The following is a 134,215-nucleotide window of genomic DNA, read 5'->3' as shown; positions in this document are numbered from 1 at the left end:
ACTCGATCAAACGCTTTTGCCTGATCCAAGGACAGCAAGTACCCCTTCCAGTGACCCGCCCTACCCTGCTCCACAGCCTCCCGGACACCGAGCACAGCACTAAAGGTACTGCGGCCTGGAACAGAGCAATGCTGGGCCCCTGAAAGGAGCTGGGGTGCAAACTTCACCAGCCGATTAAACAGCACTAAAGCCAGAATCTTTCTGTCCACATTGAGTAGCGCTATGGGACGCCAATTCTCAATGCGGGACGGGTCTTTACCCTTTGACAAGATGATCAAGGCTGACCTCCTCATTGACCTCGGCAGAGTGCCCGAGGAGAGACACTCATTAAATACCTCAGTCAAGAGGGGAACCAAAGTGTCCTTAAAGGTCTTATAGAACTCAGATGTTAAGCCATCTGGACCGGGTGACTTCTTGAGGGCAAGACCATCAATAGCCACCCTGACTTCCTCTTCTTGGATCATCTCTGTCAAAACGTCAAGAGAGGGGTCTACCCCTGGTTCAGGGACGGTTTCAGTCAAGAAAGCTGAGGCCTTATCCCGATCTAGATACTTCCTTCCCAAGAGTTGCGAGTAAAAGGATCTGACGACGTCAAGGATCCCTGATCTGGACCTTTTCAGGGATCCTGTACTATCAATCAGTCCTGAGACGATTTTACTATTCACTGACATCTTGCAGTTTCTGTAAGGGTCGGGCGAGCGGTACTTCCCGTAATCTCTCTCAAAAACCAAAGATGCGTGTCTATCATACTGGCACTTCATTAGCAAGGCTTTCACTCTGGAGATATCATCACGACTACCTCCAGTCGAGACAAGACGTTTAAGTTTCTTCCTCAGGCCCTGGTACAGGCGATACCTGTCCAGACTCCTGAGGCTCGAGAGCTGGCGGAAGAATCTCGCAACCCTTTTTTTGAACATCTCCCACCACTCTGACTTACTGCTACAAAGGCCCAGCAATGGTACCTGGCTCTGAAGAAAATCCTCAAAGGACTGTCTTATTTCCGCTTCTTCCAAGAGAGACGAATTGAGCTTCCAGTAGCCTCTACCCATTCGGGGGGTCTCTGTAACATTCAGAGAAAACAAAATTAAACAGTGGTCGGAGAACTCCACCTCGACAACGGAAACCGCTGAAGAGACGGCTTCCTCCTTTAAATAAAACCTGTCTATCCTGGACCTACAACTACCCCTATGATAGGTGAATCCCGCATGGCCTGGTGTATGCCGGATGTGAACATCCACCAGGCGAGCCTCACTAGCTATACTATTCAGGGCGACGCCATCATAAGTCAGCTTGTCTCTGGAACCTCCCCTATCCTGGGGCCTTGTGACAGCATTGAAGTCCCCTCCAAAGACCACCTGCCGACTTGTAAAAAGATAGGGCTTGATCCTCATAAAGAGACACTTCCGATCCCACTTGGACTGTGGACCATAGATGTTAATAAGGCGAAGTTCTTGTCCCTTCATGAGGACATCTAGAATCAGGCACCTCCCCATTTCTAACTCAATAACCCATCGGCATTCTACCGGTGGGGCAAAAAGGACCGCCACCCCGCTATACGGCTCGGCCGCAAGAGACCAGTAGAAGGGCCCATTCCTCCATTCCCTTCTGGCTTTAAATATAGATGACATGTCTGTTAGCCTGGTCTCCTGCAAAAAGAAAATGTCAGCATTAACATGGGCAAAATAATCATAGGCCGCAAATCTAGCCGTATCTGACTTAATGCTGGCTACATTAATGGAAGCCAGCGTCAACGGAGAGGGTGCCGCCATCATGGGTGATTGAGTTTGATGGCTTTCTTCTTCCCACCCCCCTTCTTACCCTCCTCACACTCCACGTCAGAAGAACTCTTAACCCTTTTTAGTGATACTGAAGTGTCCATATCACCAGGCTTATTAATATTACCGTCCTCGTCCCCAGACTCTGGGCCAGTCCCCTCCCCTGAGGACATAACCTCCCCAGGAGAAAAAGACTCGGCGCCCCCTGGAGGCTTTGCCGCCACCTTCAGAACCTCACCCTCAGCTTCCTCCTCTAGAGAGGAAGAGATGTTGTCGAGGGCTTGGAACTGATTGGAAAGACCGATCAGAGGGGAGCAAGTCTCACCCTCCTTTGGCACCTGGTCCAGGGTAGGAGAAGATCTCAAATCTCCCTTTGTTTTACTTGTACCCCGCTTAAGTTTCTTCTCCTGCCATCCCTGTCCGTCATCCTCATTCGCGCTCCCACACTGGGACGACTCAGGGGTGACAGCACCTTCCTCTCTACGCAACCTCCTGACCTCCTCATTCAGTTCATCATCCCTCAGGGCCTCAGCAGCATGATTGGCCTCTGGGACAGGACCAGAGGTTCTCCCAGTAACTTGGGATTCCCCCATGGCCCTCTCCTTTTGGCGCTTATCAAGACGTCTCAGTCTCGCTGGCGTCGTCTTCTTGTTATTCCTCACTGGCCCCTCAGATCCTTCACCTCTGCTAGTCCCCTCCCCAGCAGATTCCAGCTCTCGGCCTTTACCCGCCGGGGCCAAGACCGCATTGGCAAAGGAACGAGGACAACGACTGAAAGGGTGACCTAAGTCACCACACAGGTGACACCTAATCTCCGCACAAGATGCAGCATGATGGCCTACACCCCCACACAAGGCACATTTCTGTATCGTACAGTTGGCACTGAAGTGTGTGGGGTCGCCGCACCTGTGACAGAGCTTCGGCTGACCCTGGTAGAAGATCTGGATACGATCTCTCCCGAGGAAGGCAGAAGATGGAATATGGGTAACCGTATTTCCTGAACGTCTGAGTTTTACCACAAACGTCCAGGCCCCTGACCAGATGCCAAACTCATCCCTATTTTTTTGTGGAATACCAATGACCTCACCGTACCGCCCTAACCATGTCATGATATCCACACAAGAAAGTGACTCATTACGGGTCAAGACGGTCACTCTCTTGACTTCATTTTGGCGAGACAATGCCTGCACGGCAAAGTCCCGCCAGCCGGGCTCGTTCTTTATCAATTCATAGTTCGACCAGAAAAGCTCAAGCCCCTCCGGCCGAACAAAACTGGCATCGAACTCGGGTGTACCATGAGGATGTATCAAAGCATAGATGTCATTTGCCTTGAAGCTCATCTTCAGCAGAAGCTCAACCACCTTGGTCCTTGAAGGACATGTATCACTGCCTCTCCAATGAAGACGAACCACATTCCTACGGAAACCACCCTGCCCGGCTGTTGGAAGGGACCAAGTGGTGTCCCCTCCTCTTTGTTCTCGGAAGGCAGCAAGGCCATGCCTTTCTATCCAGTAGGATAGATCAACCTCTCTTCCCTCTACATTGATCGATCTTTCCCCCTTCTTAAGAGCCTCCAGGAAACGCCGTCGCAACATGCCGTCCCCAGAGCCTGGAGACGAGGAGGGCATTCTACCTCCCCCAGCAGCAGCGGCCCCCGCATAACTTCTCTACTGGGGGCCGTCACTACTGGGGGTGCAACCGGACCAGTCCCTGCCCCTACACCACCATCACCACCTCCCCCAATAACATTGTCTCTAGTAACTTCCCCAATCCCCCCCATAACATCACCACCACCCCCAATAACAGCATCACCACCTTCAATGACATTGTCCCCAGTAACATTACCAACACCTGCAATAACATTTTCCCCGATCACATCATTCCCACCCCCAATAACATCACCACCCCCCATAACACCATCACTACCACCCCCAATAACACTGCCCTTGGTCACCCCACACTCCATCATTCATACACCCCGCACCCCCATCCCCTCCCTCATTCACACTGGCTGGACCAGCAGCAGATGCAGCACAGGATAATAATGATCCTTTTTGTTTTTGCTATCATTTTTGCCTCAGCATCCCGGGGCACTAGAGTTGGGACAACCTCCGCTGGCCCTTTAAGGGACCGGACAGCTTGCTTGCCCGGTCTAGAGGCCATCCCAACTCTGTTCTTTTTAGTGCCCTCCGCCTCATCAACAGTGTCCTTAGCATTGTCCACATGCCGCTGATCAGCGGGATCAGCGGCGCCAATACAAAACAAAATTTCCCTTTTTACAGTTTTTATTTGGCCAGTCTTATTGGGAGTGTCTGGAGCCACCGCAACTACCTCCGGCACTGGGTCACCCCCCTGGGTCACCCCCCTGGGTCACTGGGTCACCCTGCGGCCGGCTCAGGGGTCTCAGGGAGGGGGGTGTAGATGTAACTCACCACTTCTTGCTGCTTTGCCTTGGTCTTTCCCTTCTTGCCCCCAGGTGCCTCCTCTGGGAGTTCATCTCCAAACACAAAGTTCTGAGGGCACACTGGGGACTCGATCATCCTAATCTGGGCCATGAGCACCCCTTCCTGGCAGCTGCTGTCACTGTCCTCCCCTGAGTCGGCAGGTGTCACCACTGGCTGCTGTGCAGGGGGCCCACTGTACGGAGCCTGCTGGTGTTGCTGCAGGCTGCCAGGTGGGTCTGGCTGTTGGTCTTCATCCATCTCATCATCATCATCATCATCCACCTGGCTCTCAGGTTGCAGCCCCATCAACCTTCTCTCTCTGTTATCAGCCATCTCCCGGAAACGGTCATCATTTATAAGTTTTTCCTTAAATCCACCACTCATCTCCCGTATCTCCGCTTTCCTCTCCTCCAAATCTCTTATTTCACCTTCAAGTCTCTTTACCTCCGCCTGGATCTCAGACTTCTTCCTCTTTGTAGCCTGGTTGGCCCTAGCACGGGCGTAGCGCAGTTCCTCCCGGAGCCTCCTCAGAGACTTGCTGGCTTCTTCATACTCACGGAGGTGGCTCATGACCCGGGAGCCATAGGTGGAGAGAGACTCCCGGGCCCTCTGCACTCCCCAGCCTTCCTCACCGAGGTCGGCTTCACCCCCGTGAGCACTCAGCTTTCTCCCAGAAGTACCTGGCTTTCTGCTGGTGGCACTCTGCTTTCCTGAGGTGGATTCTTCCTGCGGGGACTTTCTGCTGGTGGCACTCTGCTTTCCTGAGGTGGATTCTTCTTTTTTGGAAACCTTTCGGCTTCTCCGGTTGTCCACAGCCTCAGTGGGGAGAGTAGGAATGGAAGTACTGCGACTCCTGGTGGAACAACTCATCCCCGAATCTTCAGGTGTACAGGCCGCTTGCTGGCTTCTCCTGCTCCCCGGCGGCCTACCACGAGAAACAGAAGCCTGGACCTCCCTCCCTCGCTCATGCCTGGAAACCCGCTCCCTCCCTGGGGAGGAGAGAGCAGGCCCAGGGGCAGATCTTGCTTGCTTGGAGCTCAGGAGCAGCAGACTCGCACAGCCTCACAGAGCAGGACCACACCCAAAACTAATTGGAGCTGCAATCACCACTCCAGAGCTGCACTTGCTATTCTGCTGGTGGGGTCACTGTGTACATACATTACTGATCCTGAGTTCATCCTGTATTATACCCCAGAGCTGCGCTCACTATTCTGCTGGTGGGGTCACTGTGTACATTCATTACATTACTGATGCTGCATTATACTCCAGAGCTGCACTCACTATTCTGCTGGTAGGGTCACTATGTACATACATTACATTACTGATCCTGAGTTACATCCTGTAATTCTTTTTATCAGAAAAATATAAAAATTAACAAACAAGGCATATCTGGCCATAACTTAAACATAACAGTAAATTACATAATTAAATAATAATAATAATAATCCATTGTAATAGTATAAAGCAAAAATGAAATCTTTAAATTTTTGCCACCAAGCCAGCCCAGCATTCATACTAACAAAAAATAAAAAATAATTTTTTCAATCCAGGCAAAATAAGCCATAAAACTTGAACTACAAAGCCATCCTCGGCTGTAATCATAACTAAAGAGAAGCCGCCCTGGCCAAAAAAAAAACCCCACCCAAACCTGGGTTATAGTAAATAAACAAAACCTAAACACACACATCCTTAACCCTTTGAGGACCAGGCCCAAAATGACCCAGTGGACCGCGCAAATTTTGATCTTAGTGTTTCCGTTTTTCCCTCCCCCCTTTCTAAGAGCTCTAGCACTTTCAGTTTTTTATCTACAAGCCATGTAAGTGCTTATTTGTTACAGGAATAGTTGTACTGTGTAATGGCGTCATTCATTTTACCATAACATGTATGATGGAATCCCAAATATATTATTTATGAAGATATAAATAGGTGAAATCGCAAAAAAGAGCAATATGGTAACGTTTGGGGGGTTCCTGTGTCTACGTAATGCACTATATGGTAACAGCGACATGATACAATTATTCTATAGGTCAGTCTGAACACAACCATATGCAGGTTACACACATTCTCTAATGTTATATATTTTTTTAAATGAAATTCTTTTTTTTTGGCAATTAATTATAAATAAAATGGGCCTATTGTGACGCTTATAACGGTTTTATTTTTTCACCTACGGGGCTGTATGGGGTGTCATTTTTTCCGCCATGATCTCTAGTTTTTATTAATACCATATTTGTGAAGATCGGACGTTTTGATCACTTATTAATTTTTTTTTATATATAATGTAACATAAAATCGGTAATCCGCGCACTTTTTCCCCTCTTTTCGTGTACGCCGTTTACCGTTCGCAATGACGCTTGTTATATTTTAATAGATCGGACAATTACGCACGCTACGGTATATTATATGTTTATTTGTTTATTTATTTTTATATGTTTTATTTATATAATGGGAAAGGGGGGTGATTTCAACTTTTATTGGGGGAGGGGTTTTGGGGTAGTGTATTGGTGTTTTTAACTTTTTTTTTTTTTACACATTTGAAGTCCCTTTGGGGGACTTTTACATACATTAGTTTGATTTCTACACTGATGAATGCTATGCCATAGGCATAGCATTGATCAGTGTTATCGGCGATCTGCTCATTGAGCCTGCCTGTGCAGGCTCAGTGTAGCAGATCGCCGATCGGACCGCACGGAGGCAGGTGAGAGACCTCCGGCGGTCCGTTTTACCGATCGGGACCCCCGCAGTCACACTGCGGGGGTCCCCATCGGTAAGTGACAGGGGACTCCCCCTGTCACTTACACTGAAACGCCGTGGTCGATCACGATCGCGGCGTTTAAGGAGATAATGACACGCGGCAGCGCGATCGCTGCAGCGTGTCATTACCGGGGAGATCCCGGCTGCTGATTGCAGCCGGTCCCCACCTGCTGTGAAGCGCGCTCCGCTCTGGAGCGCACTTCATAGAGGGAGAAACACCCAGGGCGTACAGTTACGCCCTAGGTCGTCTGGGGACAGACTTCCATGGCGTAACTATACGCCCTGGGTCGTCTAGGGGTTAATACAACCACCTTTAGTCCAACACACGACCACCTGATACTACAAACAATAACTATACATGAACTGAAAATGAAAGCCATCCAGGCGTAACCAAAAGAAAGCATATAACATATATCAGTATAAGAATAAAATACTAACTAACTGGTTATTCCAGTACAACACTCGAGCCCGGCTGCCCTGAAAAACTAAAAAGGGACCTAAACACCAGTAACAGCAAAACAAAACACACAACAATTCTATCTATTAACCACGTGCCCCTCCACCTACCCCTAGACCCCAGTATGAGCTCAGTTCATGGAGTCAAAGTTCAGTCCATTTTTAATGTCAGCTCCATTCAGCCCACACCTTCCCACAGGTTCCTGAATGCTCCATAAGCCCACTCCGGATAGGTGAGACTGACTAACTGACTCCAACCTATGGAGGCGCCCACCCTGGTGTAAACCCCTTTATTGAAGGGACAATGAAGCAGGAAATGATCAATGCTTTCCAGCGTATTACCACACTCATCATGGGGACACCCCCGATCATCGGAGCACTTCAAATTGTCCCTTACGTATAGCTTCCCCTGGAAACAGCGCCAGGCCAAATCCCAAAACTTCTGAGGGATCCATTTCGAGTTTAAAAGACTAAGCCCAACCTCTAGATCCTGGCCTGGGCAGTCCCTGAGCGCCAGGGGCTTCTGGAAATGGGTCAACAGAACTCTTTGGTCAAGGAATTTCCTAGACTGAGTCCTGATCTCCCACATTCCCAGACCCCATCGGCGTATCGCCTTCAGAGTCGGGGTAGCATAAGCCGGAAGATATCCATGGGGTGTACGAAGGTCCTTCACTCGCCCTCCTGTCTCCCATTCCTGGAAGAAAGGCCGAAACCATTCCCTGCAGGAGAGTACGCACGGAGGAGCCCTCTCTTTCTAGATGTTTGCGATGTCAGCTTTTAAGAAGGTGTTCACTAAGAACACCGCAGGGTTCACCATAGACAAACCCCCAAGTCTCCTCGTGCGGTACGTAACCTCTCTCTTGACCAGGTTCAGCCTATTCCCCAATAACAGCTGGAAGAACAGGCTGTAGATCCTAGTATAGGAAGCCTCTGGCAAGACACATACACTGCCCAGGTAGATGAACAAAGGGAGCAGGTACGATTTGATCAGGTGTACCCTTTCCCTGTAGGTCAAAGACCAACCCTTCCACTGGTCTACCTTCTGAGCGGCATTCTGGAGCCTACCATCCCAGTTTTTAGTGGGGTAATCAACCTGGCCGAATGTAATGCCTAGGATTTTTGCCAAGTCTTTGGGCCCTGGAAGGGTGTCCGGGAGTTCAAACTCGGGATCTCCCCCTCCCAGCCAGAGACTTTCACACTTATCCGGGTTGATGCTGGACCCAGATGCCTCTGAGTAGCGGTCCACCTCCGACATCACCATATCGACCTCCTCTCTCGAGGACACGAAGATAGTGACATCATCAGCATACGCTACCACTCTCAGGGTGGCTTCTGGCTCATCCCGACCCCTGCCAATGGTCCACAACCAACCCTCCTAAGGAAAGGGTCGATCGCGAACACATACAACAGTGGGCTCAAAGGACAGCCCTGGCGAACACCAGACCCAACCTCAAAAGAGCGGCCAGACCAACCGTTCACCAGCGGGAAACTCTCTGCTCCTGCATACAAGATCTTAAGCCAATTGACAAAAGTATCTGGTAGGCCATATCTCAGAAGGACAGACCAAAGGTACTCGTGGTTGACCCGATCAAATGCTTTGGCCTGATGCAGGGACAGCAAGTACCCCTTCCAAAAACCTGCACTACTCCGCTCCACTGCCTCCCTGACACTAAGAACAGCACTTAAGGTGCTTCGGCCCGGAACAGAGCAATGCTGAGCCTCCCAAAGGAGCCGGGGTGCAAACTTCACCAGCCAATTAAACAGTATCTTTGCCAGAAGCTTCCTGTCCACATTGAGAAGAGCTACGGGCCTCCAATTCTCAATATGGCTCGAATCTTTACCCTTTGACAAAAGAATCAGGGCTGACCTCCTCCTCCAGTTCTTATACCACTCAGATGTTAAGCCATCTGGACCTGGTGACTTCTTCAGGGAAAGCCCTTCAATCGCCAGTCTGACTTCCTCTTCCCTGATCTCTTCTGCTAAAACATCAAGAGAGGGGTCTACCCCTGGCTCAGAAATGGTTTTAGCCAGGAAACCTGACACCACATCTCGATCTAGATCCTTCCTCCTCAAGAGGTGTGAGTAAAAGGATCTGACGACCTCCAGGATCCCTGATCTGGACCGGTTCAGAGATCCCGTACTATCAACCAGTCCAGTCACGATCTTACTATTCACTGACATCTTACAGTTTCTGTAGGGGTCGGGGAAGCGGTACCTCCCGAAATCCCTCTCAAAAACCAAAGATGCGTGCCTATCATACTGACACCTCATGAGCAAGGCTTTCACTCTGGAAATCTCCTCTCTACTACCTCCAGTCGAGACGAGATGCTCGAGTTTCCTCCTCAAGCCCTGATACACACGATACCTATTCAGGGACCTAAGGCTTGAAAGCTGGCGGAAGAACTTCGCAACCCGCTTCTTGAATATCTCCCACCACTCTGACTTACTACTACATAGGCCCAGTAGAGGTACCTGACTCTGAAGAAAATCCTCAAAGGACTGTCTTACCTCTGCTTCTTCCAGGAGGGACGAATTCAGCCTCCAGTAGCCTCTACCCATCCGGGGGGTCTCTGAAACATTCAGGGAAAACAAAATTAGACAGTGGTCGGAGAACTCAACCACGGACACTGCGGAAGAGACGGCTTCCTCCTTTAAATAAAACCTGTCCAATCTACACCTGCAGCTACCTCGATGATAGGTGAAACCCACGTGGCCCGAGGGGGTCCGGATGTGGGCATCCTCTAGGCGAGCTTCCCTAACTATGCTGATCAGGGCCATGCTATCATAAGCCAGCTTGTCTTTGGCGCCTCTCCTGTCCCGAGACCTTGTGATAGTGTTGAAGTCTCCACCAAAGATCACTTGCCGACTCGTAAAAAGAAAGGGCTTAATCCTCATGAAGACGCTTTTACGGTCCCACTTAGTTTGTGGGGCATAGATGTTAACGAGCCTGAACTCTTGCCTCTTCATGAGGACATGCAAGATCAGGCACCTCCCCATTTCCAACTCTATAACCCGTCGGCATTCTACAGGAGCGGTAAAAAGGACCGCCACCCCACTATACGGCTCAGCCGCAAGAGACCAGTGTGAAGGTCCATGCCTCCACTCTCTCTTGGCTTTTATTAGAGAGGCTAGATCTGTCAACCTGGTCTCCTGCAAAAACAAAATGTCAGCGTTAATACGACCAAGAAAATCAAAGGCTGCAAATCTAGCCGTATCAGACTTAATGCTGGCACAGTTAATGGATGCCAGCGACAATGGGGTGAGTGCTGCCATCATGTGTGATCGAGTTGGACTGCCTTAAACCCCTACTTACTTGTTTTCTTTCCCTTTTTCTTTCCACCCCCTTCTACATCAGAGAAGGACCCCTTAGATGGTTCCTTAGACCGTTTTAGAGAGGTGGACATATCTATCTCTTGATCTTCACTTCCACCACCTGAGGCCACCTGACCCCCTGAGGAAACTACCTCTGGGGGAGCAGGCTCAGACTGATAACTGTTAGATAGACCGATCAGAGAGGGGTCAGTCGGGGCTTCCTTTGACATCTGGCCTTTAATAATTTTTTGGGAAGACGAAGAAGTCGCCCTAGATTTTTTAGGCATCTTCTTAACATTCTTCCTTCTGCTGTGCTTACGTTTTTTTCTTGCCATCTCCCTCCATCCTCATCCAGACTTTCATACTGGGAAAAACCTAGGAGATGGCTATATCCCCACTATCCTCTTTGCGCAGTCTCCCCATCTCTTTATCTAGTTCAGCATCCCCCAAAGCCTCAGCCTGACCATCTGAGCCAACGCCAGGAGCAGGACCCTGGACAACTCCGACCATCTTGGAACTTCCAAGGTCCTTGCTCCTTCTGCGCCTTTCCTCTCGCCTAAGCTGAGTGGGGCTCTTACGCTTTTTCTTGTCAGTTTTCTTCCTTGGCTCTGGTGCTCCCTCTCCTCTGCTGGTCCCCTCCCCCGCTGAGGCGACCTCAGGGCTCTCCCCAGCTCGGGTGGCTGCAGCATAAGAGAAAGAACAGGGACACCTACTAAATGGGTGACCAAGGTCACCACACAGGTGGCACCTAATCCGGCCACAGGATGCAGCCAGATGACCCTCCGCACCGCACAGTGCGCACATCTGCTTAGAGCAGTTTGCGCTGAAGTGGGTGGGATCACCGCACCTGTGGCACAGCTTCGGTTGCCCCTGGTAAAAGACCTGGATTCTGTCGCGGCAAGGAAAGCGGCTGATGGTATGTGCGCAACAGTATTGCCTGAACGTTTTAGACGGACTGAGAACGTCCAGGCCCCAGACCAGATGCCATGCTGATCAAAGTTCTTCCGGGGAACGTCAGTCACTTCTCTGTACCTGCCCAACCAAGTCATGATGTCATAACAAGAAAGTGATTCGTTACGTGTCAAAACGGTCACTTTCTTTACTATGCTCTGGCGAGATATCGCTTTAACAATGAAATCTCGCCATCCGGGCTCGTCCTTCACCAGCTCATAATTAGACCAGAAAAGTTCAAGCCCCTCTGGTCTTACAAAGCTGATGTCGAACTCAGAGGAGCCGTAGGGTAGGATCAAGGCAAAGATGTCACTGGCCTTGAACCTCATCTGGAAGAGAAGCTCCACCACCTTCCCTCTCTGTGGGCACGCATCACTGCCTCTCCATACCAGACGGGCCACGTTCCTACGGCCCACCTCCTGCCGGGGTGTTGGAAGCGACCAGACCACTTCCCCATTGTTCTCTCGAAAGGCTCCAAGTCCATGTCTTTCAATGTAGAAGGACAGGTCGACCTCCCTCCCCTCTACCTGGAGCGTTCTATCTCCTTTGCTAAGTGCCTTCAGAAAAAGTCGTTGCAAGTGACCCTCCCCAGGGGGTGGAAGTGAAGATCTCCCTGGCCCTGACTGACTAGTAACCGCATTACCAGAATATACCCCAGCAATATCTGCCCTGACAATTGCCACTTCTCCAGTGGCACCTGAAGGGTTAACTTCACCACCCCTAGCATTCAAACCACTCACATCCCCATCATGCACACCACTACTACTCCCCCCATCAATAACACCACTCCCTCCCCCAGTATGCACAACATTCATACCACTACTACTCCCCCCATCGTCACCTCCATACACTTAGTAGCTGGGCTGGCTTTATGGATCAGTGTGGCAGGTTTTAGCGCTGTTTTGTTTATCTTTGTCACAGTCTCTTTAGCAGCGGATGCCATGACAGGTGACGCACATGGCTCCGCATCACTATAAACTCTCCCGCTGGAACCTGTTATAGGCTCCAATGTTCTTGCCCTGGGAGAGTTGCTGCGTTCCCAGAAGATGCACCTTCCCGCTGCGACCCTGCAGAGCCAACAGCAGGAGCCATGGCAACCGGAACCGCTGTCACTCCAGGTGGATGTGACATACTGGAACTTTCCGCACCAGTCTCTGATGCCCAGGCACCCCCCAAAGAGGAGCGTCCTGCAGCACCCAAGACTCCCGAGTGGCCCTGAACCTTCCTGTCCGCCGCTTCTTTGTCTTTGCTACGGCCGCCCCCACTACTGACACAAGCAGGTGCGGCTTTCTCCGCCATCTTGCCATCTCTCTCTCCTCCTTGATGGCCCCATTCCACATCAGAAATGGGGACTGGCAGTGTAGAGGAGTCACCAGCCGCCCGGACTGACTTCTCAGCCGCCACAGACTGCTGGAATGGAGTAAATACAAGACTCACACTCTTGCTTTTTGGCTGCTTTTCTTTTTACAGGAACATCCTCACCAAGATCTTCTCCAAAGGTAAAGGCCTCCATCCTCAGGGGGGACTCCTGCCTGACTATGGCCTGTAGTAGCCTCCATCCTCATGGGGGACTCCTGCCTGACTATGGCCTGTAGTAGCCTCCATCCTCAGGGGGGACTCCTGCCTGGCTATGGCCTGTAGTAGCCTCCATCCTCAGGGGGGACTCCTGCCTGACTATGGCCTGTAGTAGCCTCCATCCTCAGGGGGGACTCCTGCCTGACTATGGCCTGTAGTAGCCTCCATCCTCAGGGGGGACTCCTGCCTGACTATGGCCTGTAGTAGCCTCCATCCTCAGGGGTGACTCCTGCCTGGCTATGGCCTGTAGTAGCCTCCATCCTCAGGGGTGACTCCTGCCTGGCTATGGCCTGTAGTAGCCTCCATCCTCAGGGGGGACTCCTGCCTGATTATGGCCTGTAGTAGCCTCCATAATCAGGGGGGACTCCTGCCTGACTATGGCCTGTAGTAGCCTCCATTCTTAGGGGGGCTCCTGCCTGACTATGGCCTGTAGTAGTCCTCCATCCGACAGACCATCGTCATCATCATAAGTGTCTGGCAGGGCCACCTGTGCTTCCATCATACTGTAGCTCTCCTGCATGCTTTGGGGGGTACTTTGGGTGACATCAGAGGGGTCTTCATTCACCACACAGTCCTCCTCCTTACACTCCACCAAGTCCTCAGCTTTCAAAGCCTCCTCAGCCTCCATTTTCTCCTCCTCACCACTACTACTCTCCCGATCTCCTGCAGCATCACCCCCATCATCCGCTTTGCTGCTAGGAGATTTCATAATGGCAAAGCGATCCTCATTGTGCAATTTCTCCCTGAACAGGTCGCTCCCCTCCAGGATGGCCGCCCTCCTCTCCTCTATCCCCTCCAGGATGGCCGCCCTCCTCTATCCCCCCCTCCAGGATGGCCGCCCTCCTCTCCTCTATCCCCTTTCCGGGATGGCCGCCCTCCTCTCCTCTATCCCCCCCCCTCCGGGATGGCCGCCCTCCTCTCCTCTATCCCCCCCCCTCCGGGATGGCCGCCCTCCTCTCCTCTATCCCCCCCCCTCCGGGATGGCCGCCCTCCTCTCCTCTATCCCCCCCCCTCCGGGATGGCCGCCCTCCTCTCCTCTATCCCCCCCCCTCCGGGATGGCCGCCCTCCTCTCCTCTATCCCCCCCCCTCCGGGATGGCCGCCCTCCTCTCCTCTATCCCCCCCCCTCCGGGATGGCCGCCCTCCTCTCCTCTATCCCCCCCCCTCCGGGATGGCCGCCCTCCTCTCCTCTATCCCCCCCCCTCCGGGATGGCCGCCCTCCTCTCCTCTATCCCCCCCCCTCCGGGATGGCCGCCCTCCTCTCCTCTATCCCCTCCGGGATGGCCGCCCTCCTCTCCTCTATCCCCTCCGGGATGGCCGCCCTCCTCTCCTCTATCCCCTCCGGGGTGGCCGCCCTCCTCTCCTCTATCCCCTCCGGGGTGGCCGCCCTCCTCTCCTCTATCCCCTCCGGGGTGGCCGCCCTCCTCTCCTCTATCCCCTCCGGGATGGCCGCAGTCCTCTCCTCTCTCCCCTCCGGGATGGCCGCAGTCCTCTCCTCTCTCCCCTCAGGGGTGGCCGCCCTCCTCTCCTCTAACCCCTCAGGGGTGGCCTCCGTCCTCTCCTCGATGGCCTCCGTCCTCTCCTCTATCCGCAGATCTTCTCTTGCTGCCTTCAGTTCCTTCCCAAGCTGTTCGTACTCGGCACACGTAGTGGTGATGCGGGAGCAGTATGTGCTGGCAGACTCCTTGGGGCCTCGCTCACCCCACATCTCCACCGGCTGACTCCTGGACACTGCTGGAGTTTTCTTAGCCGCAGATTTCTTTCCTCCATCACTGGAAGCCATTGCCAGGGGGCCAGGGGCCACATTGCTGCGGAACCTTCCAGATCTCCTCAGTCCACAGGCTGGAGCGCTGGCCGGTAGCTTCTCCTCTCCACCCCCCGCCGGCCTGGTTCGGGAGATGGAGGCCTGGGATTCCCGGGGATCCATGCTGAAAGCCTCTCCCAGGAGCCTGTCACACTCCTGGGAAAGGCAGGTGGAGAATCAGCCTCTCTCTCTGGAGCTCAGACAGACACACCTAGACACTGAGAGTGACCACACCCGTCTATCCTCCAGTCTACTCCAGAGCTGCACTCACTATTCTGCTGGTGTGGTCACTGTGTAAATACATTACATTGCTGATCCTGTATTTCTTTTATTAAAATTTTAAACATAACAATAAATAAATACAGAAATAACACACCATATACCATATCTGACCAGAACAAGACAATAAATAGAAAAATGAAACCATAACATAAAGCACCGGTCCATCCCCGCACTCATTCTTCCACACATACAACCCATATACCTATATACAATATATACACCCATATACCTATATACAATATATACACAATATAAACTACTTAGCTAAACATATTAATAAACTATATACACTACTATATACAAACCTATATATACACTACTATATACTATACACCTATAAACACACCTATATACACCACTATATATACACCTATATAACTAACTAATTGTGAACCCCCTGGCCCAGTTGCATTGTGCACAACCTAATATACCACCGACATAACTCTACTCAACCCAACACCAACTAAACAAGTCATCACTACACAAATAAACTAAAACTAAACAAGACACAATGCAAAATAATAACCTACAACTAAACAATACATATGATATTTTTAAATTTTTTTTTTTTTTTTTTTTTTTTTTTTGGCCCTGAACTGGTCCCGCATCCCATGCCCCCAGTACATGATCACGGACGTCCATGAACCAGCCCAGGATTTTATATATATGTAAAAGTCCCAACAAAGTCCCACAGAAGCCCCCTCCCCCCTTTTACCCACCACCCAACCTATCACTAAACCCGAACCCCAGGTGCAAACAAAACATATATAATATATACAGTATATACAATTTATACAAACATACAAAGATAATCACAAAGACAATCACAATACACAAACTTTTGAAAAAAATATATAACATACTAAACCCAACAATAATGAGACTTCTCAGCCCCACACACAGCCCGAAAGCCCAAGTTCAGCGCCTGCAAGCCGTATACTCCAGTATCTCTACAGCACAAAACAAAAGACTACGGTGCCAGCATTGCTGATCCTGTATTATACTCCAGAGCTGCACTCACTATTCTGCTAGTGGGGTCACTGTGTACATACATTACATTACTGATCCTGAGTTACATCCTGTATTATACCCCAGAGCTGCACTCACTATTCTGCTGGTGGAGTAACTGTGTACATACATTACTGATCCTGAATTACATCCTGTATTTCTTTTATTAAAATTTTAAACATAACAATAAATAAATACAGAAATAACACACCATATCTGACCAGAACAAAACAATAGAAAATGAAACCATAACATAAAGCACCGGTCCATCCCCACACTCATTCTTCCACACATACAACCTATATACCTATATACAATATATACACAATTTAAACTATTTAGCTAAACATATTAATAAACTATATACACTACAAACCTATATATACTACTATATACAATACACTTATAAACACATCTATATACAATACACCACTATATACTATACCTATAAACACACCTATATACACTACTATATACAATACACCTATATAAATAACTAAATGTGAACCCCCTGGCCCAGTTGCATTGTGCACAACCTAATACCACAGACACAATTCTACTCAACCCAACACCAACTAAACAAGACATCATTACACAAATAAACTAAAACTAAACAAGACACGATACAAAATAATAACCTACAACTAAACAATACATATAATATTTTTTTTTTTTTTTATTTTTTTTTTTTTTTTATTTTTTTTTTTTTTTATTTATTTATTTTTTTTTTTGGCCCTGAGCTGGTCCCGCATCCCATGCCCCCAGTACATGATCACGGACGTCCATGAACCAGCCCAGGATTTTTTTTATATATAAAAGTCCCCACAAAGTCCCACAGAAGCCCCCTCCCCCCTTTTACCCACCACCCAACCTATCACTAAACCCGAACCCCAGGTGCAAACAAAACATATATAATATACAGTATATACAATTTATACAAACATACAAAGATAATCACAAAGACAATCACAATACACAAACTTTTGAAAAAAATATATAACATACTAAACCCAACAATAATGAGACTTCTCAGCCCCACACACAGCCCGAAAGCCCAAGTTCAGCGCCTGCAAGCCGTATACTCCAGTATCTCTACAGCACAAAACAAAAGACTACGGTGCCAGCATTGCTGATCCTGTATTATACTCCAGAGCTGCACTCACTATTCTGCTAGTGGGGTCACTGTGTACATACATTACATTACTGATCCTGAGTTACATCCTGTATTATACCCCAGAGCTGCACTCACTATTCTGCTGGTGGAGTAACTGTGTACATACATTACTGATCCTGAATTACATCCTGTATTATACTCCAGAGCTGTGCTCACTATTCTGCTAGTAGGGTCACTGTTCCTACACGCTGTTCTACGTACGTATCCAGTGTATCCCATCCATAGACGACCTCCTCATTGGCCGCCTGTTACCATGTGATGCAGCGGCCGCCATTGAACCCTGATGCGTTGCAATTATTGGGTTGATTCCTGATATTCTCCATATTCGTCATTAATAACCGTTGTTTCGTCTATGCTCTTGCCGCCGGAACCCGATTGTTACCAGTGAATCATCGTCATAGCAACCACATAGCTGCACTGTAGCAGTCGGGGGTCCTGGCTGCTGATTGGCCGTTCTTAGCCCAGGAAACGTCGGGATGTTTGAAAAGAGACTAAAAGTGATTTATTCCGTGTTCTCTCATCTCACGGCTTTTCCACCGTTCCTGGATCTGAGAAGAAGCCGGAACGTCAGTCATGGAAAATAAACAGAGGAGTCAGCGGATCCCAGAGAGCGAGGGGCCCCAGGATCGGGGACCTCCCTTCTTATAGAGCGCTGCCCTTTTAAACCATAGAGGTGCCCAGGTGGGAGGAGTTCCTTACATAGCCGTGCATTCATTTTCAGAGTTCCATCAGTGGCCGTCACCCATCTTTCCCATAGTCCTGAAAGGTCACACAGATGGCTACAATGGGCACCGGCTCAGGGGCTATAGATGACTACAGAAAGGCGCCAAAGAGATTCAGCAGCGTCCATCTCCCACCCCTGCGGCTAGAAGGCTGGCGGATGAACATCAGAAATCCCTCACAGCCTCTTAAAGGGGAATTCCCATCTGAAATATTGGGGCCCATCTTTAGGAAACAAAGGCTGTATGTGACCACGGCCTAAAGCCCCAGGACAGAGCCCTGACCCATGTAAATAATTTATTACACTGCATTCCCTGCATAGATGTCATGGAGCGCCACCTACTGGTCAGTGTCACGGAGGACAATCAGCTGGGAGACAGCGCCACCTACTGGTCAGTGAGGACAATCAGCTGGGAGACAGCGCCACCTACTGTTCAGTGAGGACAATCAGCTGGGAGACAGCGCCACCTACTGGTCAGTGTCACGGAGGACAATCAGCTGGGAGACAGCGCCACCTACTGTTCAGTGAGGACAATCAGCTGGGAGACAGCGCCATCTACTGGTCAGTGTCACGGAGGACAATCAGCTGGGAGACAGCGCCACCTACTGGTCAGTGAGGACAATCAGCTGGGAGACAGCGCCACCTACTGGTCAGTGTCACGGAGGACAATCAGCTGGGAGACAGCGCCGCCTACTGGTCAGTGTCACGGAGGACAATCAGCTGGGAGACAGCGCCGCCTACTGGTCAGTGTCACGGAGGACAATCAGCTGGGAGACAGCGCCGCCTACTGGTCAGTGTCACGGAGGACAATCAGCTGGGAGACAGCGCCGCCTACTGGTCAGTGTCACGGAGGACAATCAGCTGGGAGACAGCGCCGCCTACTGGTCAGTGTCACGGAGGACAATCAGCTGGGAGACAGCGCCGCCTACTGGTCAGTGTCACGGAGGACAATCAGCTGGGAGACAGCGCCGCCTACTGGTCAGTGTCACGGAGGACAATCAGCTGGGAGACAGCGCCACCTACTGGTCAGTGTCACGGAGGACAATCAGCTGGGAGACAGCGCCACCTACTGGTCAGTGTCACGGAGGACAATCAGCTGGGAGACAGCGCCGCCTACTGGTCATTGTCACGGAGGACAATCAGCTGGGAGACAGCGCCACCTACTGGTCAGTGTCACGGAGGACAATCAGCTGGGAGACAGCGCCACCTACTGGTCAGTGTCACGGAGGACAATCAGCTGGGAGACAGCGCCACCTACTGGTCAGTGTCACGGAGGACAATCAGCTGGGAGACAGCGCCACCTACTGGTCAGTGTCACGGAGGACAATCAGCTGGGAGACAGCGCCGTCTACTGGTCACCTTACACCTTAGAAGAGCCAGGATGTGGAGCACGGCTTCTGGTTCTAGCAGGCAGACAGGGATGGAGAAGCTGCTGGCCTTCAGCTGTGTAAGACTACAACTCCCATCATGCCTGGGCAGCCACAGCCTTAGCTATCCAGGCATGATGGGAAATGTAATTTTACATCTGAAGGGTGGAAGATTCCCCATTCCCCATCCCCGATACAGCAGATTAAAGGGAGCCCAGTGTAGTAGAATGAGCGCTGATGCCCTCAGCCACTAAATGATGCGATTCTCCTTTAAGAGACCTCCAGCTCGTCCACATCCCACCAGGAATCTACGACTTCATTCTAGGCCTTCTCTAACACTACAACTCCCAGCATGCCCGGAGAGGCTGCAGCTTGGCTGTTCAGATAACAATGGCGGTTGGCTCCTATAGAGCGTGCGTGGTCACATGATACCCCGCGGCGGCCGATACTTCAGACCCCCTATAAACGACACAGAACAAACCATGAACCAATAAATATTTTATTACTCCTCATGTAGAACAGATCAGTACTAAAAAAATCAACAGGAAAAAACAACCTAAAAAGGGCACAGTAACAAAGGAACGCACCCTCAGCTCTGCTGCAACATAAATAAAACGGTCAGGCACAAACGGTATAAAAGTACGAGAAAACGACAAACGACTTAAAAGTGACTGAAAGGTGATGGGGGGGGGGGGGGAGGGTGGCCGGGCCTGTAGCCACCGCACCGTGTGCTCTGTAAATGTGCAGTCGGTTCTCCCTGGATCTGCATTAGTTTAGCCCAAAGTTATCACAATACACAGAAAAAAACTGAGCTCTGCTACATCGGTATCACATCCAGAGCTGCAGCTGCTATATGCACCTTCTATAATCTACTCCTAATGCATTGTGGGATATCCTGGCGTGAACACGACATCTCTCACAATGCACCACAGCAGAGCAGGCTCTGTACAGTTGCTGGATCTGGTGATGTGCTTTAGGCTGCAGAATTAGGAGTGCTGCTCTGGATGCAACACATTTTATAATCCCCCCTCCCCCCATCACTTGGATTCTACAGTTTGTATATAAGACGTATCTGCACAGTGAGATGCTCTGCAGCGTTGTGTGCGGTACATACAGGTCAGCTCTGCTACACTAAGGTCAGTGCTCTCAAGACATGAAACAAACCCTCAGCTGTGAACCGTATCGGCCTCCAGCCGTAAGACCAGGAGCTTCTCATTCACTGACAGCAAGCGGAGCTCCTGGACGTGGTGTAATACAGAGCTGCAGAACCTCTCACATTCAGCTTCATAGATTGGACACCACCTTTATACTGGACGTGATTCATGGGGTATGAAAGGCGCGTGTACACCACCTGCCACAAGACGTTCCCGACATTCCTGCAGCATCAAGCAAGCCGTGTACGGATCCTGCAGCATCAGACAGGCAGCGCCAGGCATGACAAGCTGTGTACGGATCCTGCAGCATCAGACGGACAGGCAGCACCAGACATGACAAGCAGTGTACGGATCCTGCAGCATCAGGCATGACAAGCCATGTACGGATCCTGCAGCATCAGACGGACAGGCAGCACCAGACATGACAAGCAGTGTACGGATCCTGCAGCATCAGATGGACAGGCAGCATCAGGCATGACAAGCCGTGTACGGATCCTGCAGCACCAGACATGACAAGCCGTGTACGGATCCTGCAGCACCAGACATGACAAGCCGTGTACGGATCCTGCAGCACCAGACATGACAAGCCGTGTACGGATCCTGCAGCACCAGACATGACAAGCCGTGTACGGATCCTGCAGCACCAGACATGACAAGCCGTGTACGGATCCTGCAGCACCAGACATGACAAGCCGTGTACGGATCCTGCAGCACCAGACATGACAAGCCGTGTACGGGTGACACTTGGGAAGCATCTGGCACCTGCACCTGATGTGTATTGTGGGAACAGTGTGAGGCTCCGCCATCCGCTTCTCACCTTCACGGCACACTACTGCCCCCCGCAGCCATACAGCGGCATTACAGCCTCACAGTTCCTTATAACATCGGGGTGAAAGGTCTCCTAAAGCCTAATCCTTGAATAGGAAACGTCTCTTATACTTTGTGTTTCGGCTCCGGCCTGCCATCACTGAATGGAAGGTATAATCCTCTCCCATCCAGAAAATCTCATGGCTGACGGCAGAGACAGCGGGAAGAAACGCAGAGCAGCAGAGCGTTCTATTACACAACGATTAAACTTCCTGAAAGCCAGAGTACCCCTTTAATGTTAGATTTCTGTAGAATCACAACATTCAGCTAAAACGGTAAAACGTTCATTACAATCATAAGCAAGATGAGCAATCACGGAGGAGGAGTGCCGCAGCGCACACCGGGATGAGGAATGCTGCAGCGCACACCGGGATGAGGAATCATGGAGAAGGAGTGCCGCGGCGCACAATAGAATGAGGAATCATGGAGGAGGAGTGCCGGGGCGCAGAACGGAATGAGGAATCATGGAGGAGGAGTGCCGCAGAGCACACCGGGATGAGGAATCATGGAGGAGGAGTGCCGCAGAGCACACCGGGATGAGGAATCATGGAGGAGGAGTGCCGCAGAGCACACCGGGATGAGGAATCATGGAGGAGGAGTGCCGCAGAGCACACCGGGATGAGGAATTATGGAGGAGGAGTGCCGCAGAGCACACCGGGATGAGGAATCATGGAGGAGGAGTGCCGCACCGCACACTGGGATGAGGAATCATGAAGGAGGAGTGCCGCACCAGGAGAGGAATGTGGCCATGTTCTGACCTGGGCAGATTCAGCTCCCCCATACAGTATGAGGAAAGTGGACACAATATTCTCGTATAGAACGCTCCTCCTCCTCTGCCGCCAACATCTATAAAATCACAAGTCCGGATTAAAAGAAAGAATCCTGGTGGTCGGTGCTCCTCCAGGCACAGGTGGCACTTGGGTCAGGGCTCCTACTCACGGTCCACGTAACGCACATTGATGGCGCCCGCCGGGCACAGCAGTCCGTGGGTTTTTGGGAGGACACTTTGTGTTTTCGGTGAAGTCTTGATCTCAAATTTCTGGAGGAGCTGAGGGGAGAAGAAGAGACAGAAGATGAGCTCCAGACTGTGCAATGTGTCTGATACACAGCTCCAAATCCCCTGCATAGGAAGGGTTAAAGGGGAACTAAACATCCAGGCGTCTGGAAGCGGTCTCCATACCTGCAGAAGTGCTGCCATCCTTCACTATATGGAAATATGTGCAGAGATACATTGTGTATGCAGATCCCTCCCCCCTGCTTCCCTTCATGCCCCTCCCCCCCACTTCCCTTCATGCCCCCCTCCACCTCCCCCTGCTTCCCTTCATGCCCCTCCTTGCCGCTTCCCTTCATGCCCCTCCCCCCCACTTCCCTTCATGCCCCCCTCCACCTCCCCCTGCTTCCCTTCATGCCCCTCCCCGCCGCTTCCCTTCATGCCCCTCCCCCCCACTTCCCTTCATGCCCCCCTCCACCTCCCCCTGCTTCCCTTCATGCCCCCCTCCACCTCCCCCTGCTTCCCTTCATGCCCCTCCCCGCCGCTTCCCTTCATGCCCCACCTCACCCCGCTTCCCTTCATGCCCCTTCCCCCCACTTCCCTTCATGCCCCTTCCCCCCGCTTCCCTTCATGCCCCCCACCACCTGCTTCCCTTCATGCCCCTCCCCTTAGGTCACCCCCCCGCTTCCCTTCATGCCCCTCCCCTTAGGTCACACCCAATTCCCTTCATGCCCCTCCCCTTTGGTCACCCCCCCTGATTCCCTTCATGCCCCCCCCCCCCCACACACACACACACACACACACACACACACACCTGGGCCAGTGCCAGGTGAATCTCCAGCTCAGCCACCCTCTTGCCGATGCAGCTGCGGATTCCATAGCCAAAGGGAATGGAGCCAAAGTTCTCGACTCTGTCCAGGTGTCCATTGCGTAACCAGCGACTGGGCCGGAATTCTTCTGCCTTTGGGAAGTAATCCTCATCATAGGAGGTGGAATAGTGGCAAAGGGCCAGCTGGGTCTGTGGGACAAACAGGTGGTCAGCGACTACACCCGTCTCCAGCCACTACACCCGTCCAGGGGAGTCAGCCACTACACCCGTCCAGGGGAGTCAGCCACTACACCCGTCCAGGGGAGTCAGCCACTACACCCGTCCAGGGGAGTCAGCCACTACACCCGTCCAGGGGGTCGCCCACTCTGTATAGAGCTTACAGTTTTTTGAGGTCACTGTGTCAGTACGGCCAGCATAAGCAGCTCTCCTTTAGAAGGTTGTAGAACTTTTTTTCCCACTTTATGTGGATAAAGCTTAAAGGGATTATCCAGGATTAGAAAATGTCCGCTTTCTTCCAGAAACAGTGCCAATCTTGTCCTGAGGTTGAGTGTGGGGGTTTTGCATCTCTGTTCCATTGAATCCATTAGAATTGAATTGCTACACCACACACAACCTGAGGACAGAGGTGGCGCTGTTTTTGCAAGATAGTAGCTGTGCATAATCCCAGAGAACCCCTTTAAGCAGTGTGTAACAACATTGCTTGTGACACTCACGCCTTTAGGGATCAGATATCCTCCAATAACCATATCGTCCTGGGTCACTCGGCCATTCCCTGGTAAGACTGGAAACAATCTGGGGGAAAAAAAAAATAGAAGTTAGAGTCCCCTCCTAGTGGTGAGAGCAGCGCCCTCTCCTGTCCCTGGTTACGGCATGTTATTAGGTCAGGCACATCACATTGTATAGGACGACACTTAAAGGGATTGTTCTCAAAAAATGTTTCTTTCAAACAAACTGGTCCCAGCAAGTGCCAGAGATTTGTAATTTACTTCTATTACAAAATCTCTAGTCTTCCAGTACTTATCAGCTGCTGTATGTCCTGCAGGAAGTAGTGTATTCTTTATAGTCTGAGAGTGCTGAAGTACTGGAAGACTGAAGATTTTTTAATAGAAGTAAGTTATTTCTGGCACCAGTTTTATTTTAAAGAAAAATTTGGTGAACTACCCCTTTAAGCCAAGGGGATCACTGGGTCCCTATAGATGGTCAGCGGGATCAACCAGTTGAAGTATGGGGTGGGTGACCCACAGTGACCTCTGACAGAGGTTTATAGACAGCCCCCTATCTTATATAGAGGTAGTGCACACTATATACCGTATACAGCTGTAACCCCCCGGCCCGGCCTCTCACCGGAGCGTCTCCTTCAGAACGGCCCTCACTAGCGGCAGCCTGGGGACGTCCTCTGCAGTCGGCACCACGTCCTTCCCGAGGTTACTCACAATCTCATTGTAGACCGTCTGCTGGATCTGAGGGTTCTTGGCCAGAAGGTAGGTCGCCCAGGAGAGAGTGAAGGAAGTCTAGAGTATGGGGGGGCGAGAGGGGACGGCGGGGGGTAAGTGGCTCAGTATCTGCCCTCTGTGACCCCCCCCCCCCCCCGAGGAGACCACCATTACCGTATCCACTCCGGCCAGCAGCATCTCGGTCATGTTGGCGTAGAGTTCCTCCACAGACAGCTCCTTACTGATCAGCAGGGAGGTCAGGAGGCCCCCTTTAACCTCCTCCCCCCTCTCCAGTTTGGATTCGATCTCCTTCAGCTTCTTATCCACATGGATCTGACCTGGAGGAGAAAAAAAAAAAAAAATCAAAATCAAAAATATATTTAAAAAAAAAACAAAAAAAAAAAAAAAAAAACACAGGCAGAACTACTGTCCGTAATAGGTGAAAACGTCCGATCCTTACTGAATCTGAAGAGTCCGTCCCAGGAGCGGCAAAACTCCTCCCAGGGTTTAGGGATGAATGGCCGCAGCCACTTTGGGATGGCGCCGGCGTACATGGTGGTCTTGAACATGCTGAACATCAGCTCCAGAGCCTCGATGTACTCCAGGGTCTGTGAGGGGACGCGGTTATCCAGGCAGCCCAGCCGCGACTCGTACAGAATGGTGGCCACAGCTGGGGGAGAGCCGGAAGGAGCGTCCGAGAAGACAAACATCACTTATAATAACTAAGCACATTCATGTCAGGATGGTCAGGGCGCTGGCCGCTGCTTTACCTTCCATCGAGTACTTGAAGTAGAGGTCATTGACGTTGGTCACAGTTTCTCCATCATCTTCTTCAGATCGGAGAACTCGGATCCTCTTGATCAGGTCAGCAACAACTTCATTGACTCCACCGGAATATTCAAACACGTTCCGGGGCTTCAGGATCTTCTGGCGTAAAACACTGCGCATGGAGAGCCACTTCTTACCTTCCCTGATGAGAGACAAGCTCATAACCTGAGTATAATGATATACAGCTGCTATAACCTGGGTATATACTGTATATATGGACAGCTGGTATAACCTGGGTATATACTGTATATAATTATATATGTACAGCTGGTATAACCTGGGTATATACTGTATATAATTAAATATGTACAGCTGGTATAACCTGGGTATACACTGTATATAATTAAATATGTACAGCTGTTATAACCTGGGTATATACTGTATATAATTATATATGTACAGCTGGTATAACCTGGGTATATACTGTATATAATTATATATGTACAGTTGGTATAACCTGGGTATATACTGTATATAATTATATATTTACAGCTGCTATAACCTGGGTATATAATTATATATGTACAGCTGGTATAACCTGGGTTTATAATTATATATGTACAGCTGGTATAACCTGGGCATCTCCTGTATATAATTATATATGCACAGCTGCTATAACCTGGGCATCTCCTGTATATAATTATATATGTACAGCTGGTATAACCTGGGTATATGCTGTGTATAATTATATATGTCCAGCTGCTATAACCTGGGTATATACTGTGTATAATTATATATGTACGGCTGGTATAACCTGGGCATCTCCTGTGTATAATTATATATGTACAGCTGGTATAACCTGTGTATATCCTGTATATAACTATATATGTACAGCTGGTATAACCTGGGGATCTCCTGTGTATAATTATATATGTACAGCTGGTATAACCTGTGTATATCCTGTATATAACTATATATGTACAGCTGGTATAACCTGGGCATCTCCTGTGTATAATTATATATGTACAGCTGGTATAACCTGTGTATATCCTGTATATAACTATATATGTACAGCTGGTATAACCTGGGGATCTCCTGTATATAACTATATATGTACAGCTGATATAAACTAGGTATATACTATATATAATTATATACAGTACAGACCAAAAGTTTGGACACACCATTAAAAGAGTTTTCATGACTATGAAAGTTGTAGAAGGCATCAAAGCTATGAAATAAGACATGTGGAATTAGATACTTATCAAAAAAGTGTGAAACACCTGGAAATCTGTCTTCTATTCTTGGTTCTTCATAGTCGCCGCCTTTTGCTGTGATTCCTGCTTTGCACACTCTGGGCATTCTCTTGAATGTCACCGGAAATGGTCTGCAAACAGTCTTCAAGGAGTTCCCAGAGATCCTCCTGGGTCACATGGCCCCCCATCACTCTCCTCCTGGGTCACATGGCCCCCCCATCACTCTCCTCCTGGGTCACATGGCCCCCCATCACTCTCCTCCTGGGTCACATGGCCCCCCATCACTCTCCTCCTGGGTCACATGGCCCCCCATCACTCTCCTCCTGGGTCACATGGCCCCCCATCACTCTCCTCCTGGGTCACATGGCCCCCCATCACTCTCCTCCTGGGTCACATGGCCCCCCATCACTCTCCTCCTGGGTCACATGGCCCCCCATCACTCTCCTCCTGGGTCACATGGCCCCCCATCACTCTCCTCCTGGGTCACATGGCCCCCCATCACTCTCCTCCTGGGTCACATGGCCCCCCATCACTCTCCTCCTGGGTCACATGGCCCCCATCACTCTCCTCCTGGGTCACATGGCCCCCCATCACTCTCCTCCTGGGTCACATGGCCCCCCATCACTCTCCTCCTGGGTCACATGGCCCCCCATCACTCTCCTCCTGGGTCACATGGCCCCCCATCACTCTCCTCCTGGGTCACATGGCCCCCATCACTCTCCTCCTGAGTCACATGGCCCCCCATCACTCTCCTCCTGGGTCACATGGCCCCCCATCACTCTCCTCCTGGGTCACATGGCCCCCATCACTCTCCTCCTGGGTCACATGGCCCCCCATCACTCTCCTCCTGGGTCACATGGCCCCCCATCACTCTCCTCCTGGGTCACATGGCCCCCCATCACTCTCCTCCTGGGTCACATGGCCCCCCATCACTCTCCTCCTGGGTCACATGGCCCCCCATCACTCTCCTCCTGGGTCACATGGGCCCCCATCACTCTCCTCCTGGGTCAAATGGGCCCCCATCACTCTCCTCCTGGGTCAAATGGGCCCCCATCACTCTCCTCCTGGGTCACATGGGCCCCCATCACTCTCCTCCTGGGTCACATGGGCCCCCATCACTCTCCTCCTGGGTCACATGGGCCCCCATCACTCTCCTCCTGGGTCACATGGGCCCCCATCACTCTCCTCCTGGGTCACATGGGCCCCCATCACTCTCCTCCTGGGTCACATGGGCCCCCATCACTCTCCTCCTGGGTCACATGGGCCCCCATCACTCTCCTCCTGGGTCACATAGCCCCCCCCCCATCTGTCTCCTCCTGGGTCACATAGCCCCCCCCATCTGTCTCCTCCTGGGTCACATAGCCCCCCCATCTGTCTCCTCCTGGGTCACATAGCCCCCCCAAAAATAAATGATGGTCCAACTAAACACAAACCAGATGGAATAGCGGCCGCTGCAAGATGCTGTGGTGGCCATGGTGGGTCAGTATGCCTCGAATTTATAACAAATCCATAATAGTATCACCAGCAAAACACCCCCCCCCCATACACACACACCATCACACCTCCCCCTCCATGCTTCACAGTGGGCACCAGCCATGTAGACTCCATCCGGTCACCTTTTCTGCCTCGCACAGAGACACGGTGGTTGGAGCCAAAGATCTCAGATTCTGACTCCTCAGACCAAAGCGCAGATTTCCACCGGTCTAATGTCCATTCCTGGTGTTCTCTACCCAAACAAGTCTCTTTTGCTTTTTGTCTGTACTTAGCAGTGGTTTCCTAGCAGCTATTATACCATGATGGCTGCTGCACAGAGTCTCCTCTTACCAGTTGTTGTAGAGATGTCTCTGCTGCTGCTGCACAGTCTCCTCTTACCAGTTGTTGTAGAGATGTCTCTGCTGCTGCTGCACAGTCTCCTCTTACCAGTTGTTGTAGAGATGTCTCTGCTGCATAGTCTCCTCTTACCAGTTGTTGTAGAGATGTCTCTGCTGCTGCTGCACAGTCTCCTCTTACCAGTTGTTGTAGAGATGTCTCTGCTGCTGCTGCACAGTCTCCTCTTACCAGTTGTTGTAGAGATGTCTCTGCTGCTGCACAGTCTCCTCTTACCAGTTGTTGTAGAGATGTCTCTGCTGCACACAGTCTCCTCTTACCAGTTGTTGTAGAGATGTCTCTGCTGCTGCACAGTCTCCTCTTACCAGTTGTTGTAGAGATGTCTCTGCTGCTGCTGCACAGTCTCCTCTTACCAGTTGCTGTAGAGATGTCTCTGCTGCACAGTCTCCTCTTACCAGTTGTTGTAGAGATGTCTCTGCTGCACAGTCTCCTCTTACCAGTTGTTGTAGAGATGTCTCTGCTGCTGCACAGTCTCCTCTTACCAGTTGTTGTAGAGATGTCTCTGCTGCTGCTGCACAGTCTCCTCTTACCAGTTGCTGTAGAGATGTCTCTGCTGCACAGTCTCCTCTTACCAGTTGTTGTAGAGATGTCTCTGCTGCACAGTCTCCTCTTACCAGTTGTTGTAGAGATGTCTCTGCTGCTGCACAGTCTCCTCTTACCAGTTGTTGTAGAGATGTCTCTGCTGCTGCTGCACAGTCTCCTCTTACCAGTTGCTGTAGAGATGTCTCTGCTGCTGCACAGTCTTCTCTTACCAGTTGTTGGAGAGATGTCTCTGCTGCTATATCTCTGTGTGCCGGCACTGACCTGGTCTCTGAGCTGCTGTTACCTGTGATTTCTGAGGCCGGTGACTCGGATTAACTTCTCCCCTGCAGCGGAGGTGACTCTTGCTCTTCCTCTCCTGGGCTCCTCATGTCAGTCAGTCTCTTTGTAGCACTTGATGGTTTTTGCACTTGGGGACTTTCACAGTTTTCCCAATTTTTCGGACTGACCTTTATTTCTTACAGTAACGACGGCCGCTCGTTTTTCTTACTTAGCTGCTTTTTTTTCTTGCCATAATTCAAATTCTAATGGTCCTTTTACACGGAACGATTATCGTTCAAATTTGCACAATAACGATGGAATTTGAATGATAAGCGTTCCGTGTAAACACAGTGAACGATCAAACGACGAGTGGTAAATCGTTCATTTTGATCTTTCAACATGTTCTCAAATCATCGTTGGTCGTTCACAAAAAAATTCGCAGATCGTTCTGTGTAAACAGTCTTTCACCTATGTGTGAGATAGGCTTAAACAATCGCAAAACGATTTTTCTGTACGATGTATCGTTCCGTCTAAACGCTGATCGTTATAAAAAACACGCATCGTTCATTCAAAATCGTTAATCGTGCGATCGGGCAAATTATCGCTCCGTCTAAAAGGACCATAACAGTCTGTTCAGTAAGACTATCAGCTGTGTATCCACCTGACTTCTGCACACCACAACTGATGGTCCCCACACCATTGCCTGGGGACTGACGGGGGCCGCACGCCCGGGGACTGTATATACCTATATATGTACAGCTGGTATAACCTGGGTATATACTGTAAATAACTATATATGTACAGCTGGTATAACCTGGGTATATACTGTAAATAACTATATATGTACAGCTGGTATAACCTGGGTATATACTGTAAATAACTATATATGTACAGCTGGTATAACCTGGGTATATACTGTGTATAGTTATATATGTCCAGCTGGTATAACCTGGGTATATACTGTATATAATTATATATGTACAGCCGTTATAACCTGGGTATATACTGTATATAATTATATATGTACAGCCGTTATAACCTGGGGATCTCCTGTGTATAACTATATATGTACAGCTGGTATAACCTGGGTATATACTGTAAATCAGTGATTTTCAATCTTTTTTGAGCCGTGGCACACTTTTTATACTTAAAAAATCCCGGGGCACACCACCAACCAAAATGCCACAAAATGACACTAAAACAGTACATATTATACATATAGTTAATAATATAGATTCTAAGATGTATTTATACTCACTCAGTGTGAAACCTGGGCCTGTTTTCTTCTCCCCCGTGCTTCTCTCCACCATACTTCTCTCCTGTGCTTCTCTCCACCATACTTCTCCCCCCTGCTTCTCTCCACCATACTTCTCCCCCCTACTTCTCTCCTGTGCTTCTCCCCCTGCTTCTCCCCCATCCCCAGGTTTCTCATCCCCCTGCTTCTCCCCCATCCCCAGGTTTCTCATCCCCCTGCTTCTCCCCCATCCCCAGGTTTCTCATCCCCCTGCTTCTCCCCCATCCCCAGGTTTCTCATCCCCCTGCTTCTCCCCCATCCCCAGGTTTCTCATCCCCCTGCTTCTCCCCCATCCCCAGGTTTCTCATCCCCCTGCTTCTCCCCCATCCCCAGGTTTCTCATCCCCCTGCTTCTCCCCCATCCCCAGGTTTCTCATCCCCCTGCTTCTCCCCCATCCCCAGGTTTCTCATCCCCCTGCTTCTCCCCCATCCCCAAGTTTCTCATCCCCCTGCTTCTCCCCCATCCCCAGGTTTCTCATCCCCCTGCTTCTCCCCCATCCCCAGGTTTCTCATCCCCCTGCTTCTCCCCCATCCCCAGGTTTCTCATCCCCCTGCTTCTCCCCCATCCCCAGGTTTCTCATCCCCCTGCTTCTCCCCCATCCCCAGGTTTCTCATCCCCCTGCTTCTCCCCCATCCCCAGGTTTCTCATCCCCCTGCTTCTCCCCCATCCCCAGGTTTCTCATCCCCCTGCTTCTGCCCCATCCCCAGGTTTCTCATCCCCCTGCTTCTCCCCCATCCCCAGGTTTCTCATCCCCCTGCTTCTCCCCCATCCCCAGGTTTCTCATCCCCCTGCTTCTCCCCCATCCCCAGGTTTCTCATCCCCCTGCTTCTCCCCCATCCCCAGGTTTCTCATCCCCCTGCTTCTCCCCATCCCCAGGTTTCTCTCCCCTCTGCTTCTCTCCCGTTTCATCCCCATCCCTGCTCACCTTCCCTGAGATGCTCGCCGCGGGTGCCGTCCCCCTCACCTACTACCGGACGCGCTCCTCCAATCAGGGGAGACCGGGAGCGTGGTGCGCTGCGGCGGGCCGTAGCGCACATGTTGATTGGATGCGTGCATCACGGCCCGCCGCAGCGCACCACGCTCCCGGTCTCCCCTGATTGGAGGAGCGCGTCCGGTAGTAGGGGAGGGGGACGGCACCCGCGGCGAGCATCTCAGGGAAGGTGAGCAGGGATGGGGATGAGAGGGGAGAGAAACCTGGGGATGTTCGGGCCAGTAGGTGAGGGGGACGGCGCCCGCGGCACACCCGACCATGTGTCACGGCACACTAGTGTGCCACGGCACACTGGTTGAAAAACACTGCTGTAAATAACTATATATGTACAGCTGGTATAACCTGGGTATATACTGTATGTAATTATATATGTGTACAGCTGGTATAACCTGGGGATCTCCTGTATATAATTATATACAGTCATGGCCAAAAGTTTTGAGAATGACACAAATCTTATATTTTCCCATGATCCTCTGCCCTCTAGTTTTTCTGTGTGTTTGTCAGATGTTTTTATCACATACAGAAATATAATTCCAATCATATTATAAGTAACAGAAGCTTATACTGACAGTTAGATGAGTTACTGCAGCAAGTCTATAATATTTGCAGTGTTGCGGCTTCTTCTTCAGGACCTCTGCAATTCTCCCCGGCTGCTCTCAATCAACTTCTGGCCCAAATCCTGACTGATAGTTGTCCATTCTTGCACAATCAATGCTTGCATTTTGTCAGAATTTGTTGCTTTTTGTTTGTCCACCCGTCTCTTGATGATTGACCACAAGTTCTCAATGGGATTAAGATCTGGGGAGTTTCCAGGCCATGAACCCAAATCCTCTATGTTTTGTTCCCTGAGCCATTTAGTTATTACCTTTGCTTTATGGCAAGGTGCTCCATCATGCTGGAAAAGGCATTGTTGATGGCCAACCTGCTCTTGGACGGTTGGGAGAAGTTGCTCTTGGGAGGACATTCTGGTCCCATTCTTTATTCATGGCTGTGTTTTTAGGCAAGACTGTGAGAGAGCCGATTCCCTTGGCTGAGAAGCAACCTCACACATGAATGGTTTCAGGATGCCGGGTACAGTTGGCATGAGACAAGACTGGTGGTAGCGCTCACCTCGTCTTCTCCCAATAAGCTGTTTTCCAGATGTCCCAAACAATCGGAAAGGGGATTCATCAGAGAAAATGACTTTCCCCCAGTCCTCCGCAGTCCACTTCCTGGACCTTTCCCCCAGTCCTCAGCAGTCCGCTCCCTGGACCTTTCCCCCAGTCCTCAGCAGTCCGCTCCCTGGACCTTTCCCCTAGTCCTCAGCAGTCCGCTCCCTGGACCTTTCCCCCAGTCCTCAGCAGTCCACTCCTTGTACCTTTTGCAGAATATCAGTCTGTCCCTGATGTTTTTTCTGGAGAGAAGTGGCTTCTTTGCTGCCCTCCTTGAGACCAGGCCTTGCTCCAAGAGTCTCCGCAGTCTCACAGTGCACAGTGCAGATGCCCTCACACCTGCCTGCTGCCATTCCTGAGCAAGCTCTGCACTGCTGGTAGCCCCATCCCGCAGCTAAAACACTTAAGAGACGGTCCTGGCGCTTGCTGGTCTTTCTTGGGCGCCCTGGAGCCTTTTTGGCAACAATGGAACCTCTCTCCTTGAAGTTCTTGATGATGCGATAGATTGTTGACTGAGGTGCAATCTTTCTAGCTGCGATACTCTTCCCTGTTGGGCCATTTTTGTGCAGTACAGTACATTTTTGTGCCCGTGTTTCTTTAGAGATAACCATGGTAACAGAAGAGAAACAATGATGCCAAGCACCAGCCTCCTTTTAAAGTGTCCAGTGGTGTCATTCTTACTTAATCATGACAGATTGATCTCCAGCCCTGTCCTCATCAACACCCACACCTGTGATAATGGAGCAATCACTGAAACCATGTTAGCTGCTCCTTGTAAGGCTGCAATGATGGTGAAATGTGTTTTGGGGGATAAAGTTCATTTTCTAGGCAAATATTGACTGTGCAAGTAATTGCTGTTAAGCTGATCCCTCTGTATAACATTCTGGAGTAAATGCAAATTGACATTTTAAAAACTTAAGCAGTAGACTTTGTAAAAATTAATATTTGTATCATTCTCAAAACTTTTTGCCATGACTGTATGTACAGCTGGTATAACCTGGGGCTCTCCTGTATATAGTTATATATGGACAGCCAGTATAACCTGGGTACATACTGTATATAATTATATATGTCCAGCTGGTATAACCTGGGGCTCTCCTATATATAGTTATATATGGACAGCCAGAATAACCTGGGTATATACTGTATATAATTATATATATACAGCTGCTATAACCTGAGTATATACTGTATATAATTATATATGTACAGCTGGTATAACCTGGGTATATACTGTATATAATTATATATGGACAGCTGGTATAACCTGGGTATGGTCCTGTATATAAGTATATGTTATACATCTTACAGGGTGATCACTACTCACGCAGATATGAGCCCTGTTGATCGCCCTCTCAGGTCCCGGTATTCCTGCCAGGACTCCATGTTGGCCCTCTGGGGGGCGTCTCTCTCAGCTCGTAGAACCTGGGCCACCATGTCTCTGTCTGCAATCGATACCACAAACTGAGGACCAAAATGTGACTTGAAGATTCGGCCATATTCCTGGATGTGCTTTTGCTGGAATTAGAATGTAAGATATAACCGGTGTGTAGTAAGACGTGAGCTCCCCTCCCCCCCAACATTACCCCCCGGCTACCATACACACACATTACTACATCCCCTCTCCCCCCCCTCAACACACACACACACACACACACACACACACACACTACCCCCACTACCCCCGGCTCCCTTACCCCCAACATTAACCTCCCCTTGCTCCACTCCCTCCTTCCTCCCCAAAATTACCCCCACCACACACCCCCTCCCCCAACATTGCCCCCCAGCTCCCCCCCCCCCCCTCAGCTCGCCTCTCCCCACATAACACCTCCGGCTCCCCTCCCCCCCCCCCCAACATTACACCCCCAATTCCCCTCCCCCCCTTCTCTATCCCACCTGTCACCTCTATTGTTACTATGCAGTGACTGATAACCGACTGATCATCTGGCAGTGAGATGATGGTGATAACTACGGGAGGGAATCCACCGAGAACACACAGGGGGAATCACGCAACACGCCGGCCGCCTCCATTACACCACCAGGACCGAGCGGAGATCCTGAACCCAGTGATAATGCTGGGACAAGTCTTCCCAGCAGCAGGGGGTGCAGTTCCCTCCACTGTCCACCAGGGGGAGCCCCATGACTGCTGGATCCCAGAAGCCACAGGTGAAAGAGGAGTCGGGAGGGAAGAGAAGAGGAGGAAAGTCATTTCTGTGGTGGCACAAGATTAGGGAATCGCACGCTGCGCCCCGCTCTGCGGAGTCACACTTTCCGAGTTCGGGCTCCTCAGGCTGCTGATCATCTTGTTAGAAAATTCCAAGGAAGAAATGTGAAGTTTTATTATTTTTCCTATTTTTTTAGCTCATTAAAAACAGTGCTGCATGTGTAAACGGGGCAACGTATCCGGGGGAGGGGTGTTAGGGTCACATGATCTGGGGGGGGGGGGGGAGGCGGGGGTGTTAGGGTCACATGATACATGGGGGGGTTAGGGTCACATGATATATGGGGGGTTAGGGTCACATGATATACGGGGGGTGGGTAGGGTCACATGATACGGGGGGGGGGGGGTAGGGTCACATGATACGGGGGGGGGGTAGGGTCACATGATACGGGGGGGGGGGTAGGGTCACATGATACGGGGGGGGGGTAGGGTCACATGATACGGGGGGGGGATGGCTCTCATAGGCTCAGTGACTGCCCGGCTGTTAGGCTCAGGGGACAGTTCTGGTGGGCTTGTGGGATGGCACTTGTTGGGGGGGGGGGGGGGGGGGGGGCTTAGGGGATGGCTCCAGTCCAGGGGTATCTTGGGGGATGGCTCCGGTTGGGGGGGCTCAGGGGATGGCTCCAGTCGGGGGGGGGGCTCGGGCACTGGCTTCAGCACCTGTTCGCCCCGGGCAGGTCACCAGGATTGGCCGGGAGGAGACGTCCCTCTTGTAGAGGATTTGTCTCCATCCGGGAGGAATGTTCTGGGTGCGGGGATGGCGGCAGCTGTTTGGCGTTCGGCCCAGGAGAGAAATCACATAATTCTGGGAAGATTTCAGCCTCAGATTCCGGAAACCAAAGCAAAACCGTCACCGATGGGGAACCGCAAGGCAGGACGATCCGACGCAGGATCAGCAGGTGATCAGCAACGTAACCAGTGACCTTCCAGATGATAAGAACGGCAGCAGCTAAAGAACAGAAGAGCCGCAACACACATTGCTGGCCGTCCACACACTGCGCCGGTGACCGTCACACAGCCGCATGGGGAGGGGTCCGCAGTGTTCTGTGCTCAGCAGGGCCCCATCTGCTGGGGAGGGGAGGGGCAGATCCAAGGGGGGAGGGGGGAGGTTGGGGGGGGGGCAGATCCGCAGGGGGGGGGGTGCAGCTCGGAGCCTCCTCCTGTTCTCTGTATCATGTGAACACACACTAAATCAAGCAGCGACAGCGCCCCCCAGTGCCTGGTCTGTTCTGGTCCGGTGGCCGGTGAATGTGCAGGTAGTGGCGGGGGGATCAGGTATCACACACCTGTCTGTGCAGGAAGAGAACAAAGGACAAGAGCAGCCGGGGAGCCGTGTATCTACAGCATCCTGCCTGCTCAGCCACTGTATCTAAGCCCATGCCCTGTCCAGGTTCCATCTGCAGAGCTAGTGTATCTAAACATATGTCCTGCCTGCTGAGCCAGTGTATCTCAGCACATATGACCCTATGCAGGGTATCTAAGCCTAAATTGTGAGGACTGAGATCTATTATAAGGCTATGTTCACACGTGAACAACCCGGGCCGGGCCACAGAACGGCCGGTCTGTGCCCGGATCATCGCGGCCGGTGCTTAAGTACGGGCTGGATTATCTGTCCGGCCGCAGAGCTCTGATACGGGCGCCCGCATCAGAGCTTCCCCCTGCACACTATGGAGCTTCATAGTGTGAACTGACAGGGTTTCCTACAGCCACAATTCATTGAATTGCGGCCGCAGAAAACTGACATGTCAGTTATTTCCGGTGTGTATACGCTCCAGCCGGGATCCCATTGAAAGTAAGGCATTGTTCCACCGCGCAAAAAGTACGGCCATTGTTGCCATTGACAACAACGGACGCACTTTTACGTAGTGTAAACATAGCCTTAGGGTGTGTTTACACAGAGATTTATCTAACAGATTTTTGAAGCCAAAGGCAGGAATGGATTGCAGAAGAGGATAAATCTCAGTCTTTCCTTTATGAGCTGTTCACTGGTTATAATCGGTTCCTGGCTTTGGCTTCCAAAATCTGTCCGATAAATCTGTCTGTGTAAACGCACTATAAGGGGACAAACACACACACCGTATACGCAGCAGATTAGATCTATATAAGTGAACACAGCATCAAATCCGCTACAGATCTGCTGCGTATACGGCGTGTGTGTTTGTACCCTAAGCCTATCCAGCGTATCTAATCATTAGTGTATCCAAGCTCTCAGCTGTGATACAGCCTCCAGCTGGCTACAATGTATCACAGGCTGAATGTAAACACTCACCCTCTGCGGCCACGCCCACTCCCTGTTCTCTGCACATGTGGGGGTGGGGCTTGCTGACAGTAGATATGGAGGCCACGCCCCTGGTTGTATAACTCCGAATTAGAACACGTGGGAGTTGAAGACGAAGGGGTTAAACGCGGATAAATAACATTAACCCCTGCAGTCCCGGACAGTCCGCACCCGGGAGCCACATGGCGCAATCCGCACAGTGTGTTCTGTATCCAGGGAGGAAAGACACCTGCAGACCGCACATTAACCCCTGCAGAGCCAGAGACCCCCAGTCCTGAGGACCCCCAGTGTACACCCCCAGACAAAGGCCTGATCTCCCCCCGGCAATTCATAGAGGGGTGACAGAGCAAACTAGAGACCCCTCCACCCCAGTCACCCCACAGAGATCAGAGACCCCCCCAGTCACCCCACACAGATCAGAGACCCCCCCAGTCACCCCACAGTGATCAGAGACCCCCCAGTCACCCCACAGTGATCAGAGACCTCCCCCAGTCACCCCACAGATCAGAGACCCCCCCCCCAGTCACCCCACAGAGATCAGAGACCCCCCACACAGTCACCCCGCAGAGACCCCAACAGTCACCCCGCAGAGACCCCCCCAGTCACCCCACAGAGACCCCCGCAGTCACCCCACAGAGACCCCCGCAGTCACCCCACAGAGACCCCCGCAGTCACCCCACAGAGACCCCCGCAGTCACCCCACAGAGACCCCCGCAGTCACCCCACAGAGACCCCCGCAGTCACCCCACAGAGACCCCCGCAGTCACCCCACAGAGACCCCCGCAGTCACCCCACAGAGACCCCCGCAGTCACCCCCGCAGTCACCCTCCCCAGTCACCCCGCAGAGATCAGAGACCCCGACAGTCACCCTACAGAGATCAGAGACCCCCCCCAGTCACCCCACAGAGACCCCCGCAGTCACCCCACAGAGACCCCCGCAGTCACCCCACAGAGACCCCCGCAGTCACCCCACAGAGACCCCCGCAGTCACCCCACAGAGACCCCCGCAGTCACCCCATAGAGATCAGAGACCCCAACAGTCACCCCACAGAGATCAGAGACCCCCCCCCCAGTCACCCCATAGAGATCAGAGACCCCCCCCCAGTCACCCCATAGAGATCAGAGACCCCCCCAGTCACCCCATAGATCAGAGACCCCCCCCAGTCACCCCATAGAGATCAGAGACCCCCCCCAGTCACCCCATAGAGATCAGAGACCCCCCCAGTCACCCCATAGAGATCAGAGACCCCCCCAGTCACCCCACAGAGATCAGAGACCCCCCCAGTCACCCCACAGTGATCAGAGACCCCCCCAGTCACCCCACAGAGATCAGAGACCCCCCCCCAGTCACCCCAGAGATCAGAGACCCCCCCCCAGTCACCCCACAGAGATCAGAGACCCCCCCCACAGTCACCCCACAGAGATCAGAGACCCCCCACACAGTCACCCCACAGAGATCAGAGACCCCAACAGTCACCCCGCAGAGACCCCCGCAGTCACCCCACAGAGACCCCCGCAGTCACCCCACAGAGACCCCCGCAGTCACCCCACAGAGACCCCCGCAGTCACCCCACAGAGACCCCCGCAGTCACCCCACAGAGACCCCCGCAGTCACCCCACAGAGACCCCCGCAGTCACCCCACAGAGACCCCCGCAGTCACCCCACAGAGACCCCCGCAGTCACCCCCGCAGTCACCCTCCCCAGTCACCCCACAGAGACCCCTGCAGTCACCCCACAGAGACCCCCGCAGTCACCCCATAGAGACCCCCGCAGTCACCCCATAGAGATCAGAGACCCCAACAGTCACCCCACAGAGATCAGAGACCCCCCCCCAGTCACCCCATAGAGATCAGAGACCCCCCCAGTCACCCCATAGATCAGAGACCCCCCCCCAGTCACCCCATAGAGATCAGAGACCCCCCCAGTCACCCCACAGAGACCACCGCAGTCACCCTCCCCAGTCACCCCATAGAGATCAGAGACCCCCCAGTCACCCCACAGAGATCAGAGACCCCCCCAGAGACCCCCCAGTCACCCCAGAGATCCCCGCAGTCACCCCGCAGAGACCCCAACAGTCACCCCGCAGAGACCCCAACAGTCACCCCGCAGAGACCCCAACAGTCACCCCGCAGAGACCCCAACAGTCACCCCGCAGAGACCCCAACAGTCACCCCGCAGAGACCCCAACAGTCACCCCGCAGAGACCCCAACAGTCACCCCGCAGTCACCCCGCAGAGATCCCCGCAGTCACCCCGCAGAGACCCCCCCAGCCACCCCACAGAGATCAGAGACCCCCCCCAGTAACCCCACAGAGATCAGAGACCCCCCAGTCACCCCACAGAGATCAGAGACCCCTCCAGTCACCCCATAGAGATCAGAGACCCCTCAGTCACCCCACAGAGATCAGAGAGCCCCCCCCAGTCACCCCACAGAGACCTCCCCCCCCGTCACCCCATAGAGATCAGAGACCCCCCAGTCACCCCACAGAGATGAGACCCCCCCAGTCACCCCACAGAGATGAGACCCCCCCCCCAGTCACCCCACAGAGATGAGCCCCCCAGTCACCCCACAGAGATGAGACCCCCCCCCCAGTCACCCCACAGAGATGAGACCCCCCCAGTCACCCCACAGAGATGAGCCCCCCCAGTCACCCCACAGAGATGAGAGCCCCCGGGCTGAGCCCCTCACCTGGATCTCGTGGATGCGGCTGAATCCGTCCCTCCAGAAGAACTCGAGCAGGTTGGTGAGTGTCCGGGGCCCCGGCATCTCCTGCAGACTCTTCCCCAGCGCCCCCCCGGCCTCCCCCCGCACCACCGGCCCCACCGTACAGAGCCTCGGCCCCCCGCGCAGCCCCCTCCGCCCCATCACCTCCCGCCGGAGCCGCTGCCTCCCCCCCAGCAGAGCCGCCGCCGCCGCCATCCTGTGTGACTACTGCCCGGGCATCAGCTTACACCATTATTAAAGACTCCCCCCCGCCCCCCGGCCCGGAGACAGAGGGGTGGTCCCAGCACCGGCCCCTCACGGAGGACTCCCTCACACCGGGGTGACCCCAACACCGGCCCCTCACGGAGGACTCCCTCACACCGGGGGGACCCCAACACCGGCCCCTCACGGAGGACTCCCTCACACCGGGGGACCCCAACACCGGCCCCTCACAGAGGACTCCCTCACACCGGGGGACCCCCAACACTTGCCCCTGCAGAGCTGACCGGGGGACCCCAACACTAACCCCTGCAGAGCTGACCGGGGGACCCCAACACTAACCCCTGCAGAGCTGACCGGGGGACCCCAACACTAACCCCTGCACAGCTGACCAGGGGACCCCAACACTAACCCCTGCACAGCTGACCAGGGGACCCCAACACTAACCCCTGCACAGCTGACCAGGGGACCCCAACACTAACCCTTGCACAGCTGACCAGGGGACCCCAACACTAACCCCTGCACAGCTGACCAGGGGATCCCAGCATTAACCCCTGCAGAGCTCACACATCTATCTATTTCCTATCTATCTATTGTGGTATCCCACTAGGGGTGGTACTGTTGTTCACACCCTTCGCAAAAGTCTGTACTTTTTGTGGTCTTATTGCAGTCAAAGTAGTATTAAGAGATGACCACTAGATGTCGCTATCTTACGTATTGAAGTGTGTAAGCTGCACAGCTGAAGTGTCTCGAAGGGTTATTGTGTTTGTATTTACCAGCATCTGTGGACCAGTAGGTCCAGTCCTATCACCTATTATATACAGCCTGGTTATGTGCAACATTGTCAGTGTAATATACAGCCTGGTTATATGCAACATTGGCAGTGTAATATACAGCCTGGTTATATGCAACATTGTCAGTGTAATATACAGCTTGGTTATATGCAACATTGTCAGTGTTATATACAGCCTGGTTATATACAACATTGGCAGTGTAATATACAGCCTGGTTATATGCAACATTGGCAGTGTTATATACAGCCTGGTTATATACAACATTGGCAGTGTTATATACAGCCTTGTTATATACAATATTGGCAGTGTTATATACAGCCTGATTATGTACAACATTGGTAGTGTTATACAGAGCCTGGTTATATACAAAATTGGTAGTGTTATGCTGAGCCTGGTTATACATAACACTGTGTTAGTGGAAGTCCTGCATACCTGTAGTATATAGTTGGTGGAGGTCCTGTATACCTGTAGTGTATAATTCTGGGGTCCTGTATACCTGTAGTGTGTAGTTTGGGGGACCCCCCGCCGACTGCAGACCATAAGTAAGGTGTGTGTGCAGAAAACCTGCAGCTTATAATAATCCCCCCCCCTTCTTGCGGGTTGCCCCATGCTGTATACACTCTCCACTGCAGGTAGCCCCCATACTGTATACACTCCCCCCGCAGGTATCCCCCATACTGTATACATTGCCCCTCTTGCCGTGAGGTTAATCTACAGTTGCAGCGGGATGTTAATCCTGCTGCGAGTATGTAGTGTCATACGGTTGAATGGCACTGGATGCGCAGCGGATTTCGCTGCAAATTCGCAGCGTGAAATCTACTGCGGATACCTGTAGTTTATAGTTTTGGGGTCCTGTATACCTGAAGTGTAAAGTTTGGGGTCCTGTATACCTGTAGTATATAGTTGGTGGAGGTCCCGTACACCTGTAGTGTATAGTTTTGGGGTCCTGTATACTTGTAGTGTCCTGTATACCTGCAGGGTCGTATTTACCATTAGGCACCCATGGTCTGGTGCGTAGGGTAGCACCTTGCAGAGGGGCAGTACCCTCCCGTTCAGACTTGCCAAAAAATCTTGTGTCTTTTCAAGGGGGGTATGGCGGTATTGGTCAGTTCTGGTATAGCGGTGTTATCGAGTCACAGTATGGAGGTATTGGTCAGGTCTGGTGTGGCGGTGTTCTCCAGTCACAGTGTGGCGGTATTGGTAAGGTCTGGTATGGCAGTGTTATCCAGTCACAGTATGGCGGTATTGAACAGGTATGGTATGGCAGTGTTATCCAGTCACAGTATGGCAGTATTGGTCAGGTCTGGTATGGCAGTGTTATCCAGTTACAGTATGGCGGTATTGGTCAGGTCTGGTATAGCAGTTTTTTCCAGTCATAGTATGGTGGTATTGGTCAGGTGTGTTATGACAGTGTTACCCAGTCACAGTTTGGCGGTATTGGTAAGGTCTGGTATGACAGTGTTATCCAGTCACAGTATGGCGGTATTGAACAGGTATGGTATGGCAGTGTTATCCAGTCACAGTATGGCGGTATTGGTCAGGTGTGGTATGACAGTGTTATCCAGTCACAGTATGGCGGTATTGGTCAGGCTTGTTGTGGCGGTGTTAAATGTGACGTGTGGAGCTATTACCTACCTATCCTGATGCTAATTGGTGAGTGAGGATGGGGCACCCTCAGGCTTAGTGCTTAGGGCAGCAGCAGCTGGTAATACTGCCCTGTATACATGTACTGTATAGATGAAGTAGGGGGTCCTGTATACATGTACTGTATAGATAGAGTAGGGGGCCCTGTATACATGTACTGTATAGATGGAGTAGGGGGTCCTGTATACATCTCCTGTATAGATGGAGTAGGGGGTCCTGTATACATGTACTGTATAGATGGAGTAGGGGGTCCTGTATACACGTACTGTATAGATGGAGTAGGGGGCCCTGTATACATGTACTGTATAGATGGAGTAGGAGCAGGAAGTGTCAGCATCCTGCTCCTACATTCACTCCCATAGGCTGCTGACACTTCATGCCAGCAGCCTATGGGAGGCCGGGACGTGACCTCTCCGGCAGGCGTGATGATGTGACGTCATCACGCCTGCCGGAGGTCCCGTCCCTGCGGCTCGCAAGATGGAGCCAGAAGAGGAGGAGGAGAGCTTCTGCCTGCAGCCACAGCGTGGATTAGGTGAGTAGGATGTTTGTTTGTTTTTAGGGGCAGAGCAGGGGGCATTATTAGTTCATGGGGGCACCTCTGGGGGCATTATTAGCTTATGGGGGCACCTCTGGGGGCATTATTAGCTCATGGGGGGCACCTTGGGGGCATTATTAGTATATGGGGGCACCTCTGGGGGCATTATTAGCTCTTGGGGGCACCGGTGGGGGCATTATTAGCTCATGGGGGCACCTCTTGGTGCATTATTAGTTCATGGGGGCCACCTCTGGGGGCATTATTAGCTCATGGGGGCACCTCTGGGGGCATTATTAGTTCATGGGGGCACCTCTGGGGGAATTATTAGTTCATGGGGGCACCTCTGGGGGCATTTTTAGTTCATGGGGGAACCTCTGGGGGCATTATTAGTTAATGGGGGCACCTCTGGGGGCATTATTAGTTCATGGGGGAACCTCTGGGGGCATTATTAGTTCATGGGGGAGAGCAGGGGGCATTACTAGCTCATGGGGGCACCTCTGGGGGCATTATTATCTCATGGGGGCACCGCTGGGGGCATTATTAGCTCAAGGGGGCACCTCTGGGGGCATTATTAGCTCATGGGGGCACAACAGGGGATCCTACATACAGGGGGCATCCCACATTCCTACTCACTTTACTGCACATAACACCAAACAGCACAGCAAACAGTTACTTTGGGAGCCTACAGGAGGGAGAACGTAAAGGAAGTTGCTAGAAATGGGCGGAGCCTAAATTGTTTGTCTCGCAGGTTCTGAAAAGATGAAACGTATCTGGAAGGAATCATCATGGAGGACTGGACCGGATGGAGAGGAAAAGGGAAAGTGACGCCTCAGATCAAAGAAGACGTCACCTGTGAGTCACTGTATGACAGTTTTCTTATTTTGTAGAACATTATTTAGTAGGGGTGCCCCGAGGAAATATTTTTTTCCGAGGGGTGCCCCGAGGTGGAAAAGGTTGGGAAGCACTGGAGTAGGGGGCCCTGTATACATGTACTGTATAGATGGAGTAGGGGGCCCTGTATACATGTACTGTATAGATTGAGTAGGGGGTCTTGTATACATGTACTGTATAGATGGAGTAGGGGGCCCTGTATACATGTACTGTATAGATGGAGTAGGGGGTCCTTTATACCTGTACTGTATAGATGGAGTAGGGGGTCCTTTATACCTGTACTGTATAGATGGAGTAGGGGGTCTACCAGTTATTTCTGTGGATGTTGTGAGGCAGCTTCCCTAGCAACCACAACTCCCTGTGAAAATGAAAGCAGTAATCCTATTGGTTGCTAAGGCTCCCAACTGCCGTTTTCTCTGAGCAGCTGCAGCTAATTATATCTCCTGTGTGCAGTGTGCAATTCATCACTATGGGGCGCCGCTCTTCCCCCACCCGCTCCTCTCCTGTACATCTGGCGGAGACTGGACCTTCGCTAAAACCTTCCCGGGCACCCAATGTATCTGTATGCCAAATTTGGTGTCAAACGGTTCAAGGGTTTGGAAGTCTATATGGGACAGATAGACAGACTTTCATTTTTATGATATAGAGATACACCACATGCTGATTGCTATACTGTGCAGTAACTTATCACATATATCACATATCCAGCTGCTGCTGTGTTATCAGGGTTATACAGTTACTATACATTATACACCACATGCTGCTATACTGTGCAGTAACTTATATATCACATATCCAGCTGCTGTGTTATCAGGGTTATACAGTTACTATACATTATACACCACATGCTGATTGCTATACTGTACAGTAACTTATATATCACATATCCAGCTGCTGTGTTATCAGGGTTATACAGTTACTATACATTATATACCACATGATGCTATACTGTACAGTAACTTATAATATCACATATCCAGCTGCTGTGTTATCAGGGTTATACAGTTACTATAAATTATACACCACATGCTGCTATACTGTACAGTAACTTATATATCACATATCCAGCTGCTGCAGTGTTATCAGGGTTATACAGTTACTATAAATTATACACCACATGCTGCTATACTGTACAGTAACTTATATATCACATATCCAGCTGCTGTGTTATCAGGGTTATACAGTTACTATACATTATATACCACATGCTGCTATACTGTAAAGTAACTTATATATCACATATACAGCTGCTGTGTTATCAGGGTTATAAAGTTACTATACATTATACACCACATGCTGCTATACTGTACAGTAACTTATATATCACATATCCAGCTGCTGTGTTATCAGGGTTATACAGTTACTATACATTATATACCACATGCTGATTGCTATACTGTACAGTAACTTATATATCACATATCCAGCTGCTGTGTTATCAGGGTTATACAGTTACTATACATTATATACAACATGCTGATTACTATACTGTGCAGTAACTTATATCACATATCCAGCTGCTGTGTTATCAGGGTTATACAGCTACTATACATTATATACCACATGCTGCTATACTGTACAGTAACTCATATATCACATATCCAGCTGCTGTGTTATCAGTGTTATACAGTTACTATAAATTATATACCACATGCTGATTGCTATACTGTACAGTAACTTATATATCACATATCCAGCTGCTGTGTTATCAGGGTTATACAGTTACTATACATCATATACCACATGCTGCTATACTGTACAGTAACTTATAATATCACAGATTGAGCTGCTTCTCATTGTTTCATCTCTTCTACATGTTATCTATTATCTATATCATAAAAATGAAAGTCTGTCTGTCTTTCTGTCTGTCTCTCTGTCCGTCTGTCCCCTATAAACTTCCAAACACCTGAACTCTTTGACCCCAATTTTAGCAGGCAGATACATTGGGTGCCCGGGCAGGTTAGAGTGAAGGTCCTGTCCTTACCAGATGTACAGGAGGGGAGGGGGAGGGGGAAGAGTGCCCCATAGAAACAAATGGGAAAATCTCCACACTGCACACACAGGTGATATAATTGGCGCTGCAGCTCCCCAGCAGAAACGGCAGTTGGAAGCCTCAGCAACCAATAGGATTACTACTTTCATTTTCACAGGGAGCTGTGGATGCTAGGGCGGCTGCCTTACAATATATCCACAGAAATAACTGGTAGACCCCCTACTCCCACTATACAGTACAGGTATACAGGAAACTACAGGTATACAGGACCACAAAACTATACACTACAGGTATACATACCTCCCAACATTTTGGATGGCCAAAGAGGGACAGTTGTGGTTCATGCTAGGAAAATTTTACAGGCATTTCTTTTTAATTTAAGGATGCATTTACACATCCAGGATCTGCTGCAGATTGATGCATTTAGTTACATCGATGTCTGCAAATCTGCAGCAGATCCTGTATGTGTGACTGCATCCTTAGGTCCCAGTCACACATCAGTAACGCTGTCTGTAATTGCGGACCCAAAACTGCGGACAGGATTACAAATGTGTTTCAGTTCCTGTTGGCATTTGCAGGGACCCCTGTCAGATAGGTGACACAGACGCACAATGGCTTCATCGTTTTGTTGCAGCATGGATCATGTCCCCAAATGGATCAGAAACACCTACAGATGTGTGTATGGGGCCATAGAACTCAATGAGTCTGCATGTGGGACAGCGGCCATAATGTCACATGATTCATCGGAATATAACAATTTTTAGGATCCAGCTTGCACCACATGATAGAATAATATGCAAGTTTGGGTCTATTATGCTGTAAGAAACCAGACACTTTCTAGAGCAACATTGAATGTTTATTAATTGAAATCTAATTCCTAGGTCAAAACGAGGGACATGTAAGGGGCAAAGAGGGACAGATAAACATGGGTCAAAAGTAGGGACTGGCCCTCTAAAAGACCCCCCAAAAACTATACACTACAGGTATACAGGAACCCCAAAACTCTATACTAATACGGGAACCCCAAAACTCTATACTACAGGTATACAGCACCTCCACCAACTCTATACTACAGGTATACAGGGCCCCCAAACTATACACTACAGGTATACAGGACTCCAAAACTATACACTACAGGTATACAGGACCTCCACCAACTCTATAATACAGGTATACAGGACCCTGATACTATACACTACAAGTATACAGGGCCCCAAAGCTATACACTACAAGTATAAAGGACCTTCACCAACTCTTTACTACAGGTATACAGCTCCTCCACCAACTCTATACTACAGACATACAGGACCCCCAAACTATACACTACAGATATACAGGACCTCCAACAACTATATACTACAGGTATACAGGACCCTCGAACTATACACTACAGGTATACAAGACCTGATCCAACTATACACTACAGGTATACAGATCCTCCACCAACTATACACTACAGGTATACAGATCCTCCACCAACTCTATACTACAGATATACAGCACCTCCACCAACTCTATACTACAGGTATACAAGACCTCCACCAACTATACACTACAGGTATACAGATCCTCCACTAACTATATACTACAGGTATACAGGACCCCCAAACTATACAGTACAGGTGTACAGCACCTTCACCAACTATATACTACAGGTATACATGACCCCCTAAACTATACACTACAGGTATACAGGACCCCCCAAACTATACACTACAGGTATACAAGACCTTAAACTCTACACTACAGGTATACAGGACCCCCAAACTGTAAACTACAGGTATCCATGGCCCTCAAACTGTAAACTACAGGTATACAGCACCTTCACCAACTATATACTATTGGTATACAGGACCTACACCAACTATACACTGCAGGTATACAGCCCCCCCCCAACTATACACTAAAGGTATACACTAATTTCACTGATTAATTCAGATGAAACAATACCTTTTAGACGATTGCAGTTTCCTGTTAAGCATCATTTGCAATGGCAATAAACAAGGCCCAAGCTTGATCACTGCAGGTAGCGGCATAAATCTGGATTCTGCATGTTTTCCGCATGGACAATTGTATGTTGCAGCTCCAGAGTTGTATCAGGTAAAAATCTTTATGTCTATGTACTGTACCTGGCAATAACACTGCCAATGTTGTATATAATCAGGCTGTATTTAATACTGCCAATGTTGTACATAACCAGGCTATGTATATAACACTGCCAATGTTGTATATAACCAGGCTGTATATAACACTGCCAATGTTGTATCTATGAATATGCAAAAGAGGAGCTCGTGGAGCTTCATTGAAGAGTCTCAAAACACAGGACTAGCCAGATATCCCTCCGGGAAGGAACCAGCCAGGGGGCGGCTCCTGTTAGGAAACCACCAAAACCACCATATTAAGTGGCCCTATAAGTCAATGTAATGACAAGGGATAAACCAAGGCCAGGTAACCATCCACATACAGCTGTTTCGGGGTGTTGCCCCTCATCAGTGTGGAGCAGGATTCTGGCTAGGTGGGCAACACCCTGAAACAGCTGTATGTGGATGGTTACCTAGCCTTGGTTTATCCCTTGTCATTACATTGACTTATAGGGCCACTTAATATGGTGGTTTCCTAACAGGAGCTGCCCCTTGGCTGGGTCCTTCCCGGAGGGATATCTGGCTAGTCCTGTGTTTTGAGACTCTTCAATGAGGCTCCACGGGCTCCGCTTTTGCATATTCATGTTTCCCAGGGGGCAATGCACCTAGGACTTCACTGCATTGAGCGCTTTCACTAGCAGCCGGCAATGTTTTCATTTGGCTGATCTCCCTGCGTTCAGCAATCTGTTTCTCTTATGGCTCTACTAGGCATTGCTCCCACCTAGCCAGAATCCTGCTCCACACTGATGAGGGGCAACACCCCGAAACAGCTGTATGTGGATGGTTACCTAGTCTTGGTTTATCCCTTGTCATTACATTGACTTATAGGGCCACTTAATATGGTGGTTTTGGTGGTTTCCTAACAGCAGCTGACCCTCGGCTGGGTCCTTCCCGGAGGGATATCTGGCTACTCCTGTGTTTTGAGACTCTTTAATAAGGCTCCACGGGCTCCTCTCTTGCATATTCATGTTTCCCAGGGGGCAATGCACTTAGGACTTCACTGCATTGAGCGCTTTCACTAGCAGCCAGCAGTGTTGTTGTTTGGCTGGTCTTCCTGATTTCAGCAATCTGTTTCTCTAATAATCAGGCTGTATTTAATACTGCCAATGTTGTACATAACCAGGCTATGTATATATAACACTGCCAATGTTGTATACAACCAGGCTGTATATAACACTGCCAATGTTGTATATAATCAGGCTGTATATAACACTGCCAATGTTGTATATAACCAAGCTGTATATAACACTGCCAATGTTGTATATAACCAGTCTGTATGCTGTATAAGACTGCCAATGTTATATATAACCAGGCTGTATATAACACTGCCAATGTTGTAATAAACCAGGCTCAGTATAACACTGCCAATGTTGTATATAACCAGGCTCTGTATATAACACTGCCAATGTTGTATATAACCAGGTTCTGTATATAACACTGCCAATGTTGTATATAACCAGGCTCTGTATATAACACTGCTAATGTTGTATATAATCAGGCTCTGTATACAGTCTGATCACATGACATCTCAGTTTGGCTATTAGGTATTTAGGATGTTTAAAGTTTTTAGTTTATTTCTAATGTGCATAAGCTATAATTTACATAAACAGTGTAGAACTGTCAGGGTATTTAGGGTTATATAGGGCTCCTGTAGATTTCCCCTTTAAGATTAGCCTTCTGAGCACCTTGAAACAATCTAATTAACACACTGACACTTTATACCCGGGCAGTGCCGGCTACATTTTCTAGTTCAGAATAATAATCATTATATTTGGGGTGTGGAACCAATTGTCTGCAGATCAGTGATTTCCTATGGGAAAAATTTGCTTTGGTTTGGATTTGGATTACAAGTGTGGTCCCAGAACGAATAATACTCGTAATCCAAGGCACCACTGTATACAATATATAATATTTAGTATATAGTATGTTGTATGCAATATGTAGTATATAATATATTGCTTGTAGTATATAGTATATAATATGTAGTATAGAGTATGTTGTATGTAATATATAGTATATAATATATTGCATGTCGTATATATCATGTAATATGTTGTATATAGTATGTAGGATATAATATGTAGTATATAGTATGTTATTTGTCGTATCTAGCATGTAATATGTAGTATATAGTATGTAGTATGTTGCATGTAGTATATAGTATGTAATATATGTACGTAGTATATAATATAAATTATATAGCATGTAGTATATGATATGTAGTATATAGTATAATATACGATTCATATTTTGGCATCTCTCAGTTCTACAATACTTTATACTGCAATCCCCCTTCTCTGTCCACCATTCTGAAACAATGGGGGAGGCCGGGGGGTTGGGGTGACTCTGCGACCTCAGCCTCAGGACTGGAGAATTTGTGGGGTCACCGCGGGTTCAGCCGGGGGGTCGTCTTTATGAAGTTGTCAGGTGGCCCCCGGACCTTGTGTTTTATGTTCATCTAATGAAAACCTTTGTGTATAGAAAGTTCCCTGCATCTCCAGGATTAAAGCCCTATTCCACGGCTCGTTTGCTCCTCGTTCCCCGCTCGCTGCCGCCGCTATTCGACGCCGCTGCAGCTAGCGGGAGGGGCGGCGGGGAGGTGCGGGGGGGCTGCCCGGGTGATCGCTGATCGTCCGGGCAACCCATAGGATACAGCAGCGTCTGCTGCCGATGCTCCTATTTAATGGAGCGACGGCAGCCGATCGTTGCTGTATCAGTCGCTTGTTTTTCAACATGTTGAAAAACAAGCGACTGCAATGATCAGCTGACATGAACGATGTCGGCTGATTGTTGCACTCTATTCCACGGGACGATTATCGGCCGTAGCGGCCAATATCGGCCGAATACGGACGATAATCGTTCCGTGGAATAGGGCCTTTACTCTATGCAGCTGCTGGAACATGCTGGGTATTGTAGTTCCACCACCTGAGTCTACAGCCCCTCACAACCTTATAGACAATGGCTTCTGGACAACACATTATCTTCTGCAATTACAGGTTCAATTGTGAAGAATCGTGAGTACAGCTCTGGAAGTGAGTGACGTCTATTGCCTGATGCATGACTGTGGTATATACAGGTTATATAACTGCGGTATATACAGGCTGTGTGACTGTGGTATATACAGGTTATGTGACTGCGGTATATACAGACTGTGTGACTGCAGTATATACAGGCTGTGTGACTGCGATATATACAGGCTGTGTGACTGCGGTATATACAGGCTGTGTGACTGCGGTATAAACAGGTTGTGTGACTGTGGTATATACAGGTTATATGACTGCGGTATATACAGACTGTGTGACTGCAGTATATACAGGCTGTGTGACTGCGGTATATACAGACTGTGTACAAGTCAAAAAGACAGAAATGGCTGCACATCGCACCCATGGCCGACACGAAAGCTTATTCAGCTACATTTAAAACCAACATCAGAAGTTAGTATATAATTTGGCCAAACCATATTGCCTCATGTACCACGTGCAGGTCTTCTGATACACATGAGTCCCTAACCAAAAAACATCACTGTGCCGGTCAGTGACCACAATCCCCGCAAAACGTGCGCAAGCAGAGAAGAGGGGCCACGGAATGGCCCTGCAACCCCATTGTCACAGGACCAGACCCTAAGAGGCCCCCCTGAACCCCGCAGGCGCCACCAGCGGAAAAAGTGGACGCCAAGCAACACAAGTGTAAACAAGCTCTTACCTCTCTCCATTCCTCTGCAGGTAGAATGGGAGAATACTAGGAGATCCTCCCCTTATGTACACAGGTGCTTCCTGCTAATTTGGATCACATGGGTCTTACACAGCACGAGTGCTAGCCACAATGAAAAAAGGGACAGAATACATAAAATATGCACAAGCCAAAAAGACAGAAATGGCTGCACATCGCACCCATGGCCGACACGAAAGCTTATTCAGCTACATAAAACTAATAATACTTTTTCCGCCGGTGGCACCTGCGGGGTCCGGGGGGGCCCTTTAGGGTCTGGTCCTTTGACAATGGGGTTGCAGGGCCATTCCGTGGCCCCCCTTTCTCTGCTTGCGCACGTTTTGCGGGGATTGTGGTCGCTGACCGGCACAGTGATGTTTGGTTAGGGACTCATGTGTATCAGAAGACCTGCACATGGTACATGAGGCAATATGGTTTGGCCAACTTATATACTAACTTCTGATGTTGGTTTTAAATGTAGCTGAATAAGCTTTCGTGTCGGCCATGGGTGCGATGTGCAGCCATTTCTGTCTTTTTGGCTTGTGCATATTTTATGTATTCTGTCCCTTTTTTTCATTGTGGCTAGCACTCGTGCTGTGTAAGACCCATGTAATCCAAATGAGCAGGAAGCACCTGTGTACATAAGGGGAGGATCTCCTAGTATTCTCCCATTCTACCTGCAGAGGAATGGAGAGAGAGGTAAGAGCTTGTTCACACTTGTGTTGCTTGCGTCCACTTTTTCCGCCGGCAGTGCCTGCGGGGTTCGGGGGGCCCTTTAGGGTCTGGTCCTGTGACAATGGGGTTGCAGGGCCATTCCGTGGCCCCCCTTTCTCTGCTTGCGCACGTTTTGCGGGGATTGTGGTCGCTGACCGGCACAGTAATGTTTTTTGGTTAGGGACTCATGTGTATCAGAAGACCTGCACGTGGTACATGAGGCAATATGGTTTGGCCAAATTATATACTAACTTCTGATGTTGGTTTTAAATGTAGCTGAATAAGCTTTCGTGTCAGCCATGGGTGCGATGTGCAGCCATTTCTGTCTTTTTGGCTTGTGCATATACAGACTGTGTGACTGCGGTATATACAGGTTATATGACTGCGGTATATACAGGCTGTGTGACTGCGGTATATACAGGTTATATGACTGCGGTATATACAAACTGTGTGACTGTGGTATATACAGGTTATATGACTGCGGTATTTACAGGCTGTGTGATTGTGGTATATACAGGTTATGTGACTGCAGTATATACAGGCTGTGTGACTGCGGTATATACAGGCTGCGTAACTGCGTTATATACAGGTTATATGACTGTGGTATATACAGGTTATGTGACTGCGGTATATTTAGGCTGTGTGACTGCGGTATATAGTCAAGGCCTACGTACTCTATCTTGCAGTGCATGTGACACCGGGACACACTCAGACATTCTGCTCAACTCAGGCAACCAAGACTGGGGTTTGTGTCACCCATGTAGGACGGGTTCCCTTGACACTGCAGGGCAGAAGGTGGTCTATAGCGACAAAGGTCGAAACACAAGTATTTCTTTTTCAAGTATTTCTCTTTACAAGTTCCGGCAGAGTACATTACTAAACTGGGTTGAGACTCTCCCGACAAACTTTTCTCTACTCTTCTGAACTCTCTACTCAAACAAACTAGCACTGCTGTTCTACCTCACCACTTCGGCATCTCTCAGCACAGATTCAGTGAAAGTGAGTCTATATCAGTCATGTATTATCCTACTATCCTGTATTACCAGAGACTTGTCAGTAAAGATCAGTTTATTTATTCAACTTGGTCTCAGTGATAATTGCACCAGCACCCGCATACACTGGCTACACCATCCTTGGGTCATTCTCTCCTTTCTGTGGGTAGCGGTACCGACAGTTCGGGTGGGCTATGTCTCTACTCCGGACCACCGTGATAAGTGCCCAACGGACCCATCACAACCCGGCAGGTCACCGACCATTGGGGGAGCAATACAGCCAGCCACAAAAACTAAAAGCAGGTACAACACTACACCTGTGTTCTGAGTTAGCACTGGTGCAGTGTCCCAGAACAACCCTCTTATCCTCACACTTTTATTATGACCAGTCCTGTTCTGGAAAGTTATGGTTCACTGCAACCTGTGTGTATTGTGTCATCCCTCTCAGTGTTCAGGTCTGCTATTCCATTCATTTCTTGTATGCATATTCAAGTATCAGTGCCTAAGGGTATTATGTCGCCCCCAGTGTTCAAGTATGGTACTTCTCATGTATATTTCACTGTATATGCCTAGTGGTGTGATGATGCAATGAATGGATGTCACGTGACTGCCCCTGCTTCCATGGTAACTCCAATGGCCATCGAGCTTTGGCTGGGGAATACCATGTGACTTCCTGCTGTACCTCAGTCTTGTCCTCCACCATCAGGGGGACAGGTTGTGTGTGTGACTTCTCTCCCCTGTCAGGAGAGAGATACGTGTGCTCTGCTGCTCTAGTTCCACAAGAAGTATTTCTGGCTGTGTTCTATTCTCAAGTCCTCCAGATTCTCATCTATTCTCCAGATCTGGGTGCCATTCTTTAGTCATTCCTCTCATCATCTCCTCTAATCATCAACAGCAAGTATTCATCTCAGTCTTATTCCGCCCAGCATCTTATCCTCAGTATCACTACTACTCCCATCATTCAGCACGCTATTATCACAGCCTATTGCAGCATAACCCATTACTCTGCTTTATTTAGGATTGCCTTATACCCGGTTGCATCCGGAGAGACTGTTACTACTAGTTACCACCGTTACAATAAATATACAACTACCGTTATTTCTGAACCTTGGCATTGGTGTGATAATTGGTGCCCTGACTAAGGACAACGAAGAATCGCATGCCCAGTATTCCCGCATGGTCAGGAGCCCGGTTCTCAGCTGTGTTGCCCTCGTGCCAAAACCGTGATAATCCTCTGCTCAGCAGCTGCTCCGGCTCCTGCCAGTAACTACACCTATCCAGGGCTGTATTAACAGCTGCTGCTGCCCTAGGCACTAAACCTGAAGACGCCCCATCTTCACGCACCTATTGGCGATACCAGACCTGACCAATACCACCATACCCCCCACCCCCGTGAAAAAGACACCAGATTTACTAGCAAGTCTGAACGGGAGGAGGGAAACTAAAAAAATAAAAACAAACATTTTTTTTTCCCGTCCCCCTGCCCCCTGGTGCTGCCCCCCTGCAAGGTGCTGCCCTAGGCACCGGACCACGGGTGCCTAGTGGTAAATACGGCCCTGCACCTATCAGCGGAGAGACCCCTAGGGGCTTGGACATCGCACTGGCGTCACGACCGTACCACCATTGGCTGAGCTGTAATCCAACCACTGACATAACATCATCCCGGTGGTTGGGCACCAGAAGTGGCGTCACAAACACACCGCATATATAATAATAACAGCGGCGGAGAGTGTAACATCCACTATATATCACTGGGTGAGGGGATCTGCCATAACATTAATACCCCCACCTAATATGTCACCCCTCCAGGGCCCGGACCCCACAGTGCTATGATGTGTCCCCCCTGATCCCGGACCCCACAGTGCTATGATGTGTCCCCTCTGAGCCCGGACCCCACAGTGCTATGATGTGTCCCCCCTGATACCAGACCCCACAGTGCTATGATGTGTCCCCCCTGAGCCCGGACCCCACAGTGCTATGATGTGTCCCCCTTCCAAGCCGGGACCCCCAATGCTATGATGTGTCCCCCCCTTTGATACCAGACCCCACAGTGCTATGATGTGTCCCCCCTGATACCAGACCCCACAGTGCTATGATGTGTCCCCCCTGAGCCCGGACCCCCCAGTACTATGATGTGTCCCCCCTGATACCAGACCCCCCAGTACTATGATGTGTCCCCCCTGATATCAGACCCCCCAGTACTATGATGTGTCCCCCTGATCCCGGACCCCACAGTGCTATAAGTGTCCCCCTGATCCTGGACCCCACAGTGCTATGATATGTCCCCCCTGATCCCGGACCCCACAGTGCTATGTGTCCCCCCTGATCCCGGACCCCACAGTGCTATGATGTGTCCCCCCTGATCCCATACCCCACAGTGCTATGATGTGTCCCCCCTGATCCCATACCCCACAGTGCTATGATGTGTCCCCCCTGATCTCATACCCCACAGTGCTATGATGTGTCCCCCCTGATCCCGGACCCCATAGTGCTATGATGTGTCCCCCCTGATCCCAGACCCCACAGTACTATGATGTGTCCCCCCTGATCCCGGACCCCACAGTGCTATGATGTATCCCCCCTGATCCCAGACCCCACAGTGCTATGATGTGTCCCCCCTGATCCCGGACCCCACAGTGCTATGATGTCCCCCCTGATCCCGGACCCCACAGTGCTATGATGTCCCCCCCCCTGAGCCCAGACCCCACAGTGCTATGATGTGTCCCCCCTGAGCCCGGACCCCACAGTGCTATGATGTGTCCCCCCTGAGCCCGGACCCCACAGTGCTATGATGTGTCCCCTCTGATCCCGGACCCCACAGTGCTATGATGTGTCCCCCCTGATCCCGGACCCCACAGTGCTATGATGTGTCCCCCCTGATCCCAGACCCCACAGTGCTATGATGTCCCCCCCCTGATCCCGGACCCCACAGTGCTATGATGTGTCCCCCCTGATCCCATACCCCACAGTGCTATGATGTCCCCCCCCGATCCCGGACCCCACAGTGCTATGATGTGTCCCCCCTGATCCCATACCCCACAGTGCTATGATGTCCCCCCCCTGATCCCGGACCCCACATTGCTATGATGTGTCCCCCCTGATCCCGGACCCCATAGTGCTATGATGTGTCCCCCCTGAGCCCGGACCCCACAGTGCTATGATGTGTCCCCCCTGAGCCCTGACCCCACAGTGCTATGATGTGTCCCCCCTGATCCCGGACACCACAGTGCTATGATGTGTCCCCCCTGATCCCGGACCCCACATTGCTATGATGTGTCCCCCCTGAGCCCGGACCCCACAGTGCTATGATGTGTCCCCCCTGAGCCCTGACCCCACAGTGCTATGATGTGTCCCCCCTGATCCCGGACCCCACAGTGCTATGATGTGTACTGCATGAGCCCGGACCCCACAGTGCTATGATGTCCCCCCCCCCTGAGCCCAGACCCCACAGTGCTATGATGTGTCCCCCCTGAGCCCAGACCCCACAGTGCTATGATGTGTCCCCTCTGAGCCCGGACCCCACAGTGCTATGATGTGTCCCCCCTGATACCAGACCCCACAGTGCTATGATGTGTCCCCCCTGATACCAGACCCCACAGTGCTATGATGTGTCCCCCATGAGCCCTGACCCCACAGTGCTATGATGTGTCCCCCCTGAGCCCGGACCCCACAGTGCTATGATGTGTCCCCCCTGATCCCGGACCCCACAGTGCTATGATGTGTCCCCCCTGAGCCCGGACCCCACAGTGCTATGATGTGTCCCCCCTGAGCCCGGACCCCACAGTGCTATGATGTGTCCCCCCTGATCCTGGACCCCACAGTGCTATGATGTGTCCCCCATGAGCTCTGACCCCACAGTGCTATGATGTGTCCCCCATGAGCCCTGACCCCACAGTGCTATGATGTGTCCCCCCTGAGCCCAGACCCCACAGTGTTATGATGTGTCCCCCCTGAGCCCAGACCCCACAGTGTTATGATGTGTCCCCCCTGAGCCCGGACCCCACAGTCAGGGGGGTATCTAGAAATGGCTGGGCCCCATAGCAAACTTTTAATTGGGGCCCCCCCCTCCTCTGACCGACCACTACGCCATCAACACACCCAGCTCTACACAGGTTCTGTACTACATATAAATTACAGTGCAGATATATTTAGTGACTCACAGGGGACGTCTTCTCTGATCACACTTGTTTCCTTTTCATTTTCTTCTCCATCCGTCCTGGGCCATTATGAGAACTTCTCCGAGCCACGAATCCATAGAATCTGCCAGACAGACATATTAGGCTCCTCGCTCTGGCACCATCCTCATCTTTCTACAAACTGCACATGTGTATTGGCCCCTTTAAGCCCTCTTTCAGTGGGTAGCCCTGATTATTTGTAGCATGTGTGTGTGTATATATATCCCTTATAGTATATGCCCCGCTCTGTGTAGACACCTTATAGATGGTCCCTTGTTCAGTCCTCCATATAGATGGCCCCATGTGCATCTCCTATAGTAGGGAGCCTCCCCCTCTGTGTGTCCCCTCTACCAGGGGTAGGCTCTCCAGCTGTTGCAAAACTACAACTCCCATCATGTGTGGACAGTCAAAGCTAAAGCTGTAGTTTTGCAATAGCTGGAGAGCCAAGGTTCCCTATCCGTGCCCTATAGTAAATGGTCCCCTCTGTGTAGTCCGCTATAGTAGATGCTCACCTCTGTGCATGCCCTATTGAATACACCACCCCAGTGTAGTTCCCCTTTTAGATGCCTCCTCTGTGTTGTCCTCCTTATAGATTGCCCCCCTTATAGATGACCCCTGTGTTGTCCCCCTTACAAATGGCCCCCTTGTGTTATCCATCCCCCATATAGATAGCCCCCTTATGTTGTCCATCCCCCATACAGATAGCCCCCAGTGTTATCCATCCCCCATACAGATAGATCCCAGTGTTGTCCATCCCCCATACAGATAGCCCCCAGTGTTATCTATCCCCCATACAGATAGCCCCCAGTGTTATCTATCCCCCATACAGATAGCCCCCAGTGTTGTCCATCCCCCATACAGATAGCCCCCAGTGTTGTTGTTACTCCCCCATATATATAGCCCCAGTGTTGTTGTTACTCCCCCATATATATAGCCCCCAGTGTTGTTGTTACTCCCCCATATATATAGCCCCCAGTGTTGTTGTTACTCCCCCATATATATAGCCCCCAGTGTTGTTGTTACTCCCCCATATATATAGCCCCCAGTGTTGTTGTTACTCCCCCATATATATAGCCCCCAGTGTTGTTGTTACTCCCCCATATATATAGCCCCCAGTGTTCCCCATTCATAAAAAGAAAAAAACAAAACAGAACCAAACCACACGCTCCCCCGTCGGTCGCTAGTCTCTTCTTCTCTCTTCCCGCCCGATGAGCAGCTTCCTGGTCGAGTCCTACGCATCGCTATCACTGAGCTCAGTGTGCGCGGCGGCGGCTTGGACTTCGGGTACAGGGAGTGGCGCACCAGGGGCCGGGCTGGCACTCTGGTGATCGCAAGCAAAACGCTGCTTGTGGTCACAAGACTGATTGACAGGACAGGAAGCCTATGGCTTCTCGCGCTGTCAATTAGAATACTGAACAACCAGGAGGCCTGCTCAGCCACCAGGTGCTGCAGGCGGTCAGCTCCGGGGGCCAAGGCCTCGGGCCCCCGGATTCTGGGGGCCCTGTAGCGGGCGCTGCAGCGGTAGTTCCGCCAGTGCCCACAGTGCTACGATGTGTCCCCTCTGATCCCGGACCCAACAGTGCTACGATGTGTCCCCTCTGATCCCGGACCCCACAGTGCTATGATGTGTCCCCCCTGATCCCGGACCCCACAGTGCTATGATGTGTCCCCCCTGATCCCGGACCCCACAGTGCTATGATGTGTCCCCCCTGATCCCGGACCCCACAGTGCTATGATGTGTCCCCTCTGATCCCGGACCCCACAGTGCTATGATGTCCCCCCTGAGCCCAGACCCCACAGTTTTTATGATGTGTCCCCCCTGATCCCGGACCCCACAGTGCTATGATGTGTCCCCCCTGAGCCCGGACTCCACAGTGCTATGATGTGTCCCCCCTGATCCCGGACCCCACAGTGCTATGATGTCCCCCCCCTGATCCCATACCCCACAGTGCTATGATGTCCCCCCCCGATCCCAAACCCCACAGTGCTATGATGTGTCCCCCCTGATCCCGGACCCCACAGTGCTATGATGTGTCCCCCCTGATCCCGGACCCCATAGTGCTATGATGTGTCCCCCCTGAGCCCGGACCCCACAGTGCTATGATGTGTCCCCCCTGATCCCGGACCCCACAGTGCTATGATGTGACCCCCCCTGAGCCCAGACCCCACATTGCTATGATGTGTCCCCCCTGAGCCCGGACCCCACAGTGCTATGATGTGTCCCCCCTGATCCTGGACACCACAGTGCTATGATGTGTCCCCCCTGATCCGGGACACCACAGTGCTATGATGTGTCCCCCCTGATCCCGGACACCACAGTGCTATGATGTGTCCCCCCTGATCCCGGACCCCACAGTGCTATGATGTGTCCCCCCTGAGCCCGGACCCCACAGTGCTATGATGTGTCCCCCCTGAGCCCTGACCCCACAGTGCTATGATGTGTCCCCCCTGATCCCGGACCCCACAGTGCTATGATGTGTCCCCCCTGATCCCGGACACCACAGTGCTATGATGTGTCCCCCCTGATCCTGGACCCCACAGTGCTATGATGTGTCCCCCCTGATCCCGGACACCACAGTGCTATGATGTGTCCCCCCTGATCCTGGACCCCACAGTGCTATGATGTGTCCCCCCTGATCCTGGACCCCACAGTGCTATGATGTGTCCCCCCCTGATCTCTGACCCCACAGTGCTATGATGTGTCCCCCCCCCCCCCTGATCTCGGACCCCACAGTGCTATGATGTGTCCCCCCTGATCCTGGACCCCACAGTGCTATGATGTGTCCCCCCTGATCCTGGACCCCACAGTGCTATGATGTGTCCCCCCTGATCCTAGACCCCACAGTGCTATGATGTGTCCCCCCCCTGATCTCGGACCCCACAGTGCTATGATGTGTCCCCCCTGATCCTGGACCCCACAGTGCTATGATGTGTCCCCCCTGATCCTGGACCCCACAGTGCTATGATGTGTCCCCCCTGATCCCGGACCCCACAGTGCTATGATGTGTCCCCCCCCCCTGATCTCGGACCCCACAGTTCTATGATGTGTCCCCCCTGATCCTAGACCCAACAGTGCTGTGATGTGTCCCCCCTGATCCCGGACCCCACAGTGCTATGATGTGTCCCCCCTGATCCCGGACCCCACAGTGCTATGATGTGTCCCCCCTGAGCCCGGACCCCACAGTGCTATGATGTGTCCCCCCTGATCCCGGACCCCACAGTGCTATGATGTGTCCCCCCTGAGCCCGGACCCCACAGTGCTATGATGTGTCCCCCCTGATCCCGGACCCCACAGTGCTATGATGTGTCCCCCCTGATCCTGGACCCCACAGTGCTATGATGTTTCCCCCCTGAGCCTGGACCCCACAGTGCTATGATGTGTCCCCCCTGATCCCGGACCCCACAGTGCTATGATGTGTCCCCCCTGATCCCGGACCCCACAGTGCTATGATGTCCCCCCCCTGATCCTGGACCCCACAGTGCTATGATGTGTCCCCTCTGATTCCGGACCCCACAGTGCTATGATGTGTCCCCCCTGATCCCGGACCCCACAGTGCTATGATGTGTCCCCCCTGATCCCGGACACCACAGTGCTATGATGTGTCCCCCCCTGATCCCGGACCCCACAGTGCTATGATGTCCCCCCCCCTGAGCCCAGACCCCACAGTGCTATGATGTGTCCCCCCTGAGCCCTGACCCCACAGTGCTACGATGTGTCCCCCCTGATCCCGGACCCCACAGTGCTATGATGTGTCCCCCCTGATCCCGGACCCCACAGTGCTATGATGTGTCCCCCCTGATCCCGGACCCCACAGTGCTATGATGTGTCCCCCCTGATCCCGGACCTTACAGTGCTATGATGTGTCCCCCCTGATCCCGGACCTTACAGTGCTATGATGTGTCCCCCCTGATCTCGGACCCCACAGTGCTATGATGTGTCCCCCCTGATCCTGGACCCCACAGTGCTATGATGTGTCCCCCCTGATCCCGAACCCCACAGTGCTATGATGTGTCCCCCCTGATCCCGGACCCCACAGTGCTATGATGTGTCCCCCCTGATCCTGGACACCACAGTGCTATGATGTGTCCCCCCTGATCCGGGACACCACAGTGCTATGATGTGTCCCCCCTGATCCCGGACACCACAGTGCTATGATGTGTCCCCCCTGATCCCGGACCCCACAGTGCTATGATGTGTACCCCCTGATCCTGGACCCCACAGTGCTATGATGTGTCCCCCCTGAGCCCGGACCCCACAGTGCTATGATGTGTCCCCCCTGAGCCCTGACCCCACAGTGCTATGATGTGTCCCCCCTGATCCCGGACCCCACAGTGCTATGATGTGTCCCCCCTGATCCCGGACACCACAGTGCTATGATGTGTCCCCCCTGATCCCGGACCCCACAGTGCTATGATGTGTCCCCCCTGATCCTGGACCCCACAGTGCTATGATGTGTCCCCCCTGATCCTGGACCCCACAGTGCTATGATGTGTCCCCCCCTGATCTCGGACCCCACAGTGCTATGATGTGTCCCCCCTGATCCTGGACCCCACAGTGCTATGATGTGTCCCCCCTGATCCTGGACCCCACAGTGCTATGATGTGTCCCCCCTGATCCTGGACCCCACAGTGCTATGATGTGTCCCCCCCCCCTGATCTCGGACCCCACAGTTCTATGATGTGTCCCCCCTGATCCTAGACCCAACAGTGCTGTGATGTGTCCCCCCTGATCCCGAACCCCACAGTGCTATGATGTGTCCCCCCTGATCCCGGACCCCACAGTGCTATGATGTGTCCCCCCTGAGCCCGGACCCCACAGTGCTATGATGTGTCCCCCCTGAGCCCGGACCCCACAGTGCTATGATGTGTCCCCCCTGAGCCCGGACCCCACAGTGCTATGATGTGTCCCCCCTGATCCCGGACCCCACAGTGCTATGATGTGTCCCCCCTGAGCCCGGACCCCACAGTGCTATGATGTGTCCCCCCTGAGCCCGGACCCCACAGTGCTATGATGTGTCCCCCCTGAGCCCGGACCCCACAGTGCTATGATGTGTCCCCCCTGATCCCGGACCCCACAGTGCTATGATGTGTCCCCCCTGATCCTGGACCCCACAGTGCTATGATGTTTCCCCCCTGAGCCTGGACCCCACAGTGCTATGATGTGTCCCCCCTGATCCCGGACCCCACAGTACTATGATGTGTACCCCCTGAGCCCGGACCCCACAGTACTATGATGTGTCCCCCCTCAGCCCAGACCCCACAGTACTATGATGTGTCCCCCCTGAGCCCAGACCCCACAGTGCTATGATGTCCCCCCTGATCCCGGACCCCACAGTGCTATGATGTGTCCCCCCTGATCCCGGACCCCACAGTGCTATGATGTGTCCCCCCTGATCCCGGACCCCACAGTGCTATGATGTGTCCCCCCTCAGCCCAGACCCCACAGTGCTATGATGTGTCCCCCCTGATCCCGGACCTTACAGTGCTATGATGTGTCCCCCCTGATCCTGGACCCCACAGTGCTATGATGTGTCCCCCCTGATCCCGGACCCCACAGTACTATGATGTGTCCCCCCTGATCCCGGACCCCACAGTGCTATGATGTGTCCCCCCTGATCTCGGACCCCACAGTGCTATGATGTCCCCCCCCCCTCTGATCCCGGACCCCACAGTGCTATGATGTGTCCCCCCTCAGCCCAGACCCCACAGTGCTATGATGTGTCCCCCCTGATCCCAGACCCCACAGTGCTATGATGTGTCCCCCCTGAGCCCAGACCCCACAGTGCTATGATGTGTCCCCCCTGATCCCGGACCCCACAGTGCTATGATGTGTCCCCCCTGAGCCCAGACCCCACAGTGCTATGATGTGTCCCCCCTGAGCCCAGACCCCACAGTGCTATGATGTGTCCCCTCTGATTCCGGACCCCACAGTGCTGTGATGTGTCCCCCCTGAGCCCGAACCCCACAGTGCTATGATGTGTCCCCCCTGATCCCGGACCCCACAGTGCTATGATGTGTCCCCCCTGATCCCGGACCCCACAGTGCTATGATGTGTCCCCCCTGATCCCGGACCCCACAGTGCTATGATGTGTCCCCCCTGATACCAGACCCCCCAGTACTATGATGTGTACCCCCTGAGCCCGGACCCCACAGTACTATGATGTGTCCCCCCTCAGCCCAGACCCCACAGTACTATGATGTGTCCCCCGTGATCCCGGACCCCACAGTGCTATGATGTGTCCCCCCTGATCCTGGACCCCACAGTGCTATGATGTGTCCCCCCTGATACCAGACCCCCCAGTACTATGATGTGTCCCCCCTGATCCCGGACCCCACAGTGCTATGATGTGTCCCCCCTGATACCAGACCCCACAGTGCTATGATGTGTCCCCCCTGATCCCGGACCCCACAGTGTTATGATGTGTCCCCCCTGATCCCATACCCCACAGTGCTATGATGTGTCCCCCCTGAGCCCGGACCCCACAGTGCTATGATGTGTCCCCCCTGATCCCGGACCCCACAGTACTATGATGTGTCCCCCCTGAGCCTGGACCCCACAGTGCTATGATGTGTCCCCCCTGAGCCCCGACCCCACAGTGCTATGATGTGTCCCCCCTGATCCCGGACCCCACAGTGCTATGATGTGTCCCCCCTGATCCCGGACCCCACAGTGCTATGATGTGTCCCCCCTGAGCCCAGACCCCACAGTGCTATGATGTGTCCCCCGTGATCCCAGACCCCACAGTGCTATGATGTGTCCCCCCTGATCCTGGACCCCACAGTGCTATGATGTGTCCCCCCTGATACCAGACCCCCCAGTACTATGATGTGTCCCCCCTGATCCCGGACCCCACAGTGCTATGATGTGTCCCCCCTGATCCCGGACCCCACAGTGCTATGATGTGTCCCCCCTGATACCAGACCCCCCAGTACTATGATGTGTACCCCCTGAGCCCGGACCCCACAGTACTATGATGTGTCCCCCCTCAGCCCAGACCCCACAGTACTATGATGTGTCCCCCCTGAGCCCGGACCCCAGTGATGATTGATTGGATTGAATTCTGAGGTATCTGGGGTAATATCCGCTGCCATTAGGGGGGGAGTTTGGTGTGTACAATGGTTAGGTAGGTGGTCAGTATCTCAGTAACATCCACATGATGCCAGGACACATCATTTTCCAGCAGAACATTGCCCATCACACTGCCCCTGCCATCTTGTCTTCTTCCCATAATGCATCCTGGTGCCATCTCCTCCCCAGGTAAGTGACGTACCCGGCCGTCCACATGATGGAGAACGTGATCCATCACACCAGATGCCGCCTTCTTACATTGTTCCAGGTCTGATGCCCATTGTAGACACTATAATGAGTGGACAGGGGCCCCATACATGTCCTGTGTGATGTGACCGCTCTGCGGGGCCCCATACATGTCCTGGGTGATCTGACCGCTCTGCGGGGCCCCATACATGTCCTGTGTGATGTGACCGCTCTGCGGGGCCCCATACATGTCCTGTGTGATGTGACCGCTCTGCGGGGCCCCATACATGTCCTGGGTGATCTGACCGCTCTGCGGAGCCCCATACATGTCCTGTGTGATGTGACCGCTCTTCGGGGCCCCATACATGCCCTGTGTGATCTGACCGCTCTGCGGAGCCCCATACATGTCCTGTGTGATGTGACCGCTCTGCGGGCCCCATACATGTCCTGTGTGATGTGACCGCTCTGCGGGGCCCCATGCATGTCCTGTGTGATGTGACCGCTCTGCGGACCCCATACATGTCCTGTGTGATGTGACCGCTCTGCGGGGCCCCATGCATGTCCTGTGTGATGTGACCGCTCTGCGGACCCCATACATGTCCTGTGTGATGTGACCGCTCTGCGGAGCCCCATACATGTCCTGTGTGATGTGACCGCTCTTCGGGGCCCCATACATGCCCTGTGTGATCTGACCGCTCTGCGGAGCCCCATACATGTCCTGTGTGATGTGACCGCTCTGCGGGCCCCATACATGTCCTGTGTGATGTGACCGCTCTGCGGACCCCATACATGTCCTGTGTGATGTGACCGCTCTGCGGGGCCCCATGCATGTCCTGTGTGATGTGACCGCTCTGCGGACCCCATACATGTCCTGTGTGATGTGACCGCTCTGCGGACCCCATACATGTCCTGTGTGATGTGACCGCTCTGCGGGGCCCCATGCATGTCCTGTGTGATGTGACCGCTCTGCGGAGCCCCATACATGTCCTGTGTGATGTGACCGCTCTGCGGGGCCCCATACATGTGCTGTGTGATGTGACCGCTCTGCGGGGCCCCATACATGTCCTGTGTGATGTGACCGCTCTGCGGGGCCCCATGCATGTCCTGTGTGATGTGACCGCTCTGCGGGGCCCCATGCATGTCCTGTGTGATGTGACCGCTCTGCGGACCCCATACATGTCCTGTGTGATGTGACCGCTCTGCGGAGCCCCATACATGTCCTGTGTGATGTGACCGCTCTGCGGGGCCCCATACATGTGCTGTGTGATGTGACCGCTCTGCGGGGCCCCATACATGTCCTGTGTGATGTGACCGCTCTGCAGGGCCCCATACATGTCCTGTGTGATGTGACCGCTCTGCGGGGCCCCATACATGTCCTGTGTGATGTGACCGCTCTGCGGGGCCCCATACATGTCCTGTGTGATGTGACTGCTCTGCGGACCCCATACATGTCCTGTGTGATCTGACCGCTCTGCGGGGCCCCATACATGTCTTGTGCGATGTGACCGCTCTGCGGGGCCCCATACATGTCCTGTGTGATGTGACCGCTCTGCGGACCCCATGCATGTCCTGTGTGATGTGACCGCTCTGCGGACCCCATACATGTCCTGTGTGATGTGACCGCTCTGCGGGGCCCCATGCATGTCCTGTGTGATGTGACCGCTCTGCGGACCCCATACATGTCCTGTGTGATGTGACCGCTCTGCGGGGCCCCATACATGTCCTGTGTGATGTGACTGCTCTGCGGACCCCATACATGTCCTGTGTGATGTGACTGCTCTGCGGACCCCATACATGTGCTGTGTGATGTGACCGCTCTGCGGACCCCATACATGTCCTGTGTGATGTGACTGCTCTGCGGGGCCCCATACATGTCCTGTGTGATGTGACTGCTCTGCGGACCCCATACATGTCCTGTGTGATGTGACTGCTCTGCGGACCCCATACATGTCCTGTGTGATCTGATCGCTCTGCGGGCCCCATACATGTCCTGTGTGATCTGACCGCTCTGCGGGCCCCATACATGTCCTGTGTGATCTGACCGCTCTGCGGACCCCATACATGTCCTGTGTGATGTGACTGCTCTGCGGACCCCATACATGTCCTGTGTGATGTGACTGCTCTGCGGACCCCATACATGTCCTGTGTGATGTGACCGCTCTGCAGGGCCCCATGCATGTCCTGTGTGATGTGACTGCTCTGCGGACCCCATACATGTCCTGTGTGATGTGACTGCTCTGCGGACCCCATACATGTCCTGTGTGATGTGACTGCTTTGCGGACCCCATACATGTCCTGTGTGATGTGACCGCTCTGTGGGGCCCATACATGTCCTGTGTGATGTGACTGCTCTGCGGACCCCATACATGTCCTGGGTGATGTGACTGCTCTGCGGACCCCATACATGTCCTGTGTGATGTGACCGCTCTGCAGGGCCCCATGCATGTCCTGTGTGATGTGACCGCTCTGCGGACCCCATACATGTCCTGGGTGATGTGACTGCTCTGCGGACCCCATACATGTCCTGTGTGATGTGACTGCTTTGCGGACCCCATACATGTCCTGTGTGATGTGACCGCTCTGTGGACCCCATGCATGTCCTGTGTGATGTGACTGCTTTGCGGACCCCATACATGTCCTGTGTGATGTGACCGCTCTGTGGGGCCCATACATGTCCTGTGTGATGTGACTGCTCTGCAGACCCCATACATGTCCTGGGTGATGTGACTGCTCTGCGGACCCCATACATGTCCTGTGTGATGTGACCGCTCTGCGGGGCCCCATACATGTCCTGTGTGATCTGACCGCTCTGCGGGGCCCCATACATGTCCTGTGTGATGTGACCGCTCTGCGGACCCCATACATGTCCTGTGTGATGTGACCGCTCTGTGGGGCCCATACATGTCCTGTGTGATGTGACCGCTCTGTGGGGCCCATACATGTCCTGTGTGATGTGACTGCTCTGCAGACCCCATACATGTCCTGGGTGATGTGACTGCTCTGCGGACCCCATACATGTCCTGTGTGATGTGACCGCTCTGCGGGGCCCCATACATGTCCTGTGTGATCTGACCGCTCTGCGGGGCCCCATGCATGTCATGTGCAATCCAGCTCCTTTCTATCATAGTCAGCAGGAGGCTTTGCAGCAGTTTGCTTTACAGCTTCTGTGGGATCAGACAAGACAGGTTAGCCTCCACCATACACATAAGTCAGCCTTCGACCCTCATGGTCTTGTGCCGATCCCCGGTCGTCCTTTCTTGGACACTGTTAGTCGGCTTTGACCCCTACTAACTGGGAACCCCACAAGATCGGCCGCGCTGGAGATGCTCGGACCCAGTCATCATTATCGGCCCTGGTCAATCGCCCATTTTTCTGTCTCGAACATAAACTTCTCCTAATATATCCCCCCCCCCCCTGACAGCGGCCATTGTCACCCCATCATCCATATTATCACTTACCCTGTTTATAAACCATCTGAACTAGGACAATAGGATAATACTGAAGCCTTCCCGTACTTATCAGCTGCTGTATGTCCTGCAGGAAGTGGTGTATTCTCTCCAGTCTGACACAGGGCTCTCTGCTGCCACCTCTGTCCATGTCAGGAACTGTCCAGAGCAGCAACAAATCTCCATAGAAAACCTCTCCTGCTCTGGACAGTTCCTGACATGGACAGAGGTGGCAGCAGAGAGCACTGTGTCAGACTGGAGAGAATACACCACTTCCTGCAGGGCATACAGCAGCTGATAAGTAATAGACAACTGGAGATTTACTAATACAAGTAAATTACAAATCTATATAACTTTCTTACAGCCCTTTAATCAGGACCAGAAACCCAAAACAGCGCCACTCTTGTCCTCAGTCTGTGTTGCAGCTCAGCTCCACTTCTGTGTGGGCACATTCATTCACGCCGGGGGTTTGGGTTGTCACGGAAACTGTATGGCGCCAAGTGAGTGCCCATGAGTGACAACAGGGAACATAACACAGAGCTGGGTCCGTCCATGACTACTCTGAGGTGTAATACCCCACACAACCTGAGGACAGGGGTGGCACTGTCAGCTGTCCGTCTAGTCCTGGATTAGCCTTTATTGGTCCCAGACGCAGCCTATTTATTCGACCCTGTTGCTCGTTTGAGTCGGTCTCAGTAAATGGCGGCCATGGTTTCCCTCCTGGCTCCCAGGATCTTGTGTTGTCCGGCCGGATCAGACGCCTCATGCCCTTTACTTGTTTCTCAGATGTCAGGGCCTGAATAGAGCAGCTGGGATGGGCGGTCTCCCCTGTTGTGCGGCAGGATCTGCCCCCTGATCAGCGCCGGATCTGCTTCTCATCCAGACTGGACGTCACCGCGTGATTCATGGGATTTGGCAGGAGGTGAAATACTTCAGCTATTTGTCATCCGTCTTGTCGTGTCCGGCTACGGGGATATGGCTGCCGACAGATCCCGGAGATGGGAGGAAAGTCACATCCACGGACTTGCTGTGGCCTCAGGCTCCACGGCGCCGTAAAGTGAGACGCTGTAAATGTGCGATATCTGTACATAGGCGCGGTTATTATCACAAGGTTGCGGTGTAACAGCAGCATCACATGATGGACATGTAACTACAGCGTCACATAACGGACATTTAACCACAGCGTCACATGACGGACATGTAACTACAGCGTCACATAACAGACGTTTAACCACAGCGTCACATGACGGGCATGTAACTACAGCGACACACGACGGACATGTAACTACAGCGTCACATTACGAACGTGTAACTACAGCGTCACATAACGGACGTTTAACCACAGCGTCACACGACGGACGTGTAATCGCAGCTTCATGTGACGGACGTGTAACCACAGCATCACGTGATAGACATGTAGCTACAGCGACACATAACGGACGTGTAACTACAGCGTCACATAACGGACATGTAACTGCAGCATCACGTGATGAACATGTAACTGCAGCATCACACGACGGACGTGTATTTGCAGCTGCAGGTGACGGACATGTAACCACAGCATCACCGCAGCGTCACTTGATGGACGTGAAACCACAGCGCTACGTGACGGACGTGTAAATGCAGCCTCACATGACGGACATGTAGCATCATGTGACGTGCATCCTGTCACCATCACTCCATTGCTCGTCTCTGCTGAACCTTCTAGAATATGAAGATGTGATAGCCTCGCTGTATACCGGTGACGTCTCTGTTTACACTGCACCCGCCATCTAACGTGCTTGTTACCCATAGCAACCAATTACAATGCAGCTTCATTCCATAACTGTGGAAAATAAAACGCTGTGATCTGATTGGTCATTGCTGTCCATCAGTAAGCCTGCCCTTGTTACCCATAGCAACCAAAGCTCAGCTGTGTTGTGGTAAAGAGAAAGCTGAACCGTGATTGGATGTTATCAAAGCAATGAGATGCCTACGAGAACGTTCTCATCAGGGGAAGATGATGCCGAAACGTCTCACAGCTTCCCCAGATAAGGTCATGGCGGCTGATCACACAGGACATGGCAGCTCGCTGTGTAAGGGCCCCGCAGAGCGGTCAGATCACACAGGACATGGCAGCTCGCTGTGTAAGGGCCCCGCAGAGCGGTCAGATCACACAGGACATGGCAGCTCGCTGTGTATGAGCCCCGCAGAGTGGTCAGATCACACAGGACATGGCAGCTCGCTGTGTATGGGCCCCACAGAGCGGTCAGATCACACAGGACATGGCAGTTTTGCTGTGTAGGGGCCCTGCAGAGCTGTCAGATCACACAGGACATGGCAGCTCGCTGTGTAAGGGCCCCGCAGAGCGGTCAGATCACACAGGACATGGCAGCTCGCTGTGTAAGGGCCCCGCAGAGCGGTCAGATCACACAGGACATGGCAGCTCGCTGTGTAAGGGCCCCGCAGAGCGGTCAGATCACACAGGACATGGCAGCTCGCTGTGTATGAGCCCCGCAGAGCGGTCAGATCACACAGGACATGGCAGCTCGCTGTGTAAGGGCCCCGCAGAGCGGTCAGATCACACAGGACATGGCAGCTCGCTGTGTAAGGGCCCCGCAGAGCGGTCAGATCACACAGGACATGGCAGCTCGCTGTGTATGAGCCCCGCAGAGCGGTCAGATCACACAGGACATGGCAGCTCGCTGTGTATGGGCCCCGCAGAGCGGTCAGATCACACAGGACATGGCAGCTCGCTGTGTATGGGGCCCTGCAGAGCGGTCAGATCACACAGGACATGGCAGCTCGCTGTGTATGGGCCTTGCAGATCGGTCAGATCACACAGGACATGGCAGCTCGCTGTGTAAGGGCCCCGCAGAGTAGTCAGATCACACAGGACATGGCAGCTCGCTGTGTATGGGCCCCGCAGAGCGGTCAGATCACACAGGACATGGCAGCTCGCTGTGTATGAGCCCCGCAGAGCGGTCAGATCACACAGGACATGGCAGCTCGCTGTGTATGGGCCCCGCAGAGCGGTCAGATCACACAGGACATGGCAGCTCGCTGTGTAAGGGCCCCGCAGAGCGGTCAGATCACACAGGACAAGGCAGCTCGCTCTGTATTGGCCCCGCAGAGCGGTCAGATCACACAGGACATGGCAGCTCGCTCTGTATTGGCCCCGCAGAGCGGTCAGATCACACAGGACATGGCAGATCGCTGTGTATGAGCCCCGCAGAGCGGTCAGATCACACAGGACATGGCGGCTTGCTGTGTATGGGCCCCACAGAGCGGTCAGATCACAAAGGACATGGCAGCTCACTGTGTATGAGCCCCGCAGAGTGGTCAGATCACACAGGACATGGCAGCTCGCTCTGTATGGGCCCCACAGAGCGGTCAGATCACACAGGACATGGCAGCTCGCTGTGTATGGGCCCCACAAAGCGGTCAGATCACACAGGACATGGCAGCTCGCTCTGTATTGGCCCCGCAGAGCGGTCAGATCACACAGGACATGGCAGCTCGCTGTGTATGAGCCCCGCAGAGCGGTCAGATCACACAGGACATGGCAGCTCGCTCTGTATGGGCCCCACAGAGCGGTCAGATCACACAGGACATGGTAGCTCGCTGTGTATGGGGCCCGCAGAGCGGTCAGATCACACAGGACATGGCAGCTCGCTCTGTATGGGCCCCACAGAGCGGTCAGATCACACAGGACATGGTAGCTCGCTGTGTAAGGGCCCCGCAGAGTAGTCAGATCACACAGGACATGGTAGCTCGCTGTGTATGGGCCCCGCAGAGCAGTCAGATCACACAGGACATGGCAGCTTGCTGTGTATGGGCCCCGCAGAGCAGTCAGATCACGCAGGACATGGCAGCTCGCTGTGTATGGGGCCCGCAGAGCGGTCAGATCACACAGGACATGGCAGTTTTGCTGTGTAGGGGCCCTGCAGAGCGGTCAGATCACACAGGACATGGCAGCTCGCTGTGTATGGGCCCTGCAGAGCGGTCAGATCACACAGGACATGGCGGTTTGCTGTGTATGGACCTGGCAGAGCGGTCAGATCACACAGGACATGGCAGCTCGCTGTGTATGGGGCCCGCAGAGCGGTCAGATCACACAGAACATGGTAGCTCGCTGTGTATGGGCCCCGCAGAGCGGTCAGATCACACAGGACATGGCGGCTTGCTGTGTATGGGCCCCACAGAGCGGTCAGATCACACAGGACATGGTAGCTCGGTCTGTATGGGCCCCGCAGAGCGGTCAGATCACACAGGACATGGCGGCTTGCTGTGTATGAGCCCCGCAGAGCGGTCAGATCACACAGGACATGGCAGCTTTGCTGTGTATGGGCCCCGCAGAGCGGTCAGATCACACAGGACATGGCAGCTTTGCTGTGTAGGGGCCCTGCAGAGCTGTCAGATCACACAGGACATGGCAGCTCGCTGTGTATGGGCCCCACAGAGCGGTCAGATCACACAGGACATGGCAGCTCGCTCTGTATGGGCCCCGCAGAGCGGTCAGATCACACAGGACATGGCAGCTCGCTGTGTATGGGCCCCGCAGAGCGGTCAGATCACACAGGACATGGCAGCTCGCTGTGTATGAGCCCCGCAGGGGGGTCAGATCACACAGGACATGGCAGCTCGCTGTGTATGGGCCCCGCAGAGCGGTCAGATCACACAGGACATGGCAGCTCGCTGTGTATGAGCCCCGCAGGGGGGTCAGATCACACAGGACATGGTAGCTCGCTGTGTATGAGCCCCGCAGAGGGGTCAGATCACACAGGACATGGCAGCTCGCTGTGTAAGGGCCCCGCAGAGCGGTCAGATCACACAGGACATGGCAGCTCGCTGTGTAAGGGCCCCGCAGAGCGGTCAGATCACACAGGACATGGCAGCTCGCTGTGTATGGGCCCCGCAGATCGGTCAGATCACACAGGACATGGCAGCTCGCTGTGTATGGGCCCCGCAGAGCGGTCAGATCACACAGGACATGGCAGCTCGCTGTGTATGGGCCCCGCAGAGCGGTCAGATCACACAGGACATGGCAGCTCGCTGTGTAAGGGCCCCGCAGAGCGGTCAGATCACACAGGACATGGCAGCTCGCTGTGTATGAGCCCCGCAGAGCGGTCAGATCACACAGGACATGGCAGCTCGCTGTGTATGGGCCCCGCAGAGCGGTCAGATCACACAGGACATGGCAGCTCGCTGTGTATGGGCCCCGCAGAGCAGTCAGATCACACAGGACATGGCAGCTCGCTGTGTATGGGCCCCGCAGAGCGGTCAGATCACGCAGGACATGGCAGCTCGCTGTGTATGGGCCCCGCAGAGCGGTCAGATCACACAGGACATGGCAGCTCGCTGTGTATGGGCCCCGCAGAGCGGTCAGATCACACAGGACATGGCAGCTCGCTGTGTATGAGCCCCGCAGAGCGGTCGGATCACACAGGACATGGCAGCTCGCTATGTATGGGCCCCTCAGAGCGGTCAGATCACACAGGACAAGGCAGCTCGCTCTGTATTGGCCCCGCAGAGCGGTCAGATCACACAGGACATGGCAGCTCGCTCTGTATTGGCCCCGCAGAGCGGTCAGATCACACAGGACATGGCAGCTCGCTGTGTATGGGCCCCGCAGAGCGGTCAGATCACACAGGACATGGCAGCTCGCTGTGTAAGGGCCCCGCAGAGCGGTCAGATCACACAGGACATGGCAGCTCGCTGTGTATGAGCCCCGCAGAGCGGTCAGATCACACAGGACATGGCAGCTCGCTGTGTATGGGCCCCGCAGAGCGGTCAGATCACACAGGACATGGCAGCTCGCTGTGTATGGGCCCCGCAGGGGGGTCAGATCACACAGGACATGGCAGCTCGCTGTGTATGGGCCCCGCAGAGCGGTCAGATCACGCAGGACATGGCAGCTTGCTGTGTATGGGCCCCGCAGAGCGGTCAGATCACACAGGACATGGCAGCTCGCTGTGTATGGGCCCCGCAGAGCGGTCAGATCACACAGGACATGGCAGCTCGCTGTGTATGAGCCCCGCAGAGCGGTCGGATCACACAGGACATGGCAGCTCGCTATGTATGGGCCCCTCAGAGCGGTCAGATCACACAGGACATGGCGGCTTGCTGTGTAAGGGCCCCGCAGAGCGGTCAGATCACACAGGACAAGGCAGCTCGCTCTGTATTGGCCCCGCAGAGCGGTCAGATCACACAGGACATGGCAGCTCGCTCTGTATTGGCCCCGCAGAGCGGTCAGATCACACAGGACATGGCAGATCGCTGTGTATGAGCCCCGCAGAGCGGTCAGATCACACAGGACATGGCGGCTTGCTGTGTATGGGCCCCACAGAGCGGTCAGATCACAAAGGACATGGCAGCTCACTGTGTATGAGCCCCGCAGAGTGGTCAGATCACACAGGACATGGCAGCTCGCTCTGTATGGGCCCCACAGAGCGGTCAGATCACACAGGACATGGCAGCTCGCTGTGTATGGGCCCCACACAGCGGTCAGATCACACAGGACATGGCAGCTCGCTCTGTATTGGCCCCGCAGAGCGGTCAGATCACACAGGACATGGCAGCTCGCTGTGTATGAGCCCCGCAGAGCGGTCAGATCACACAGGACATGGCAGCTCGCTCTGTATGGGCCCCACAGAGCGGTCAGATCACACAGGACATGGTAGCTCGCTGTGTATGGGGCCCGCAGAGCGGTCAGATCACACAGGACATGGCAGCTCGCTCTGTATGGGCCCCACAGAGCGGTCAGATCACACAGGACATGGTAGCTCGCTGTGTAAGGGCCCCGCAGAGTAGTCAGATCACACAGGACATGGTAGCTCGCTGTGTATGGGCCCCGCAGAGCAGTCAGATCACACAGGACATGGCAGCTTGCTGTGTATGGGCCCCGCAGAGCAGTCAGATCATGCAGGACATGGCAGCTCGCTGTGTATGGGGCCCGCAGAGCGGTCAGATCACACAGGACATGGCAGTTTTGCTGTGTAGGGGCCCTGCAGAGCGGTCAGATCACACAGGACATGGCAGCTCGCTGTGTATGGGCCCTGCAGAGCGGTCAGATCACACAGGACATGGCGGTTTGCTGTGTATGGACCTGGCAGAGCGGTCAGATCACACAGGACATGGCAGCTCGCTGTGTATGGGGCCCGCAGAGCGGTCAGATCACACAGAACATGGTAGCTCGCTGTGTATGGGCCCCGCAGAGCGGTCAGATCACACAGGACATGGCGGCTTGCTGTGTATGGGCCCCACAGAGCGGTCAGATCACACAGGACATGGTAGCTCGGTCTGTATGGGCCCCGCAGAGCGGTCAGATCACACAGGACATGGCGGCTTGCTGTGTATGAGCCCCGCAGAGCGGTCAGATCACACAGGACATGGCAGCTTTGCTGTGTATGGGGCCCCGCAGAGGGGTCAGATCACACAGGACATGGCAGCTTTGCTGTGTAGGGGCCCTGCAGAGCTGTCAGATCACACAGGACATGGCAGCTCGCTGTGTATGGGCCCCACAGAGCGGTCAGATCACACAGGACATGGCAGCTCGCTCTGTATGGGCCCCACAGAGCGGTCAGATCACACAGGACATGGCAGCTCGCTGTGTATGGGCCCCGCAGAGCGGTCAGATCACACAGGACATGGCAGCTCGCTGTGTATGAGCCCCGCAGGGGGGTCAGATCACACAGGACATGGCAGCTCGCTGTGTATGGGCCCCGCAGAGCGGTCAGATCACACAGGACATGGCAGCTCGCTGTGTATGAGCCCCGCAGGGGGGTCAGATCACACAGGACATGGTAGCTCGCTGTGTATGAGCCCCGCAGAGGGGTCAGATCACACAGGACATGGTAGCTCGCTGTGTATGGGCCCCGCAGAGCAGTCAGATCACAAAGGACATGGCAGCTCGGTCTGTATGGGCCCCACAGACGGGTCAGATCACAGAAAACATGTACGGGACTCTGCAGATCAGTCATGTGACCCCAGTCCACCCCAATCTACAATCAGCATCAGGACTGGAGCATGGAACAAGGAAGAAGGCACTTGGTCTGATGGGTCACATTCTCCATCATGTAGACGGCTGGGTGCATGTGCGTCACTTACCTGGGGAAAAGATGGAACAAGGATGCACTATGAGAGGAAGACAAGATGGCGGGACGGGGGAGTGTGATGGTCAATGTTCTGCTGGAGACCTTGTGTCACACTCATGAAGCAGAAGGATTGTTACTAAAACTTATGCTGATTTGAACTTTTATATCACAGCATTTCCGTAGATAAAGAAGAACTTTCGGTAGAAGTAGTTGCAGCGTACAATGAGGCTTCTTACCCAGAATCAGGAGATCTGACTCTTATTGCAATGCATCGCTCCAGTGCTGAGATTGATGATTTCAAAGCTTTATGTAAATTACACAATATAGCGCCCAGGATGTTTCCCAAAAAGTTCAGCCTTTAAGTCCAAACGGAGGCATTTACACGTAGGCATGGGGGTAGCTAGGAGAGAAGAGGCCCCCGGGGGCTTTATCTTTTCATTTGCATAAAGCATCTAAAGCTTCTATCTCAGCACTGGAGCTACGGACTGATATAAGAGTGATATCTTCTGATTCAGGGTGGAAAGCCCCACTGTCCGCTGCATTTAGCTACTGACTGATCCAGGTTAATCTGAATCTCACCACGCACTTAGCTGCACATTATTACTCTGCTGCCTCCTAAAGGACAGCATACTTTCTAATTTGCAACTTAAAACTTTTATAACTTTAAAAGGGGAGGAGTAAGTATAATTAGCTAGGTATAAATACACAACTTTTCTCCCCCTCATGGTCTACAACTTCCAGCTGGCCCTCACTACAATAACTGTGTTGTCCCCAGAAGATCACTCTTAATTGTTAGCGTCACAAATGGGATACAGCAGTGTGCCATTCTAAAAAAAACAAACTATATACAACCATGTCCTTGGATTACATTAGGACACTACCTGCCCTGGCAGGTGTTAACACCAAACCTGGTGCAGTGTGGGAAAAAGTAGGACCCACCAGGTTCTCTAACAGCCTATCCACCAAAGTCTATCCACCAAGCTCTTAGTGGGACCAACAAACTCAGTCATGACTTCTGGAGCTTGTGGAGGCAGCCATCTTGGGTGAGACCAATCCCCACTGCAGAGACTGTGGCACTACTTTACACAAAAGATGGGTGTGCGCCATGTGTGCCGGAGGTGCATTCCTTAGGATAAACATGGCGGCCGTGGAGAAGAATGCCTGTGGTTTTTCACTCTCCTGTGTCCCTCTGGATCCTGATTGTGGCTCCTCAGATGTGTGGAATCCATCATCCTACTTCCTACAGATGACATGGCCCTTATGTAACAGAAGAGAAAGCTGAAAAGTGAGTGACATGAAGAAGGAGAGAAGATTTCAGCACTGGTTCCTGCCAGTGACTCGGATGAATGGAGATTTTATTTTGTATTCCCGCTGGGGCCAAAAACTGACAGGAAATAAAACATTGGCTAAAGAATCACAATATCAGAACCAGATGTGCGGCAGGAGGCGTGATCCAAAGTGGCAGAATAACCAAAGTGTCGCCAGTCCTGCATAATGTATACTGATAAGAGCAATCCATACACAAGGTCCATACACTGCCCTGAAGTCCACACAAAGCCCAGAAGTCCATACACTGCCTGTAGGTCCATACAACGCCTGGAAGTCCATACAAAGCCCAGAAGTCCGTACACTGCTGGGAGGTCCATACACTGCCCTGAAGTCCATACAAAGCCCAGAAGTCCATAAACTGCCTGTAGGTCCATACAACGCCTGGAAGTCCATACAAAGCCCAGAAGTCCGTACACTGCTGGGAGGTCCATACAAAGCCCAGAAGTCCATACACTGCCTGTAGGTCCATACAACGCCTGGAAGTCCATACAAAGCCCAGAAGTCCGTACACTGCTGGGAGGTCCATACACTGCCCGGAGGTCCATACAAAGTCTGGAGGTCTGTAACGGCATGCGGTCGTTTCAGTTTTCCCCTACCTGCTGCATGTCATTCTGTCCTGTGGTCATCTGTACACTCTCCTGCTTTTACTTAATATGCTCTTCCGGCAGTTTCTCCTGTTCTTAGCTGGCCTCCTGGAGGATTGGGCTCCCTCTAGTGGAAGGTGTGCACATGTTCACTTGTATTTATAGCTCAGCCAACAAGTTCTGGAGAATTCCAGGCTGTTCACCTGAGGGTATATATAGCCACCACCTCCAGACTTGTGCTCAGTTGTAAGTGTGTTTTAGTAAGCAAACCACATCTGTGCTCCCCAGATATCGGCCACTTCCTAGTTTCCTTCTAGCCGTTTAGATCTTGCTCCATTTCTATTTCTTAGCTCCAGACTGAACAGTCTTTTAATATTTTGAAGTGTGACCGCAAAAGAAGAGCATCTGATTCCAGGCACCTGTACTTCTTCACTGCCATCAGTCGGTGGTTACTCAGGACCTTCTCTGAGGGTAGCGACCTGGGAGTTCCCCGCAGCAAAGCTCATCCCGCCTTGTGGCTGGCTCTGGTGAAAACTGGGGGCTCCTTAGACTCTTCTCCTTGGAGAAGGTTCATCTGCACTCCTCTGCGTCTGGTTCATCCGTAACAAGGTCCATACACTACCTGGAAGTCCATACACAGCCTGGAGATCCATACATTGCCTGAAGATCCATACACTGCCCGGAGGTCATTACAATTCCTGGAGGTCCATACACTGCTTGGAGGTCCATAGACTGTCTGCAGGTCCCTACACTGCCCAGAGGTCCATACATTGCCTGTAGGTCCATATACTGCCCAGACGTCCATACATTGCCTGTAGGTCCATACACTGCTCATTAATGGGCCGATCTAATGATTTTTCTGCAGATTTGACCATGTGATCGCCCAGCCGGGTAATAGGCTAAGTAAACGAGCTCATTGGTGCTTATTTACCTAGCGGCTCAGACCATGTAATACAGCCTTAAAGGAGTTATCCAGGATTAGAAAAATAGGATTAGTCTAACCGTTAAGCTGGTTTCCCAAACCGTTCACGATAGCACCTTCAGAGTCTGTACCACATCCTATACGTGAGAGGTTAAAGGCCCCTTCCCACTATGACCAGTGATTTTATAACAGCTACAGCATTATGTGACATTATATATACAACATGGGGGCCCGGAGGGGCTGGTGCCCTCATGAAGGGTTAAGAGAAACCCGCTTACCGGTAAGACTAATCCTATTTTCTTTCCTCACCTTCCCGACCACAGCTCAAAGAACCTTTCTGCCGAGGGCCACGTATTGTAGTGTTTAGTATAAGGCGCTGACCACGCATGCTCTCTGCCTGGGAAGGTGACCTGGCTCGTGTAGAGTGGACTCCAAACCCTGAAGGTGAAGAAACATCCAGAGCTTTACAGGACCCTTCCAGCTGGGATTGCAGGTGTCTAGATACTGAGGAGCGGCTCTTCTTACATCCAGGGCAGAAAGTTCATCAGAATAACCCTCCCAGCATTACAAAGAAGCTACAAGAGCACCTAAAGACCACATCTAGTATACTGCGTCTAGTACTGGAGACTTCACCTAAAAAAAGCGTTTTGAAAAAATGGGGGAGGGTGTAAAAGCATAAACCTTTTTAGGAAAAACTGAAGTATTTCAATCTGTATAGTCTGGAGAAAAGAAGGGAAATGGGGCAAATCATGGAAACCTTTATATACTGTATGTTACAGGAGGAAGAAGGGAAATGGGGCACAACATGGAAACCTTTATATACTGTATGTTACAGGAGGAAGAAGGGAAATGGGGCACAACATGGAAACCTTTATATACTGTATGTTACAGGAGGAAGAAGGGAAATCTTTATATACTGTATGTTACAGGAGGAAGAAGGGAAATGGGGCACAACATGGAAACCTTTATATACTGTATGTTACAGGAGGAAGAAGGGAAATGGGGCACAACATGGAAACCTTTATATACTGTATGTTACAGGAGGAAGAAGGGAAATGGGGCACAACATGGAAACCTTTATATACTGTATGTTACAGGAGGAAGAAGGGAAATCTTTATATACTGTATGTTACAGGAGGAAGAAGGGAAATGGGGCACAACATGGAAACCTTTATATACTGTATGTTACAGGAGGAAGAAGGGAAATCTTTATATACTGTATGTTACAGGAGGAAGAAGGGAAATGGGGCACAACATGGAAACCTTTATATACTGTATGTTACAGGAGGAAGAAGGGAAATGGGGCACATCATGGAAACCTTTATATACTGTATGTTACAGGAGGAAGAAGGGAAATCTTTATATACTGTATGTTACAGGAGGAAGAAGGGAAATCTTTATATACTGTATGTTACAGGAGGAAGAAGGGAAATGGGGCACAACATGGAAACCTTTATATACTGTATGTTACAGGAGGAAGAAGGGAAATCTTTATATACTGTATGTTACAGGAGGAAGAAGGGAAATGGGGCACAACATGGAAACCTTTATATACTGTATGTTACAGGAGGAAGAAGGGAAATCGTTATATACTGTATGTTACAGGAGGAAGAAGGGAAATGGGGCACATCATAGAAACCTTTATATACTGTATGTTACAGGAGGAAGAAGGGAAATCTTTATATACTGTATGTTACAGGAGGAAGAAGGGAAATCTTTATATACTGTATGTTACAGGAGGAAGAAGGGAAATGGGGCACATCATGGAAACCTTTATATACTGTATGTTACAGGAGGAAGAAGGGAAATGGGGCACATCATGGAAACCTTTATATACTGTATGTTACAGGAGGAAGAAGGGAAAGGGGAGGACATGATGAAAACCTTTATATATGTTACAGGTGGGAAGAAGGGAAAGAGGGGACATACAATGGCTGACAGCTGAGCGAGCAGGAGGCCGGGCAGCAGAGACACTGACAGCTGAGTGAGCAGGAGGCCGGGCAGCAGAGACACTGACAGCTGAGTGAGCAGGAGGCCGGGCAGCAGAGAAACTGACAGCTGAGTGAGCAGGAGGTCAGGCAACATTGATTATGCATGAAGAGGAGGGAGGAGCGGTGAGGCAGTACAAAAAACTCTTGTTTGACTCTTCATTACAGTAGGAGACCTGAGATTGTGCATAATCCACTGCACGTAAAAATTACCAAAAGGCACCGTGCTCACTAGGGGACAGGCAACTACAGCGCACCGTCACCGCCTCAGGTACAGCTACAGCGCACCGTCACCGCCTCAGGTACAGCTACAGCGCACCGTCACCGCCTCAGGTACAGCTACAGCGCACCGTCACCGCCTCAGGTACAGCTACAGCGCACCGTCACCGCCTCAGGTACAGCTACAGCGCACCGTCACCGCCTCAGGTACAGCTACAGCGCACCGTCTCCGCCTCAGGTACAGCTACAGCGCACCGTCACCGCCTCAGGTACAGCTACAGCGCACCGTCACCGCCTCAGGTACAGCTACAGCGCACCGTCACCGCCTCAGGTACAGCTACAGCGCACCGTCACCGCCTCAGGTACAGCTACAGCGCACCGTCACCGCCTCAGGTACAGCTACAGCGCACCGTCACCGCCTCAGGTACAGCTACAGCGCACCGTCACCGCCTCAGGTACAGCTACAGCGCACCGTCACCGCCTCAGGTACAGCTACAGCGCACCGTCACCGCCTCAGGTACAGCTACAGCGCACCGTCACCGCCTCAGGTACAGCTACAGCGCACCGTCACCGCCTCAGGTACAGCTACAGCGCACCGTCACCGCCTCAGGTACAGCTACAGCGCACCGTCACCGCCTCAGGTACAGCTACAGCGCACCGTCACCGCCTCAGGTACAGCTACAGCGCACCGTCACCGCCTCAGGTACAGCTACAGCGCACCGTCACCGCCTCAGGTACAGCTACAGCGCACCGTCACCGCCTCAGGTACAGCTACAGCGCACCGTCACCGCCTCAGGTACAGCTACAGCGCACCGTCACCAACTCAGGTACAGCTACAGCGCACCGTCACCAACTCAGGTACAGCTACAGCGCACCGTCACCAACTCAGGTACAGCTACAGCGCACCGTCACCAACTGAGGTACAGCTACAGCACACCGTCACCAACTGAGGTACAGCTACAGCACACCGTCACCAACTGAGGTACAGCTACAGCACACCGTCACCAACTGAGGTACAGCTACAGCACACCGTCACCAACTGAGGTACAGCTACAGCACACCGTCACCAACTCAGGTACAGCTACAGCACACCGTCACCAACTCAGGTACAGCTACAGCACACCGTCACCAACTCAGGTACAGCTACAGCACACCGTCACCAACTCAGGTACAGCTACAGCACACCGTCACCAACTCAGGTACAGCTACAGCACACCGTCACCAACTCAGGTACAGCTACAGCACACCGTCACCAACTCAGGTACAGCTACAGCACACCGTCACCAACTCAGGTACAGCTACAGCACACCGTCACCAACTCAGGTACAGCTACAGCACACCGTCACCAACTCAGGTAGGCCCGGTAGTTGACAGATTCCCTTTAAGCCCCCAGATGGTATCTATCTATGACATCACCCGTGCCTGATGGTGGAATCATTACCATTTAATCAATTACTTCGAGTGAAACGAGTTGTACAAGACCCCAGAAAGTACCGTTAGATGAGGAAAATAAGATATCAAAGAGTGAGGGCGCCCCATGCCCCTGACCCCAATCAGCATAATACATCACTTCCACGTATGGCTTTTGTCTCCACGTATTCTGTGACAGTCAGAAACGTAGCATAGACCATAGAACGAGAACGGCGTTCACTGACAGGAGCTTCTCCCCACATATTGGACTTCTTCTCCCCCATGGTGTATTGTTGGATATGTTGGAACGTGCAGATGGTGGGTCCTCTAGAGCAGGGATGGGGAACCTAAGGGTCCTATTCCACGGGCCGAGGAGGGCCCGATCAACGATGTAAACAAGCGGCGATCTGCTAGATCGCCGCTCGTTTACTGGGCCTATTCCACAGCCCGATGATCGTTGAGCGAGGGCTGCAGGGACATCGTTACCAATGTCCCTGCAGCATCATACATTACCTGGCCAGGCTTCTTCTCGGCTCGGTCTTCATCCCTGGGTCCCGCGCGCTCTATCTTCAGAATGGCCGGTCTGAAGATAGAGCGCGCAGTACCCGGGGATGAAGACAGAGCCGAGAAGAAGCCTGGACAGGTAATGTATGAGGCTGCTGCTTGTCAAATCGTCGGTCGCCCGCCGTTCACCGCTATTCAACCGTAGCGATGCGAGGTGGGGGAACGATGATTTTAGGTCTGGCCCTAAATGAACGATCAGCCGATGACAAGATCATCGGCTGATCGTTCTCTCTATTTCACCGAACGATAATCGGCCGAATCGGGCCGAATCGGGCCGATCATCGTTACTGTGGAATAGGGCCCTTAGGCTCTCCAGCTGTTGCAAAACTACAATTTCCACCATCCCTGGAGAGCTAAAGCTTTGGCTGTGCCGGCATGATGGGAATTGTAGTTCTGAAACAGCTGGAAGGCGGAAGGTTCTGTGCTGTTCTTCCCTTATATATACAGTTTTTCAGCTGTTCATATTTTATAGCTCTGCATTTATTTTTATTGTCTATTCTATGCATTGTTTGTTTCCTATGCTGCATTTGCTGGACAGAATTTGTATCTGCTCACTCTTGTTCGTTTTAATTAAGTTTTTTCAAACTGGGTGTGTTTTCACAGGTCTGTCTCCTAGCAACCTGCTCTGAGGTACCATTTTGGTCCTCACTGTGAGACAGGGAGTACACTCATTCTTGGGCTTGTGAAGGCCTCACTTTCTGACCAGCAATGGCCTCAGCAATTTTCTTCCACATCAGTATCAGTAACTTAAGTATTTTATCATCCATTATTGCTGTATCCAGTTGAATAAACCATCCTCATTCATATCATTGTGTACTATATGAGTCTGAAGCTGAGCTGGTGCTGGTCCGGTCTGCTCCACATTCTGGATACAGAGGTAGGAAAGTCTCACAGCCACTGCCAAGCCAGTTACACCTTTATTCGCCTCATGTGGAGACAGAACAGGTTCCCCATCGCTGCTCTAAGGAAGCCACACCTGGTTATCTGGTAAGGCAGATGGTGGGCTGCTACCCGTGTCTGGGTGTAAGACTTGTCCATGCATTCTTAAAGCATTATACTCCCAATCCCACAGAGATCTGGATCCATCTGACCGGCCATGTTTCTTTATAGAGATCTGGATCCATCTGACTGGCCATGTTTCTCCACAGAGATCTGGATCCATCTGACCATCCATGTTTCTCCATAGAGATTTGGATGCATCCGAGTGGCCATGTTTCTCTACAGAGATCTGGATCCATCTGACCGGCCATGTTTCTCCACAGAGATCTGGATCCATCCGAGCGGCCATGTTTCTCTACAGAGATCTGGATCCATCTGAGCAGCCATGTTTCTCCACAGAGATCTGGATCCATCTGAGCGGCCATGTTTCTCTACAGAGATCTGGATCCATCTGAGCAGCCATGTTTCTCCACAGAGATCTGGATCCATCTGATTGGCCATGTTTCTTTATAGAGATCTGGATCCATCTGACCGGCCATGTTTCTTTATAGAGATCTGGATCCATCTGACCGGCCATGTTTCTCTACAGAGATCTGGATACATCTGACCGGCCATGTTTCTTTATAGAGATCTTGATCCATCTGACCGGCCATGTTTTTCTATAGAGATCTGGATCCATCTGACCAGCCATGTTTCTCTACAGAGATCTGGATACATCTGACCGGCCATGTTTCTTTATAGAGATCTGGATCCATCTGACCAGCCATGTTTTTCTATAGAGATCTGGATACATCTGACCAGCCAAGTTTCTCCACCAAGATCTGGATCCATCTGACCGGCCAAGTTTCTCCTCAGAGATCTGGATCCATCTGACCGGCCATGTTTTTCTACAGAGATCTGGATCCATCTAACCGGCCATGTTTCTCTATAGAGATCTGGATCCATCTGACCGGCCATGTTTCTCCATAAAGATCTGGATCCATCCAACCAACCGTTTAGGCAGTGACAGCCCGCTCAGCTAAGATGCCAAGATGACTGCCCACCATGGTCACTTTTTTCCCTTATAGCAGGAGACTGTCAGCAGGACAATACATCATCCACAAGGCTTGCATAATCGTGAATTGGCTCCAGTAACGTGACAGCAAGTTTTATTTTCTTCCTCTACCTAAATCCTATAGTCAACTGTAGGATGAGGTGGAACGGGCTGTACTGAGCAGATCAGGATTCCATCGAAGGTGCAGAGAGAACTTCTCCCGTCCACAGGGGCCGATATTGCTGCAGAACATCTCATCACCCAGTAGGCTTCATAACAAATGGCTGCCATTAAAAGGGTTAACTAGTGCTACAAAACATGGCCACTTTTGCACCGCTCTTGTCTCCAGATTGGGTAAGGTTTGAAACTCAGTTCCATTGAAGTAAATGGAGCTTAATTGCAAATAGCGCTGGCTAACACCTTTAAGGCCAAGAGAGATGTAAGCTGTTACTAGATGGAGGCTGGAATAACATTCAGTGTACAGTGCTATGAGGTGCAGCGCCCACCGCTCACTCTTGTCTACGTCTCCTCAGACCAGGACTAGGCCCAATCACACGGAATGATTATCGTGCAAATGATTGTCATATCGTTAAAATTTACAAGATATTTGTTTCATGTAAATGAAGCAACGATCAAATGACTGATGAGAAATGGTTCACTGTTCGTTTGGAGCGGACACCAAAATCCTTGTTAATTGTTTTTCTAATCGTTCAGTTTAATTCCACAACGTTCCTTCATTTGCTGGGATCACATGGAGTAACCAATCGTAGTAACCATGGTAACTAACGACAATCGTTCTGTGTAATATGATGAACAATTTCAGGCTAACTATAAACAATCTGGTTTGCAATAGTTTATCGTTGATCATTAAAAGTCGCTTCATCTAATTGAACCCCCAACACCCGACACAGACGATGCCAGAGAACAGACGGAGTCACAACCAAGTGAGAGGTTATATTATAGGGATGAAGCGGACCCTTCCGTGCGGTATACTTACAAATAAACTGTGTAAGAGGCGTCCCGGGGGCAGCGGGCAGCGCCAGACATAGGAGCTGCTCCGTGCCAATGTATTATTATCCATTATAGGAACCATCATCAGTCACTATTCCTGTAAGGAACATTCGTCTCCGTGCATCCGCCTGCATCAGCCACAGGAAAATGCAGCAATAAATAAGCTGATCGAGGCGAGACTCTGCTGAGAAAAGGTTTCCACCTTCTTCCTGCTCCATATTGCTGAATGGACGGTGGGTTGGATCTGCACCAGATGAACCCAGGTGGTCACTTGCGGAAGCGCTTGAAGAGCGGGTGTACGTGCTTGTTGCTGGCGCCTTTGTTTCTAGGAGCCTGGTATTCCATATACACCGTGTCGTCTGCCCCAGACATGGAGCTCATGGTGCCCACGCGGCGGGCAACCTATGGACAGAAGGAAACCGAGTGAAGGCGAGATAGAGAGGTTGTGTTTCATCTAATCTGCTGACTTCTGCTCTGAAGTCTTGCAGCGGCAGAGGGAGCCCTCCCTCCTTCCGACCTCTTGGGCTCCTCTCCCCTGCCGCCTCCCAGAGGGGGTGCCCTCTCCCCCTGCCGCCTCCCAGAGGGGGTGCCCTCTCCCCCTGCCGCCTCCCAGAGGGGGTGCCCTCTCCCCCTGCCGTCTCCCAGAGGGGGTGCCCTCTCCCCCTGCCGCCTCCCAGAGGGGGGCCCCTCTCCCCCTGCCGCCTCCCAGAGGGGGTGCCCTCTCCCCCTGCCGCCTCCCAGAGGGGGTGCCCTCTCCCCCTGCCGTCTCCCAGAGGGGGTGCCCTCTCCCCCTGCCGCCTCCCAGAGGGGGGCCCTCTCCCCCTGCCGCCTCCCAGAGGGGGTGCCCTCTCCCCCTGCCGCCTCCCAGAGGGGGTGCCCTCTCCCCCTGCCGCCTCCCAGAGGGGGTGCCCTCTCCCCCTGCCGCCTCCCAGAGGGGGCGCCCTCTCCCCCTGCCGCCTCCCAGAGGGGGCGCCCTCTCCCCCTGCCGCCTCCCAGAGGGGGCGCCCTCTCCCCCTGCCGCCTCCCAGAGGGGGCGCCCTCTCCCCCTGCCGCCTCTCAGAGGGGGCGCCCTCTCCCTGCCGCCTCCCAGAGGGGGTGCCCTCTACCCCTGCCGCCTCCCAGAGGGGGTGCCCTCTCCCCCTGCCGCCTCCCAGAGGGGGTGCCCTCTCCCCCTGCCGCCTCCCAGAGGGGGTGCCCTCTCCCCCTGCCGCCTCCCAGAGGGGGTGCCCTCTCCCCCTGCCGCCTGGGTCCCTCTTTCCTGTGACTTACATGGGTGGATTTTGATCCGAATTCTCCGGCCACCACTTCCTCTTCAGCGTCGAGGTCAGAGGCAGCCAGCACTTTCTGAAGAAGCTGCTGCTGCTCCTCTTTGGTGGAGAAGGCCAGGTCCTCTTCCTCCATGCCGGCCAGCTTAGTGATCACCTGATCAATAATCATCAAATTTATGTAAATGAGCATCATCACAGTGGCAATAGCCCCTCTTTCCAATATAAAGACTAAACCCTCAGTGACTGACACAGAGCATCACTGCGGTGGAGGCAGCCGGACCCCTCTAACCCATGTGACCCTCTGCACCGGCCATACGGACCCCTCCGATCCATGTGACCCTCTGCACTGTCCATATGGACCCCTCTGACCGGCCATACAGACCCCTCTAACCCATGAGATGCTCTGCACCGTCCATACGGACCCCTCTGACCCATGTGACCCTCTGCACCGTCCATACCTTAAAGCTGTAGCCCTGGTCCACAAGGAATCGCTGCCTCTTAGTGGAATAAGCCATTTCCTGAGTGTCCTGGGAAACCAGCGAGTAGAAGAAGGCGTTGTATTCCTCAGCAACCATTCCTGGAAGAGAACGTGAAGAGTGAACATGACATACATACCCTGTATACAGCGCAGAGGGGGTCCCACACCCTGTATACAGCGCAGAGGGGGACGCACACCCTGTATACAGCGCAGAGGGGGACGCACACCCTGTATACAGCACGGAGGGGGACGCACACCCTGTATACAGCACGGAGGGGGACGCACACCCTGTATACAGCACGGAGGGGGACGCACACCCTGTATACAGCACGGAGGGGGACGCACACCCTGTATACAGCACGGAGGGGGACGCACACCCTGTATACAGCACGGAGGGGGACGCACACCCTGTATACAGCACGGAGGGGGACGCACACCCTGTATACAGTGCAGAGGGGTCCCACCTGTAGATAACAGAACATGGCGGCGCGGGCAGTAACAGGTACAAGACTGAAACATCTGGGAAAGAAGTTGCAAGTAGGCCGGACCCTGCTGCCGGGAATGTAATGAAGAGGCATAAATCAGAGGACGCATGCAGCAGAGCTGAGTGCAGGAAGGAGGGAAATGATGGAGACAGTGGGGAGAGAAGGGGGGCTGCAAATAATTCCAGCAGCAGAGCCCCCTCCCCCCCACCAGCCCCACAAGGTAACAAAGTGTTGGCGTTAAAGGCCGTGAGAAATGCTAAAGCCTATTAGCTGCACTTAATAAGTGAAGGAAATGCCGAGGCTGCGATGGTCTCACCTCCTCACCTACCGCGTCAGCACCCCAAGCTGTGAGGCCGCATCGATACGTGGGAAGATTCCCAACACAGCAAACAGGGCCAAAGGATTGTGCAGAGTGTCTGAGAAAGCCCAGAGACGGCTAACACAGCACCGAGACTACCGAACGAGGACTCCGGGAGAGCTGGCCGACCATGTGAACACAGTGAGAAACAAACGAGGACTCCGGGAGAGCTGGCCGACCATGTGAACACAGTGAGAACCAAACGAGGACTCCGGGAGAGCTGGCCGACCATGTGAACACAGTGAGAACCAAACGAGGACTCCGGGAGAGCTGGCCGACCACATGAATACAGTGTGACCCGAACAAGGACTCCAGGAGAGCTGGCTGACCACGTGAATACAGTGTGAACTGGGCAGAGACAGACTAACAGAAGAATCAACACAAGGAGGGAACAGTCACATCAAAGACTGCGTCCATATTGTGCGGCCAAGTCACTGAGCGACATCATCAGCTGCCAAATACTGACAGAGTACAAGGCAGCCACATCCCTACACCGAGCAGATACATCCTGTATTATACTCTAGAGCTGCTGGTAAGGTCACTGTGTAAAGGATCAGTAATGTAATGTATGTACACAGTGACCCCACCAGCAGAATAGTGAGGGCAGCTCTGGAGTATAATACAGGATCAGTAATGTAATGTATGTACACAGTGACCCCACCAGCAGAATAGTGACTGCAGCTCTGGAGTATAATACAGGATCAGTAATGTAATGTATGTACACAGTGACCCCACCAGCAGAATAGTGAGGGCAGCTCTGGAGTATAATATAACTCAGGATCAGTAATGTATGTACACAGTGACCCCACCAGCAGAATAGTGAGGGCAGCTCTGGAGTATAATACAGGATCAGTAATGTAATGTATGTACACAGTGACCCCACCAGCAGAATAGTGAGGGCAGCTCTGGAGTATAATACAGGATCAGTAATGTATGTACACAGTGCTGCCCCCATGTGGGGAGGATTTGGGGCAGCTTTATACATTTACCTTTCTTGGCTCTCAGGACACGGCCCAGTCGTTGCGCCTCCTGCCTGCGGGATCCTCCGTGTGATGAGATTTGGATCAGGACATTCGCTTCAGGCAAATCAAAGGAAGTGTCACCAACCTGCAGAAGACATGAAGCTTCTCCTGAGTACAGGACAGACCAGGAAAACATCACAGGTGATAGGAAACCACTGTCAGCCATTCACTTTAGGGGGAACAGTTTTGGACAGGGGGCGGGCACAGCGATGGGGACAGAGCGGGGGGCGGGCACAGCGATGGGGACAGAGCGGGGGGGCAGGCACAGCAATGGGGGACAGAGCGGGGGGCAGGGTAAAGCAATGGGGAAGGAGCGGGGGGTCGGCTCAGGACTCATTCCATCCTATGCGGCAGTGTGTCCAGGACCGGCAGGAGCACCAACACTGTAACCAGCTCCGCCCTATGATCAGGTTTTTTTAGGTCATGAATAGAAGTTTCCATTTTCTGACATCAAGCAGAGATCTTGAGGAATAAAACACACAGCTGCCGACCCCCAGACGCCCCCCCCCCCCCCACCACCTTCTTACCTTTGATATAAAGATGGTGTTGATCTTTGGGTTGTGTTTGAAGTTTTGCAGGATTTGCATCCTCTCTCCTTGGGAGGTCGGCCCATAGATATAGGGTCTAGAAATAAGAAAACAGAGGCCTGTTACTGTGAGCCCACCATACAGTGACATCATGTTCTATGAGCGCAGCTCTGGAGGGAAGATGACAAAGCTCAGGGGCAGATACATCTTCTGCCATCATGGGAACACTAACATTATACTGTAATCTTGTAGGCGACAGGAGGAGGCCGGAGAGAGGGGGAGGTGACAGGAGGCCGGAGAGAGGGGGAGGCCGAGAGAGGGGGAGGTGACAGGAGGCCGGAGAGAGGGGGAGGCCGAGAGAGGGGGAGGTGACAGGAGGAGGCTGCAGAGAGAGGGGGGGAGGCGACAGGAGGAGGCCGCAGAGAGAGGGGGGAGGCGACAGGAGAAGGCAACAAGAGGAGGCCGCAGAGAGTGGGGGAGGCGACAGGAGGAGGCCGCAGAGAGTGGGGGAGGCGACAGGAGGAGGCCGCAGAGACAGGAGAAGGCAAAAGGAGGAGGCCGCAGAGAGAGGGGGAGGCGACAGGAGGAGGCCGCAGAGACAGGAGAAGGCAAAAGGAGGAGGCCGCAGAGAGAGGGGGAGGCCGCAGAGAGAGGGGGAGGCCCCAGAGAGGGGGAAGAGACAGGAGGAGGCCGCAGATAGGGGGAGGCGACAGGAGAAGGCCAAGAGGTGCAGGAGGTTGGAGAGACGGAGGTTCTGACAGGAGGAGGCTAGAGAGAGGGGGATGTCGCCCTGAGGTCACTGCGTGTCCGCTCACACGTAACAGCGAAGGCGTCTAGTAACATTCCTGCACATCACGCCTAATCTCTTCAGGAGAAATGAAGGATCCTTGTGAGGCGTCTGTGTGAGGGGAGAGACGAATAATAACCAATTACCCACCACACCGGAGCAAAAAGGACAGAAAAAGGAAAGCGTTCAAATGGCATTGGCGCGGCGCCCGCTCTGTCACATCACCCTGGAGGACAACGGGGCTGTGTGCGAGTCAGCAGGGTCCTATGAAGCGGATACAATGTATCACATTCCATCTGGTATAATGTATCCGAGGCTTCAGCAGACACTATGTATCACATTCTGTCACTACAGTGTATCCGAGGCTTCAGCAGACACTATGTATCACATTCCGTCACTACAGTGTATCCGAGTCTTTAGCAGATACAATGTATCACATTCCAATACTACAGTGTATCCGAGGCTTCAGCAGATACAATGTATCACATTCTGTCTGTTACGATGTATCCGAGGCTTCAGCAGATATAATGTAAGAACACCTGATATCTGAAGCTCGCACTCCAGCAGCAGATCCTGCGCTGATTTTCAGGTTCTTCATGCACAGTGTGAACACGGCCTTAGCGTTTGGCTGCAGCTGATACTATTGGTTCTGATCATGGATTCTATAGTGGAGGAGTCTGTAATATACGACTCTCCAGCTGTAGCTAAACTACAACTCCCAGCATGCTCTAAGCCTTAGGAGCTGTAGATTGTTCAGCTGTTAGGGCATGCTGGGATTTGTAGTCCTGTAGGAGCTGCAGAGCCTGTGATTTGGGAGCAAAAGTACAGAGCTATAGACCAGGGTCCTATCAAGTATATATGAGCCAAAACTACAACAACAACTACAACAAGCGGGGGGAGCCGGCGATGGTGGCAGGGGGCTCTGGGGCTCATTGTCCTGCAGGGCCACCTACTTGTTGAGCCTGATGGCGTACTCCTTCAGCGCAAACACATTGTCCGCAAACACAATGATCTTGTCATTCCTCCGCTCATGGAACTTAATCAGGAACTGGCAGGCTCGGAATTTATTCGGGTTCATGGTGTACAACAGAATCCTCTTCTTTGTCTTGATGGCAACGTATTCTCTGTAGAACTCGGGGGACATGGGGCACCAGACCTGGGGAGAAAGGAGAGAGAGAGAGGAGGGAGGCGGCAGCCAACATGGAGGCCACAAGTGTATTCAGGACACGCAGCTTGTCTGTCTGCTGAATGGGGCGACCGGCAACAGCCTCAATGCCAGCCGCTCCCCACAGCGACAGCCCCAATGCCAGCCGCTCCCCACGGCGACAGCCTCAACGCCAGCCGCTCCCCACGGCGACAGCCTCAACGCCAGCCGCTCCCCACGGCGACAGCCCCAACGCCAGCCGCTCCCCACGGCGACAGCCCCAACACCAGCCGCTCCCCACGGCGACAGCCTCAATTCCAGACACTTCTCACGGCAACATAAGGACTATAAACAGGGAACAGGTCATAAAGGAAAGACTGAGATGTATCCTCTTTTCAAATCCATTACTGGCTTTGGCTTTAATAATCTGTCCATTGGTGTGGAGATGTGCTGTCTACATGAGATAAGAAGGATCCGCTGCTAGAGCAGACTGTCAGGGCAATGGGGACACAGGGGCTATGCTGGAGCCAGGAGCTATGGGGACACAGGGGCTATGCTGGAGCCAGGAGCTATGGGGACACAGGGGCTATGCTGGAGCCAGGAGCTATGGGAACACGGGGGCTATGCTGGAGGCAGGAGCTATGGGGACACGGGGGTTATGCTGGAGCCAAGAGCTATAGGGACACGGGGGCTATGCTGGAGGCAGGAGCTATGGGGACACGGGGGCTATGCTGGAGCAAGGAGCTATGGGGACACGGGGGCTATGCTGGAGCAAGGAGCTATGGGGATACGGGGGGTATGCTGGAGCCAGGAGCTATGGGGACAAGGGGGCTATGCTGGAGCCAGGAGCTATGGGGACACAGGGGCTATGCTGGAGCCAGGAGCTATGGGGACAAGGGGGCTATGCTGGACCCAGGAGCTATGGGGATACGGGGGCTATGCTGGAGCCAGGAGCTATGGGGATACGGGGGCTATGCTGGAGCCAGGAGCTATGGGGATACGGGGGCTATGCTGGAGCCAGGAGCTATGGGGACAAGGGGGCTATGCTGGAGCCAGGAGCTATGGGGACAAGGGGGCTATGCTGGAGCCAGGAGCTATGGGGATACAGGGGCTATGCTGGAGCCAGGAGCTATGGGGACACAGGGGCTATGGGGATACGGGGGCTATGCTGGAGCCAAGAGCTAGGGGGACACGGGGGCTATGCCGGACCCCGGAGCTATGGGGACACGGGGGCTATGCTGGACCCAGGAGGGCAGAGACCACATACAGAATGATGATGTCTCTAATGTATAGCAGCGTATACAATAACCCATCAGATCATCTATACAGTATGGGGTCATCATTCTGGCCGTAGGGTCTGTAGGTATCATGGATTCTGCAGCATCCTGCTCTCCATCAAGGCTTCTCATTAAGTGAGCTTAGGATGGCAGGGAAATAGATCGGCTTTATGAAGATCCTATAGAGAATCCATGTAGTAGAACGACTAATAGTGTATATACTAGATTTACACATATGGGGCGATTACATAAAGATGGAAAATCTGCTTACTGGTCACCAATGTGAGATCAGGAGACTAAGGCGTCAGATGTATACACCAGGAGGATGGCCGCAATAGGTAAATCCTCCGATAATCCCTACTGGGACGAGGGCTTTTAATCTAAAGATCCAATGTGCTCATGTAGGACTTAACAATCTACATTCCGACGTCTAGGACCTCATGTACGTGTGGGCGGCTGCTTCCATGTGTCCCATGTCTAGGACCTCATGTACGTGTGGGCGGCTGGCTGCTTCCATGTGTCCCTCGTCTAGGACCTCATGTACGTGTGGGCAGCTGGCTGCTTCTATGTGTCCCTCGTCTAGGACCTCATGTACGTGTGGTCGGGTGCTTCCATGTGTCCCTCGTCTAGGACCTCATGTATGTGTGGCTGTCTGCTTCCATGTGTCCCTCGTCTAGGACCTCATGTACGTGTGGCTGGCTGCCTCCATGTGTCCCTCGTCTAGGACCTCATGTACGTGTGGCTGGCTGCCTCCATGTGTCCCTCGTCTGGGACCTCATGTACGTGTGGACGGCTGGCTGCCTCCATGTGTCCCATGTCTAGGACCTCATGTACGTGTGGGCGGCTGCTTCCATGTGTCCCATGTCTAGGACCTCATGTACGTGTGGGCGGTCGGCTGCCTTCATGTGTCCCTCGTCTAGGACCTCATGTACGTGTGGGCGGCCGGCTGCCTCCATGTGTCCCTCGTCTAGGACCTCATGTACGTGTGGGCGGCTTCTTCCATGTGTCCCATGTCTAGGACCTCATGTACGTGTGGGTGGCCGGCTGCCTCCATGTGTCCCTAGTCTAGGACCTCATGTACGTGTGGGCGGCTGCTTCCATGTGTCCCATGTCTAGGACCTCATGTACGTGTGGGCGGCCGGCTGCCTCCATGTGTCCCTCGTCTAGGACCTCATGTACGTGTGGGCGGCCGGCTGCCTCCATGTGTCACACATCTAGGACCTCATGTACTGTACATGTTCTGGGGAGGCTGCCTCCGTGTGTCACACATCTAGGACCTCATGTACACACGTGGGCGGCCGGCTGCTTCCATGTGTCCCATGTCTAGGACCTCATGTACACGTGTGGGCGGCTGCCTCCGTGTGTCACACATCTAGGACCTCATGTACGTGTGGGGGCGGCCGGCTGCCTCCATGTGTCCCACGTCTAGGATCTCATGTACTGTACATGTTTTGGGGTGGCCGGCTGCCTCTATGTGTCCCTCACCCAGAGGCATATGGGGGACATCAGGAGGGGGGGATGTCCCAGAGTCTCTGGTGGATGGTGTATACCTGCAGATACGCTATATACTCCATTCTTTTCTCTTATACGATACCGGGATACAGCGACCTTACACACCTCTGATCCTGGACACAGAACGTTATATTTAATACAAGGCTGGAATCACAATGCGTTTTATGCAAAAAACGGATGAAAACAGGTGCATCTGTTTTGATCCACTCTTCTTTTTTTAGCGTACACAAAAACGTGGTCGACCATGATCACCAAATTAAAAAAAAAAGAATGTTTTTTTTTTTTTTTTGTTTTTTTTTTTATAAAGGAAGTCAATGGAAAAAAAGATCAAAACGGATGCACAGAAATACCTCCGTCTTTTCATCTGTTTTTCATCCCTTCTTTTTGCATAAATCGGATGAAAGAAGCGGATTGCAAGAAGGCAGTGTGAACCCGGCCCTTAGTGATATCAGGTTTATTTCACCTCTCTGTGGTTGGTTGTGTCTATACAGTATACAGTGTATATACTCTGCCTCCACATTGCTGGGCACTCATTAACCCCTTCCCGCCACATGTTTTTGCATATTCCCATTTTTGCTCCTCTCTAAGACGTGACAAGACCATTTTTGGGGGGGATTTTTATAAAAATTTACTTTTTCACTATTTTTTTTAGTAACACTCAACAATCGTATGTTACGCTACCTCACCGCTTACCTCCGCACACTGCACCTTGGCGATGTAGCCGTTGTTCTGCAGCTCCATCCAGTTTGCTTCGTACAACTTTGGGCCTATCAGAAAATTCAGGTCGACTATCTTGTCGTCCTCTCGGACCAGCGTGGCAGTGAGGCCGAGCTTGCAGTGAGCCTGGACGATGGTCAGAACACGACGGAACATCTTGGCTGAAAAAGATGAAAAACGTAAATTAGGGGACAAGACCAAATATAAAATCGAGCAAACACTGTAACGGGACGGACTCTACTCCCCTCCAGAGCTGCAATCGTTAACTATCATCCCCCCAGATCTCCCGCTACCACCTGTATACTGCCAGGTGTGTGGGCATGCAGGATGTATATAGTCTATGCAGTGCATTATGGGAGCTCATCCTAGGGATCAGGGTAGTGACCCTCAATGCTCTGGATGTGACTGGTAAAGTGTTAGTCCATCCTGATCTCCGCTCACACGTTCCCCCCGTGTATACCTCATAGTCCATGCATCCTGTACCTGGTATGGTGTGCACCTCATCCAGGATCATCAGCCCCCACTCCTGGCTTTTCAGCCACTCCATCACCCGCTCGGCCTCCCACGACCTCTTGGTGGTGTGCCCCAGCATGGAGTAAGTGCTAATGGCGATGGAGCAGCCGATGGGCTTGTCCTTGGCATCAGAGGTGAAGCGACAGATCTGGCTGTCGTCGATGGTGGACCACATCTTGAACTGCGCCTTCCACTGCTCCACGGAGACGGCAGAATTCCCTAGCACCAGGCATCTCTTCCTCACTGTGCAGGCGGCGGTGACGCCAACCAGAGACTTCCCGGCACCTGCCCACAGAGAGACCATCAGCATCCAGCAGAGGATACAGAATATATAAAACCAATTCACCATGTCAGGAAAAGATCTGATATATCCCTTCTGTTACTCGTCATTACGCCTCGCTTCTAGGTATAACACCTTAATAACCAGCAGTAATACAGTGTATCACTGTATCTATGACCACACTGCTTCCATCATGTCCTCCTCTACACCCACTACCCCTACAGGGGTTGTCCAGTGGCAGTCATATTTTTTGTAATACATGGCTCCCAGTGCATATAAAACAATAAACATGTTATATTTACCTGTCAGCACTCCCCCGTCACCCCCCTCTGGTGTGGCCCGTGTCCCCCGCCGGCCTCCTCTGGTGTGGGCCCGTGTCCCCCTCTGGTGTCACATGTTTCCCCCACAGCCCCCCTCTGGTGTGGCCCGTGTGCCCCGCCGGCCTCCTCTGGTGTGGGCCCGTGTCCTCCTCTGGTGTCACATGTTTCCCCCACAGCCCCCCTCTGGTGTGGCCCGTGTGCCCCGCCGGCCTCCTCTGGTGTGGGCCCGTGTCCTCCTCTGGTGTCACCTGTTTCCCCCGTCACCCCCCTCTGGTGTGGCCCGTGTCCCCCGCAGGCCTCCTCTGGTGTGGGCCCCCGCTGTCCGCCTCTGGCTTCCCCCGTCACCCCCCTCTGGTGTGGGCCCGTGTCCTCCTCTGGTGTCACCTGTTTCCCCGCTGTCCTCCTCTGGCTTCTCCCGTCACCCCCATCTGGTGTGGGCCCGTGTCCCTCGCCGACACCCCCCTCTGGTGTGGGCCCATGTCCCCTGCCGCAACCCCCCCCCCCCCCCCCCCCCCCCGTCTGGTGTGGGCCCGTGTCCCCCGCCGTGCTCCTCTGGTGCGGACCAGTGTCCCCCATCGTCCTCCTCTGGTATGGCCCATGTCCCCCACTTCCAAGAAACTCATCTCGGGAGTGGTAGCCAGCTCAGCCAATCACTCGCCGTGGGGCTGTCCTGTCTCAGTCACTGTCCGAGTGGGCTTTCACTGCTGGGACAAGTTTGTCGTGGACAGGTAAGGATAACATGTTTATTGTTTTATACACACCAGGAGCAATATATATTAAAAAAAGGCCGACCGCCGCTGCAGAACCCCTATACATGGGATTACAAATACATAGCTGTTCACTTCAATGTAATGGAGCTGCAATACCACTGACAACATGAGAATAAAGGGTAGCGCTGTGCAAAGAGGAAAAGCATGTATATGTATGTATATGTGTGTGTGTGCGTGTGTATTATACAGGGGCTCCCATACTACAGGACTCAGAAGCTGAATGGATGGATTTGGGTTCACAGCCCCCTCACTCTCCATGACGGGCAGCGAGACAGTGCCTTGACCTTGTTATGAGCTCTGGATAATTGGCGCCCCCTCCTGTCAGCTGCAGAGAACACTGAAGAAAGCGAAGACCACAAGACGCTCACCGCACGGCAGCACGATCACCCCGGAGCGAGCACGACCGTTGCCAAACATCTTGCGCAGACTCTTCTCCTGGTACGGCCGCAGGACGGCGGTGGGCTTCAGGTCGATGTTGATGTCCGGGTTCATGGTGTCGTTTCTGAAGTCGTATTCTGCCAGGAGCGGGTACTCTAGGTGGATGCACTGCTTCTGTAGGACCTCAATCATTTCCTATACAAGATGAAGGGAAACATTACTGAAAGGGGCACATATTTACAGGGTGCGCAGCCTGAGAAGGGACCCAAGGAGAATCCATAAAGGAATTCTATATAAACTAACGGAAGGACACGAGAAATCCCAGATATACAAGGGACAGTGGGAGACCCACAGGGTACAGTGCACACGGCCATTAGCCAACATCATCTGAGCCTTATACTTCTATCCAGTCAGCAGAGTTGGGTACAGAGAAGTAACGTACACGGCCTGAGATTGGCGTTGGTTTGCTTTGCCTTCAGAAGCCATTAATCCTGAGGCCACTTAATGCTATTGGCCGCACAAAGACGTTTACATAGGGAGATGTGAGAGAAGCCGCACACCAGATGCCATCAGCTGAGGATCAGCGGTTTCCTGCTTCTCGCTGATCACTCTCACTTTAACATGGGCAGATTATCAGCTAAGGAGCATTTCTAGCAGCCCGGCCGGTGTTAGAGGCGTCACTGAGCCAATGTCCCTCACTACCGCTCTATAAGAACCTGATATTCAGTAAGGCTCAAACCTTCAGAGACCTCTAGAAGCCAATACAGCAATGACTTCTGCCGCAAAGATCCCCAGGATCCCGTCACCCGGCCGCATAAAGATCTCCAGGATCCCATCACCCGGCCGCATCAAGATCTCCAGGATCCAGTCACCCGGCCGCATAAAGATCTCCAGGATCCAGTCACCCGGCCGCATAAAGATCCCCAGGATCCCGTCACCCGGCCGCATAAAGATCCCCAGTATCCAGTCACCCGGCTGCTCCCAGTTCTGTCCAAACATTAGGATTAGATGAGGAGGAGTGAGGAGACAAATAAAAGTTTCCTCCAATCCTTAAAGGGAGGAGACGCCTATACAGAGCAGTGTACACACACCCTGATACAGTCACAAGTGATACAGGGCTCAGAGAACGGGCGACCGGCTCTGCCCAAACTGCAGAACCATGAGAAGTGACACCGCAGGACCGCGCAGGAGAGGTGACACCGCAGGACCGCGCAGGAGAGGTGACACCGCAGGACCGCGCAGGAGAGGTAGCACTGCAGGACCGCGCAGGAGAGGTAGCACTGCAGGACCGTGCAGGAGAGGTGACACCGCAGGACCGCGCAGGAGAGGTAGCACCGCAGGACCGCGCAGGAGAGGTGACACCGCAGGACCGCGCAGGAGAGGTGACACCGCAGGACCGCGCAGGAGAGGTGACACCGCAGGACCGCGCAGGAGAGGTAGCACTGCAGGACCGCGCAGGAGAGGTAGCACTGCAGGACCGTGCAGGAGAGGTGACACCGCAGGACCGCGCAGGAGAGGTAGCACCGCAGGACCGCGCAGGAGAGGTGACACCGCAGGACCGCGCAGGAGAGGTGACACCGCAGGACCGCGCAGGAGAGGTGACACCGCAGGACCGCGCAGGAGAGGTGACACCGCAGGACCGCGCAGGAGAGGTGACACCGCAGGACCGCACAGGAGAGGTGGCACCGCAGGACCGCGCAGGAGAGGTGACACCGCAGGACCGCGCAGGAGAGGTGACACCGCAGGACCGCGCAGGAGAGGTGACACTGCAGGACCGCGCAGGAGAGGAAAAAGCTGCAGACGTCGCCTCAGAAGGAAAAGCCTTTTACCAACATAGATGTTAACTCAGTATTAATGAACAGTTAGATTTTCAGCAGCAATCCTCTGAAGCCGATTAACTGATCAGTAATCCCAGCGCACAGAGGAGCAGAGGACCCAGAGGAACTGGGCGCAGGGGGGCAGAGGACCCAGGGGGAACCGGGCGCAGAGGGGCAGAGGACCCAGGGGAACTGGGCGCAGAGGGGCAGAGGACCCACGGGGAACCGGGCGCAGAGGGGCAGAGGACCCAGGGGAACTGGGCGCAGAGGGGCAGAGGACCCAGGGGGAACCGGGCGCAGAGGGGCAGAGGACCCAGGGGGAACCGGGCACAGAGGGGCAGAGGACCCAGGGGAACCCTCCGCAGAGGGGCAGAGGACCCAGGGGGAACCGGGCGCAGAGGGGCAGAGGACCCAGGGGAACCGGGCGCAGAGGGGCAGAGGACCCAGGGGAAGCGGGAGCAGAGGTGCAGGGGACCTGGGCACAGAGGAGCAGAGGACCCAGGGGAACCCCACGCAGAGGGGCAGAGGACCCAGGGGAACCGGGCGCAGAGGGGCAGAGGACCCAGGCACAGAGGAGCAGAGGACCCAGGGGAACCCCCGCAGAGGTGCAGAGGACCCAGGGGAACCGGGCGCAGAGGGGCAGAGGACCCAGGCACAGAGGAGCAGAGGACCCAGGGGAACCCCCCGCAGAGGTGCAGAGGACCCAGGGGAACCCCCCAGCAGAGGTGCAGAGGACTCAGGGGAACCGGGCGCAGAGGGGCAGAGGACCCAGGCACTGAGGAGCAGAGGACCCAGGGGAACAGGGCGCAGAAGGGCAAAGGACCCAGGGGAACAGGGCGCAGAGGGGCAGACGACCCGGGCGCAGAGGGGCAGACGACCGAGGCACAGAGGGGCAGACGACCGAGGAACAGAGGGGCAGACGACCCAGGGGAACAGGGTGCAGAAGGGCAGAGGACTCAGGGGAACAGGGTGCAGAAGGGCAGAGGACTCAGGGGAACAGGGTGCAGAAGGGCAGAGGACCCAGGGGAACAGGGCGCAGAGGAGCACAGGACCAAGGGTAACAGGGCGCAGAGGACCCGGGCACAGAGGGGCACAGGACCCAGGACGTACAGGACCCAGGGGACCTGGGCACAGAGGGGCAGAGGATCACTGTGAATGCCCCTTAGGTTCTCAGCAGGCATGGGTGGGGCCAAAGTTACATTACAGTATTATACTCCAGAGCTGCGCTCACTATTCTGCTGGTGGGGTCACTGTGTACACATATTACATTACTGATATTTTGTACCTGTTTAACCTCGAATGATACAGTCTGCGTCTCTTCCTCCTCCTCTTCCTCTTTGTCCATCTGTTCATAGAACTCAAACAGGTCGGAGGGGACGTCCGTTTTATTCTGCGTCTCTGGGACCTGGGAGGTGGAGGGGCCGCCAGCTGGATCAGCCGTCTTTGAGATCTGGGAAGGATGTAACCCCAGGTGAGTGGCTGAGGGATAGGAAGCCCCCCCCCCCCATCATCTGTGTCTATGATCAGTGACATAACGTGCTGATCGGGCACTCACTGATCTCTTGTTCACTATATGACATTCACCTTACAACCTATACAATTTTATGCACTGTGGACTTGTTAGGGCCGAGACCTTACAGGGCCCAGAGAACGTCCTGTCCATTGTTATGTAAGGTTGTCAAATGGTGCTAAAAAAAAAAAAAAAGTAAGAACTTTACCCAACTTGTATCTGTCTATAAATGTAGGAAGCCGCTTAGTCTGTGATGCCGTGAGGCTCATGTGCTGTAAGGCTCTTAGGCCCCATGTGACCACATCCTGCCCCAAATAATATCAGGTTACTTACCGCTGATCACCGCTGCATACATCCGACCTATAGTCTCAGCTCTGTCAATGGACTTATTCATGTTCAGCTGAGAACAGCCGATTACATCAGCTAAACCGCATTTATTTCTTGGTCACCGTTCATACCATCAGGATTGTGCTGGGAGCAGTGCCAACTATTAGATAACTCTGCTGCCTGTCCCCCTAGTTATTATATACAGTGTATAATACACTGCTGTATACCTACACAGAATGGAGAGAGATATATACACACACACATACAGGGGGATAATAAGTATATAATACACTGCTGTATACCTACACAGAATGGAGAGAGATATATACACACACACAGGGGGATAATAAGTATATAATACACTGCTGTATACCTACACAGAATGGGGATATATACACACTCATACAGGAGGATAATAAGTATATAATACACTGCTGTATACCTACACAGAATGGAGAGAGATATATACACACACACAGGGGGATAATAAGTATATAATACACTGCTGTATACCGACACAGAATGGAGATATATACACTCTCATACAGGAGGATAATAAGTATATAATACACTGCTGTATACCTACACAGAATGGGGAGATATATACACACTCATACAGGAGGATAATAAGTATATAATACACTGCTGTATACCTACACAGAATGGGGAGATATACACACTCATACAGGAGGATAATAAGTATATAATACACTGCTATATACCTACACAGAATAAATATACAGAATTATATACTTATTATCCTCCTCCTGTATGAGTGTGTATATATCTCTCCATTCTGTGTAGGTATACAGCAGTGTATTATATACGTATTATCCTCCTGTATGAGTGTGTATATATCTCTCCATTCTGTGTAGGTATACAGCAGTGTATTATATACTTATTATCCTCCTGTATGAGTGTGTATATATCTCTCCATTCTGTGTAGGTATACAGCAGTGTATTATATAATTATTATCCCCCTCCTGTATGAGTGTGTATATATCCCCATTAAGTGTAGGTATACAGCAGTGTATTATATACTTATTATCCTCCTGTATGAGTGTGTATATATAACATTCTGTGTAGGTATACAGCAGTGTATTATATACTTATTATCCTCCTCCTGTATGAGTGTGTGTGTATATATCTCTCCATTCTGTGTAGGTATACAGCAGTGTATTATATACGTATTATCCTCCTGTATGAGTGTGTATATATCTCTCCATTCTGTGTAGGTATACAGCAGTGTATTATATACTTATTATCCTCCTGTATGAGTGTGTATATATATCTCCATTCTGTGTAGGTATACAGCAGTGTATTATATAATTATTATCCTCCTCCTGTATGAGTGTGTATATATCTCTCCATTCTGTGTAGGTATACAGCAGTGTATTATATAATTATTATCCCCCTCCTGTATGAGTGTGTATATATCCCCATTAAGTGTAGGTATACAGCAGTGTATAATATACTTATTATCCTCCTGTATGAGTGTGTATATATAACATTCTGTGTAGGTATACAGCAGTGTATTATATACTTATTATCCTCCTCCTGTATGAGTGTGTGTGTATATATATCTCTATTCTGTGTAGGTATACAGCAGTGTATTATATACGTATTATCCTCCTGTATGAGTGTGTATATATCTCTCTATTCTGTGTAGGTATACGGTAGTGTATTATATACTTATTATCCTCCTCCTATATGCGTGTGTATATATCTCTCCATTCTGTGTATGTATACAGCAGTGTATGATATACTTATTATCCCCCTCCTGTATGAGTGTGTATATATCTCCCCATTCTGTGTAGGTATACAGCAGTGTATTATATACTTATTATACTCCTGTATGAGTGTGTATATATCTCTCCATTCTGTGTATGTATACAGCAGTGTATGATATACTTATTATCCCCCTCCTGTATGAGTGTGTATATATCTCCCCATTCTGTGTAGGTATACAGCAGTGTATTATATTATATGGTGTATTACCAGTGTCTTCCCTGGTGGTGTTATATACCTCTGCTTGCTGTCACTGAATGCACTTACAGCGGATTTGCTTGTGAAGGTCTCAGTGATCAGCTCGGTCTCCTCTCCCTCCTCGTTCCTCAGTCTGCAGCTGCGGATGACGCTATCTTTAAGAAGATCCTGAATGACCTCTGGATGGGCGCTCTCCACAAAGTACCTATATATACATACAGGATATACTGTACATAGAGGAGATTTGTATAGAATATACTGTTCATAGAGGATATACATACAGGATATACTGGTACATAGAGGATATACATACAGGATATACTGGTACATAGAGGATATACATACAGGATATACTGTACATAGAGGATATACTGTACATAGAGGATATACATAGAGGATATACTGTACATAGAGGATATACATAGAGGATATACTGTACATACAGGATATACATAGAGGATATACTGGTACATACAGGATATACATAGAGGATATACTGTACATACAGGATATACATAGAGGATATACTGGTACATACAGGATATACATACAGGATATACTGTACATACAGGATATACATACAGGATATACTGTACATACAGGATATACATACAGGATATACTGTACATACAGGATATACATACAGGATATACATACAGGATATACTGTACATACAGGATATACATACAGGATATACTGCCCCAGCCTATACCACAGGAGCAGAGCCGCCGGACTACGTAAGCAGCTGATACAGAGCACGGACCACAATGAGGCTCAGGACCAGATCCCACGGCACTCGGCAGGCTATCCTCTCCACCCCCCACTGCGGCCCTCGGCAGTATACCGGACAGGTGGGGGGAGTGTATCCCTCAGCAGCCTTCGCCAGGCTATCCCAGCCCCCCACACCCCCCTGCGGCTCTCGCCTGGCTATCCTCCAGACCTCAGCTCACCTGTTGTGCTTCAGGACCAGCTTCAGCTTCCCATAGCTGACTGTGCAGAGCTGCAGACAAGAATTAGAGACAACCGTGTAAGAGGCAATGGACAATCACCGGCCCTGCCAGCAGCAGCTTCTCAGCCTCTAATGTGACCGTTCACTGACAGCAAGCGGCCATAGGGGAAAGAATAAAGAATCAAAATAATACACAGAAGTAAATGGGGATGATGTTCCCAGAACACAGCCTGATAATGGTTCTCCATAGACCCTGGAGCCTTTGTGTATGTCAGCCAGAAGGCCCCAGTGACTGCCATATCTCCCCCACATCTCTGCAGTGTGCCAATCACCCGCCGCCCGCTGTAAGGAGGGACCTGTGTCCTGAACGCTCACCTTGATGAACTGCACAATCCCCTCAGGGACACCGGTCTTGCTCAGCTTCTGTAAGTACTCAATAATGTCGGAGGTCTGCAGCCCCACACTGACCGCAGCGTACAGGGAGTAGGCCGTCAGCTTATACTCGTGAATGTGCACCGGCCGGCACACCGGCTCCGAGATGGCCACAAGGAAATCCTGAGCGTATTTATAGACTGGGGAAAAGGCTTCTAAGAAGATGTGTCCATCCGGGGCCTGAGGAGGCAGAGAAAGGTTACACTGGTCAACAGCCAAAAAGGTGCCGACATGAAAACAGTTGAACTAAACTAATTTTGGGGGCAGAGATTGAAAATGATGGTCAAATTTTGAAATTGGCTCTAATTTTCGAGATATAGACGTACTTTCTATATTTCTCACAGCCTGTGATACAATACTAGGAAAAGTTTGCATCATCAGTATTGCATCATCAACTGGTATATTGCATCATCTTAGAATGACCAATAGTTATGGTATAAGGCTAGGTTCACACTCCGTTTTAGCTACCCGTGTTTTTCATCCGGAAAAACAGATGAAAGAAAAACAGATGCATTTGTGTGCATCCGCTTTCATCTGCTTTTCCATTGGCTTCCATTATAAAAAAAAAAAAACGATCCGTTTTTTTTTTTTTAACGGACACAAAAGTAGTGTCAACATGACTTTTGTGTCCGTTACAAAAAACGATCCATTTCGATACGTGTTTTGTTTTTTTAATAATGGAAGTCAATGGAAAAACTGATCAAAACGGATGCACACAAATGCATCAGTTTTTCATCCGCTTTTTTGCAAAAAACAGATGAAAAAAACAGATTGCAAAAACGCAGTGTGAACCTAGCCTAAGGTATCGGGGTAAATGGAAGCTATCAATGCTTGCAGATTACTATTGGACAGTTATCAGAGACAATCCCATGTATGAATACAAAAGACGTGTAGAAGCAGGAGAAAGCCGCACTTCCAAATGTGATGCAGCGGGTGCCTGCAGAGTAAGTCCTTTGGCTACAGGATCCCAAAAATACAAAACAAGGTCTTCTGATACACATGACCTGCACGTGGTGCATGAGGCAATATGGTTTGGCCAAATTATATACTAACTTCTGATGTTGGTTTTAAATGTAGCTGAATAAGCTTTCGTGTTGGCCATGGGTGCGATGTGCAGCCATTTCTGTCTTTTTGGCTTGTGCATATAAATGTAAAAAAAAAGTGCTGTTTACACCAAAAAGGTGCACAAATTCACAAAAAATGCAACGTTTCAATCTTCTCTCAAGATCATGATAATGCTTGATAATGACCTTGAGAGAAGATTGAAACGTTGCATCTCTTGTGAATTTGTGCACCTTTTTGGAATAAACAGCACTTTTTTACATTTATGCTGGTGTGCTGCGGAACATTGTTTTGTGCAAAAGACAGGTGTAAATGCACCGAAAAGCCATTGAATAAGGAGCGACATCCCAGAGGTCAATAAACAGAATTAATTTGTAACAATTCTTAGATCTGCCTGTAAATTGTAGTTGATTTCAGATAGAACTAAGTTTCCTATGAATATATTTCAGAGGTTTATGAACAGTGACCGCGCTTCCTTATGATGCAGAAGTAATAAATCTGTCGGCTATTATACTGTATTCTATACAATTCACAAAGCAGTAACATGAGAAATCTCCCATATCAGAGGAACTAGAGACAATTCACACTTTTCCTTGTGATATTTGAATTCAGCACAAAAAAAATCATTAAGAAATGGATCATTTTATTTCTCAACCAAACAACTTTTGAAAATTTGTTGGCCAGTTTTATTACAGCCTGCGCCCAGTCACCACAGCCCCGCGCCCCCCTTACCACAGCAGCCTCACACCCAGTTACCACAGCCCCGCGCCCCCCTTACCACAGCAGCCTCACACCCAGTCACCACAGCCCCGCGCCCCCCTTACCACAGCAGCCTAGCGCCCAGTCACCACAGCCCCGCGCCCCCCTTACCACAGCAGCCTAGCGCCCAGTCACCACAGCCCCGCGCCCCCCTTACCACAGCAGCCTAGCGCCCAGTCACCACAGCCCCGCGCCCCCCTTACCACAGCAGCCTAGCGCCCAGTCACCACAGCCCCGCGCCCCCCTTACCACAGCAGCCTAGCGCCCAGTCACCACAGCCCCGCGCCCCCCTTACCACAGCAGCCTCACACCCAGTCACCACAGCCCCGCGCCCCCCTTACCACAGCAGCCTAGCGCCCAGTCACCACAGCCCCGCGCCCCCCTTACCACAGCAGCCTAGCGCCCAGTTACCACAGCCCCGCGCCCCCCTTACCACAGCAGCCTAGCGCCCAGTTACCACAGCCCACGCCCCCCTTACCACAGCAGCCTAGCGCCCAGTCACCACAGCCCCGCGCCCCCCTTACCACAGCAGCCTAGCGCCCAGTCACCACAGCCCACGCCCCCCTTACCACAGCAGCCTAGCGCCCAGTCACCACAGCCCCGCGCCCCCCTTACCACAGCAGCCTAGCGCCCAGTCACCACAGCACCGCGCCCCCCTTACCACAGCAGCCTAGCGCCCAGTCACCACAGCCCCGCGCCCCCCTTACCACCGCCCTGCATCCCTGTTACCACAGCCCCGCGCCCCCCTTACCACCGCCCTGCATCCCTGTTACCACAGCCTAGTCCAATGTAAAGGTATTAATTGAACTGCAATAAACTGTCTATCCAAAAAGAAGTCTGGTGTCCTCTGTTATAACATCTGTGGAACAGCACCGGCCCAGCAAGCCAAGAACTGGTCTCCACCCCCCATCACCCTCTGCACCAGGACAATGCGAGGGAGTCCTGCCCCTAGGGGGTGATGGAGGAGCGGGGCCCGGAGTGTCCAGCCATTGGGCACAGATGTTTTCGGATTTCTTAAGAGCCTCTCTTATTTCATAGACTTTCCATTGTCTTTAATCCTATTTCCTTAGCTATGAAAGTGATTACCATGGGGATCCTGGTCAGTTTCCTGGCCATATAGAATATCCAGGCTAATGCCAACTTCACTGGTCAGGTCTAAACCCTCCACAAAGCCCAAAACACAGACCGGTGGAGACTGATCCAACTGGAGAGAAGAGTACACTGTCTGGAGCCAACATCCTGCCAGTATGGGGCAGCCAAAACATATGCAGGACCCCTCCCTCATCTCTCCGACATCTAGGACACAATCCATCGGGGCCATTCCCACTTTCTGGGGTTCTCTACACGTGGTGCAGAAGATATAGCTGGGACAAGCGGTGCCGCTCACCCAACTGGGGGGGGGTCATCCCCGAGACCTCTTTCTACAAGGCATCCTCCGGACGGCCCAGCGCCGCCCACGAGGCATCCTCCAGAGGGCCCAGCGCCGCCCACGAGGCATCCTCCAGAGGGCCCAGCTCCGCCCAGAAGATATAGCTGGGACAAGAGGTGCCGCTCACCCAATGACAACTGGGGGGTCATCCCCGAAACCTCTTTCTACAAGGCATCCTCCAGAGGGCCCAGCGCCGCCCACGAGGCATCCTCCAGAGGGCCCAGCGCCGCCCAGAAGATATAGCTGGGACAAGCGGTGCTGCTCACCCAATGACAACTGGGGGGTCATCCCCGAGACCTCTTTCTACACGGCATCCTCCAGAGGGCCCAGCGCCACCCACGAGGCATCCTCCAGAGGGCCCAGCGCCGCCCACGAGGCATCCTCCAGAGGGCCCAGCGCCGCCCACGAGGCATCCTCCAGTGGGCCCAGAGCCGCCCACGAGGCATCCTCCAGTGGGCCCAGCGCCACCCACGAGGCATCCTCCAGAGGGCCCAGCGCCGCCCACGAGGCATCCTCCAGAGGGCCCAGCGCCGCCCACGAGGCATCCTCCAGAGGGCCCAGCGCCGCCCACGAGGCATCCTCCAGAGGGCCCAGCGCCGCCCACGAGGCATCCTCCAGAGGGCCCAGCGCCGCCCACGAGGCATCCTCCAGAGGGCCCAGCGCCGCCCACGAGGCATCCTCCAGAGGGCCCAGCGCCGCCCACGAGGCATCCTCCAGAGGGCCCAGCGCCGCCCACGAGGCATCCTCCAGAGGGCCCAGCGCCGCCCACGAGGCATCCTCCAGAGGGCCCAGCGCCGCCCACAAGGCATCCTCCAGAGGGCCCAGCGCCGCCCACAAGGCATCCTCCAGAGGGCCCAGCGCCGCCCACGAGGCATCCTCCAGAGGGCCCAGCGCCGCCCACGAGGCATCCTCCAGAGGGCCCAGCGCCGCCCACGAGGCATCCTCCAGAGGGCCCAGCGCCGCCCACGAGGCATCCTCCAGAGGGCCCAGCGCCGCCCACGAGGCATCCTCCAGAGGGCCCAGCGCCGCCCACGAGGCATCCTCCAGAGGGCCCAGCGCCGCCCACGAGGAATCCTCCAGAGGGCCCAGCGCCGCCCACGAGGCATCCTCCAGAGGGCCCAGCGCCGCCCACGAGGAATCCTCCAGAGGGCCCAGCGCCGCCCACGAGGCATCCTCCAGAGGGCCCAGCGCCGCCCACGAGGCATCCTCCAGAGGGCCCAGCTCCCCCCACGAGACATCCTCCAGAGGGCCCAGCTCCCCCCACGAGACATCCTCCAGAGGGCCCAGCTCCCCCCACGAGACATCCTCCAGAGGGCCCAGCTCCGCCTCCAGTTTTTCTGTATGGATAAAGAGTATTTTTCCAGAAGTTTCCATGCAGGTGGATGTACAATATGGAGATTAGGCCTGAGGTGCCTCTAATATTAACACGTTCCCAGCGCAGGATGTCTCCCTCCCCCTCACATGTATGTCGTATCTGCAATTATTTATAAAAGGGGGTTCTGGTTATGGGGCATTCATCTCCCAACTGTGGAAAGCTTTTTAATTGGCCATCCCTATATAACTGTCCCCTTCTGAGACCCCATGACTGCCAATGAAAGTTCTCCCAGGAAATGCAGCATGGATTAGGCACTGCCAGGAAGCCAGGTCACTCTGCCCCGTGGATGGGCTCCAGGCTTATGTGAGGGTGCTGAGAACCTCGTATCACACTCCTAAACAGAATGGAGAGACTCTGTAACATCATCAGATTGTAAGACAATGGCGGACAGAAAACCTTTCATGGTAGGACTGGATCGCCACAGTCACGTCCGGTGTGGACGTTACACCATGTGCAGTGATTACAGGCTCATCTGACGCTTTATAAAGGCTCACACACTCCTGCACTGGTGTCATCACTATGGCTCTGTTCACACCTGCATTGGGCATCTCCTCTGGACGGACACTGGTGGCCTCCAAACCTTCAGGGCAGCAATAACAATCAGTGCAGCTAAACTGTACCAGGCCGATTTCTAAGGTGGGATACAACTGTAGCAAACCCTCAGCTGTGAGAAGTACGAGGCCTGGACAGGTTCTCACACATCCTCCTTCTGCTAAACCTGTGAGTTATTGTGTCTGTGGAGGGAGAGAATGAAGAGACCACCACACAGACCCGGCTCTGCTCATCCACACAGCAAAGGATTGTGGGTAGTATAACCCCATCACAGCCAGACTGTCGTGTTACGGAAGAACGATAGGAAATCAGCAGAACCTTCAGGACACTTACCACCCAGAGGGGACGGGAGGCATGGTCGCCCTTCAGGGGCATCTGTGACCTGTAGTCCTTGGCGTTGTACTCATCCAGCTTGGTGCCGGCCTCATCCACCTGCTTCCCGGCTGCAGAGGGCACGGCTTCCTGGTCAGTGGTGGGCGCCTCATCCTCCTCCTCCTCCTCTTCATCATAGTGACGTTTCTTGGATTTCTTCTTATCTGTAATGAGGATGAGCACAGGGGGTCAATGTCAGCCGCATCTAACAGTGCAACATGCAGCCCGACCTACAGGGGCCACAACATGCAGCCCGACCTACAGGGGCCACAACATGCAGCCCGACCCACAGAGCCCACCCAGACCCACGACCCGCCCGGAGCTACCGGACCCAAATCCCGCACGACCCGCCCGGACCTACGGGGGCCACGACCCGCAGCGCCCGCCCGGACCTACGGGGGCCACGACCCGCAGCGCCCGCCCGGACCTACGGGGGCCACGACCCGCAGCGCCCGCCCGGACCTACGGGGGCCACGACCCGCAGCGCCCGCCCGGACCTACGGGGGCCACGACCCGCAGCGCCCCCCCGGACCTACGGGGGCCACGACCCGCAGCGCCCGCCCGGACCTACGGGGGCCACGACCCGCAGCCGCCCGCCCTCCTGCGGCTATTGGGGCATGCTGGGAAGTGTAGTCACACCAGCCGGAGCCCCGGGACTCCGACTACCCTAACATACAGCAGCAGTATATATATATCTCCTGTACACACCGGCCCCTTTAAGAGCTTCAGCTGGCCTCACAATCTGACACAATACAGGGGAAGCAGAAGTGCCAGCACCATGATGAAAGAACTACACCTCCCAGCATTCCGTGCAGGGCCTCTCACCTCGGTCCCATTTATCCTTCTTGCCCATGGCGCCGCACACAGGACCGCCGGTGAGAACTGCCAGAAGAGCCGCTGCCTCCTCCAACAGGAGCCCCGCCCCTCACTGAGCAGTAACCAATAACACACAGCGGAAGTCTGCAGCCGGAAATTCCACAAACTTCCGAAAACTGACCAATCCCTACGAGGGGCGTGGCTTACCGTGCGCTCCGCTTGTCGGGATTGGACGCAGCCTTCACAGCGATATAATGTTGTTATGTTGGACCTGTCAGAGAAGCGCATGCGCAGTATGTCTGACAGGTGAGGGTTGTGTCTAAAGTCCATGAGCCGTAAGGACCTGGTCCTCAGCAGTCATGGAGAATAGCCGGCTCACTATGGTCCTTATAGCATGGAGGATAGCCGGCTCACTATGGTCCTCAGCAGTCATGGAGAATAGCCGGCTCACTATGGTCCTCAGCAGTCATGGAGAATAGCCGGCTCACTATGGTCCTTATAGCATGGAGAATAGCCGGCTCACTATGGTCCTCAGCAGTCATGGAGGATAGCCGGCTCACTATGGTCCTCAGCAGTCATGGAGAATAGCCGGCTCACTATGGTCCTCAGCAGTCATGGAGAATAGCCGGCTCACTGTGGTCCTCAGCACTCATGGAGAATAGCCGGCTCACTATGGTCCTTATAGCATGGAGAATAGCCGGCTCACTATGGTCCTTATAGCATGGAGAATAGCCGGCTCACTATGGTCCTTATAGCATGGAGAATAGACGGCTCACTATGGTCCTTATAGCATGGAGGATAGCCGGCTCACTATGGTCCTTATAGCATGGAGAATAGCCGGCTCACTATGGTGCTCAGCAGTCATGGAGAATAGCCGGCTCAGTATGGTCCTTATAGCATGGAGGATAGCCGGCTCACTATGGTCCTCAGCAGTCATGGAGGATAGCCGGCTCAGTATGGTCCTCAGCAGTCATGGAGAATAGCCGGCTCACTATGGTCCTCAGCAGTCATGGAGAATAGCCGGCTCACTATGGTCCTCAGCAGTCATGGAGAATAGCCGGCTCACTATGGTCCTTATAGCATGGAGAATAGCCGGCTCACTATGGTCCTCAGCAGTCATGGAGAATAGCCGGCTCACTATGGTCCTCAACAGTCATGGAGAATAGCCGGCTCACTATGGTCCTTATAGCATGGAGAATAGCCGGCTCACTATGGTCCTCAGCAGTCATGGAGAATAGCCGGCTCACTATGGTCCTTATAGCATGGAGGATAGCCGGCTCACTATGGTCCTCAGCAGTCATGGAGGATAGCCGGCTCACTATGGTCCTCAGCAGTCATGGAGAATAGCCGGCTCACTATGGTCCTCAGCAGTCATGGAGAATAGCCGGCTCACTATGGTCCTCAGCAGTCATGGAGAATAGCCGGCTCACTATGGTCCTCAGCAGTCATGGAGAATAGCCGGCTCACTATGGTCCTCAGAAGTCATGGAGAATAGCCGGCTCACTATGGTCCTTATAGCATGGAGAATAGCCGGCTCACTATGGTCCTCAGCAGTCATGGAGGATAGCCGGCTCACTATGGTCCTCAGCAGTCATGGAGAATAGCCGGCTCACTATGGTCCTCAGCAGTCATGGAGAATAGCCGGCTCACTGTGGTCCTCAGCACTCATGGAGAATAGCCGGCTCACTATGGTCCTTATAGCATGGAGAATAGCCGGCTCACTATGGTCCTTATAGCATGGAGAATAGCCGGCTCACTATGGTCCTTATAGCATGGAGAATAGCCGGCTCACTATGGTCCTTATAGCATGGAGAATAGCCGGCTCACTATGGTCCTTATAGCATGGAGGATAGCCGGCTCACTATGGTCCTTATAGCATGGAGAATAGCCGGCTCACTATGGTGCTCAGCAGTCATGGAGAATAGCCGGCTCAGTATGGTCCTCAGCAGTCATGGAGAATAGCCGGCTCACTATGGTCCTCAGCAGTCATGGAGAATAGCCGGCTCACTATGGTCCTCAGCAGTCATGGAGAATAGCCGGCTCACTATGGTCCTTATAGCATGGAGAATAGCCGGCTCACTATGGTCCTCAGCAGTCATGGAGAATAGCCGGCTCACTATGGTCCTCAGCAGTCATGGAGAATAGCCGGCTCACTATGGTCCTTATAGCATGGAGAATAGCCGGCTCACTATGGTCCTCAGCAGTCATGGACAATAGCCGGCTCACTGTGGTCCTCAGTAGTCATGGAGAATAGCCGGCTCACTATGGTCCTCAGCAGTCATGGAGAATAGCCGGCTCACTATGGTCCTCAGCAGTCATGGAGAATAGCCGGCTCACTATGGTCCTCAGCAGTCATGGAGAATAGCCGGCTCACTGTGGTCCTCAGCAGTCATGGAGAATAGCCGGCTCACTATGGTCCTCAGCAGTCATGGAGATAGCCGGCTCAGTATGGTCCTCAGCAGTCATGGAGAATAGCCGGCTCACTGTGGTCCTCAGCAGTCATGGAGAATAGCCGGCTCACTATGGTCCTCAGCAGTCATGGAGAATAGCCGGCTCACTATGGTCCTTATAGCATGGAGAATAGCCGGCTCACTGTGGTCCTTATAGCATGGAGAATAGCCGGCTCACTATGGTCCTTATAGCATGGAGAATAGCCGGCTCACTATGGTCCTCAGCAGTCATGGAGAATAGCCGGCTCACTATGGTCCTCAGCAGTCATGGAGAATAGCCGGCTCACTATGGTCCTCAGCAGTCATGGAGGATAGCCGGCTCAGTATGGTCCTCAGCAGTCATGGAGAATAGCCGGCTCACTATGGTCCTCAGCAGTCATGGAGGATAGCCGGCTCACTATGGTCCTCAGCAGTCATGGAGAATAGCCGGCTCACTATGGTCCTCAGCAGTCAAGGAGAATAGCCGGCTCACTGTGGTCCTCAGCAGTCATGGAGAATAGCCGGCTCACTATGGTCCTTATAGCATGGAGAATAGCCGGCTCACTATGGTCCTCAGCAGTCATGGAGAATAGCCGGCTCACTATGGTCCTCAGCAGTCATGGAGAATAGCCGGCTCACTATGGTCCTCAGCAGTCATGGAGAATAGCCGGCTCACTATGGTCCTCAGCAGTCATGGAGGATAGCCGGCTCACTATGGTCCTCAGCAGTCATGGAGAATAGCCGGCTCACTATGGTCCTCAGCAGTCATGGAGAATAGCCGGCTCACTATGGTCCTCAGCACTCAGGGAGAATAGCCGGCTCACTATGGTCCTCAGCAGTCATGGAGAATAGCCGGCTCACTATGGTCCTTATAGCATGGAGAATAGCCGGCTCAGTATGGTCCTCAGCAGTCATGGAGAATAGCCGGCTCACTATGGTCCTCAGCAGTCATGGAGAATAGCCGGCTCACTGTGGTCCTCAGCAGTCATGGAGAATAGCCGGCTCACTATGGTCCTTATAGCATGGAGAATAGCCGGCTCACTGTGGTCCTCAGCAGTCATGGAGAATAGCCGGCTCACTATGGTCCTCAGCAGTCATGGAGAATAGCCGGCTCACTATGGTCCTTATAGCATGGAGAATAGCCGACTCAGTATGGTCCTCAGCAGTCATGGAGAATAGCCGGCTCACTATGGTCCTCAGCAGTCATGGAGAATAGCCGGCTCACTATGGTCCTCAGCAGTCATGGAGAATAGCCGGCTCACTGTGGTCCTCAGCAGTCATGGAGAATAGCCGGCTCACTATGGTCCTTATAGCATGGAGAATAGCCGGCTCACTGTGGTCCTCAGCAGTCATGGAGAATAGCCGGCTCACTATGGTCCTCAGCAGTCATGGAGAATAGCCGGCTCACTATGGTCCTTATAGCATGGAGAATAGCCGACTCAGTATGGTCCTCAGCAGTCATGGAGAATAGCCGGCTCACTATGGTCCTCAGCAGTCATGGAGAATAGCCGGCTCACTATGGTCCTCAGCAGTCATGGAGGATAGCCGGCTCACTATGGTCCTCAGCAGTCATGGAGAATAGCCGGCTCACTATGGTCCTCAGCAGTCATGGAGAATAGCCGGCTCACTATGGTCCTCAGCACTCAGGGAGAATAGCCGGCTCACTATGGTCCTCAGCAGTCATGGAGAATAGCCGGCTCACTATGGTCCTCAGCAGTCATGGAGTATAGCCGGCTCACTATGGTCCTCAGCAGTCATGGAGGATAGCCGGCTCAGTATGGTCCTCAGCAGTCATGGAGAATAGCCGGCTCACTATGGTCCTCAGCAGTCATGGAGGATAGCCGGCTCACTATGGTCCTCAGCAGTCATGGAGAATAGCCGGCTCACTATGGTCCTCAGCAGTCATGGAGAATAGCCGGCTCACTGTGGTCCTCAGCAGTCATGGAGAATAGCCGGCTCACTATGGTCCTTATAGCATGGAGAATACCCGGCTCACTATGGTCCTCAGCAGTCATGGAGAATAGCCGGCTCACTATGGTCCTCAGCAGTCATGGAGAATAGCCGGCTCACTATGGTCCTTATAGCATGGAGAATAGCCGGCTCACTGTGGTCCTCAGCAGTCATGGAGCATAGCCGGCTCACTATGGTCCTTATAGCGGGTGTAATGACTGGGCCTGTACAGCACTCTATAGCAGGTGTAATGACTGGGCCTGTACAGCACCTTATAGCGGTGTAATGACTGGGCCTGTACAGCACCCTATAGCGGGTGTAATGACTGGGCCTGTACAGCACTCTATAGTGGGTGTAATGACTGGGCCTGTACAGCACTCTATAGCAGGTGTAATGACTGGGCCTGTACAGCATCCTATAGCGGTGTAATGACTGGGCCTGTATGGCACCCTATAGCGGGTGTAATGACTGGGCCTGTACAGCATCCTATAGCGGTGTAATGACTGGGCCTGTACGGCACCCTATAGCGGGTGTAATGACTGGGCCTGTACAGTATCCTATAGCAGGTGTAATGACTGGGCCTGTACAGCATCCTATAGCGGCTGTAATGACTGGGCCTGTACAGTACCCTATAGCAGGTGTAATGACTGGGCCTGTACAGCACCTTATAGCGGGTGTAATGACTGGGCCTGTACAGCATCCTATAGCGGGTGTAATGACTGGGCCTGTACAGCATGCTATAGTGGGTGTAATGACTGGGTCTGTACAGCACCCTATAGCAGGTGTAATGACTGGGCCTGTACAGCACCCTATAGCGGTGTAATGACTGGGCCTGTACAGTATCCTATAGCGGGTGTAATGACTGGGCTTGTACAGCACTCTATAGTGGGTGTAATGACTGGGCCTGTACAGCACCCTATAGCGGGTGTAATGACTGGGCCTGTACAGTATCCTATAGCGGGTGTAATGACTGGGCCTGTACAGCACCTTATAGCGGGTGTAATGACTGGGCCTGTACAGCATCCTATAGCGGGTGTAATGACTGGGCCTGTACAGCATGCTATAGCGGGTGTAATGACTGGGTCTGTACAGCACCCTATAGCAGGTGTAATGACTGGGCCTGTACAGCACCCTATAGCGGGTGTAATGACTGGGCCTGTACAGCACCCTATAGCGGGTGTAATGACTGGGCCTGTACAGTATCCTATAGCGGGTGTAATGACTGGGCCTGTACAGTATCCTATAGCAGGTGTAATGACTGGGCCTGTACAGCACCTTATAGCGGGTGTAATGACTGGGCCTGTACAGCACCTTATACTGGGTGTAATGACTGGGCCTGTACAGTATCCTATAGCAGGTGTAATGACTGGGCCTGTACAGTATCCTATAGCAGGTGTAATGACTGGGCCTGTACAGCACCTTATAGCGGGTGTAATGACTGGGCCTGTACAGCACCTTATACTGGGTGTAATGACTGGGCCTATACAGCACCTTATAGCGGGTGTAATGACTGGGCCTGTACAGTATCCTATAGCGGGTGTAATGACTGGGCCTGTACAGCACCTTATAGCAGGTGTAATGACTGGGCCTGTACAGCACCTTATATTGGGTGTAATGACTGGGCCTGTACAGCACCCTATAGCTGGTGTAATGACTGGGCCTGTACAGCACCTTATAGCGGGTGTAATGACTGGGCCTGTACAGCACCTTATAGCGGGTGTAATGACTGGGCCTGTACAGCACCCTATAGCGGGTGTAATGACTGGGCCTGTACAGCATCCTATAGCGGTGTAATGTCTGGGCCTGTACAGCATCCTATAGCGGTGTAATGACTGGGCCTGTACAGCACCTTATAGTGGGTGTAATGACTGGGCCTGTACAGCACCTTATAGCGGGTGTAATGACTGGGCCTGTACAGTATCCTATAGCAGGTGTAATGACTGGGCCTGTACAGCACTCTATAGCGGGTGTAATGACTGGGCCTGTACAGTATCCTATAGCGGGTGTAATGACTGGGCCTGTACAGTATCCTATAGCGGGTGTAATGACTGGGCATGTACAGCACCCTATAGCGGTGTAATGACTGGGCCTGTACAGCACCTTATAGCGGGTGTAATGACTGGGCCTGTACAGCACCCTATAGCGGTGTAATGACTGGGCCTGTACAGCACCTTATAGCGGGTGTAATGACTGGGCCTGTACAGTATCCTATAGCGGTGTAATGACTGGGCCTGTACAGAACCTTATAGCGGCTATAATGACTGGGCCTGTACAGCACCTTATAGCGGGTGTAATGACTGGGCCTGTACAGCACCCTATAGCAGGTGTAATGACTGGGCCTGTACAGCATCCTATAGCAGGTGTAATGACTGGGCCTGTACAGGACCCTATAGCAGGTGTAATGACTGGGCCTGTACAGCATCCTATAGCAGGTGTAATGACTGGGCCTGTACAGCATCCTATAGCAGGTGTAATGACTGGGCCTGTACAGTACCCTATAGCAGGTGTAATGACTGGGCCTGTACAGCATCCTATAGCGGGTGTAATGACTGGGCCTGTACAGTACCCTATAGTGGGTGTAATGACTGGACCTGTACAGGACCCTATAGCGGGTGTAATGACTGGGCCTGTACAGCACCCTATAATGGGTGTAATGACTGGGCCTGTACAGCACCCTATAGCGGGTGTAATGACTGGGCCTGTACAGTATCCTATAGCGGGTGTAATGACTGGGCCTGTACAGTATCCTATAGCGGGTGTAATGACTGGGCCTGTACAGTATTCTATAGCGGGTGTAATGACTGGGCCTGTACAGTATCCTATAGCAGGTGTAATGACTGGGCCTGTACAGTATCCTATAGCAGGTGTAATGACTGGGCCTGTACAGTATCCTATAGCAGGTGTAATGACTGGGCCTGTACAGCACCTTATAGCAGGTGTAATGACTGGGCCTGTACAGCACCTTATAGCAGGTGTAATGACTGGGCCTGTACAGCACCCTATAGCAGGTGTAATGACCGGGCCTGTACAACACTCTATAGTGGGTGTAATGACTGTAAGGTAGTGTATAGATTTTATTTTGGGCATGTTATCAGATCCATGTTTTCCAATGTTCCTACCATAATTCATCCATTCCTTGGTTTTCAGCTAAGATGCTGCAGTTAGGTGGCTGACATTTTTATTTACATGGCTGGTTAGGGAAATGGGGAGACCCTACACACCAGGGTGGTAAGGGGCACCTGTTCTGGCCCTTCACAGTACCAGGTACTGGGGACAGCTTCCACTACTAAGCCTGTAAAGTAGGGCTGTGCGATACAGCCAAAAAATAAAATCACAATTTTTAAAATATTTTAGACAATTCTCTATTTTTCTCCTTGCAGCATCAGATACTATTTTGCTTCTCACTATAACAGTGCTCCCCCTGTGCCCCCATGTAGTAGACATGTGCAACTCTGTACCCCATATAAGTAGTTCTGCTAAATAGGTGCAACTCTGTACCCCATATAGGATAGATCTTTTTTTGTGCCTGCATCTAGGTAGGGTGTAATAGTAGAGGTATAGTGGATAAGGGGTGTAGTAGTACTACAGGTACAGATGAGGAGTGTAGTAGTAGTAGTACAGGTACAGATGAGGGGTGTAGTAATAGTACAGGTATAGATGAGGAGTGTAGTAGTACAGGTATAGATGAGGGGTGTAGTAGTAGTACAGGTACAGATGAGGGGTGCAGTAGTAGTACAGGTATAGATGAGGGGTGTAGTAGTACAGGTAAAGATGAGGGGTGTAGTAGTAGTAGTAGTACAGGTACAGATGAGGGGTGTAGTAGTAGTACAGGTATAGATGAGGGGTGCAGTAGTAGTACAGGTACAGATGAGGAGTGTGGTAGTAGTAGTACAGGCATAGATGGGGGTGTAGTAGTAGTAGTACAGGTATAGATGGGGGTGTAGTAGTAGTACAGGTATAGGTGAGGGGTGTAGTAGTAGCACAGGTATAGGTGAGGGGTGTAGTAGTAGCACAGGTATAGATGAGGGGTGTAGTAGTAGCACAGGTATAGATGAGGGGTGTAGTAGTAGTACAGGTACAGATGAGGGGTGTAGTAGTAGTACAGGTACAGATGAGGGGTGTAGTAGTAGTAGTAGTACAGGTATAGGTGAGGGGTGTAGTAGTAGCACAGGTATAGATGAGGGGTGTAGTACTACAGGAGCAGATAAGGGGTGTAATAGTTGTACAGGTACAGATGAGGGGTGTAGTGGTAGTAGTAGTACAGGTATAGATGAGGGGTGTAGTAGTAGTAGTAGTACAGGTACAGATGAGGGATGTAGTAGTACAGGTACAGATGAGGGATGTAGTAGTAGTACAGGTATAGATGAGGGGTGTAGTAGTAGTAGTACAGGTATAGATGAGGGGTGTAGTAATAGTAGTACAGGTATAGATGAGGGGTGTAGTAGTACAGGTACAGATGAGGGGTGTAGTAGTAGTACAGGTACAGATAAGGGGTGTAGTAGTAGTACAGGTATAGATGAGGGGTGTAGTAGTAGTAGTAGTACAGGTACAGATGAGGGGTGTAGTAGTAGTAGTAGTACAGGTACAGATGAGGGGTGTAGTAGTAGTAGTACAGGTATAGATGAGGGGTGTAGTAGTAGTAGTAGTACAGGTACAGATGAGGGGTGTAGTAATAGTAGTACAGGTACAGATGAGGGGTGTAGTAGTACAGGTATAGATGAGGGGTGTAGTAATAGTAGTACAGGTACAGATGAGGGGTGTAGTAGTACAGGTATAGATGAGGGGTGTAGTAATAGTAGTACAGGTACAGATGAGGGGTGTAGTAGTACAGGTACAGATGAGGGGTGTAGTAATAGTAGTACAGGTACAGATGAGGGGTGTAGTAGTAGTACAGGTACAGATGAGGGGTGTAGTAGTACAGGTACAGATGAGGGGTGTAGTAGTAGTAGTACAGGTACAGATGAGGGGTGTAGTAGTAGTAGTACAGGTACAGATGAGGGGTGTAGTAGTAGTAGTACAGGTACAGATGAGGGGTGTAGTAGTAGTACAGGTACAGATGAGGGGTGTAGTAGTAGTAGTACAGGTACAGATGAGGAGTGTAGTAGTAGTACAGGTACAGATGAGGAGTGTAGTAGTAGTAGTACAGGTACAGATGAGGGGTGTAGTAGTAGTAGTACAGGTACAGATGAGGGGTGTAGTAATAGTAGTACAGGTACAGATGAGGGGTGTAGTAGTACAGGTACAGATGAGGGGTGTAGTAGTAATACAGGTATAGATGAGGGGTGTAGTAGTAGTACAGGTATAGATGAGGGGTGTAGAAGTAGTACAGGTACAGATGAGGGGTGTAGTAATAGTACAGGTACAGATGAGGGGTGTAGTACTACAGGTACAGATGAGGGGTGTAGTAGTAGTACAGGTACAGATGAGGGGTGTAGTAGTACTACAGTTATAGATGAGGGGTGTAGTAGTACTACAGGTATAGATGAGGGGTGCAGTAGTAGTACAGGTACAGATGAGGAGTGTGGTAGTAGTACAGGTACAGATGAGGGGTGTAGTAGTAGTACAGGTACAGATGAGGAGTGTGGTAGTAGTACAGGTATAGATGAGGGGTGTAGTAGTGGTACAGGTATACATGAGGGGTGTAGTAATAGTAGTACAGGTACAGATGAGGGGTGTAGTAGTACAGGTACAGATGAGGGGTGTAGTAGTAGTAGTACAGGTATAGATGAGGGGTGTAGTAGTAGTAGTACAGGTACAGATGAGGGGTGTAGTAGTAGTACAGGTACAGATGAGGGGTGTAGTAGTACAGGTACAGATGAGGGGTGTAGTAGTAGTAGTACAGGTACAGATGAGGGGTGTAGTAGTAGTAGTACAGGTACAGATGAGGGGTGTAGTAGTAGTACAGGTACAGATGAGGGGTGTAGTAATAGTAGTACAGGTACAGATGAGGGGTGTAGTAATAGTAGTACAGGTACAGATGAGGGGTGTAGTACTACAGGTATAGATGAGGGGTGCAGTAGTAGTAGTACAGGTACAGATGAGGGGTGCAGTAGTAGTAGTACAGGTACAGATGAGGAGTGTGGTAGTAGTACAGGTACAGATGAGGAGTGTGGTAGTAGTACAGGTATAGATGAGGGGTGTAGTAGTAGTACAGGTACAGATGAGGAGTGTGGTAGTAGTACAGGTATAGATGAGGGGTGTAGTAGTAGTACAGGTATAGATGAGGGGTGTAGTAGTAGTACAGGTATACATGAGGGGTGTAGTAGTAGTAGTACAGGTACAGATGAGGAGTGTGGTAGTAGTACAGGTACAGATGAGGAGTGTGGTAGTAGTACAGGTATAGATGAGGGGTGTAGTAGTAGTACAGGTACAGATGAGGGGTGTAGTAGTAGTACAGGTACAGATGAGGGGTGTAGTAGTAGTACAGGTACAGATGAGGAGTGTGGTAGTAGCACAGGTATAGATGAGGGGTGTAGTAGTAGTACAGGTATAGATGAGGGGTGTAGTAGTGGTACAGGTATACATGAGGGGTGTAGTAGTAGTAGTACAGGTACAGATGAGGAGTGTGGTAGTAGTACAGGTACAGATGAGGAGTGTGGTAGTAGTACAGGTATAGATGAGGGGTGTAGTAGTAGTACAGGTACAGATGAGGGGTGTAGTAGTAGTACAGGTACAGATGAGGGGTGTAGTAGTAGTACAGGTACAGATGAGGAGTGTGGTAGTAGCACAGGTATAGATGAGGGGTGTAGTAGTAGTACAGGTATAGATGAGGGGTGTAGTAGTAGTAGTAGTAGTAGTACAGGTATAGATGAGGGGTGTAGTAGTAGTAGTACAGGTATACATGAGGGGTGTAGTAATAGTAGTACAGGTACAGATGAGGGGTGTAGTAGTACAGGTACAGATGAGGGGTGTAGTAATAGTAGTATAGGTACAGATGAGGGGTGTAGTAATAGTAGTACAGGTACAGATGAGGGGTGTAGTAGAAGTAGTACAGATGAGAGGTGTAGTAATAGTAGTACAGGTACAGATGAGGGGTGTAGTAGAAGTAGTACAGGTACAGATGAGGGGTGTAGTAGTAGTACAGGTACAGATGAGGGGTGTAGTAGTAGTAGTACAGGTACAGATGAGGGGTGTAGTAGTAGTAGTACAGGTACAGATGAGGGATGTAGTAGTACAGGTACAGATGAGGGGTGTAGTAGTAGTAGTACAGGTACAGATGAGGGGTGTAGTAGTAGTACAGGTACAGATGAGGGGTGTAGTAGTAGTAGTACAGGTACAGATGAGGGGTGTAGTAGTAGTAGTACAGGTACAGATGAGGGATGTAGTAGTACAGGTACAGATGAGGGGTGTAGTAGTAGTAGTACAGGTACAGATGAGGGGTGTAGTAATAGTAGTACAGGTACAGATGAGGGGTGTAGTAATAGTACAGGTACAGATGAGGGGTGTAGTAATAGTAGTACAGGTACAGATGAGGAGTGTAGTAGTAGTACAGGTACAGATGAGGAGTGTGGTAGTAGTACAGGTACAGATGAGGGGTGTAATAGTAGTACAGGTACAGATGAGGGGTGTAGTAGTAGTACAGGTACAGATGAGGGGTGTAGTAGTAGTAGTAGTACAGGTATAGGTGAGGGGTGTAGTAGTAGTACAGGTATAGATGAGGGGTGTAGTAGTACAGGTACAGATGAGGGGTGTAGTAATAGTAGTACAGGTACAGATGAGGAGTGTAGTAGTAGTACAGGTACAGATGAGGGGTGTAGTAGTAGTAGTAGTACAGGTATAGGTGAGGGGTGTAGTAGTAGTACAGGTATAGATGAGGGGTGTAGTAGTACAGGTACAGATGAGGAGTGTGGTAGTAGTACAGGTACAGATGAGGGGTGTAATAGTAGTACAGGTACAGATGAGGGGTGTAGTAGTACAGGTATAGATGAGGGGTGTAGTAGTACAGGTACAGATGAGGAGTGTGGTAGTAGTACAGGTACAGATGAGGGGTGTAGTAGTAGTACAGGTATAGATGAGGGGCAGGGGTGTAGTTAGGTGTCATGGGGTCCCATAGCAAAAACAACTGCATGGGGCCTCATAAAACCTTGGTGACTGGAAATGGGGCAGGAGGGCACATACCTCCTAGCCACACATGCCCCTGGTCACTGCAGGATACAGTGACTGGGACAGAGAGATGGTAGCATCGCCGCGGTTACTACAGGTGTACAGCGGGATGGGTGGGGCACAGTGCAGACCCCCCAATCCCGCTGTACAGCTCCAGTAACCACAGTGATGCTACCATCTCTGCCCCAGTCACCCTATCCTGCAGTCCCTGCGGCCTCCTCCTCCAGAGACCAGGGGCGTGTGCGGCTAGGAGGGGAATGCGTGTACTCGTCCAGCTATGGGGCGGGTCAGCAGCCGGACAGAGAACACTGCTGGGCGCTCTCCCTCCCCAAACTCTGCTTCAGCAGCTGAGCCGCCAACAACACACCTGCCTGCTGCCCACATCCAATGAGCGATTAAGGGCCCTATTCCACAGTAACTATAATCGGCCGGTGAAATAGAGAGAACGATCAGCCGATGACCGTCAGCTGTCAGCTGACCGGCCATTCTGAAGATAGAGCGCGGGGGACCCGGGGATGAAGACAGCGGAGAGGAGAAGACCTGACAGGTACTGTATTACTGCTGCTGCAAGGACATCGCTCAACGATCATCGGGCCTTGGAAAAGGCCCAGTAAACGAGCGGCGATCTAGCAGATCACCGCTCGTTTACATCGCTGATTGGGCCCTGCTCGGCCCGTGGAATAGGACCCTAAGAAAATCGAAAAAATCTAAAATCTATTAGCAAATTCTGGGCAGATTAATCAAATTAATTCTTTTAATTGCCCTGCCATACTGTAAAGAAAAAAAGACAAAACAACTGCAAAATATTTTTTTATTCAAATAAAAAACACCCCCACACTTCTCATTGACCGTTGTATTAAACCAAAACATCGATCTAGTCCACGGAATATGGAAGCTCTGGATATAGAGATCTGAAAAACAGAGGAGAGAGACAAAAAAAAATTATAAAAACTGGAGGCGCCAAAGAGGAGTCAATAAAATATATCTGGCATAGAGGTGGGCATGAATCTGATTGGGGGCACAGAGGGGGTGGGCCTAAAACTGAAGTCAGATATGCCCACTCCCCCATAGCCAAATACATGTGCCTACATGTCCCCTGGAGCCATATAGCCCCCCCATATAGCTTTATGCCCCCTCTGTACCCCAGTTAGTTTTACACCAAATCTGTTCCCCACACTTAGTTTTATGCCCCCCCCCGTGCCCCCAATCAGTTTTAGCCTTCTCTGTACCCCCAATTAGTTGTTTTATGCCCCCTCTGTGCCCCCAATCAGTTTTAACCCCGCCCTCCCCCCCTCTATGCCCCAATCAGATTTATGTCCACCTCTGTGCCAGAAATCTTTTATTGGCCCCTCTGTGTTGCCAATTAGTTGTTTTATGCTCCCCCCTCTGTGCCCCCAATCAGTTTTAACCCCCCCCTCCCCCCCTCTGTGCCCCCAATCAGTTTTAACCCCAACTCCCCCCTCTGTGCCCCCAATTAGTTTTATGCCTCCTCCATAGAAAACAAAAAACAAACTTCAACTCACCTGTCACCTGCTCCCTGGCAGCGTTCTCCCGGCACCTCATCTGCGGGGTCTGTAGTAATGGTGTTGTGCAATGGTCTGCGGGTCTGTAGTAATGGTGTTGTGCGATGGTCTGCGGGTCTGTAGTAATGGTGTTGTGCGATGGTCTGCGGGGTCTGTAGTAATGGTGTTTTGCGATGGTCTGCGGGGTCAGGGGTCTGTGCGCTGCTTAATCAGCAGCTGAGGGCCGCTGACGGGCTGAGAACGTCCTCCCTCCACAGTGGTCCACCAGTGAGGGTGTCACTTGTCACCTGTTCAGCAGCTCCCCCATCCTCCCTGCGTTCTCCTCATTCTCCTTTTGGTGCAGGCAGAGTCTTTATCCAACACTGCCCGCACCGAAAGATGGAAGGAGAATGAGGAGAGCGCGCAGAGGATGAGGTGCAGGGAGAGGAGAGCGCTCAGAGGATGAGGTGCCGGGAGAGGAGAGCGCGCAGAGGATGAGGTGCCGGGAGAGGAGAGCGAGCAGAGAATGAGGTGCCGGGAGAGGAGAGCGCGCAGAGGATGAGGTGCCGGGAGAGGAGAGCGCGCAGAGGATGAGGTGCCGGGAGAGGAGAGCGCGCAGAGGATGAGGTGCCGGGAGAGGAGAGCGAGCAGAGGATGAGGTGCCGGGATAGGAGAGCGTGCAGAGGATGAGGTGCAGGGAGAGGAGAGCGCGCAGAGGATGAGGTGCCGGGAGAGGAGAGCGAGCAGAGGATGAGGTGCCGGGAGAGGAGAGCGCGCAGAGGATGAGGTGCCGGGAGAGGAGAGCGAGCAGAGGATGAGGTGCCGGGAGAGGAGAGCGCGCAGAGGATGAGGTGCCGGGAGAGGAGAGCGCGCAGAGGATGAGGTGTCGGGAGAGGAGAGCGAGCAGAGGATGAGGTGCCGGGAGAGGAGAGCGAGCAGAGGATGAGGTGCCGGGAGAGGAGAGCACGCAGAGGATGAGGTGCCGGGAGAGGAGAGCGCGCAGAGGATGAGGTGCCGGGAGAGGAGAGCACGCAGAGGATGAGGTGCCGGGAGAACGCTGCCAGGGAGCAGGTGACAGGTGAGTTGAAGTTTGTTTTTTGTTTTCTATGGAGGAGGCATAAAAGTAATTGGGGGCACCGAGGGGGGGAGTTGGGGTTAAAACTGATTGGGGGCACAGAGGGGGGGAGGGGAGGTTAAAACTGATTGGGGGCATGGGGGGAGGATGAGGTGCCGGGAGAGGAGAGCTCGCAGAGGATGATGTGCCGGGATAGGAGAGCGCGCAGAGGATGAGGTGTAGGGAGAGGAGAGTCCATGTGATCCTCCCAATCTACAGCTGTGTGATCTGCCTACCCTACCATACATCCTGGCCGAGGTCCGTGTGATCCTCCCCATGTGTGATCTGCCCTCCCTGCCATACACCCTGGCTGAGATCCATGTGATCCTTCACATCTACAGCTGTGTGATCTGCCCTCCCTGCCATACATCCTGTCTGAGGTCCGTGTGATCCTCCCCATGTGTGATCTGCCCTCCCTGCCATACATCCTGGCTGAGGTCCATGTGATCCTTCACATCTATAGCTGTGTGATCTGCTCTCCCTGCCATACATCCTGGCTGAGGTCCGTGTGATCCTCCCCATCTACAGCTGTGTGATCTGCCCTCCCTGCCATACATCCTGGCTGAGGTCCGTGTGATCCTCCCCATGTGTGATCTGCCCTCCCTGCCATACATCCTGGCTGAGGTCCGTGTGATCCTCCCCATCTACAGCTGTGTGATTTGCCCTCACTGCCATACATCCTGGCTGAGGTCCGTGTGAGCCTTTCCATCTACAGCTGTGTGATCTGCCCTCCCTGCCATACATCCTGGATGAGGCCCATGTTTTTAGGAGTCTGCAGTGGCTGCTTTATACATTACTACCCAACATGTGATCTGCCTATTGTGTCCTTTCCTCCCTGCCTACAGCCTGTGTCAGCACCTGGCTTACTGAGGCAAGTGCTGGGGACACAGCGCCTCAAGGTGTCCCCCATCATTTGCCTTCCCCCAGAACTCAGGGACAATGTCGCTGGCACTGGGCACCCCACACCGAGGGATGCCAGCCGCACCACCCCCGTTTTTTTTAACTTTACAGATTGAAATAAAGAAGAGTGGATGACTTTGTTTCTTATTTTCTCTTATTTTTCCACTTTCTTAGTGGTAAAAGCCGTCTAATAGATGGCGTCCATTACTGATCCGGGCACAGAAGAGCTAGCACTAACCCCACCCATTAATTACCCTGGTACCCCCTGCTGCCACCACCACTGGATACCGCCAGGAACGTCAGACAATGAGGGTGCAGGACTGGGCGGCCACAGGCTGGGGGTATTAGACTGCCAATATAAATGACCCTTGCCCCCCTGATGCCGCCAGGCGCTGCTGCTCAGGTTTGTATCCGGCTGGTTATAGAAAGTAGGGGGGAACCTACACTTTATTTATTTATTTTTTTTGAATTCTAAATTTTATTTCAATTTTCTCATTTTATAGACACAACAAAACAGAGCAATAACAGAATAATATCGAGCCCAACATAGGCCATGTTAACAAACAAACCAGTGAACCAGGGCCCGTGGCGTCACGCAGGGCGTTGGGGCCGTGTCACTTACACTGGACTGCGGGGGCAGCCACACACAAACAGCAAAGAGAAAACAATAAGCCCGCGTAGGCGGGTCCCAATCCCTATATAGTAGACCAGACCTGCACACATATACCATGAGGAAGGGGACGGGCCAGCGCTCAACCAGGATGGTACCAGAGGGTAGCAGAGGAAAGGCAGGGAGAAACAGGGGGAGAGAGAGAATGGGGGGGAAAATGAAGGGGAAGGGGGGGCTAAGCAGGGAGGGAGGGGGTAAGCGGGAGGGGAATAGGGGGCCGGTAGCTCCTCACTGAGCCAAGAGAGCCTTATAGTCAGGGGAGTCAACGTATTGTTCCCAGTAGAACCAGGTCCGGTAGAACCGGGAGTTACGGTCCTGGAGTTGAGCAGTAAGGTCCTCCATGCGTTTGATCTCTTCCACTTTCCGGAACCACATAGCAAGGCTCGGGGGGTCTGGCTGTCGCCACAGGGCCGGGATACAAGCTCGGGCCACATTGACCAGATGCCGGAGAACCGAGGACCGATAGCTCCTAAGAGGGATGTCGGACACGTGCAGAAGGAAAAGAGCAGGGGAGAAGGGGAGTGGGAAGTCAGTGAAGGTGGAAGCGATGCGCCACACCTCCCGCCAGAAGGGCACCAACTTGGGGCAGCTCCAGAACGTATGGAGCAGGGAGCCTTCTTCCCCGCAATTCCTCCAGCACAGCGGGGACACCTCTGGGAAGATCTGGTGAAGACGGGTAGGAACCCGATACCACCTCGATAAGAGCTTGTAGCCTGCCTCTTGGATGCGGGTGGAGATCGAGGAGGAGTGCGTGCATGTGAACACTCTGTCCGTTTGGGCCGCCGAGAAGGAAGTATCTAGATCTTCCTCCCAGGCCACCAGAAAAGGTGGAGGTGGCTGCTCTGGAGGGGAGCCCAACATGGCATAGATTGTGGAGAGAGAGTGTCGGAGAGGGCCGGGGCCCAAGCAGAGCGATTCAAATTGAGTAGGCGAACGGGCGAAACATGATGGCATGGGAAGGGTGCGGAGGAAGTGGTAGAGCTGGAGGGACCTCCAGAACCCCAGGGGAGCGGGGTCTGTCAACAAGTTGAGGTCTGACAATGCGGGCCAGGTCCCACCTCTGAGAAATGAGCGCGCTCGGAAGTGCCCAGCCCGGAACCACGCGCGGAAGCCAGGGTCCTCAATGCCAGGGGAAAAGGACGGATTGCCCAGGATCGGGAACAAGGGGGAAGGATGCGGGGCCAGGAAACCAGCAGAGAGGTGTTTGTGACAGATCCGCAGTGTGGGGGCAATGGTGGGGTGGGAGCTCATATGGCGGGCCGAGTCCGGTAGCCAGGGTGCGGCCACCAGGGGTACCGACGCCAACGCTTCTTCCAGGCCCACCCACTGCTTTGTGGTGGCGTGATGGTGCCAGTCCAAAACTCTGGTCAGGTGGGCCGCCACGTAGTACTGATGGAGGTTAGGGAGACCAAGGCCTCCTCTAGATTTGGGGCGGTAAAGGACAACCTTCGCCAGTCGGGGCTGTTTATGCGCCCAGATAAATTTGGTGAGAAGGGACGACAGGCGCCGGAAAAATGACATCGGTACCGCTATTGGTAGGGCCTGGAAGACATACAGGAGGCGTGGCAGAACGTTCATTTTGAAGATAGCACAACGGCCAAACCATGAAAAGGTGCCCCTGTGCCACCGGAGGAGGTCCCTCTCGATCGCTTGCAACAGAGGTGGGAAGTTCTCTTTATACAAGTTGGAGACGACGGGTGTGAGCTGCACCCCAAGGTATTTGAGGGACGTGCGGGACCAGTGGAAAGGGAAGGACGCCTCCAGGGAGGCGGCCACTGTTTCCGGAAGAGAGATATTGAGCGCCTCGGATTTTTGCTAATTGATTTTGTAATTAGAGAGCGTCTGGTACCGGGAGAGTTCCGACAGTAGGTTAGGGAGCGAGATAGAGGGTTGAGAGAGGAAAAAAAGAAGATCGTCCGCGTATGCCGCAACTCTGTGTTCCACCGGCCCCACCCGGACCCCAGTTATGTCCGGGTTGCGTCTCACTTGTCTGAGGAAGGGCTCCAGGGTCAGGATAAAGATGAGGGGGGAGAGAGGGCAACCCTGCCGTGTTCCATTGGAAATAGGGAATGGGGCGGAGAGAAGGCCGTTGACTGACACTTGGGCCGAGGGATGGGAGTATAAGGAGCCAATCCACTCCAGCATATTGGGGCCTAGGCCAACATGTCTGAGGGTGGCAAAAAGGAAGGGCCAGCCTACCCTGTCAAAGGCCTTCTCTGCGTCCGTTGAGAGGAGCATGGCAGGGTGGCCTGTGGAGTGGATCTTGTGGATTATGTTTATGGCCCTCGTGGTATTGTCGCGGGCTTCCCGCATGGGCATGAACCCCACCTGGTCGGGGTGGATGATATTTTGGAGCAGAGGCGTGAGACGGGCAACAAGGATTTTAGAAAAAAATTTTAGATCCAGGTTCAGGAGGGATATGGGTCGATAGTTTTGACAGTGAGAGGGGTCTTTACCCTCCTTGGGAATAACGGAAATGTGAGCGCGGAGGGTGTCCATGGGGAGAGGAGAGCCGGTGGACACCGAGTTAAAAGCCGATAAGAAGTGATCTCGTAATAGAGGGCCGAAGGTTTTATAGTAAGGCAGGGTAAGTCCGTCGGGGCCTGGAGCTTTGCCCGAGGGGGACGTCTTAAGCGCCCAGTCCCATTCCTCAGCCGTAATGGGAGTTTCGAGGGAAGCCGCGTCACCGTCAGACAAGGCCGGGAGGCCCGAGTCGGTCAAGTAGGAGGATATGGTAGACTGGAAAGGTGGGGGGTCGGGGGTCGTCGGGGCCGAGGGCAGGCCGTAGAGGGACACATAATAGTCCCGGAAAGAATCCGCTATCTGAGAGGAGAGTGTTCGCTTCGGGCCAGAAGGGGGGGAAATGTGGGGGATGAAGGAGCGCGCCCTTTGTTGACGCAGAGCCCGCGCCAACTTCTTGCCCGGTTTATTTCCGAATTCGAAGTAATGGCGGCGACACCGCGCCAAGGAGGCCTTGGCGGCGGTAAAGGTCAGATCTCGCAGTTTGCCGCGCAGAATCGCAAGCTCTGCTCCCGTGTCCAGGGCGAGGGACCTCTTATGTTGTTTTTCAAGATCCGCGATCTGCGTGACCAGGGATCTTATTTTGGCGGCCCTTTCCTTCTTAAGGCGAGAGGCTAACTTGATAAAGGTACCTCTAATGAAACACTTGTGTGCTTCCCACACTATCAATGGAGAGGAGTCAGGGGAAACGTTAGAAGAGAAGTAGGTAGATAGGTCCGCTCGGGCCTCCGCAAGGACCCCGGGGTCCCTCAGCAAGGTATCGTTCAAACGCCAGCGCCATGACCTCGGCTGGGGGGGGGAGAAAAGCAGAGAAAGAGAGACCGCGGCATGGTCTGAGAAAGTGATGGGGTCGATCACAGCCGCAGAAACCCGGTCTAAGTGGGCATGCGATACAAAGATGTAGTCAATGCGCGAGTAGACATTGTGGGGATGAGAGAAGAACGTGTAGTCTCTGTCCCGTGGGTGAGATAGCCGCCAGGCATCCATTAGCTGGTGGGAATGTAGAAGATGTTTCGCCCGTCGCAGAGAAGAGAAGGAGAGAGAAGAATGGCCAGAGGAGGAGTCAAGAAGAGGGTCGAGAGCCATGTTGAGGTTGCCTCCGAAGATGGACATTCCCTCCACAAAATCCTCCACCTCCGAGAGGCATTTTTCCAGGAAAGCGACTTGGCCGACATTGGGGAAGTACGCCGTGCCAAACGTGCATAGAGCCCCAGCCAATTTACCCTTAACAAACAAGTACCGTCCCTCCGAATCCGACCTCTGGTCAACAAACTCCCATGGGGCCGAGCGTGCAACCAGTATCGACACCCCTTTCGTTTTGGAGTCAGGCGAACAGCTATGATATGCGTCCGGAAAGTGGTGATCTGTTAGTCTCTGCACATGGTCCCTACGAAAATGAGTCTCCTGAATGAGGACTACTGAGGCTCGTTTTGCCCATAGGAGACGCAGCAATGAGGAGCGTTTCTCCGGGATGTTCAATCCCTGCGCGTTAATCGAGAGACAGAGCACTGTCGACATGGCTCAGTGAGGAGCGGGCCTAGGCCGTGGGTAGTGGGGCGAGAAGGGGAGGGGAAGAAAGGGACGGGTGGGGGGAGAGAGGGTAAGAGGGTAAAGAGCGTAAGAATAGGGGGGGAGAAAGAGGGGGGAGGGAGGTGGGAGGCAACAACCTCCCGAAGACTAGGGAGGACGGTGTCTCAGAGAGCTCCGTCCAAGAACCTGTACAGGGGGTGGTAGAGAAGCGCAGAAGAGCAGACCGGGAGACCCAGCCCGGGCCCAATGGACCGTTGTGAAACTGAGAGGGGACCTTAAGGAATGGGCAGGAACAGGACCTAAAAGAGGGTAATGTGGATGGGGGTGGAAGAAGAGAGGACACCCTTAGAGGGAGGCCATGGGAGCTACTAAGTGTAGGACGGAGGTCCGAACTGTCTATGGGCTACAGGCCCCGTAGACAGACTACGCTAAAGCTGCGCCCGCATCATTGTTCCCGGCCTCACTCAACAGAGACAATGAATAACAGTAATGAAAAATAATGAAAAACAAACAGACAAAAATAACATCCTATATACCAAACAGTAAACCCGAAGTCTCCAGGAACCAGCTCGGCCATCTAACGACAACAGGGATGAGGGGGGAGAGGTGGAAGGGGTGGGAGGAGAGGGTGTGGGGGGTAACAGGCAGGGGTGATGGAAGGGTGTGGCGGGAGGGAGGGGGAGGTAAGGGGGAGGAGCGGGGGTGAGGGGGAGGGAGGGAGGGGGAGATGAGAGGGAGAAGGGGGGGGAGGGGACAGGGGGACCGGGGGGGAGGGGGGACAGGGGGGGGGGAGGGAGGGGGGACAGACCGGGGGAAGGCCGGGAGGAGCGTCGTTAGATGGAGACCAGGGAGCAGTTAGGGAACATTATCAGCACACAACAGGCGTGAGCAGGTCCGTCCCTAGTATCTGAACGGCCCCAGTTGCGTCACTATGGGCCTCGGATAGTCCGGTGTTCAGACAATTCGGTGCGCAGACCCCGGCATGTGGTGGAGTGGACCGATGTTAGGAGCGAGTTAGGGGTTTGGGAGGCGGGTCAACCATAAGCGCCTCGCAAAGGGTACAGGGATGAGGCAGAGTCCCGTCCCGGGGGGAAGATGCTGTCCAGAGGGGACGCCAGGAGGCGCAGTGTGGCCAGGGGTTCAGGGCCAACGAACCGAGGCAGTCTTACTTGGAGCGGACCCTGCACGGTGCTCCCGTACAAAGGAGAATGTCTGCGCCCCCGAAAGCCAGGATCACATGCTGGAGGGGGAGAACTCGCCACCTCTGTCGGAGGTCAATCCCCGGAGTCGTACCATCTGCTCTCAACAGGTCTCCGTCTGGCGATGGGGCGGAGAGCGGCGTTCCCGGTGGCGTGGGGAACGTGGAGAGCGGGGGCTGCCCCGGCGCGGGGAACGGGACCTGCGTGGTTCTTGTCTTGGGGAGCGCCCACCCGATACCAAGCCAGCA

General features: G+C 52.5%; 2 protein-coding genes across 5 annotated transcripts; both read right to left on the bottom strand.

Annotated features, from left to right (window-relative positions):
* Positions 1–22,329: 22,329 nt before the first annotated feature.
* Positions 22,330–70,509, bottom strand: CYP27C1 (cytochrome P450 family 27 subfamily C member 1). Of its 4 annotated transcripts, none has more exons than XM_069984806.1 (9): positions 70,427–70,509; positions 34,372–34,562; positions 25,667–25,866; positions 25,357–25,566; positions 25,071–25,234; positions 24,808–24,974; positions 24,177–24,255; positions 23,449–23,652; positions 22,330–22,691 (listed from the first exon to the last, which is right to left on the bottom strand). In XM_069984806.1, the coding sequence occupies exons 1-9, from the start codon at positions 70,427–70,429 to the stop codon at positions 22,575–22,577; spliced, it is 1,335 nt and encodes a 444-aa protein (XP_069840907.1). In that variant the 5' UTR covers positions 70,430–70,509; the 3' UTR covers positions 22,330–22,574. The 4 variants fall into 4 exon arrangements, with proteins under 4 accessions (XP_069840907.1, XP_069840905.1, XP_069840908.1 ...); XM_069984804.1 differs by lacking the exon at positions 70,427–70,509 and adding an exon at positions 40,233–40,327; XM_069984807.1 differs by lacking the exon at positions 70,427–70,509 and adding an exon at positions 34,941–35,393.
* A 16,242-nt stretch (positions 70,510–86,751) lies between these two features.
* ERCC3 (ERCC excision repair 3, TFIIH core complex helicase subunit) lies at positions 86,752–112,166 on the bottom strand. Its single transcript, XM_069982390.1, has 15 exons — positions 112,060–112,166; positions 111,196–111,398; positions 105,629–105,865; positions 105,255–105,304; positions 104,374–104,509; positions 101,767–101,931; positions 98,655–98,859; positions 96,887–97,201; positions 96,380–96,564; positions 92,707–92,909; positions 90,967–91,063; positions 90,407–90,524; positions 88,555–88,673; positions 88,098–88,250; positions 86,752–87,230 (listed from the first exon to the last, which is right to left on the bottom strand). Exons 1-15 carry the CDS (start codon positions 112,085–112,087, stop codon positions 87,096–87,098), a joined length of 2,349 nt encoding a protein of 782 aa, XP_069838491.1. The 5' UTR covers positions 112,088–112,166; the 3' UTR covers positions 86,752–87,095.
* Between the last annotated feature and the right edge of the window lie 22,049 nt (positions 112,167–134,215).

The sequence above is a fragment of the Dendropsophus ebraccatus genome, chromosome 9, assembly GCF_027789765.1.
Source record: "Dendropsophus ebraccatus isolate aDenEbr1 chromosome 9, aDenEbr1.pat, whole genome shotgun sequence".
Lineage (NCBI taxonomy): Eukaryota > Metazoa > Chordata > Amphibia > Anura > Hylidae > Dendropsophus > Dendropsophus ebraccatus.
Note: the sequence above shows the minus strand (reverse complement) of the source record. Positions and strands in the feature narration are given on the sequence as shown.

Coding starts and splice junctions, on each gene's coding strand:
- CYP27C1 (XM_069984804.1), bottom strand. CDS start 40,310: ATGCCGGGGCCCCGGACACTCACCAACCTGCTCGAGTTCTTCTGGAGG. Junction 34,563..40,232: donor GCCGCATCCACGAGATCCAG/GTGAGGGGCTCA, acceptor TTCTAATTCCAG/CAAAAGCACATCCAGGAATA. Junction 23,653..24,176: donor GATATCTGATCCCTAAAGGC/GTGAGTGTCACA, acceptor TTTGTCCCACAG/ACCCAGCTGGCCCTTTGCCA.
- ERCC3 (XM_069982390.1), bottom strand. CDS start 112,087: ATGGGCAAGAAGGATAAATGGGACCGAG. Junction 105,305..105,628: donor GGATTGTGCAGTTCATCAAG/GTGAGCGTTCAG, acceptor TCTTGTCTGCAG/CTCTGCACAGTCAGCTATGG. Junction 101,932..104,373: donor CCTTCACAAGCAAATCCGCT/GTAAGTGCATTC, acceptor CATCCTTCCCAG/ATCTCAAAGACGGCTGATCC.